This window comes from Sciurus vulgaris (genome assembly GCF_902686455.1).
Source record: "Sciurus vulgaris genome assembly, chromosome: 2".
NCBI lineage: Eukaryota > Metazoa > Chordata > Mammalia > Rodentia > Sciuridae > Sciurus > Sciurus vulgaris.
In genome coordinates, this window is record NC_136462.1 from 177,783,662 (window position 1) to 177,927,494 (window position 143,833).

General features: G+C 43.9%; 3 protein-coding genes and 1 pseudogene across 7 annotated transcripts in view; 3 read left to right on the forward strand and 1 right to left on the reverse strand.

Moving 5' to 3' along the window:
• Positions 1-3,518: 3,518 nt before the first annotated feature.
• On the forward strand, positions 3,519-8,833 carry TCF15 (transcription factor 15). Its single transcript, XM_079128397.1, has 2 exons — positions 3,519-4,095; positions 8,382-8,833. Exons 1-2 carry the CDS (start codon positions 3,577-3,579, stop codon positions 8,454-8,456), a joined length of 594 nt encoding a protein of 197 aa, XP_078984523.1. The 5' UTR covers positions 3,519-3,576; the 3' UTR covers positions 8,457-8,833.
• Positions 8,834-58,324: 49,491 nt separating this feature from the next.
• CSNK2A1 (casein kinase 2 alpha 1) lies at positions 58,325-112,755 on the forward strand. 4 transcript variants are annotated; one of them, XM_079128307.1, is made up of 13 exons: positions 58,325-58,458; positions 91,260-91,467; positions 93,830-93,941; positions 98,172-98,273; positions 98,773-98,823; positions 100,295-100,354; positions 102,358-102,441; positions 106,392-106,502; positions 107,166-107,267; positions 108,421-108,521; positions 109,307-109,455; positions 110,247-110,333; positions 111,368-112,755. In XM_079128307.1, exons 2-13 carry the CDS (start codon positions 91,367-91,369, stop codon positions 111,481-111,483), a joined length of 1,176 nt encoding a protein of 391 aa, XP_078984433.1. In that variant the 5' UTR covers positions 58,325-58,458; positions 91,260-91,366; the 3' UTR covers positions 111,484-112,755. The 4 variants fall into 4 exon arrangements, with proteins under 4 accessions (XP_078984433.1, XP_078984434.1, XP_078984435.1 ...); XM_079128308.1 differs by lacking the exon at positions 98,773-98,823; XM_079128309.1 differs by lacking the exons at positions 58,325-58,458; positions 91,260-91,467; positions 93,830-93,941 and adding an exon at positions 100,108-100,203 and having other exon boundaries at positions 95,948-98,823.
• Positions 86,167-87,033, reverse strand: LOC306654590 (high mobility group protein B1-like; annotated as a pseudogene). Its single transcript has one exon. The product of its transcript is annotated as a high mobility group protein B1-like (transcript).
• A 14,342-nt stretch (positions 112,756-127,097) lies between the features above and the next one.
• TBC1D20 (TBC1 domain family member 20) overlaps positions 127,098-143,833 on the forward strand; it is a 20,128-nt gene continuing 3,392 nt past the window's right edge. The window contains exons 1-5 of the mRNA XM_079128305.1: positions 127,098-127,297; positions 135,870-136,055; positions 137,418-137,498; positions 142,754-142,940; positions 143,203-143,304. Of these exons, the coding sequence (XP_078984431.1) occupies positions 127,228-127,297; positions 135,870-136,055; positions 137,418-137,498; positions 142,754-142,940; positions 143,203-143,304 (626 nt within the window). The 5' untranslated portion in view covers positions 127,098-127,227. The remainder of the gene's footprint in view (positions 127,298-135,869; positions 136,056-137,417; positions 137,499-142,753; positions 142,941-143,202; positions 143,305-143,833) is intronic.

Here is a 143,833-nt window from a genome sequence, read left to right on the forward strand (position 1 = left end):
ATATGAGAGCGGACCTGTGTGCAACTCAGGAGGCTGAGGCAGGAGGATCGAAAGTTCGAGGCCAGCTTCAAAGCTTAGCCAGACCCTGACCCAGAATAAAATATAAAAGGGGTTGAGGATGTAGGTCAGTGGTAATTCAGTCTCCAGTTCCACCAAAAACAGAAATAAGGAAAGAAGGAAGGAAGGAAGGAAGGAAGGAAGGAAGGAAGGAAGGAAGGAAGGAAGGAAGGGAGGGAGGGAGGGAGGGAGGGAGGGAGGGAGGGAGGGAGGGAGGGAGAGAAATTACCATATGTCCCCTGTGCCCCTGTGGGAGAGGGGAGGGGACAGTCAGGATGAAGGAAGTCGCAGTGTGACGTGACTATGAGACTTTGTATCAGGACACAGGGGCAAGAGCTACCAAGAAGGCCCCAGGGACCTTGGCAGGGGACTAGGGCTGTCTGGTCTGAAACAAAGGGTCAGGTGTCCACCCAGGAAGGACAGCCAGGGCAAAGACGCAGAGAAGTGCAGAGCTGGTGCCTTTGAGGAAACACAAGTGCTTCAGTAGCACAGAAGCCCCATGTGCCCAGGACCAAGCCCGCAGGGCCAGTCGCTCTGCTGGCAGCCTGTTCAACCCTCCTCCTCTTGCTCAGCAGACACCTACTCAGTCCTCGGGAGCCTCTGGGCTGCCACAGAGGCCAGGTCATGGGAAAGAAGCAAGAACTGTGCAACCAGACCAACCGTTCCCTACCAGTCCACTGTTGAACCTTGGGCAAGTCCTTGCTGAACCTCAGTTTCTCCATCTGTAAAATGGGCAGAACGGCAATACCCACCACAGAAGGTTGCAAAGGGCAGGAAGGGAGGTGAGCAAAATACAGAGTTCCTGCTGCATGGAGCTTGCATTCCAGTGGAGGCAGACAGACGATGGGCCGAAAAAGAAAAGAGTGATGGTTCACTGCTGTACTCCCAGTACCCAGGATGCCTGGCATATAGCAGGTGCTCAATTAATATTTGTAGAATGAATGAATACATAAACGAATGGTGGCCATCAATGCTATGGAAAGAAATTAAGCAGGCTAGGCGGAAGCAGGAGGGCTGGGGATGCTGGCAGGTGGGAGGGCAGTTGCAACTTGAGTCCTGGTGGTCTGGGAGGAGCTCCTGAGATGAGATGGAAGCGAAGATCCAAAGGAAGTGAGGGAATGCCCTGCAGGGACACCTGGTGCCAGGCGGAAGTGGGTTCCAGGGGTAGAGAAAAGGAAAAGGGCTGGAACCCTGCACAGCGCTCGCCCTTTCCCAGGCAGGCCCTGAGGCCGGCCCCTAAGGACAGAAGTCCTGGGTGCCAGACCCCAGCTTTCTTGGCATAAACTCAGTCCCATCGCCACCCTGAGAATGGGTATGCTCCTTGTCCCCAGGTTTGTTTTTGGTTTTGTTTTGGTATTTTAATTCTGGTGTTTGCTTGTTTGGTGACGCTGGGACTTGAACCCAGGGTGCTCCACCACTGAGCACTAAGCACTAAGCACTAAGTCACTAAGTTGCCAAGGCAGGACTTGAACTTGTGATCCTCCTGCCTCAGCCTTAGGAGTAGCTGGGATTATAGGCTACAATCTTTGTCCTCCGCTTTCAAAGCAGGAAAATGAGACTCCAAGAGGCGGCTAACCTTGGAAGCATAACTGGGTCTCCCAGGCCAGACCTTGAATGGTTGCTACCTCATTGTCCTGAAATTCTTTGTTTACAGCTGGCCTTCCCCCAGGCTGGAGCAGCCCGCCTCAGACTCATTCATGGTTTTATTTTACTCCCAGAGTCCCTTGTGTCCAAACCTGCCCAGGAGGAGCGAATGAATGAATGAGCCCCCCAGACCAGCCCCTCCCGCCTTCCGGGCCAGTTCACGCCCTGTTTGGCTTCTCCAGTTGGGAGCTGGAATTGGGAGGGGGCTGAACAGAGGAATTTTAAACAGCCTGAGGGTCAGGAGCAGGGGGGGGGGGGGGGGAGAAAGTGAAAGTGGAGGGGGCTGGGAGCCCCTGTGAGGAGGCGCAGACAGGGAAGGAAATCTCCCCGTAATAATTCATCGCTCAGGAAGCAGCAGCAGGCCCGGGGCTGCGTGTGGGACTGGCCCCGCGGGAGGGGGCGTGCAGACTACTTCTCCTCCCCAAAGCTCAGCCTGGCTGGGGTCACGGTCAAATGGTGTGGGAGGTGGGGAAGCCAGGTGTGGGAACGAACTGGGCCGCAGACCTTGGGTTCTGGGGAGTTAAGGGAAATCCTTCTTCCCTGCTTTCTGGTCTGGGTCTGGGAAGCTGGGGACGCTCAGGATGACAGAGGTGGGAGGCATCTTCCAGGAAAACGAGGCTCAGAAAAGACAAATGCACCTCGAAGCCTTTCAGCTCAGATCCCTATGCTCTGTCTGGCAGCCATTGCAGCTGAAGAGAAATTTATTTTCAAGGCCAAGTGGATGCTGATTTGCCTAGCCCTGGGATGGAGCTGGGAAACAGGTATGAGTGACCTGGGGATCAGCTCAGTTATGCTTCCCAGGAGGGGTTGCCACAGGCACAGGGTGAACAATCAGAAGTTTCTCGAAGGCAGGTACACACTGCCGGAAGACAGCCTGGGTGTGTGATGGGGCAGTAGAGGCAGATTTCAAGGGTGGCAGCCAGACAGGTTGAGGCTGGAGTCCCCAGTCAATCAACTGTAGCTAAAGGCCAGCTCTCTTACCTGTGAATCAACCTCAGCTGGGCAGTGAAGTACCCAGCGCTGGGTGTCAGTTCCCTGAGGGTCCGTGAAGGCAGAGGGTTTATTTTGTTCAGATCTGAATCCTCTGATCTAAAACCATGATTGACAGATAGTAGGGTCAACTAATGTTCGCTGAACACATAAATGAATGAATGCGACTACTGAGATTAGTGTGTTCTGAATTTGGGGTGTGTGTGTGTGTGTGTGTGTGTGTGTGTGTGTGTGTGTAAAAACTGTCGTAGGGAAGGTGACATCGTTCAGTCCTTTTTTGAAAAGGTTATAGTCTTTCCCAAGTGTTCCCCATGGACATCAACACCATATTCCTGCGCCATTCAAGAACTGCTGAATCAGAATGCGGGCGATCTGGTAAGCCATAACGTCAAAAGCCCGGTCCCCAAAACTTATGCACATGCGAAAGTTGCAAACCACTGATTAGAATGTGAGGGCGGGAAGTCGGCCACAATCACCTTCCGAATAGAAAACAGGTCAAGCGAGAAGGGACCCGTCCGTGGGCTCCCAGGCGCCTAGGCGGAGGACGAGGAGTCCAGATCTGAGTTCCACTCTGGCCACCCAAACCTCCAGCATCTGCCCGGCTGGCCAGCGGAGAGCCGGAGCCTTCGGGGAGGGCCAGGAGCTCCCGGGTAGCTTTCAACCTGGGGGACAGGGGAGAGCCGCGCGTAGCCATTGGCTGGGGCGCGGCGGGCGCCTCCCTATTGGCCCGGGCGGAGCCCCCCGCCCCCTCCCGGGGCCGCCCCGCCATTAGCCCCGCCCCCGGCTATAAGGCTGCGGCCGGAGGGGCCGTGGGAGCGCGCGGGAGCGCACGGCGGGCGCGGCCGAAGCAGGGCACCGCGCACTGAGGGACGCTGCCGGGCGCCCATGGCGTTCGCGCTGCTGCGCCCCGTCGGCGCGCACGTGCTGTACCCGGACGTGCGGCTGCTGAGCGAGGACGAGGAGAACCGCAGCGAGAGCGACGCGTCCGATCAGTCGTTCGGCTGCTGCGAAGGCCTGGAGGCGGCGCGGCGCGGCCCGGGCCCCGGGGGCGGGCGGCGGGCGGGCGGCAGCTCGGGTCCCGTCGTGGTGGTGCGACAGCGGCAGGCGGCCAACGCGAGGGAGCGGGACCGCACGCAGAGCGTGAACACGGCCTTCACGGCGCTGCGCACGCTCATCCCCACCGAGCCGGTGGACCGCAAGCTGTCCAAGATCGAGACGCTCCGCCTGGCGTCCAGCTACATCGCGCACCTGGCCAACGTGCTGCTGCTGGGCGACGCGGCCGACGACGGGCAGCCGTGCTTCCGTGCGGCAGGCAGTGCCAAGGGCACTGTCCCCACGGCCGGCGACAGCGGCCGCCAGCCGCGCTCCATCTGCACCTTCTGCCTCAGCAACCAGCGCAAGGGGGTGAGTGCGCCGCGCTACTGAACGGGGCGGCGGGGTCGGAGTCGAGTTAGCCGGTGACCGAGTGTCTCCGGGAGCCAAAGGGGCAGAGTCCTCCGTAAAGGCGAGGGAGAAGCGCGTGCTGGTTGCGGCGTCCCAAGCCCAGGGTTTGGTGTGGAACTCAATGTCCCCCGAAGAGAGAGCGTTCAGGGAAGCCCAGAGCCCGGATCTGATTTAATTCGCAATGAGAAATCCCCGCTCCAACTAAAGGTGTACTGGGACTTCCCCTTCTGGGAAGAGGGCAGGAAGAAAGAAGTAAGACCATCATTTACTGAGCTTATGCCCAATGCCTGCTGCACTGCCCGTCCACTTTTTTACTTTGACCAGAGTCTACTCTGGCAGGTAGGTTTCCCCTCACTTCATCACTGAGAAGGGTCTAAGGCTCAAAGTGATGAAATCATGCCCATATTGACAGGATGCAGGCCCTGGGTTCATTGGGTAGGTGTTTCTCTGAGTTACTACCCGCATCGTGTATTAATTGTCCCCCATCCTAAGACCTGACCCAAGAGCAGGAGACTGAGAAGAAATGGGAACACATACCTCTAGCTTGAAGTACCCAGCTGATGAGCAGTAGGAGGAAGAAGGGTGTCCCCCGAGAGCATCCCACCCCCCAAAAAGGATGTAGTGTTGGGAGAAGGCACAGTTAGGTTAGGCCAGCTGGACAGAGCTGGAGTTAGTTTCCCCCAGTGAGTCCTAAGTAAGACTGTGAACCAGGCTACCAGGGCCCAGGTGGGGGCTGGGTAGCAGCAAAGGCTGCCAGGGGCCCTCTTGGCTGAAAATGCGCCCAGGCTCCCAGGAGCCCTCTTTATCCCCAGACTCCCTCCCTTCCTGGCCTTGGCTTCTCCTGCAGTGAGGAAGCTTGTCTGATGGGACAGAGCTGGTTTCCTAGCTGCTGTTTGCATCTGGGGAAACTGAGACTCCGAGAGTCCTGCTGGCCTTTGGTGGCCAATGAAAGGGCATGAGGGTGCAGTCAGGTCCTCTGACTGCCAGAATTTGGTTCTTGTGGCCGTCATAGGTCCCTTGCTCCATCTTGTGCTGGCAGGGCCTCTCTGTTCAGGTCTCAAACCACCCGCTTCTGGTTCATTGGACTCTCGGACTGGCTACTCACCCCTGGGCTGCCTCCGTTTCCCCAAATCAGTCTTCTTCACCTCTGATTTGTACCCTCTCAAGGGTCCTTGCTGCTCCCTGCTGTGGGTCAAGGCCCCAGGCTGGGCTGGAAACCCTGGGTCAGGTCCTCAAGTCCACAGCTGTGTGTGCAAGGGCTGACTGGGCCCTCTGCAGTCCCTCTGGCCACAGTTCCATTCATTCAGTTCAGCCACCCTTAATTACCCAGTGGCTGGCTTGTGTTGGCTCTGAGGATGTACCCAGAGAGCAGGGTGTGGGTCCCCACCTGGTCAGGTTTTCCCAGGGCCAGGGGGCAGGGAGGTGAAGACGAGGACACTGTGGTCTGATGGCAAGAGACCAGCAGCACAAAGGGACTGTGGGAGGAAGCCCAGGCCCAGGGCGAGAGGTGAGGAACCTCTGTGCTAAATCCTAAAGGATGCCTGGGAACAGACAGACAAGGAGGGACAGGGAAGGAAAGGGTGCTCTAGAAGCTGGGCAGTGCGGAGCCAGTTCCAAAACCGTGGACTAGAGGAGTGGGACGCAGTTAAAGGCGTGGGAGCGTGGAAGGGTCAGAGACTGGCCAGTGGTATGACGGCAGTCTTCCGCTAGGCACTAAGTTACCATTTAGATACCTCGACAGGCAGCAAAGGAGGCACCACACTGTCCCCACCTACTAAGAAATGCTACCACCGCTCCAGAGACCCACAGCCAGTGATGGAGTCAGGATTCGAACTCAGGCCTGCCTGACCGGGAGGTGGGAGAGGTTTCACTGGAAGGCCCTGAACCTGCAGGCCTGAGAAGGTGTGTGTTAGCACCCACCCCCATAGCAGGCAGGCTGGGAGCTCCTGCATAGGTCTCTCTGGCCTGTCCCACGGCTCACAGGACCTCGCCTGGGCCTGGCTACTTCCCTGGAATCTGTCTGTGTGACTAAGAACCCAGCCAAATTTGGCTACAGAAGCCACACTCAACTCCAGAGGCCCCTCTGGGAATAGGGGAGAAGGGTGACCCTCGCCAGTTCTGGTCCCTCCAAGACACAGCTGGAAGAAAACTGGCTGTCTTGGGGAGCCACCCCTCCCTTCTGAGCTTTGAGGCCCAGCAAGTTCCAAGGTTTCAGACCCCATTCCTTCACCTCCGGCCACCACCCCCTCCCATCCTGGCTGGTCTGGGGCTGGGGTCACCGTAGAAGCAGTTCCTTCTAGCACCTGTTTAGTTAGGGGTTAGGGATGACCCTCTGGTAGATGGACAGGGGGTTCTTATCTTTGCCCATTTATCCTTTCGTGACTTGGGTGGGAGCTGGACAGGATGCTCTTGTGAGGCTGCCTGCTAATGCACCCAACTCAGGAGCAGAGGTGGTAGATAGGTGACAGGGGCCAGGTGATGCTGCTAATCATACTTGTGGACGTTTACCGAACATTTACCACGTTCCAGACACTGTGCGAGGGCTTTGCCCATTAGCTTGAGTGACCTGTGTCAGCGTGTATGATCTTATGAAGCAACTCCACCCTCCAGGTGGGGAAACGGGCTCACTGAGGTGAATTGCTTAGCTTCGGTCCAGCAGGCAGTCCACGGGAGGGCAGGAATTAAGGCCGGGAGTGTCCTTCTTGAGCACAATTCCTGGCCACAGGGCTCCCATAGAGCCTTGGTGCTAAGTTCTCATGGGACACACTTGGGCCTAGTAAGGACATCTTCCACAGCTGTCCTCACATTTACTGCACCAAGGAGAATGATTCTGTCCCCCATTTCACAGATGAAGAAACTGAGGTTCAGAGAGGTGAACAGTCCCAGTATTCTAATGGGACCCAGACATGGGGTGGCAGGTGACACCCTGTCCCTGAGGCTCAAGAGTGTTCTACCCACGACCTCAACACTCTACCTCCCCCCACCCCTGGCCCTGTCCCTAGCCACCCTTGTCAGCCACTCCTGCCAGAGTTTGTCTGAGAAGCCCAAGCCCCAGGCTCTGCTGGGACTGTGGCCTCAGCCCTCAAAATAGCCGTGCCTGTGAATGAACATACTGTCCCTGGGCCCAGCGAGCCTCCAGGGAGGCTGGGCTCACATCTGGATGGATCTGCCCCAACCTGGCCCTGCGAGGGGGCAGGCAGCAGGGCTCCCAGATGTCACCATTCCTCTAGACAGTTTGAGAGGGCTCCAGGTCCGTCCTCTGGCCATGAGCATTTACAGTGAGATTCCACCCAGCTTCGTGTCCAGGACCCAGGATGACTTGCTGGACCACGTGGATTTCTAGGCCTGCTCTTTACCAACTGACCGGGTGGCTCTGGGCCAGTCACTCCATGTCAGAGACTCAAAAGAGAGGGGCTGTGACCTCTCCGGCTTATGTGTGTCCACCAGTGAATACAGGGCTGGTAGAGACCGCCCCTTGGGTGAGGGACTGACTCCGCCACTGGCTCATCTTCCAGTGGCCACGCCTGGATCAAGTGGCTGCTTAGCACCTGCCCCATGGCAGCTCCTGGGCTGGAAATGGAGCCTCAGAATGAAGGCCTTCTCCTCCCACTCCTGAACCTCCAGCCAGATGGGGGAGCAAAGGGAGACAGACCCTGCCTTCCCTTACTGTGTTTTACCCTAGTGAATGTCCCAAAGAAAGACAGGAAGTATTAAGTGATTCCAAGGGTTTAGGAGGAAAGAAAAAATTCCCAGGGAGACAAGACCTGAGAGCATATTCCCAGCAAAGGGAGACCGGGATTGAAAGTCATGCTTCAATTTTTTTTAAAGGCAGTAGATCATGTAGGGAAGAATGGAAAAGGTAAAAAAAAAAAATGAATTTAAAAAAAAATACACACATACACACACACACACAGGGAAAAGGCCTCCCCTCCTGTCTCCCCATCATCAAATCCCTGTCTTCTAAAGACTCCCACTGGTCATTTTCCATATGCACTTCTCTCTAGAAATGGCAACATACAGAGTATTCACTCAGTTCTGCCCTTGACTTTGCCCTTGAACAGTGTCCCTCCACAGCATTCCCTGTCAGTGCGTAGAGTTTCTTCTGCTTTTTGCTACAGGGAACTTTATTGAGTGGTTGAACTGTGATTTACTTATCCGGTCCCCTACTGCTGGACACAGAGGTTAGTTCCAGTGTTCACAGCAGCCTGACCCATCCATCTCCTAACCCTCTTCATCTCCTCCTACAGGGTGGCCGTCGTGACCTGGGGGGCAGCTGCTTGAAGGTGAGGGGAGTGGCCCCCCTTCGAGGGCCACGGAGATGAGCCAGGGCCCCTGCAGGATTTGCTCCAAGCAGGACACCAAAGGAGGCCGGGAGTCAGCCATTGGCTGGACAGGGGAGAAGACCCCAGAAGCCGAACCCACCCCTTTGTGTAGGGACCAGGAGACAATGGCCTGGGCCCTAGACCCTTTGGGCAGGGCCTTTGGGACATCTCCACTACACCCTGGAGAGCTGTGAGGACCCATTCAGCCCACCCAGGCCTGACTGGTCAGAGACAAGGTGGAACTTTTGGGAAAAGACTGTTGGTAACAGAAGTGTCTGTGTGTCTGTGCGTGATTGTGTGTGTGTGAGAGAGAGAGAGAGAGAATTGGTGGCTTAACATAAAAGTATTTTTAAATAAAAGATGTCGTTCCCAGCTGAGGAAGTAGGACCTATGGTGCCGTCAGAGGTGGCCCCTCCCTGGGACCCAGAAAGAGGCACAGCAGGGAGCAGGGGTGCTGCCTGGGGGCTGGGGCGGCAGGTGGCCCCTCTCCAGAAGTAGGGATGGCCAGGCTGTCTTCTCCGACTTCCATTTGTCCCATGCTGCTGAATAGCCATTAGGTGTCTGGTGTGCTGGGTAAAGAAACCCACATTTTATTTATTTCCGAATAAAGACTAGATCGCTGGTTCAGAATTCAGACAGTAGAAAATCTCCCCCTCCTGTCCTCCCAGAGACTGCCCCAGTCACCTGTTTTTTGTGACAGCCCCATTCCCTACAAATAATCAAGCAAGTGCACAGATAAGCTAAGCTTACTGTACAACTTTCTGCTCCTTCCCTTTTTTTTTTAATTTCCTTTAACCCATCTTGTCCCTCTGCCCCAGATGTGGAACACCTATAAAAACGTAAACTGGAGCAACACAGACGCCACTTCATGGTAACTTTGAAAGAATATTGAAACATTTATTCCATTTGCAGAATGGAAAACTTGGGACTTACCGGGTTGGTTGGGTCTGCCATCATCCCAAATCAGGACACAAAGGTGTCCTTATCCCTCCGTTAGTTGCTTCATGTTCCATTTTGTGACTTGAACCCATCTCACTGGAGCTGGAGGCTGTGCAGGTGCTCCGTCCTCCTCGTGTGCAAGGGGGTGTGTAACAGACGGCTGTTCTTACTTTGTTGGAGCTGAGATGACTGAGGACCAATGACACCCAGAGGCACGTGGTGGGGTGGCCAGGAGCTCTGTCCACCTGGAAAGCTCAAAGCCGCTCTTGCCCCTGTCCAGATGGAGTGCCAACCCCCAGGACCCCGATCATGCTCCCAGAAGCCCTGGGAGGTGGCGACCAAGTTTCCATTTTACAGAGTCAGCTGAGCCCTGTAGAGTTCTAGGCTCTCTGGCTCTTGGCCCGTGTCCCTGGGAGATCAGGGTCCAAGGAGCTCAGGAGGCCGGAGGGAGGAGAGGCAGGGAGAGGGCCAGGCAGCAGGCAGCTGCCCCTCGCTTAGCAAGTACATCCATACACCTGCTTTTGATTTTTTTTCCTTTAACCAACACTTGTGTTGCCTCTGCACTGCGGTCTCTCCCACTGTCCAGGTCCACGTGCCCTGCGCTCCTGGGCATTTGCCCCTCCCGCCAAGCCTGGATCCGGCTGCCCATTTTGCAGAGCAGCAGACAATTTCCCAGCACCCCGGGCACCAGTGCTGTGCCAGTCACCATGGGACAGAGCCTGGCCCACCTGGTCTTTCCCGCCGATGGGCTGAAACCCAGGCAGAGCAGGGGAGTTGCCAGAACTGCCAGTCCTGGTTGGAGCCAGTCCTCAAACCACCATGCCTAACCCCTTCTGCATGAGATGAGGAGGAGGCGGATCCCAAGGGGCCTGACCACCAGAGAGCTTCCTTGGAGCCCTCTACCTCACTTCCCCGTGTTCCAGGGACAGTGGTCTTGCCCATCCTGTGTCCCAGCGGGCTGCACTTTCCCTTGGTAGCTAATTAGGAAAGCACATTGCTCTCGCTGCGCCTACCCTGGTCCAGGTACAGGCAGCCTCTGGCAAAGCCACAGGAAAAGGACCATGACCTTGTCAATGGCAGGAAACCTGGGAATGGGGGCAGGGCAGACACTTGGGTGCTCTGGGCTGGAGGCCCACGTCTGCCATCAGACTTGCTGGTTGACCCCAGAGTTGTTGCTTGACCCCTCTGAGCCTCCCTGTCCCAATCTCTAGCCAGCAAGAGCAATTGCAACAGAAAGAAGAGTTTGTTTTGCTTTGCTAAATAGTTTTTAATAGACCACTTATGCACCGGGTAAATAGTTCAAGTTCAAATTGTATCAGATAGTATGCAGTGAAAAGCCCTTAACTTCCCCGAGGCGCCTCCCTGAAGGCCACGGCTGTGAGCAGTTTCCTGTGGGTCCTTCCAGAAGGCTCTACACTGATTACCATGTCTGAAAAAATATTTGTAGGTTTCTTTGCTTATGTCTTCATTGTAAACTGTTCAGACACAGACACTGGGCAGGGGATGCAGCTCAGCGGTGGAGCCCTTGTCTGTCACGTGTGAGGCCCTGGGTTTGACCCCCAGCACCACAGGGTGGGGGGTGGTGGTCATAAGGCTACAAGACCCTAGAAATAACCCCAGTGTGGAGCCTGTGGGGTCTTCATTACACATACACACTTAAGTAGTCATCTCCTGCATGCTGAGTTAAAACTTTATATCAAACTATAACACACCTTGGGAAAGCTCACAAGTCGCCACAGCACAGCTCAGTGAATTTCCACCCACTGGGTGCACCTGTGTGCCCAGCAAGCAGCCCAGGAAATGCAATTAGCAGCTTCCTGGGAGCCCAGGTCCAGCACTTCTGCTCACACTAGGGTCCTCCTTTGACATGGATAAAATACACTTGCAGAGATCAAAATCCAAAAGTTGCAAAAGAGAATAAACTGGCCAGAAGTCTCCTCCCCTCTCAGCCACTCAGTTTGGGTTCTCAGAGGCAATTACTGTGACACAGGGTCTTAGGGACTCCTGCAGGGAGGATCAGCACGTTATAGATATTATGTACATTATGTAGGTAATACAGTACATAATTTACGTACTGTATATTATTACAGTACATTATACATGTAATACAGTAATGCAGTGAAAGCCTTTTATACACTTTGCTTTGCACTTGAATTTTTTTCTCCTTTACCAATACTTTTTAGAGACCCTTGGTGTTCAAGAAACTGATCCACACTTTTTCACAGCTGTATAGTGCTCCACCATACGCTGGAGCTATCTTCCTGGGCAATGGACAGTTAATGTCTATGAGTAAGCTGAAGGTCCGTTCAACCCATGTGACTTGGGAGAAGCACAGCTGTGGACTAAATATCTCTGGGGGTGATTTTCCTAGCACTGCCCCTCCCCCACCATACACACTTTCCCCATCCAGGAAGGGCCAGTCCAGCCAGGCTTCTCCAGGCCAACTTGGGGCCAGAGGAGTAAAGTTGTTCAGAGAGAAGAAATCCAGAGCTGAGGGGACATGGAATGACCGACCCCAGCCAGACCACCTTAACTCTTAACCACCTACACACACGCCTCCCAAGCACAATGCTTTATCGCGAGAGCATTCTATCATTAGAGGATTTACGGAAATATCAGTTCACGGGAGGTGCTTGTTGATACCTTCCTGCAACCCACCGGTCTCCTCCTGCGTTCTCCTTGACCTCATGTGGTCAAATCCAGACCTGACAGCTACATGCAGCACATGCCCTTGAACTGGATCCTGTGCTGGGGGCAGGGGTGCCCAGAGGACATTATAGACAGTTGATAAAATTAGAATGTGAGCAAGAGACTAAAGTATTGTATCAAAGGTAAACCCTCTGAATTTGCTAACAGGACTCTGGTTGTAGAGGAGGATATCCTTGTGCAGCGACAGGAGCTCCAGGTAGGCCACGTACTTTCAGAGAAAAGTAAACTGCGGGCAGTTGAGGGAGAAGGACAAAGCAACCGTGGCCACTGGTGAACGCTGGTGGCCCTGGGTGAAGGGCAGAGGGAGTTGCCCACACCGCTTCTGTCTCTCCTCTGCATGTTTGCAAATGCACAATGAGAAGTTAGAAAGAAGCCCGGCTCTTGGCCCGTTCCGTTCCACAGGAGGGCTGCCGAAAGGTCTCCTGGCCCTACTGACCCACCCCTGGTTCAGTGAGTCTAACAGGACAGAACATAGTCCCAGGGGACCCAGACTTCCCTGCTCCTGATTCTCAGGCCTCTGTGGCCCTCAGGAGGCTCAGGTGGTCCCAACCCCCGAGCCTCCTGCCACCATGATTTATGTCCCTGTGAGCCTCAGCAGCTGTGAGCTCCGGTCCCACCAGGCGGCCAGCTGGGGGGGGGGACAGCCTTTGCTTCTCAGCGTGTCTAATCCAGACCAGACTTGCAGACCCCACGGGCCTGGGATTGGGCTCCCAGGGGGCCAGGGTCACAGGTCAGGCCAGTAGGGCCTGGAAACCCAGGAGGCCCTGAGAGTGAACCAGCTGGAAGGCAGGTCTAGCTTGGTCTAGTTTGGCCACTGCTCCTGTGTGATCCAGGGTGGGTGTCTACCCCTCTCTGGGCCTTGCTTTTCCTTATCTCAGCACAGCTTGCACACAATGAACTGGAAGGACTTTGTCAACAGGACAGACCAAACTTGAGGAGGGAAGTCTGGTAAAATATGAGTTGACTTTTTCTAAACACCCAGATCCCCTAGGCTTGGAAAAATATCTGACTTTTTGAGGACCTACTATGTGTCAAGCCTCAGGGTACATACTTGACAGAAAAGAATTAATATAGCTTGCAAGCCAGATTACATACTATGATTGCTCCATTTTATAGATAAGGAAATTGAGGGACAAGATGGTTAAAGAACTTGCCCAAGGTTTTGCAGTGACTGGTAAGTGGGCCAATTTGAATTAGGTTCCCTGGCTGCTCCTCTACCACCTCACCTGGCCAGAGGTAGGTGCCTAGTCCTGCCACTGACAGGGCTCACTAATTGGAGACACTGCCCTAAGTGACCCATTTGATGGCTTCACTTAATCTTGCAGCAATGCACATAGGTAAGTCCTGTTGTCACCCCCATTTCACAGGCTAGAAAATCAAGCCCAAGATCACTGGACTGAGCAAGGATTGGCAGACCAGGAATGAAACCTAGGGGATCTGGCTGAGTCACTGCAGGAGACAAAACTCAACAGGATGGGGCTGGGGAGGCTGAGGCAGGAGGATTGAGAGTTCAAAGCCAGTCTCAGCAAGGGTGGCAGGCGCTAAGCAACTCAGGGAGACCCTGTCTCGAAATAAAATACAAAATAGGGCTGTGGGTGTGGCTCAGTGGTAGACTCGGCCTGTCACATGCATGGCCCTTCACAGACCACACAAGGCTTTAGGGATGATGAGAGAACAGGACAGATGTGGTGCCTGATCTTGTGGTGGCCACAGCTTATGGAAAAAGCAGACTCTAAGCAAACAATAAAAATGTGGAGGCTGGGGATGTAGATCAGTGGTTGAGTAGATCAGGGGCTGGCGTGCACAAGCCCCTGGGTGGGCTTCCCAGCAAACCACCCCCCAACACATACCCACATACAGTGGGGGCAGGGCTTCCCAGGCACCAGGGAATGTGTGACCGGGAGATCAGAGGTATGGTTTGGGAGGCTGCTGCCCAGGTAGGAGAAGGCTTTACCCAGAGTGGAAGTTTCTGCTGGCTGATCAGAACGGCTACACCTGCATGAATAATGGTGCATCTGCAGGTCCCTGAGCCTCCCCTGAGCATAACCCAATAACCCCCAGCACATCTTCAGCGTCCAGAGCAGCCGCCCAGGACCTGCAGAGCATGTGACAGCCAGCACTCCCCAGCACTTGCTCTGTGCCAGGCACTCTGAGCCTGGAACTCATTCTGCCCTTCAATGACAGAAGCAGATCAGGATGCAGGCACGCCGGGTCCAGAGCCCTTGCTCCCAATCCCTCCTTGGCCGCCTCTGAGCTCAAGGCAGGAGGCAAGTCTCTCCAGGCCGCAGCGCGGGACCTGGAGCCCACCTCCCGCTCCCACCCGCCAATCTGCCGCCTCCCGCGTGCCTGCTGGTGGCGGGTGCTTACAGACACTTGTGGCGGGTCTGGGTCTCACTCCACCCGCACGCAGGGGGTGCCCAGGCGTGCAGAGGAAGACCCCAAAGGTAGCTTGTCCCATCCGCAGAAGAGCCGGTTGGGAAGATGCTGGCAGCGAGCCTTTAACCGTAGAGGAAAGAAGGGGTGGGCCCGGCGCGGGGAGGGAAGAGCCGCAGGTCCGTGGGAACGTCTCTCGCCCCCACCCCGCCCGCCCCGGGCCTCCCCCAGGCGGCGGCCAGGGCAGCGAGAGGACGCGGGCGGGAGGCGGCCCTGGACCCGCGAGCGCACCGCGCGCGCCCCGCGGGCTGCTGGCGGAGCCACCCCACGCGACGCCGGGGACTCCGGCGCCTCTCCGCCCCCTCCCCAGCGCGCTCCCCTCGGCGCTGGCCCACCGCCTCCAGCGAGCCCTGGAAAGGCAGCTTTCTCTGAGACAGGAAGGTGTCCTCAAGTCTCAGGAAGGAAAAACAGTCGGGCTGAACCCAAGACCGTCTCCAAGGGGCCGGGGCTGGCGCCGGGCCAGGGCTGACATCACCTGGGAACCGCCACGACCGCAGCTGCAACCCGCCTCCTGGGGGGACGCGCTTTTGCTATTTAAAAAAATAATAATACTACTAAAAAAACTTTTCCAGTCTGGTGTTTTGAAATGTGCTTTTTATAGTGGGCCCTGGGGTGTGGGCGTTTGGGCGTCCTCCCTCCCCGCTTTCCTCGCGCTCCTGGTTTCTGGCAGCACACAGTGTCGCCTCTGACCAATCACAGCCAATTCCCGGGGACTTCGGGTGGGAGCTCCCTCCAGGCCCGACACCCTCCGACTATCTTTTTCTCTGTTTAGATATATTCAATTTCAACTTTAAAATACAGATAATAGGGGGGCGCGCTGGCGCGCGCCTATCATCCCAGCGAGTCAAGAAGCTGAGGCAGGAGGATCACGAGTTGGAGGCCAGTCTAAGCCATTTAGGGAGGCTCTAAGCAATTTAGCCAGACCTTGTCTCAAAATAAAAAATAAAAAGGACTTGGCAGGACGTGGGGATGTGGCTCAGTGGTAAAGCACCTTGGGTTCAATCCCCAGTACTAAAAAAAAAAAAAAAAAAAAAAAAAAAAAAAAAAATAAGTAATACCCAAGTTACGAATTCAAAAGATACTTAAGAGTATCAGGTGCAAAGTCTCTCCCTCTGCCCCTTAGTCACCTGTCCCTGTCACTTTTATTTTATTCAACAAAATCTTATTGTGCTTACTGTGTACCAGGCCCTCTCCTAAGCAATTATGTAATATGAACTCATTTAACCCTCATAAAACCCTATGAGGTAGAGTTTCCATTGATTATTGTCTTGTGAATAGTGCCAAAGGTATTATATGCATACAAAGCACATCTAGATCTATAATTTCACCCTCCCTTTAATTAATCTACTTATTTGTTTATTTTTGTGGCACAAGAGATTGAGCCCCGGAAATGTTTAACCACTGAGTTTTTTTTTTTTTTTTTTTTTTTTTTTTTTTTTGTGCTGGAGATTGAGGGATCGAATACAGATATGCTTAACCACTGAGTCACATCCCCAACCCTTTTTATGTTTTATTTGGAGACAGGGTCTCACTAAATTGCTGAGTCTGGCCTCAAACGTGATCCTCCTGCCTCAGCCTCCTGAGTTGCTGGGATTATACCCAGTCCTTTTTTTATTTTTCATTTTAAGGCAGGGTCTCACTAAGTTGTTTTAAGGCTGTCCTCAAACTTTCAAACTTGCAGTCTTCCTGCCTCATCCTCCACGAATCTGGGATTACAGGTGTACAAAATGCAGCCAGCAAGAAGCTGAAGAGATGGCTCCTCTTGGAGAGCGCTCACTTAGCATACACAAAATAAAGCCATCTACCTGCTCCCTCTTATAAAGACACAATAGAAATTTATTATACCCCACTGATTTGCATTTTAATATATTTACTGAAAATCTATCTTGGGAATCTTTCCACGTAGATGCATAAAGGCATTCCTCATCATCTATACAGCTGTGTAGTAGTCCCTTCTGTGGAAGAATGTATCATAACATAATTACTGCATCCACTCTTGGTGGATATTAAGGATGTTTTCAACTTTTTTTCTCCTGTGCATTACACTACAATGAATAACCAATGTGATCTTTCTAAAACAGGTCAAAACCCAACAGTTCAATACTTAAAAATGCTCCCTGTATGCAGAGGGAAAAAAAATTAAAGGTTATCAAGAACTCCTCTAAGACTGACAAAAATAATGGGTTTGCTGGGCAGTGATGTGCCTGTGTCCCACGTGGGACATTCATGTAAGAAATAATGACCTTGGGCTGGGGTGTAGCGACAGAGCACTTACCTAACGTGGAGTTCCTGGGCTCGATCCCTGGTACCTAACAACAATAGCAAAATATGATCTCAATTAGGTAGTGGTCATGAAGGTGTGCAGAAGAGGGCAGCAACCAGGAGAGCTTTCCAGAAGTGTAACTGAAATAACTGCCGCAGTTAAGGGACCCACCAAGTGCGGGAGAGGGAAGAGTCTTCTTGAAAGGGCCAAGTCCCTCCTCTGCCCAATGCTGCCTGGCTACCCTAGCTAAGATAGCACCTCTCCTCAAATCTTTTCTTTCTTTTTCCTCTTCCTTTTTTGGGCAATACTAGAGATGGAAACCAGGAGTGCTCTCCCACTGAGCCACATCCCTAACCCTTTTCATTTTTTATCCTGAGACAGGCTGTAAGTAAGTTGCTGAGACTGACCTTGATCTTGCAATTCCCCTGTCCCAGCCTTCTGAGCAGCTTGGGCTGACAGGAGAGAACCACTGCAAATGACTCTCTCCACCAATCTTTAGCCTCTTAATTTTCCTTTGTAACAGTTACTGACACTTTGATAATTGCTTATTTCTTTGTCGTGTTTACTACCTGTGTTCTTCCTCTAGATAGGAAGCTAGCTGAGGACAGGGACTTTGCCTGTGTTGTCGACGAGTGTTTTTACCAGTCCTTCAACAGTGCCTAGCACATGCTGGGTACTTAGTAAATGATTGTGGGCAGATCAACCAATGAAGGGCCTCCTTCCAGAGGAGTAATAGACTGGATCTCTGCACTTCCGGACACCTCCCGCCTTGCCAGCCCCTCCCACCCCCTGTCCATCCCTATCGTTCTCTCCAACCAACTGGACTCTCCACCTGCCTGCACTGTCTACCACCAAGACTTTGCCCAAGCTGTTCCCCCAATTGGAAAGACTGTTTCTTCGCCTTCTTTGTGTATCACAATCTTCTCCATTTTTCCAAATCCTGCTTCATATCCACTTCTACCAGAAAGGATCCCCAGACAAATCCTCACACATTCCCCAACCCTTCTTCCTTTCCAACATTCCCATGACACTGTTTCTGCCTGGAATTAGCCAGGACTTTTTTTGGTTGACAGAAGTCTTTCTCAAAGTGACTAATGTAAAATAAATGAATGAATGGAAGATAAGCTGTTGGCTTCTAGAACTAAATTCAAGGATACCAATTTCATTGCTGAATCCAGAAGGCAGCCACATGATAGCATGAGAACTCCACCTCTCTGTTTTCATCTGTCAATCTCTCTTCCTGCTTTCCTCACAGCTTCATTTTCAGAGAGCCTGTCCCCTTTTGGTGGCAAAGATGGCTGCCAGCAACTCTGGAGTGCAGTTAACCTGTTTAGAAACCTGATGGAGTGGGCCCTATCTTTAGTAGTTCCAACAAAAATCTCAGGGAAGGCTGCCATTGGCCTGCAATTGGTCACATGCTCAACCTTGGACCAATCACTGGGATAAGATGAAGTGTTCTAATTGGCTAGGCCTGGTCATGTGCCCACCTCTAAAGTGGGGGTGGGGCTTGCCTGGCCTGAACTACCAGAACCAAGAAGGGATCATTTCCCAAAAGAAAACGGGAAAATCGCCACTCAGCTGCCCAAACCCCAGATGTCACCAGAGATGACTCTGTTGTACCACACTCCCACCAGGAACCTGAGTTAGTTTTGTAGGAGGTGTCCTCCCCTGAATCTGTGAATTAGAGACAAAGTCCAATACCCAGCCAGAGTCTAGCAGTGGTCAGTGTCACATGGTCAGTGCCTGATAAACACCAAATCCCTCCCTCCTCTCCTTTGGGCCCCAAATCCCTTTGTACTCAGTCTATGACTTGTCCAGCTTTGGGGGACCCAGGCCAGTGGATGAGTGCCATGGATGGTCCAGAGGGAGTGCACACCATTCCTGATTTCTCTTCTACCCCCCTGGCACAGGACACCCCACGAGGGGATCACAGTTCTTAGCCGACAACATCAGTGTGACCTTGGAAGAATCTCTTCCCCTCGAGCCTCACTGGTCGCCTCTGTTACCCAGGAGCCAGGGGCTGGGAGGGGCGTCCCCCCGGGAAGCAAGGCCTTCTCTTTGGCCCTTCCCATGCATCTTTAACACGGTTCTATATCTGGTACCACCTGTGCTGCCAGTTACATAATATTTTAAAACACAAATACATTATTTCAAAAGCAAACTTTAGATCCCTCCATAAATGGAAAACCAGTATCTCATGCCATAAATAGAAGGTAACCATAAAAATAAGTACAATGAAAACAAAACAATGTCATTCAATTCTAGCCAAATCCGGTGGCCTGCTCAAGGGTCTGGAGGCCTATTCTCTGTTAAAAAGGGAAGTAAGTATTATGAGAGGTGTTAAAACACACCGGTGCTCAACAGGGACTTTCTCTTTAATAACAAGTTGAAGGAAAAGTGGAAAGGGAGGAAGGTTCTCTTCTCTGGCTTTGATGATCTGTGGAGCGTGGCTCCACCGAGCAGCAGCTCAGGCAGGCCGGCTTGTATCCAGCCCAGTCTCAGGAAGCCATGGCCTGACCATCCCTACCCGCAGAGGTGGGGAGTCAAGCCCCACCCAGCTGGAGCCCCGGCTCAGGGACCCAATTCATGTTTCAGGGTCAGATATACAATCGTCGCGACCCCCCCCCCCCCCCCCCCCCCAGGAACACTGGCTACTGTAGTTTGGATATTTTTTTTGCAGGGGGTGGGCGGTACCAAGGATTGAACTGGGGGGAGGGGCTCGACCACTGAGCCACATCCCAGCCTCAGGGTCTCAGTGAGTTTTTAGCGCCTCACTTTTGCTGAGGCTGGCTTTGAGCTTAGATCCTCCTGCCTCAGCCTCCAGAGCCGTTGGGATTACAGGCGTGCGCCACCATGCCCCGATGTAGTTCGGATCTTGACTGTACCCCAAAGGCCCGTGTGTTGAAGGTTCAGTCGGGAGGTGGGGCCTAGTGGAAGGAAGTGCTCTGATTGGCCAGGCTGGGTCATGTGCCCACATCTGGGAGGTGGGGCCTAGTGGAATGAAGTTAGGTCCCTGGGGGCTGCCCTCAAAGGATATATTGGGAATTAGGTCCCTTTCTGTCTTTTTCTTTTCCTCTCAGACACCCTGAGGACAGCAGCTTTGCTCCCTCAAGCACGCCTTGCCATGATGTTCTGACTCACGACAGGTCCAAAAGCAATGGGGCGGAGTGATCATACACTGAAACCCCTGACACCTTCTTGAACATTTTCTTCTTTTGAAGTTATCTCAGGTGTCTGTTACAGAATGGAAAGCTGACTCACACAGTGGCTGGGTGGCAAAGGCAGCAAGAATGAACTGCCCAGGTGCCCAAAACTTCCCCAACCAGGTGCTTCATGCTTGGTCCCACCTCCCACACTAAGCCCAGACTGGGGAATAACAATATGTTTCTCTCTCTCTGGTACCAGAGATTGTACCCAGGGGTGCGTAACCACTGAGACACATCCCCAGTCCTTTTTTATTTTTTATTTAGAGACAGGGTCTCACTGAGTCTTTTAGGCCTCGCCAAGTTGCTGAGGCTGGCTTTGAACTCCAGATCCTTCTGCCTCAGCTTCTTGAGCCGCTGGGATTACAGACATGCGCCACTGCATCCAGCAACAATGTTTCATTTGCATAAATTTATATACATTTGCATGAAGAACTTGAAAACCAAAAAAATAAAAAAGTAATAAAAAAACAATCACAGTGGTAGGCCGGTAATCCCAGTGACTTGGGAGGCTGAGGCAGCAGGATCACGAGTTCAAGGCCAGCCTCAGCAATTTAGCAAGACCCTAAGCAACTTAGTGAGACCCTGTCTCTAAATAAAATATAAAAAGGGCTGGGGATATGGCTCAGTGGTTAAGCGCCCCTGGTTCAATCCCTGTACCCCACCCCCCTGCAAAAAAAGTGGTGAGGACCAGATAGATGATAAATGACCAGTATACCTTTCCGTATTTTTGAACCATTTAAACATATTGCTCAATTTTTATTTATTTATTCATTTATTTATGTACTGGTGATTTACCCCATGGACACTCTATCACTCAGTCACATCCCCAGTTCTTTTTATTTTTTTATTTGGAGACAGGGTCTCACTAAGTTGCCAAGACTGTCCTTGAACTTGCCATGCTCCTGCCTCAGCCTCCCAAGTCACTGTGCTTACAGACAGATGTGCTCCACCACTCCTGGTTTCAAATTTCAAATAATGAAAATAAATAGTGGCATCTGTCAGGTAAGCAGACCCGGTGTTAGGCGCTGGGTTCGTCATTCCTTCTCTTACAACTGACTGATCGAGCATTAGCACAAACCATGCGTTGAGCCTGAGGCTCACACAGTGCGTTCATTCGTTCAATCAGTGTCTTCCAGGGCTCTGTGACTTTGTCCCCCCATGTGGGCACGGAGTCATGGAAACACTTGTCTTTCAGGGGTCGCAGTCCAAAGGAGAGCTGGTGCCCTGGCAGACAAGACAAATACCAGACAGTGAGCACAGCCTGTGCGCTGGACCTTGCATTCTCCGGATAGGGCGGGAGGCCGGACAGGTCCAGGGGCGGGTGGGCATCGTGAAAGCTGAGTCACCAGGGGAGGAGGTTGACCATTGGTAGCAGGGTGGGGCATAGTCTTCGATGCTAAGATGAATCTCACACGAACCAGCCTCTCCCTGCTGAACCTCTGTTCCTGTCCCTCCCCAAAGTTCTTATAGTCACATAGGACCTTCAAGTGCCTGATCCACAGGTTATGTCGCCATTTGCATCCATTCTGCACCTCTCAGCAGCATTTGATTGAAGTGTGGTAAAAACCCCTGATGAACCTCCCCCTCCCTCCCTTTTTCTTTAGACAGAATCTAGCTGTGTTGCCCAGTCCAGCCTCAACCTTGCTTTCCTCCTGCCTCAGCCTCCAGAGTCGCTGGGATTAACCACCCAGCTTGCCTCAAGAAGTGTTCTTAAAGATAAGGAGCAGTGCCCCTTCATTTCTTCCTTCTTCCTCGTACTGGAAAGCAGATACAAAGACTGGAGCTCAAACAGCAATTTTGTGTCATGCGGTGGCCTTGGTAATAAAAGCCACACACAATGGAGTGACAGAGCCCAGGTCTCTAAAACCACAGGATGCACGACCAGTTGTGAACTGCCTACCTCAGGGATTAATGAATGTGAGAGGGAAATAAATTACTTTTTTTAAAAAAGGCAATACTCAAGTTTTTATATTACTTTAAAAAGGCCTGTGTTATGACATTAAGTAGCTGAATCCAAGACTCAGTAATAGAGTTGCCACCCAACAACATTGTCCTCTTTTTCTACAGTGGCAGATCTTCCCTTTGATCTTCTATCTACCACTCTTATCTTCACTTTCCTTAGGAAAATTCTCATTGTACTAAATAAATCATGATGATTTAGAGATGCACATATGACCTATTTCTGGCCAATGAGACATAATAGAATATCTGTTCAGGGAAGGACTTCACAGGTTTCTTTTTAAAAAAGAAAAAATGTATGGAAGAAAGAGCCCTTTTCTGCATCTGTCCACTGGTGAGTGAGCATGCAATGCCTGGATCCATGGCAGCTATCTTGCAGTTATGAAGGGAGATAGCTGAAAACAGAGCAGAAAGATGAAATACAAACAAACAAACAACAACAAAAAAAAACTGAGTTGCTATTGTTGTGCAATGCCCTACATCTGGGTTTCTTGTTATAGGATAATAAATTCCCTTTACGTTTAAGCTATTCAGGTTTGTATTAATACTTGCATGTGGAGGTATTTTAACTGATATATCTTCCTTTTTAAAACACTCTCTTCTTATTTCACAAAAAAGCTTTTAGAACTAATAAATGAATTCAGCAAAGTTGTTATATCTTCAGCCAGGACATAGAGAGGGAAAAATGGAAGGAAGGACTGGGGTTGTGTCTTTTATAACAATTCTCATGAGAAATACCTTACTGCCTTTGCAGGACAAGGTCCCCAAAGACGCAGGACCTCACACTAAGCCCCCCTCTCAAAGGTCCCACAGCATCTCCCAATCACACTACCCTGGGGACCCAAGCCTCCAATCATTTGAACCCTTGCAAGACTCCGGAACCATATGAAGACCATAGCAATGGTCATGCCTGTTCATTTATGTATGGTCTGTGACTGCTTTCCCACTATGGTGGCACAGCTAAGAGTTGTGACAGAGACAGGATGTTTTGCAAAGCCTAAAATATTTACTATCTGACCCTTTGCAGGAAATGCTTGCTGACCCCTCATCTAAAGAAATCTTTCCCTCTTCTCAAGTCCATTCCCATTGCCAGTCACGGCTCTCAATTCTTACATGGCACTTAAAACAATCTGAAATGTGTATGTGTGTGTGTGTGTGTGTGTGTGTGTGTGTGTGTGTGTGTGTGAGATCTAATTCAGACACAAAAGCATTTGGAAAACGATATGGTTTAGATATCAGGTGTCCCCCAAAAGATCATGGGTGAGACAATGCAAGACCTTTTAGAGGTGAAATGATTGGGTTATAAAAAGTCTAACCTAATCAGGGCACTAATCACCTCATAGGGATTCACTTGGTGGTAACTGCAGGCAGGTAGGGTATGTCTGGAGGAGGTGGCTCCCTGGGGGCAGACCTTTGGGATATATATTCTGTCTTTGTCGAGGGATCTTTCTCTCTCTCTCTCTCTCTCTCTCTCTCTTCTTGCTGATCATCATGTGAGCTGCTTTCCTCCACCACACTCTTCCGCCATGATGTTCTGCTTCATCCCAGGCCCTGAGAAACGGAGCCGACCATCTATGGACGGAGACCCCTGAAACCGTGAGCCCCAAATAAATTATTCCTCCTCTAAAATTGTTCTCATCAGGTCTTTCAGTCACAGCAGGGAAAAAAAAAGCTAACTAAAACAGAAATCAAACATACAAAAGTGTACCTGGAATGAAGTTTTGCAAGAGAGTCCAGGTTTTAGAACAATAAGTCACACACACACACACACACACACACACACACACACACACACACAGAGCAGATATTTCAAGGGGAAAAAAATTACCCAGGGGTTCGTCTTTCCAAGATAGAAAAAAGCTGCAATTTTCTCACATGATCGTTCCATCCACAAAGGTAGTCACATATTTTCAGATTATAGTACTGTGAAGGTCAGGAATAAATTTCTTTTTGTTAGAGAGACAGTAACTTACAGAAAAAGCTCAAAACTTCGTTTATTTGGGGATTTAAAACTGGACAGGGTAGCCTTAGTTTTTGTTCCCCAGGGTACAAAGTGCTTTTATAATCTAACTATGAGACAAAAATGGGAAGGACTAAGTTTGATTCCCTAAAATCACCTGCCCCCAATTCTGCCCACTATTGGATATTAGAACATTTTCCTTGGGGGAGAAATTGTGTCTGATGGTTGTGTGTCTATTGGCATCCCAATAGAGAGGTGCCTCTGTTACCCGTACCTACAGGTTGCCTCCATTACCTTCACATCACTTCAAGTTAGATGATTCTCTGGTGGTTAATGACACACTGACTAATAGAGCTGTGTTCAAATAAAACTTTATTTACAAAAGCAGGTGGTGGGCCAGATTTGGAACACGGTCCATTGTTATTTTTGAGCTATTGTACACATCTGCCAATTGTAACAAGACTGATAATCATACACATAATTCTTGTCATAGAGATATAAATAAATTCTATCTGCTCACAATGCAATTCATTCCCCCTAGTCTTTCTGTAAGAAAAGTTTTGCATCTTCAGCAAATTACTTTCAGCATTCCTCATTACGTATAGGTCTTCTCTTTGTATTCTCCTTTGAACTAGTTTGGACACCTTACTGGTTCCCTCATAAATTAAGTTAACTAAAATCTTTGACATGTCTTCATTTTATATTTAAAAAAGAGACAAGATTTTATGCTTTTGTAAAAATTATCTTCTAACACATATAATCCCTCTTACTAAATATTTGTGTAATAAATGCTGGAATAAATAATGACTATGTTCTCATGGCCCCCTTTATTTCTTTATAGTACTGACCATTGATCACATTTAATCATATAGCTGTTTGTCATTTGTTTGTGTAATAGCTGGTTCTCTTTTTTAATTTGTTCTTTTTAGATATGTATGACCATGGAGTATATTTTGACATATTTATACAAACGTGGAGTAATAGCTGTCTCTCTTACCATAGCTTCATAAAGGCAAGGATCTTGTCTGCCTTGTTCACCACTGTGGTCCCCTGGTGACTAGCAGAGTATCCCCTGTCATGTAGCAGGTGATCATATGTATGTGTATTTACAGTTATACACATACTTGGATATACGTGTGTGTGTGTGTGTGTGTGTGTGTGTGCACGCGCGTGCATATGTATATCCAGAGATGGGGGGCGGAAGTGGGGAAGAATGGGGTTAGTGCTGCCTAGAATAGCTCCAGGCACCTCTTTGGTTTTTGTTGTTTGTTTGTTTGTTTTGTTTTGTTTTCTTTTTTTCATGGAGGACCGGGAATTAAACTCAGGGGCACTCGACCACTGAGCCACACCCCCAGCCCTATTTTGTGTTTTCTTTAGAGACAGGCTCTCACTGAGTTGCTTAGCACCTCACTTTTGCTGAGGCTGGCTTTGAACTCTCAATCCTCCTGCCTCAGCCTCCAGAGCCACTAGGATTATAGGCATGCGCCACCGCACCCAGTCCCAGACACCCCTTTGAAGCTCACATTGCAAGATGGAATCTTTTGCCCGGTGCAGTGGCACACACCCGTGATCCAATTTACTTGGGAAATTGAGGCAGAAAGATGGCAAGTTCAAAGTCAGCCTGGGCAACTTAGTGAGATCAAAATAAAGACAATGGAAATGGTTGGGGTGTAACTCAGTGGTAAAGTGCCCTTGGGTTCGCTCTCCAGCTGGTGGGGGGAGGGAAGGTGGTAGAAGGAGCCCTCCAGAGGCACCGTCCCAGCCCCCGCCCAGCTCAGGTGTCACTTGTCCTCACCGGTGAAGTCGTGGAGCTCTGAGAGCTGCTGAGCATTCCGTCGTGGGAAAGCTGGGGCTGCTGAGCCGCCCTGCAACCTCCCTTCCAGATTCTTCTCTGCCCCTTCACCCAACCCAGTCCTCCTCGTGCAGGTCACCTTCCTGTGTCCCTCCACTGTTGCTGGCTGCCACCCAGACGCCCAGCCTGACCTCTAGCCCTCTCCAGTTTGGTCATTTCCAGGCAAAAAGCCTCTGACCCAATTGTATCCGGTTCTGTCAAATCATCAAATCTCTATCCAGGGTTCAAGACCTCCTTCCTTAAGTCTGAGCTAGAAGCTTCCAGGGACGTCAGGGTGATTAACGCAGCCCCTGCTTTCAGGGAGCCTGCAGTCTAGTGGCAGGCATGATTTAAGTCCCTGTGGCGTCTCCACACAGCGTAGAATATTCTCATCTGGGCCGGAGACAATGGCTGCCTTTCATATCACTTTCCCCATCATCCATAGAAACAAAACCTCTGGCTTTCAGCTGGACACTTGGCCACACAGAATAAGGACTACATTCCCCAGTCTCCCTTTGCAGCAAGGTAGAGCCATGTGACTAAGTCCCAACCTACGTCACATGAACCTCTAAGGCATGGCTGCCCCTTGGTTTTCCCTTGCCCAGTGGCTCAGCCATCTGAGATCATGTGGTCCAGGACAACATCGGAGGAATGGCAAAGCTGCCAAATAGAAGATGCTTGAACCCAGCACCATCAGGTTACTCCTGGGCTATTTATACCCAGGTCTGAGAAAAATAAAATTCTATCTTTTTTTTTTTTTTTTTTTGTACCAGGGATTGAACTCAGCCCTTTTTTATATTTTATTTATAGACAGGGTCTCACTGAGTTGTTTAGCACCTCGCTTTTGTTGAGGCCAGCCTTGAACTCGCAATCCTCCTGCCTCAGCCTCCCAAGTCACTGGGATTACAGGCATGCACCACTGCACCTGGCTAAATTCTATCTTCTTTATGCCCTTACTTTGGATTTGTGTTAGAATACAATCCTGTACGTCCTACGTTCCAATAGATCATTCATTTTTCTTTCTAATAGAATTCAAGCAAAAAGCCAATATTTATTTCTCATTATGTGCCAGGTGCTGTCTCAGCGTCTGGGGATACGGAGCGAAACTCCGCCCCATATGATGAAACATACATTTTAGTAAATGCACAATGGTGTCTGAGTCTTCTACGGTTCTCCTCTTCCTGCTCCCACTCCTCCTTCCCCACTTGTCCCCCCACAGTCAGTACTTAGCCTAATCACCTACGATGCCCAAAGAACAGTCCTGGAGAGGCAGCAGAGAGGAGTAGGAAGGACATGCAATGTGTAGTCACATGGACTATATTTAAATCCTAGCCTAACCTCTGAGACTTAGTTTCCTCATCCATGAAATGGGCACGAGAGTAATAACTTTCTTAGGGTTGCTGAAGGGGAAGGATGAAATGGCATGATGCCTGGAAAACTTATAGCGCAGGGCCTCACACTAGTCTGTGCCCAGTAAAATGTGGCTGCTAAAGTGGGAAGCATAGTACCACCAGTGGAATGCTCTGAGTCAAGGTAACAAGGACATTCTCTCTTCCCGTCCACCTTTACCCACGAATGCAGCACCTCAGAGTTCCTCACCTCAGCTGCGCCCGGTCTCACTTCCTCCTTCCCAAGGCCATTCTTTCCTGCTCTTTGTCAAATCTCCACCAGTTCCTTGGGCATCTGCTGCCGCCTCTCCTTGAATGGGCAGCTGAGGTCTAAGGAAATCCCCTTGTCCACTCCCCCTCCAGCCAGATCCTCAAATAGCTGCCCTCTTCCCCCATCGGCCATGAGCAGGCGTTTCTTTGCTTACTTGGCTTCCCCTACGAAACTTACTGTTCCTGGAAAGAAGTAGCCACAGGGCTAGTCAGGAGGCCGGAGGCCTGGCTGCAAATCTCTGCCCAGTAAGAAACTCTCAGTATGGTGGAACACACTCACTTCCCGCTTGAGGACTCGCTTTCCCCTATAAAAACACCAGCCAAACTTCTCATCCTTCAAGACCCAATTCAACTGCCCCCTTTGTGAACCCTTTCCTTACACCCTCAGAGGTGGAATTTGCAACTTTCTCTTCAGTGATCACCACTGCATGCTGGGAACTGTCCCTCTCTGGTCTAGCAGCTATCGTATTACATATAATTCCTTCCTGGTCTCTGTATCCTTGTCTACTAGACTCAGAGCTACTTGAGGACAGACTGTCACTTTTTTAGTCTGTATTACTATGTATGTTACCTGGCAGGTGAGGTGGAAAATGGATGCTAAGTGAATGGATGACTGGATGGATGGACAGAAATGCATGATAAAATGATTAGATGAAGAGTAGGCGGGTACGTAGATGGTAGATACATGGATAGTGACGTACATGGCTAACGGATGACAGATATTTAATGAAAAAGTGAATGAAAGATGAATGGTGCATGGAAGAGAAATGGATGAAGAATAAATTTATGAGTTGATGATTGGCTCATGAATGATAGATGAATGAATGTATGAGAAATGTATGCAGAAATGAGGAATGGATGGGTGGACGGATGGGTGGATGGATGGGTGGATGGGTGGACGGATGGGTGGATGGATGGGTGGATGATTGAGGAAGAAATGGATAGGTGCATGAAGAAAGGTTAGGTGAGGAACAAAGAATGCATGGGAGATGATGAATAGTTAACTAATGGTTGGTGAATGGTGGATAAATGAACGATGAATGCAAGATAAATGGATAGATGGATGAAGGAATGATGACTGGTTGGGGATCTGGCTGAACGGGTGTATGGATGAGAAATAGATTGATGAGGCATGATGGGAAGATGGATGGCAGGTGGGCGGGGAAACCACGGTGCCGGATCAGGATAAATGGTGAGTGAAGGGTGAATGGGCTTTTGGCTGCATGGATGATGAATGGGTGGTGAATGAATTGTTATTTGAATGGAGGTATAAAAAATGGATAAATGATAGCTGCATAGATTGATGGATGACGTGAGCGGTGCGTGAACAGAGGTGTGCGTTAACACAGAAAGGGTCCTTCTCACCCTGACATTTTGTGCGTACCCTCTCTTTGGGGAAAAAAAATGATATTTGATGAGATTCCACGAGCCAGGCATCTTGCTGCGTGTTTGACTTATGTCATCTCCAATAATGAGCACGGCGACACAGCAGGAGCCCCTGTCCAAATCATGCCCACTTTACAAATCAGGAAAACAAGGCTCAGGGACTTTCTCAGCCTGCTTCCACCTTGGCTGTGGGTCTGTTTCCTCCTCCTCCTGAGAGGTGGTGTCTCACGTCCTCCATAAACCCTTGTACATGCCAGCCCCATTCATGGCTCATGTCCCCAAAGCCACCCCAGGCCCTGGTCCTCAGGGGTGGCCCCGTTCCACACGCGAGACTTTCTGGGCCCTGACCTTCTCCACCTTGTGTTTGGTGTTTGACTCACACTCCTCATCTGAACCATCGGCATTTATTGAGTGACCTGCTGGGCACTGGGCACTGAGCTCAGTGCTCTGCATTGATGACCTCTATTATTTCCACGAGAGCCTTCAATATAGCGGTTATGACCCTCCATTTTAATATGGGGAAAACAAGACTTAGACGAGTGACTTGTCCAAGGTCTCCAGCTAGTTAGTGATGAAGATGGGGTTGTCGCTATGGTCTGTTCAACTCCTAAGTCTGCGTCCTCGACCTCGACACTGTATTTCCTCTTGGCTCCTGTGGTGCCTGATGAGCCATGTCTGTTTCAGTGTGTGTAGGTGTGTATGCCCAGGGGATTGTGTCCGGCCCCTCCTCGGCCGGGAACAGAGACACCTTTGTGGCCAGTTCCTGGCTCTCCACTGCCTCAATGCCAGACGTAGGACTCGTGCAAGGGGAATGCGGAGAGAGCAGCCTTGAACCTGCTGGAGTCCCGCCCCCTTGAGTAAGGTCATCAGGGCTCAGAAGAGCTGCAATGTGCTCACGGCCACCCAGCAAGTTGGGGGCTGGGCTGGGACCCGAGGCTGGGTTTTCACGCTCAGCAAAAGTTTATGATAAAACTCAGCCTCCACATAGGCTCCTGGAACTTCTGGGCTGGGCTCCAGGAATAATAATATAATAATAATAATAAAAAGTGAAGCAGGTACGATGCTCAGCCTGTACCCCAAATAAAAAGCCTCCGTTCCACCAGGTGGCAGAAGCTTAATCTTGGTCAATTCTGGGTGTCTTCTTTCACTTTTCCCCCTTTGGGTCACTTCCTCCCCAACATCTTGAGGGTAGAGAAGGGCTCCTGGTCCAGGTTCCCCCGCACACCCACGCGGGCTGGAGGAAGGCCCTGGTCCCTGGTCCTGGACCCTGCCAGACCACACAGGTCTCCATTGTTTTCTCAAGGTCACACCAATGTCTACACGCTCCGGTTTCCTGTATCTGACCTCTGTGTTACTTGGGATGTGAATTCAGCCACCGTTGTCCCTCTCGCTAGCTAGCAGAGGGTAAGCATCTAAGCTGAGATGGGACCCAGGTGTCAGAGAGCCTGGCTCCTTCCACACTCCTCTCTGGTCCAGGGTGGCTGCTCCAGCTCCTGACACCGTGTCAAATGCTGGCTGGCAGAAAGGGAGTTGAGTAGATGTTTCTTTGTTTCTTTCAATGCATGACCCAGAAGCTGCGTGCACCATTTGGCAGCCATCTTTGTGCACACCCGGACGTGTGGGCCACACCTAACTGCCAGGGAGACTACAAAATGGATAATGATTTCTGTCTGTTTGATACAGGGTCTCGCAAAGTTGCAGAGGCTGGCCTCAAACATGTGATCCTCCTGTCCCAGCTTCCCAAGTTGCTGGGATTATAAAAGCAGGCACTACTGCACCCAGCAAAATGTACCGTCTTCAGCTACGTGGCCCTCTGCAGCGTTAGAAGGGAAGTCAGATGATTGCATGTCAGACAAGCATCTCTGCTAGACTTCCCTTTTCCCACTGCCCAGATAATCTCGTTTCCTACAGAGAGCAATCAATTTTTTTCTTTTTAAATTTTTTAGTTGTATGTGGACACAATATCTTTATTTTTATGTGTTGCTGAGGATCAAACCTGGGGCCTTATACATGCCAGGCGAACATGCTATCACTGAGCCAGAACCCCAGCCCGAGAAATCAGTTTTGACGGATCTATTCTTCTCAATCTACTATGTAGGACCCAAATTATGTACCCTCAAATTACTCAAGGGTCTGACTAAATTTCCATCTCTCTGATAAGCCAAAAGCCTTGGCCTCTGGGAGTCAAAAGGATTTCTTCCATTTCTGCCTCCTTGTCCCCTTCCCAAGGTGACAGAGGGTAGGCCATTAACAAACAGGGGAGGGCTAGGGTCGTGGCTTAGTGGTAGAGCACCCACCTAGCATGTGTGAGGCACTGGGTTCGATCCTGAGCACCACATAAAAATAAATAAAATAGAGGTATCATGTCCATCTACAACAATAAAAAATTTTTGAAAAACAAACAGGGGAAAGAAAAAGGGTACAAAGACATGCAGGAGATGCTTTCAATGCTACAAAATGTCTTGTAGCTATGGGCATCACCAGCTAAGCCTTCTGAGGTTCCTCCTGACCTTGAAATTGATTCGAATGGTAACTACTCAAAGAAACTTTCTGTGCCCACTCTATCTGCTTCCTTCGTAGTACGTGTCACAATATGATGTTATAAATACATATACACCACTTGGCTCATAAATGACACCACATCTGTCTTTTCATCTGCATAGTCGGCATAACACCCGCACGCAGAAGCTGCTCAGCAAGCATATATTGGACTGGATCACAACTCGGCACACCAGAGCCCCAGGAGATATAAAAATTGGTAAAATATTTTCCCAGGTGACTGAAAATTAAGTCGGCATGACGTATTACTGTTGGTGGCCCAAGAGGAACAAGGTCAAAATATCAGCAGGTACAGGGCTTTTCCCAGTGGAAGCCAAGAAGGCAGAGGCACGCTGGAGGCCAGGTGTGCTGGCATAGCTTGAGAAATAGGAGTCACAGATGCCCCTCCTCTCCTCACCAAGGACAAGACACCTCGACCTGTCTGGGACTTCAGTCAACCGAGTAATACAGGGAGGGAAGGACTGAGTCACAGGATGTAGTTTAAATCAGAAAAACTGGTTTTGCCTAGACTTTACTCAAGTTTGCATTTTCTGGCATCAGGGAAAAAAATAGAAGCTCTAGAGAATCAAAATTCAGTTATAGCCAAGTGTGATGGCGCATGCCTGTAATGCCAGGGACTCAGGAGGCTGAGGCAGGAGGACCAAAAATTCAAAGCCAGCCTCAGCAATTTAGCAAGGACCTAAGCAATTTAGCGAGACCCTGTCTCTAAATAAAATATAAAAAGGGCTGGGGATGTGGCTCAGTGGTTAAGTGCCCCTGGGTTCAATCCCTGGTACGAAAAAAAAAAAAAAAATTCAGTTATAGAGAACATTGTTACAGTTCCTGCGTGCATGGTCAGTGGGTGTATTTTGACCACCTTAAGGGAAACATCCATCTAGAATCACAGACGGGTTCACTTACGAAGATCTAATCATGGAGAGTTGAAGTCTCTGCATCTTAGAATCACATACGGTTAGATTCATAAACTGTACTCAGAACGGTAGAGCCTGACTCTGCTTAGGTTCTTCTGAAAGCAGAGCCTGACACAAGGATTTGGGGCCTGGAGAGATGTGGGAGAACAATTAACAGAATGTGAGTTGTTGAGCCAGTTTCCAACGCGGGCAGCCCATGCCCGTCTCACCGCAGACCTTAGGGTGAGGAGTGAAGATCTGATGGCAAGAGGTTGGGGTGGGATCCAGGGTCCTCCTGGGACCTCACTCTTCCCAGGTCCTGACTGAGAGAGTTCCCAAGGCTCCGGAGAAGCCGAATGACAGATGAGCACCTGCACTGAGATGCAACATGAGCTAGGAACCACCTACGCAGGTTCAGCTAAATCAGAGGCAGACCGATCCGATTTCCCTCCAGAAAGTTCTAGAGTGGGGGATCTATAGGCTTCATCAGTCTGGCAGATTCATGATGTTTGAATGGCACCGTGTTGAGCTGACTGAGGTGTGTGACCCCTGCCTGTCATCCCAGAAGTAGTGAGGCTGAGACAAGAGGATCACAAGTTCAAAGCCAAACTCAGCAACTTAGTGAGACCCAAACAACTTAGTGAGACCCTGTCCCTACGTAAAAATAAAAAGGGCTGATGATGTGACCCAGTGGTAAGACACCCCTGGGTTCATCCCCAGTGCTGAAATTAATAAATACATTAATTAAAGAAAATAAAAATGGCAGGGGATATAGCCCAGTGGTACAGCCTTTACCTAGCATGTTCAAGAACTGGGCTCCATTCCCAGTACTGGGGAAAATAAGAAAGAAAAAAAAAAAAAAAAAAATAGCAGTATATTGAAATAAAATTTGAATCTGAATGTGACTACAAACTCTTCCAAAGGACTCTGCCTATGCCCCACCGGGAGCGTGCAGGCCTTGAGACTTCTGTCACCTGCCTGGCCCTGGGGCATTTGACTGAGAATCTCCTCTCAGGGACCTTAACTACAAGATCCCTGTCCCCATCCCACCTGACTCTCCAGTTCCCCAACACACGGCCCTGGTCCTGGGCTCTGACCACCGCCTGGCTGAAGGCCTCCCGCGCCTGCGCCCCTGCCCCGCATTGTCTGCTACCCGCCCCCACCCGCCCCGCCCCCAGGCGTTCCCAGCGGGGACTGGGGGTGAAACTCCCGGCTCGCTCGCTCGGGGTGAGCAGCAGGTTAATTTCCTCCTGGAGCTTCCCTCGGCAAACAATGAGACAATGGCGAGCCGGAGGTGGCCTGCGTAAGACAGCCCGCGGAGGGGAAGTTGTAATCTGTGCGTGAAGCCAGCGGGTGGGCAAAGGGGCGAGAAAGGCAGCCCGGGCCAGACTGGGCCCTCCGCCCAGCAGGCCCTTGGGACCCAGCGGGCCCCAACCTGAAGGTCACCTGAGTCGCCCTTGAGGAAAACAGCCACAAATCGCCATCCGCGTGGAGAAAACAAGGATGGGTGGGGCTCTGTCCAGATGGTCCTAGCTCCTCCCCAGATAACCCCAACTGCCCACCCTGTGGGCCCAGCTTACAGGGAGACACCCCCGCGCCCCGCAGAGACCATCTGATTCTGTGTTTGGCTGTGTGCCCCGAGACATGTTACCTGCCTTCTCTGTGCCGTTGGTTCCTCATCTATAAAGGGGGATCCTCAGGCCGTCAAGAGGACTCTATTCTTCCAGTCATCCAAAAGCATTTATTGAGCATCTACTATGTGCAGGCACTCTGCTGGAGGCTGGGGATGCAGCTGCCGTGGAGAAAACATCTTCTGCCCTCATGCGACACACAGTCCCGACATGGAGTGAGTCAGCAACGTGGTCATGGCAGTGAGACACCCCATGAAATCACAAGTGACCCGTGTTAGCAGGAGAGGAGGTGGCACCAGGGAGATGGTGCGGAGCATGGGACCCAGCCTAGTCCGCAGGTCAGAGTGGGTGTCCTCTAGCAGAGGACTTTGAGAGAGTTGAACAGAGGGAGAGATTCCTAGGCCAAGGGGAAAGACCCAGGAGCCGTGGAAATGCCCTGCGGCTGGAACAAAGTTGGGGATAATGAGGTGCATCCAGGAGGCCTGCGTGCCTGGACACAGAGTGTGGGACAGGACGTTGTGAGGCTTGTGAGGCGTGCAGAGCCAGGCCTCACCACCCCCCATCCAACCCCTGCAGAAGTTTGTTCTTTAACTGGAGAGCAAAGGGAAGCCACTGACGATCCAGTGGGTGGCATGATGACATCTGCTGTCAGCTAATACTTGGAGACACTTAGCACAGCACGTGGGCAGGCAGGCCCCTCCCTCCTGAGGGCAGGGTCCTATCCAAGCACATCATGCCTGACATCCAGCAGGGTTAGGGTCTGCTTGCCCACCTGACAGATGAGGAAGCTGAGGCTTAGGGCAGGGGAAAGAGAAAAGAAGAATGAGCGCAGACTGGGTGGTCCCAGCTGCCCCCTCCCAAGGCAGCTGGTGGGCAGGCATGTGACACCTCAGACAAACTCCACACTGTGGTCGCCTTCTCTCCTGTCCCTTCTCTCTTCCCAGGGGCTCCCTAAAATCCATCTATGCACCCAGAAGGGGAAAAGGGCTGCAGACAATTCAGGAATAGCTCCCCACCAGGCCATGGTCCCTGGTGTCACCCAAATCCATGCAGCCACTGTTCTAACGTGGGCTCAAAACTAGCTTTTGGCTCTGCCACCAATGCCGACCCCCTGAAGGTGGCTCTACTCCTGGAAAGAGTGACTCCCAGCCGGGCACAGTGGCCCACACCTGTAATCCCAGTGACTCAGGAGGCTGAGGCAGGAGGATGGAGAGTTCAAAGCCAGCCTCAGCAACTCAGCAAGACCCTGAGCAACTTAGTGAGGGCCTGTCTCTAAATAAAAAATAAAAAGGGCTGGGGAGGAGGCTCAGTGGTTAAGCGCCCCGGGGTTCAGTGCTGGCACCTCGTGGAGGGCTGTGGCTCCGGCCTTCGGACGCGGTGAGCACACTGGCTGTTTAGCTGTTGGTGCTAGGGACCGCACCCAGGAGCACACTACCACTCAGCTACGTCCCCACCCTTTCTATTTTTTGAGACAGGGTCTGGCCAAGTTGCTTGCGAGTCTCCTGCCTCGGCCTTCGAGGTCATGGGAACGTCAGGTGTGATTCGCCAAGTCCCGCTGTGGGATCGCTGGGCCAAGACGAAAACAGAGGCTCAAGGAGGCGAAGCATCCTACCCCCTCTGCAGACCAGGGAGGAGCAGTGCCCAGGTGCCCAGCGGGCCTCAGAGCCCCTGCTCCTCCTGTCCACGCCCCCACACTGGGTTATGCTGTGGACGTGTCAGTGCTGTCGGAACCTTGGGCTTCCCGTGAATAGAGCAGAGTCCTCTTCTGATCCAAAGGCCCCCAGTCCCTTCCTTCTCCCACCTGTGACTGCACCCTCTGTCCCAGCCACATGTCACACACAGACCTCTCCGGCCAGCACCTTCAGGACCGCTCCCCTGCACCCTGGCTCATCTTCCCTTGTAGTGCTGAGCACGCAGAAGGCTGTGTTTGTTCCTTGTCTGTGAACACCTAGGGACACACCTAGGGACACGACGCAGGGATCCAGCGAACGCGTCACGTGAATGAGGGAGGAAGGAGGTTTTCAGTACTGCCCGTGAGGCACCCCGAAACAGGCGCCCCAGCTGCCCCTGGTCTGGGAAAGGCTGCGCACCCTCACGGCCTCGCTGGACTGTCCCTTGGCTGCTCCTGTTCACAGTTCTCAGCTCCAAGGAGCTCGGGGGAGTTCAGGGCTTCCAGGCCCCAGAGCTGCAATTCTCTAGGGGCGCGGTTCACTAGCCTGCGACCCGAGGGCCCTGGGGAATGGGAACCGGGGACTCCGGCTTGTCCCCTTCTCCAGCGAGGCCCAGTGATGTTGGGAGGGGTTTGGGGGGTTGCCTGGCTGCGGGGGGGCTTCCCTCCTCCCGGCATGGGACTCCAACTCCACGTGTTCCAGGAAATCCAGGCCACATTTCCCTCCCCGAGCCACCGCCCAGAGGGACCCTCTGGGGAAAGACACAGCATTTTTGAGGAAAAGGGGTGGGAGGGGTGTGGGAGAAAAAGTCATCAAAAAAAAAAAAACAGTGGCTGGGCCAGGAATGTGCCGGGGTGAACCCGAGCCAAAGGTCTGTCACATCCACAGCTGTGCGGCCAGGGCGGAGTGCAGGGTGCAGGCGGGGCCGGGTCACTCCCGGGACAGGACACCAGCTGCCAACCTGCTCCTGGCTGGCCGGTGGGCTTCCTGTTGGGGAGAAGCTGGGAAATAACCCAGCCAGGAGTCAGGGCACTAGACTCTGCCACCCCCAGGGAGAATGAGGGAGAATGACCCAAGTCCACTCTCCAGCGCAGGGCTGTTTTCCCATCTGCATAAGACTTGGGGAAATGCTGAGACTGGGGGACTTCTCAATGAGAGAGAGATTGAATTAAGAGAGGGACAGTGCAAGCCTGTCATCCCAGGGACTCAGGAGGCTGAGGCAGGAGGATGGAGAGTTCAAAGCCAGCTTCAGCCACTTAGCAAGGCCCTAAGTAACTAGTGAGACCCTGTCTCTAAATAAAATATGAAAAAAGGACTGGGGATGTGGCCCTGAGTTCAGTCCCCAGTATCCCCTACCCCACCAGAAAAAGAGAGGGACAACCACATTTTTCAGGATGGGTTCTCAACCTGAGGTCCTGAACTCAGGGACTCTAGTAAGTTGGAAGGGGAAAAAAATGATAACATCATTTTTATTTTATTTTCGTGCTACCAGGGATTGAGCCCAGGGGTACTTAACGACTAAGCCACATCCCCAGTCCTATTTCGATTGTTTATTTTGAGACAGGGTCTCACTAAGTTGCCGAGACTGGCCTCTAACTTGTGATCCTCCTGCCTTAGCCTCCCTACTTGCTGGAATTACAGGTATGCACCATACACCCAGTAAAAACTTTATATTCACCAGCTTCTCACTGAAATTTAGCATTTCCTTCAAGTATGAATGTGAACCACATGAGCCACGGTAGGGTTAGCAGTGGCTTTGTCACCCCAGAAGCCGAGACACCTTAGTTCCACAACACAGAGCTGGCAGATGCCTCCACATCCTACTGCTGAGGCCCTCTTCCCTTATTTAATATGCTGATGAGGAAGCTCATGTAGCCAGATGCATACTTGTAATCCCAGACAGTAGGGAGGCTGAGGCAGGAGAATCGCAAGTTCAAGGGCCCGTCTTAAAATAAAACAAAAAGAACTGGGGATGTGACTCAGTGGCAAAGCACCTCCAGGTTCAATCCGTGATGCTGGAAAAAAAAAAAAAAAATGAGGCTCATGCACCTTAGTCAATCTTGCAACAATAGGGGCTGGGGGTGTATCTCAGTGGTTAGAACATGTGCTGAACAGGTGCAAGGCCCTGGTCTCCTATCCCTAGCACCAAAAAATAAATAAAGTAAATAAAATAAAAATAATAGAGTAGTAGCATTTCAGCACTATCAGCTGATAGTTCCTTCAGAACTGTATGCACTTTATTTTATGTAATATTTAAAAACTATTGCTACGATAAGGAGTCCATCCTTTCACCAAACGTCAAATAAGTTCCCAGGGCAAAAGCAAAATGTCCCACTTTACGTGCAGCTGTTTTTATTTTTAAATGGGAAGTACTATGTACACTGATCTGGAGAATAATCGTGCGATACAGAAAGCCAGCAGCAAAGCAGCGTGTGTAGCCAGCCGTTCTTTGTGTAAGAACTGGGCTGGGTCCCTAAGTTTGCTAGATACACATAAAATGCATCGAGGAGCCCCAGGTCATCCGGGGACTCTGAGCAATACCATCACTGGATGCCTCAGGGCCGATTTTCTTTTTCCTGTGCATATGTATTCAGAAAAATTCAAGGTTCTGGGGACTCAGAAGGGTAGTAGAAAACAGGTTTTACTTTTCTTTTTCTTTTTTAAAAAATATTTTTTAGTGGTCAATGGACCTTTATTTTATTTATTTGTTTATTTATTTATATGCAGTGCTGAGAATTGAACCCAGGGCCTCACACATGCATGCAAAGCAAATGCCTTACCACTGAGCCACATCCCCAGCCCTTTTTGTTTTGTTTTGTTTTGTTTCTTTTTTTGGTACTAGTGATTGAACCTGGGGCACTCAACCACTAAGCCATATTCCCAGCCCTATTTTGTATTTTTTTTAGAGACAGTGTCTCGCTGAGTTGCTTAGGCCTCACTAAGTTGCTGAGGCTGGCTTTGAACTCTTGATCTTCCTGTCTCAGCCTCCAGAACCGCTGGGATGACAGGTGTGCACCACAGCGCCCGGCTGGTTTTGTATCTTTCCAAGTCCCCGTGTGACAGCTAGCAAAGCAGCAAGGTGGCAAAACCAAAGCCCCATGGACAAGATTGACAACAAAACTAGGTGACAGGTGTCCCCACCTGCCCCAAAACATGAGCAGTAGAGACAAGCCTGCATGTTCTCCAGATCTGTGTGGGACACACTAATATTTGTTCATACTTGTTTGGGGGATACAGGAATTAGTAACATCCTAGTCCCCGCTCTAGAACCTGCAATTAGTAGGGAACGCAGAAAATCGCCCGAACACACGTGAAACTGCAGCTGGGACCACAGAAGGGTAGTTCTACAAGTTCAAGATTCTGATAAAAAGAATTCATGTTTATAATATTTCAGAGTTAAAAAAGAAAAGAACAAAGGAAGAGAGACTGGTACACAGACAGGTCCCAGGGCAAACTCCTTCAGAAGGTCCAAGCTTCCACCTGGGCGCCATCTGAGACCAGCAGGTCATCTGCAAAGGCGCGAGGGGCACTGCCCAGCCCCCAGCTCGGGCCTCAACACCTACTGCCCTGCGTCTTCCTCTGTGATGAATCATGTGTTTGTGGACTAAAAGGCAGGGTTATCCCAGCCAGGAAGTCCTTGGAGGCATCTGACGGAGGCAGCCCCCTCAAGCGGAAAAAACACAGCCCGCAGAGGCGAGTGACACCGGTTTGACAGGTAATGCAGCGAGAGCTTGCAGATCTGAAGATGAGAGCAGGTGCCTGTCCCAGCAGACCTGCAGGCGGCCCTTCCAGCTCCACTGCTGGGGAGCCTGGAAGTCCTGGGCATCACTCTAGGCCGGAGGAAGGACAAAGGCAAGTTACCTCTCCTTGGCTCTCGGGTGCTCAGGCGGACCCACCGTGAGCAGGACAAGAACAGAGCAAGTTCCGCCAATGCAGCCTTGTCCCCCGTCCTCAGCTGAGGAAACGCGCCTCTAGAAGGGGAAAATCGAAGCCTATGTTCACACAGCCCTCACGTGCTTTGACCCCGGTCACTTGGAGGGGACACCTTGGTCCCCAGGGCAGTTCTGTCCTGGCAACCCCAACCCCACGCCCAGTGCTCAGGGGTGGGCTGGCTCCCTGTGAACAGGACTATTTTTAGAGTGGACAGCAGGGGCTAGGGGCCAAAGCCAGGAGTGACAATGGGGGGAAGGGGGTGGGGCTGCTGGCGGCCGCCCCCGCACCCAGCAGCCGCCCCATTTCCTCGAGGAACCAGGCCGCGCACAATACAAGGAAAGCCAAATGGGGAGCGGCTGGGGGCTCCTGTGGGGGGGCTGACCTGGCCCATCAGGGCAGCTGGGGGCCTGGACCGGGGGAAATGGACCATTAGTCCAGATGCCTGGCTGAGCCCGGGGAACTCTCCTGCCCCACAGCCACGCACGGAGGCACACGTTCATCTCGGCCTCAGCCTCAGCTCTCCTGCCCCCAGCTCGCAGGCACACGCTCCTACGCTAGCCCACATGTTCCGCTAAGGCCTGGGCAGGGGCACGGACCCGCCTCCAACCTCCAGGGTGGAGAACGGGGCCCTGGGGATTCAAGGAGGTGAGTCAAACAGAAATGACTTTGGGGGACCAGGTGAGAGCACCCAGACACTCTTCAAGGTCCTGGTATGCCAGAAGGGGAGTCCCCTCTGGAGAAGGTGCTCGCTGAGACGGGAGCTGCCAGTCAAGGGGGCCTGTGGCTCCACGGCCTTCCCTGCCCCTCTACAGAGGGGGCTCCAGTTGTGCCCAAATAAGCTCTGAACTGAAGTTGTTACGCCTGTAATCCCAGGGGCTCGGGAGGCTGAGACAGGAGGATTGCAAGTTCTCAAGTGAGGCTGACCTTGAACTTGAGTGAGACCCTGTCTAAATAAATAAGTAGGGGGCTGGGGATGTGGCTCAGTGGTTAAGCGCCCCCCGGTTCAATCCCTGGTACAAGACAAATGAGCAAACAAAAGAACTTGTGAAAAAGTACCCTTAAAACAGAAAGAAATGGACGCCTTTGATTTTATGTGTCCTGATAGAGTCATTTTTTAAAAACTGCCACTATCTTTCCAACACTGAGTTCTGTGACTGCTGTCTTTCTGGTGACAGGGTGTGCACACCTCATCCCAGATGTCTCGTGAGGCCCAACATGGAGGTTGCATTTACCTATCTGGTGAAACTTTTTCCAGGGGTGGAGGGGGAGTGCTGCCAAGGGAAAGGCGGGGAGCAGCTATCCAGCATGGTCTGTGGGCAGTGGTGAGTCGCACACGTAGGTGACTCAGTCCCCAGCACCCAGTGAGGTGGGTGCACTTCTTATTTCCACCTCACGGAGGTGGAAGAAAGGAGCTGGATCCAACAGCCTGGTTCCAGAGCCCCCATCCCTACCCCATGCCATCCTGGAAGAAGGTGCTGGGGTCACACAGCCTTCTCCCTCACCCCCACACTAGGACCAGGGACTGAACCCAGGGGCGATTCACCACAGAGCCACATCCCCAGCCCTTTTTATTCTTTTTTATTTTGAGGCAGGGTCTTGCTAATTTGCTCAGGCTGGCCTCCAACTTGCCATCCTCCTGCCTCAGCCTCCCAAGTTGCTGGAATTCCAGGTGTGTGCCCCACGATACCAGGCCTGGCCAACAGTGCAGCCTTTGGGGGGGGTCTTTTTCCTGGCCTCTAATGTTCTACACCCTTCGGCAAACCAGAAGCCCAGCAGGGGTGAAGACATCCCCTCCCTAGAAGGCAGCTCCATGGTGCTATCTAGGGGTCCCAGAAAGGGGCTCAAACCCATCCTTGGCAACTTGTCAAGACCATGGCCAGCTTGTTGCATTTCCTGGCCGTGTGACCTGGGGCATGTGACTACATGGTCATGCTTCTGATTGTTCATCTGTAAAATGAAGATAAACGTACTATCTCCCCTTAACGGACACTGTTTTCTTTGGGAGTAAGGAAGACGTTTTGGAACTAGATAGAGATGTGGTTTCCCAGTCCCCTGAATGTATTAAGTTCTACTGAATCCAACACTAATAAAAGGGTTGATCCGTGTTATGTGAATTTCACCTCAATTTTAAAAAGACTGTCAGATACCCATAGACATAGAGCTACAATTTTGAAATCTACCTAGAAGCTCTATGAGGATTAAAAGAATATTAAATATCAAGCACTTAAAATTGTGCCTCACAGTTGTAAGCATGCAATATGTAAGTATTTTTGTTTCTGCAGGTATTTAACACCCCAGATTGTTGACCAAGTGCCACCGTCATTGGCCAGCTGAGCAGCTCCTTGCTGAGCTCCCTCCTCCAGCCCTGGCCAGTCCCACCCCCAACCAGGAAGCCAGAGGCAGCCAGGGGATTAGAGTGATCCTGATAAGACCCAGTCACTCACACACTCCTCGGTGAGAAACAGCTGAAGTCCCTGCGGTAGACTTTGAGACTTCATGGGATGGGCCCCCCTCGACCCCTGCCCCATCTGTTCTCACCTCCATCACCTGCTTCTCACCTGCCACCAGCCACACTGGCCTCCCCACCTTGCCCTCTGCCTGCTCTCTGCCAGGCTTCCGTATGCCTCAGGGCCTTTGCACTTGCTGTCCCCTCTGCCTGAAACACTCTTCACCCAGGTTCACATAGCTGCTCCCTCACCTCTTCCAGGTCTCTGCTCCAAGTCACCTCCTCAGATAGAGCCTCGCTGGCCATCCTCAAAACCAGCTCTTTTCCAACCACTCATCATCCCCACTCCAGCTTTACAACCCCAAGTGACATAGAGCATTGATTAGCTTTCCAGTTTTTGTCCTGTGAGACTGAAGTCTCCTCGGAGAAGGAGTCCGTGTCTCTTCAGAGGGACCGCATCTCCTGCTGGGGGCCCAGGATGGCCAGTTGAGAGCTTCCACAGATGTTTGTTGAGTGAATGGATGAATGAATGCCCCGGGTGCTGTCCTGGCCCACCTGTCTTTTGGCTGGACTCAGAGTGTGCCAGCCTGACGCCCGGAAGCCTGGGCTCTGCTCTGTGGCCCCTGCATCAATTGAGGGAAGCCCCCTGCCCAGTGTAGAGTCCTGCCACCTGCTGAAGCTGGAGAGGCCGTGGTCTGGGACTCAGAGCTCCAGCCCACCCCTACCCCACCCCTGGCCTCTCCCTGGGGACTTGGGACTCTGCTTCCTCCCTGTGCAGCTGTTCCTTCCGCTACCCGGCCTCTTCCCTTCCTCCTCCTCTTGGCCCTAGCTACATCTCCCCAGGCCTTTATCTCTGCCCTCAGCTGCTCTGGGAGGAGGGGGTGTTTCCGGTCACCCTCTCCTTCCCTGCCTCCCTGGCCTGGACCCTAGGCCTCCCTTGGGCTCAGCACCCCATCCCAACCTCTCCCCACACCGCTCAGCCACTTCCAGCACGGATGGGAGGAACAGAGGCCACGCAGGAGTGGCCAGAGAGCCCAGGGTCCCTCTGGAGGCCTCCCAGCCTCTGACTTGCTGTGGGACCATCTTCACTCAGAGGCCGGCTTGGGACAAGGCGGTGTGAGCTCCAGACCCAGCTCTGCCCCTGGCTAGCTGTGAAGACTTTGGCCAGTCACTTGACCTCTGTACCTCAGTTTCCTCATCTGAGAAACGAAGGTCAAGGCAGCACCCACATGGAAGTGTCCTGAAAGCAGGTGGAGCCCTCGGCAGAGTGCTTGGCACTCGGAGAGCCTGTCTTCACACGGGTGCAAAGCCACCCGGAAAGCCGCAGCACCCGGGCCACCGCGGCTGGGCCACGCTCGGCTGTGCGGCTGTGCCACGTCCCTCACACGCAGGCCTGGCATCTGAGGGGTTCCTGAGCTGTCTCGGACCTTATCTGCCATCACCATCTTTAACACGACATGACCGTGAACGTCCTCAGGTTCCAGAAGGCCACTCGAGGGCCATCTCCTGGAAACGCTCCAGAGCAGCCTCCAGCTGCCCGCTGCCCCAGGGCCTCACCGTGATCTAAAACAGAGCCATCGCTGTTCCATTCCACAGGTCTGGAAGCTGGAGCCCAAAGAGCTTCAGGCTGCTTGACTCCAGAGCCTGAGCTCTGTCCCTGTCCCTGGCTGCCCTCCATACCTGCTCCCACCTGGGCGCACGTGGGTATGAGCCTCCCCCACTCCTGTTTCCCGGGGACTTGCTCATCCTTCCAGGACCCTCTGGTCCCAGCTGGTCTGGGGATGGACAGATCGATGGCACTTTCCCTCCTGATTTCAGAACAGAGGAGGCAGGTGAGAGCCTCAGGGATCCCTTCCTAGATTTGCTGGTGGATATCACCAGAAGCGATGAGCGGAAGGGGCCCTCAGCCCCACCTGAGGCTCTGATGAGAGACAGCCTGTGCCAGAGGGGAGACGGAGGTCTGCCCAACTCCAGAATGTGTGACGTCAACCTTGGCATCGTTGGGTGACCTTGGACGACTGTTCTCAGCTCTATTTCCTCTTCTCTAAAATGGAGATAATAATAGTTCATGGGGTTTGTTGAGTTGTGTGGATTAAACTAAAGAAGTTGAAAAAGTCCATGCTCCATGGAGCACACTGGTGATCCCAGAGACTCAGGAGGCTGAGGCAGGAGGATTGCAAGTTTGAGGCCAGACTGGGCAATTTGTTGGGAACTTGTCTCAAAAAATTTTTTAAAAATTAAAAGGGTTGGGGATGTAACTCAGGGGTAGAGTGCCTAGGTTCTGTCCCCAGTAGAAAAAGATATGTATGTGTGTGTGTGTGTGTGTGTGTGTGTGTGTGTGTCTGTGTGAGTGTGTCCATAAAGCTATATACATACATCATCCACAGAGCTGACGGGCTTGGTGGTGCACACCTGTAATCCTGTCATCCCAGCAGCTTGGGAGGCTGAGGCAGGAGGATCCCAAGTCCAAAGCCAGCCTCAGCAAGTTAGCAAGACCCTGTCTCAAGATAAAACATAAAAAGGGCTAGGGATGTGGCTCAGTGGTTAAGCACCCCTGGGTTCAATCCATGGTGCCAAAAAAAAAAAGTTCACAGAGCTTCCTTGAGCACATGGGCATGACACAGATAGGCCTGGGGGTCTCTGGGGTCAGGCAGACTTGGGTCAATTGCCAGCTACACAATTTGGCATGTGGAAACAATGATTCCCCTCTGAGCTTTATTAGACCCATCTGGAAAACAGGAATAATCAACCTCTCTCACTAAGATGACCCTAGTAACAATTTTTTTTTTTTTTTTTTTTTTTTTGGTACTGGAGATTGGATCCAGGGCGCTTAACCACTAACCACTCAGCCTCATCCCCAGCCCTTTTTTAAAAAAATATATTTTTATTTTAGAGACAGAGTCTTGCTGAGTTACTTAGGGCCTCACTAAGTTACTGAGGCTGACTTTGAACTTGAGATCCTCCTGCCTCAGCCTCCCGAGCTGCTGGAAGTACAGGTGTGTGCCACCACACCAGGCTCCAAAGCTTCATTTTTTAAAAATTAAAAATATGACCCTCTCACAAATAAAAAGTGAGCCTGTGGAGAGACTCCATGTACCTCATCAGCAGGACGGTGAAGCTGCTTCAAGAAGTAAAGACTCTGAAATGTTAACAGTCAATGAAAGATAGAATGCTGAGATGAAATTATGAAACCAGGTAACGTTCTATAGGACAACAAAAGTGTCACCTTTGGGGTGACCTTTTTACTGGACAAAGATCACTGGTAACATAAATAGACAAGTGAACAGGTAACTTCTTTAAGTTTGGGCCCTAATAAAAAAGTAAATGATACATCAAACAAAGATTTATTCAATCCTACTCAACCCCAGGGAGATCAGCAACCCTTCGGTGGGCCTGGGACAAAGCTCCAGCCTGCCACTGAAAGGACTCCCTGTCCTTCTTTTGCACTATCTTCAAGTTTGGGACTTTTTTTTTTTTTTCCTTAACCTGAGGGTGGCAACAGTGGAGAGAAGGAATTTTAAACTTTAAAAGGACTGACCAGCCTTTGCCTAGTTGTTTATTCAGGGTTTCTGTCCACTAAATCCAGGACTCTGAGGGAGTCCCACTGTCCAAATGAGGTGGCCAGTGACCTTGGAAGACCCACCGATGTCAAGTATTTGCAGACAGGGTCTCGTCTTGATTTCCTTCTGGCTCCCTCTGGACGCCCAGCCGGGAGCAGGCCAAGTGGTGCTAGACATCACGTGGTTCGTAGGAACCTGGGACATGGAGTCCTTTCTCACCCTCTGGCTCTCCAGGAGAACCTAGGAAAATCTTTCTTTTTCATATGCAACAATTATTTCCTGAGGTCTTACTTGGTGCCAGGCACTATCCTGGCACTTAGGGTGAAGCAGAAAAAAAAGACAGACTGGGTCCCTGCCCTCAAGGATCGAGAATATAGACAGTAGACAGGCAATTAACCAAGACAGAAACTAGATAATTACAAATTGCCACAAGTCACTAAAAGGAAAAGGACATCGATTAATAGGAGGGTTGCCAGGGAAGCCTCTTTGATGAGGAGACGTTTAGGTGAGGATTTGAGGAGCAAGAGGATAGGGCCAATGGAAGAGTTGGGGGAAAGTCATCCCAGGCAGGAGATAGCATGTGCAAAGTTCCTGGAACAGGAATAAGCTTCAAGGAACAGAGAAACTTCATATCCATTATGTAGAAAGTGGAAGAAAATAAAGTGGGAGAAAATGTCAGGACTTATATTGTGGTGGGGGTGGAGGAAAGACCTGGTAAGAGACTTGGATTTTATTTTGAATGTAACTGGCAGGATAATGGGATAATGTCTGGGTCAAACACCTCCACTATGGTGACATGAAGGAGGTTGTCCAGGTTTCCACCTCAGCATTCCAAGAAGAGATTCTCAAAGTGGGGTTCCTGAACCAGACACGTGTGGCATTACCTAGCACTTGTTAGAAATGCAAATTCTTGGACCACCCCAGACCTACACATCAGACACCGTACAGGTGGGGCCCAGACTTAAGAAGCTCTGCAGGAATCAATCGAGTCGGAAACACGACCCAGCGTCTCCACCTGGTGGTGCTTCATGGGCACTACCGCATGTCAGTTGGTTCCCTGCTAACCCTGGGGTAAAAAGGACACTTCCCGATCCAGTGATTCCAGACCCCAGTCATGCGCAGCAGGGTGACTTTGGAGTGGGCCTGGTCCCTCTACTCATTCACAGACTTACTCAGCACAGCAGGGCTTCCACTCAGAATCACACCAAGTTCCCTACACAGTCTGGTCTCTCCTGATCTCTGTTCTCTGTTCTCATTTCCTCCCGGTTCACTCTTCCTATTAGCTGCATTGGACTCCACACTATTTTCCCTTTTAAAAAAAACTTGGGTACTGGGGATGGAACTCAGGGGTGCTTTACTACTGAGCCACATCCCCAGCCCTTTAAAGTAATTTAATTTTTTTTTTTTTTTTTTTTTTTTTTTGGAGACAGGGTCTCACTAAGTTGCTAAGGCTGGCTTTGAACTTGGAATCCTCCTGCTTCAGCCTCTGGAGTGGCTGAGATCACTGGCATGAGCCACAGCCCCTAGCCTGACATTATTATCTTATATAATTGACTCTCGTCTTCCTCATGAAACCAGGAGCTCAAATAAGGCAGAGATGTTTGTTTGTGGTTTTTTTTTTTTTCACTTTGTATCCCCAGTACAAACAGTAGGTGCTCAATAAATATTTATCAAATAAATAAATAGATGGAGTCAGGTATTAGCACCCTGTTTCTCATCAATGGGGAAAATGAGGCTCGGCAAAGCCACGTGACTCACTCAAGGTCACCCAATGCAAAAACGGCTGGGATCTAGATTCGAGGTGGGATTTCTGGAAGCTGAAGTGTGAGCTGTGTCTATGGTGGCACCTCGAGGTTCCTGAGGCTGGGGGACTTTTCAAGGAGGCCACCATGTCTCCAGCATGACCAGCAGGTCAGTGGCGTTGGGTGCTTAAGGACATTCCTCATGCTTAGAGGCACGAAGGTCTAAGACAGACGTCCTCCTGGGCAGCACCCCTGGGAGTACTGGGTGGTCCCCAGTGGTGGGGGCACCCTGGGCATACAGCAGGAGGGCAGCAGGGGTGCCCAGATCCTGCCATGGGTCTCGCATCCTGCCTCTGCGGTGTTCAAATCTCCCTTTTGTTCCCATCGGTGACAACCCTGTTTTTAAGGATTTGAGCCTCTGACCAAATGTCATTTTCCATGTAAACGTGCAGGGCTTTTGTTTCATTTTTGAGGGTTTTTTGGTGTTTCCTTTTCCCTTGCTGGAGATGGGTCTCGCTGGGTCGCCTGGCACTTTGAATCCTCCTGCCTCAGTCTCCCGCGCAGCTGGATCGCCCCCACCTGGCTTGTTTTCCATCTTTAGTTGGACTTTATTTTTGGAGAAGTTTTAGGTTCACAGAAAAATGGCACAGAAATTGCAGGGCGTTCCCCCAAACCTTCTTCTCCCCAGTACAGGATTCCTCCTGCTGTGGACATCTCGCCTGAGTGAGGCCACCGACTCCAGTGGACGAGCCGGCCCTGCTGAGCCATCATTAACTCAAGTCCGTAGCTCACAGCGGGTTTCCTCCAGCACCACGGGTCGTACCAATGCGTGACATCCCGTATCTACCATTACAGTCAGACCAGAGTGTCGCTGCCCCAAACACGCCTGTGCGCCCCTCACCCTCCCCTCGCTCCCTGCTCCTGAGCGTGGCAGCCACTGAGCTTCTTATCACCTTGAGCATTGCCTCCTCCAGCGTAATGTGTCTCGGCTTGGTTCTCACACACAGTCACTCTGCCAGGACGGGCCTCTGCATAAGTGGACGCCATGGTCCATTCCGGTCGCTGTGAGAAACTACCCAGACAAGGTGGCTGGTACACCACAGACTGTATTCTCACGGATCTGGAGGCCGGAAGTCCCCACGGGAGGAGCTGGCCATTTGGTGTTTGGGGAGAGCCGGCTTCTCGATTCCCAGGTGGCCTCACGTGGTGGAAGGGACAGGGAGCTCTCTGGGGCCCATTGATGAGGGCTCCGCCCTCGTCACCAACCACCTAATACCAGGGGATTCCTTTTTGACACTGGATTTGGGGGAGACAGGAACATCCGGTGGACAGCAGGTGGGGACAGACGGAGGCTTGCATTTGGTTCAGGACTTTACTCAGAATTGTCCCCGTTGGTGGCAGGCGTGGGGCCGTGGTGCTGGGGTTGCCAAGGCGGCACTCCAGCTCCGGCCTGCAGCTTCGCGGTGGCTCCAGAGCCAGGCCCTCCCAACTATTCGGTGATGTTTTTTACATCTGTGCCAGAACACTTACATATTAATTTATTCTAAATTACTTCCACTTCCTTTTCTTTTAAATTACAACCAAGATGTTGTTTATGTTGAAAGCAATGTGTGTCAGTGGGTTATGTTATTCATGAATTTCATTTTAGAAAAGCAAAGAAGCATTACTGCTACGATTACAGGAAGCGCTGGGTCTGTGGGGTTTCAACCCACAGTCAGACTGCGTGGCAGTCACAATGCCTGCGGCTCAAAAGACACAGTGAATGGCTTGCGTGCAGGAGTCGAGGCCACGTGGACTCAGACATCAAAGACAGCCGAAGGGAAGGAAGAAACTGGGGGGAAAGAGGAAGGGGGAGGAAGTCTCTGATGCGATCTATTCGCTCGCCAGCATGAGGCCACACGCGCCTGTCACCAAGCTACGTGCTGGGCATAGCCAGTGTGTGTCAGGCTGGAGAGAGGACAAGCTTTGAGCCACACTGCCTGGGCTCAGAGCCCAGCTCTCTAGTCACTAGCTGTGCAAACTTCAGTAAGCCGCTAAACATCTCTGAACCTTCGCGTGTCTTCCTCGTCACTTCCAGCCCTGTGAATGAAAGCCATTTTTCTGAACACTCCAGAGACGCCCCTTCTCCTCTCTGGCTGAAACTCACTGGGGAAGGGGGGTGGGGGGGCTGTAGCAGCCCGAGAGCATTTCCACGGGCTCCCACTCCACGGCCACCCACCTACCACTTTGGTACCGAAATCCTCTACCCTGCCTTCTGACCGCGGATGAACCACCTGCGCTGCTCTGAGGTCGACCTCCCACAACGCGCATCCCAGAGTCCGTCCTCTCCCCCAGGGACTCATTCTAGCCACTCTCTTCTCTCTCTTTTGTGCAATCAATTTCTTAATTTACTGAATCATTCTCAGCAGCATAAAAATGCACTAATTTTCTTAATTCAGAAAACTTCTCTTGGGCCAGGCGCAGTGGCGCACTCTGTAATCCCAGCAACTCAGGAGGCTGAGGCCGGAGGATTGCGAGTTCAAAGCCAGCCTCAGCAACCAGCAAGACCCTGTCTCTAAATAAAAATTAAAAAGGGCTGGGAATGGGACTCAGTGGTTAAGCACCCCTGGGTTCAATCCCTGATACAAGAAAAAAAACAAAACACCAAAAAACAAAACTTCTCTTGGTCTCACTTTGCTATCCATGTGCCAAACCACCCTCAGTCCCACAACAAAACTCCTCAAAAACTTCTCTGGGACTCACTGCCTCATTGACTCTACTCCCACCCTTTCCATTCTTCGTAGACTTGGCTTTGATAGCATGTCATTCACAGAAAAGTTATGAAATGGTACAAAGAACACTCAAATACCCACCACCCAGATTTTACTACCTTTGATTTATCCTTCCTCCCTGAACTTGAACTTCTACAGTAAGTGGCCAATATAATTCCCTCTTATCCTTAAAAACCAGTGGGTATTTCCTAAAATCAAGGGCATTCCCTTATAGTAACCCAAATCAGGAAGTTTTATACTGATGCAAAACCATTATCTGATCTATAGACCCTATTCAGATTTCACTAGCTATCCCATTAACATCTTTCATAGCAAGTGGAGATGATTTTTTACTGGTCCATGGCCTTGCATTATTTGTAGCTCTTTAGTTTCCTTAATAGAACTATACCTTATTCTTTGTATTTCATAAGTTTAACATATCTATATCTGTGTGCATGCTTGTGTGTGTGTGTGTGTGTGTGTGTGTGTGTGTGTGTGTTGGTACTGAGGATTGAAACCAGGGGTGCTTAACCATTGAGCTACATCCCCAGCCCTTTTAAAAAATTTTTATTTTGAGACAGGGTCTCAATAAGTTGCTGAGGTTGGCCTCAAACTTGTGATTCTCCTGCCTCAGCCTCCTGAGTCACTGGGATTACAGACATGCACCACCCTGCCCAGTGAGCTCAATATTTTTCAAAAGTGCCGGCCAGTGATTTTGCAGAAACGCCCCCCACTTACGGTGTGTCTAATGCTTCCTCATGAGTCACTTACACATTTTCGGCAGAAACACCACTGAAGTGATGGCAAGTGCCTCTTAGCGCCTCATCCCAGGGGACATGCAATGTTGATTTGCCCCATTATTAATGGCGTCCACTAAGGCCACTTGGGTGATGTGTCTGCTGGGCTTCTCCACCGTTTTAACCCTGTAATGGGTAAGTGCCTTGTGGAGAGATGCTTTAAGACTGCAAATGTCCTGTCCTGTTTCTCATCAAACTTTAATCCACTTCTACAGCATCCATTAGTGATTCTTTTCTGAAATGGTTAGTACCTTAGTGGTTGCCAAGTGGCAATTTTATAACCTCTATTCCTCTATATTTTTTATTTTACTTTCTACTCTTTAAAAGAGTTTTTCCTTCCTTCCATGCTTTTTCATTTTGTCTGCCTTCACTTTTTTTTTTTTTTTTTTTTTTTGCAGTACTGGCGATTGAAGCCAGGGGCGCTCTACCACTGAGCCACATCCTCAGCCCTTTTTATGTTTTTTATTTGGAGACAGGGTCTTGGTAAGTGGCTGAAGCTGGCCTCAAACTTGGGATCCTCCTGCCTCAGCCTCCTGAGTCACTGGAATGACAGATGCGTGTATGCCCCCACCCCCGTTTCTTACTCTCTTAATTCCACTGTAATTAAGTTTTGCTTCCCCTAGTCTGCCTACACTCTTTTCTGCCCAGGTGACAGTGCCCCGTACTTTGCTACATCAATCCTCCGTTCTCATCTTCCCCAACCTTTCAGCAGCTCCTTGTGTGACTTCCTCTGCTGGGTTCCAGGAGCCTCTCTGGCTGCTCCTTCCCAGGTGCCCTTGCTGGAGCCTTGTCTCCTGATGGCGCTGCCCCAGGGCTCCACCAGTCCTAGTGGATTAGTACCCCACACTTACAACTTCATTTAACTTTTAGCTCCTGTCTCCAAATACAGCCACATGGAGGGTTAGAACTGCAGCATATGATTCAGTATATAACAACTTCCAAAGTCACATCTCTGGCCAGGGCCTCTCTCCTAGGCTGAGTCATACACCTAACATCTGTCCAGGGCTGGACCTGGAAGTTTGACAGTCACCTCAAATTCAACAGTCCCAGGTAGAATGGCTCATTCCCTCTCCCCCACTTGCCCGCCCCTCCGAAATGGTCTCTTCCTAGAGTTCCCACCACTTATTGGCAAATCCCTTCTTCCAGTTCCTCAGGCAAAAGCCTTTGGAGTAATCTTCAATTCTTTGCTTCTTTCAGATGCCGTATGCCCCGCTGTCAGCAAATCCTCATGGCTTTACTTCCAAAATGACCCAAGAGTCAAACTTTGGTTAAAACCATCATCATCCCTTGTCTGGATTATGGCTGTAGCCTCTTTCCTGGTCTCCCTGCTTCTGCCCTCGTCCCCATTCCATTTATTCTACCCTTAGTTCCTGGATAGAGCTTGTAAAAATGCAAAAAAAAAAAAAAAAAAAAAAAGTAAATAAATAAAAGGGGGGGCCTACCCTCCCTCTGGTCAGAATCCTCCCAGCCCCCATCTTTCCATCTCATTCAGGGCAGAAGCCTGAAACTTTACAGTGGCCACAGGCTGTGTATGATCCAGCTCCTTAGGAGTCTCAGGACATTGCCTTCCTCTTCTTGCTCCTCAGTTTAGCTATCTTCTCTTTAACCCCGTCAGGCATGGCCCACTTCCGGATGACCCTGTCTTTGCCCGTCCTCTGTCCCCGCTGTCTGGAATAGGCTTCTCCCATACACCCCCACGGTTCCCTGCCTCATCGGGCCTTGCTCAAGCTTCTCCCTCCCAGTGAGGCTTCACCTCTAACCCCGGTGGGAAACTGCACCACAGCAGACGTACCCTCTTCACGTCCTCCATAACTCGTCACACCTGACATGAGATCCACGGGAACAGGGTCTTTGTTTGTTCCCAGTTGTACCCCCACTAATAACAACTCACAGCCTTTGCTGTGTGACAGAATATTTGTAAGGGATTTACTGTATTCATTCATTCAATCCTGACAAAGCACTAAGAGGTGAGACTCTCATTTAGTTATTGCTATAATCATGTTGCATATCCCCCCACAAAGCTCTGTTACTCGCAGAAGCAAATATTGATTTCTCCCCGTCTCACCTCCTGTCCTTCAGGTTTGGCTCTGCTGGAGGTGGCTCCGATTCAGGTATTTTCCTTGTGTCTTCTGTTCTTCCTATCTAATACTGGGGGGTTTAGATAGAAGTTACTGCTTTCTTAAATTGAGACAGAGCATTCTCTTCCTACTTGTTTAGTTTCTCTCCATTTAAAAGAGATGGAGCTCATGAAAAATTACAATTTATAATTTAATACAAACCACATACTGAAATAAAAAAAAGTACAAAACTATTCTCTCAGACTTGCCTACAGCGTCTTTGGTACTCCGATTCAAAAGATGTGATGCACCAAGGAGAATCCCTGCTTCGTGGCAGAAGAGGAAACTCCATGGAGAGCAATTGAAAACATGAGCAGCCTCTTAAGGCTAGGCTGCAACTTGGACATTATCACTTGCAGCTACATTCTGCTGGCCAAAGTGAATCACATGACCAAGCCTAATATCAATGGGCATGGAAGTAGCAAACACCCATGGTTAGGGGAGAGGGCAGACACCACTACAGCATCTGGTTTGCCTCCAGACATGTAATGCTATTTCTTTTCCTTCTTTCCTTCCTTTCTTTCTTTCATATTCTCTCTCCCTCTCTCTCTCTCTCTTTTCTCTCTGCATGTGGTGGGGATTGAACTCAGAGCCTCAAGAATGCTAGGCGGTGCTCTACGGCTAAGCAACATCCCCAACCCCACTTTCATATTTTTTAACAGATAAGGAAACTGAGGCTCAGAGAGGTCAAATAACTTACGCAAGTTTATACTGCTAAGTAAGTAACCGAGCTGGAATCCAATCAAACTGGGGTCTAATTTATAAACACCCTGTTCACCAGGCCAAAGGGTTTGGAACTTCTCTACAGGCAACATGATGCCACTGAAAACTCTTGGGCAAGAGAGGAACACCCTAGGAAGTAAACTTTCCTCCAGCAACAGTGCGCAGGGCCGACCGCAGAAAGGGGCGGGGCCTGAGGTCCGCACGGAACTTCAGGTCAACAGCGATAAGGGGTCGAGTTGGGTGGTGCCAAAAGAAAAAAAAGGAAAAACACATAAATAAAAGTAAAAAACAAATAGAAAAAGACAGAGATAAGGGACAAGTTGAAGAACATTTTTAAAACACTTTCATCTTTATGGAGTGTTGAAATAAAAACTCTTGTTTGCTATAAAAAATTCAAGCAGGAGGGGTTAGCGTTAGGGTTAGGGTTAGGTTTAGGGTTAGGGATAAGGAGGGTGGTAAGAATGGAGGAAGGAAGGACTGTATAGAGGGAAAAGAGGGGTGGGAGGGGTGGGGGGGGAGGGAAAAAACAACAGAATGAATCAAACAACATTGCCCTATGTAAATTTATGAGTTTTAATAAAAAAAAATTCAAGCAATGCAGACAGATGAGTTGAAAGTAAAAGTTCCCTCCTCTTCCCCCTCTTCAAAGATAAATTCCATTAACAGTTTGTGGTAAATCCTTCCTGAATCTTATCTAAGACTCTAGTACACATACACATCTACCCATTGCTTAATGTGTTTCAACCAACCAAACTACTGTCTTGACTCCTGCTTTTTATTATGCAACAGTATTTCAGAGTCAGCTTCCATGGCAGGACACAGTGCTGTCCTCCTTTTTCTTTCTTTTTTAGGTACTGGGGATTGAACTCCGGGGTGCTTAGCCACTGAGCCACATCCCCAGCCCTTTTTTGTATTTTATTTAAAGACAGAGTTTTGCTGAGTTGCTTAGCGCCTCATGTTTGCTGAGGCTGGCTTTGAACTTGCGATCCCCTGCCTTGGCCTCCTGAGCCACTGGGATTATAGGCATGCACCACTGTACCCGGCCCTTATTCTTTTTAATGGCTTTGTCACTTGCTAACTGTATGACCTTGGACAAGTCATTTAAACTCTCTTAGACTTGAGATGCTTCATCTTTAAAATGGGGATAAAAATGTACCAACTTGGGGCTGGGGTTGTGGCTCAGTGGCAGAGCGCTTGCCTTCATGTGTGAGACACTGGATTCGATTCTCAGCACCACATATAAATAAATGAATAAAAATAAAGGTCTATCAACATCAAAGAAAGTATTTTTAAAAATGTACCTACTTCGCATAGCTGTTGTGAGGATTAAATGTGTTAATGTGTTAAGGTATCTTATGCAGTGTCTGACATGTATTAAGTGCTCAAAAATATTAGCCCTTGTTGCTAGCTAATAGCTCCATATTTAGCTGTACCATAATTTGTGTAACCAGTTTCATACCTACGTTGACTTAATGTGATATAATGTTTATAAATATGACCACAACAATTTCATCCTTTCTGGTACATGTGACTCTGTGATATGACTTGGATGTTTTCCTCATCAAGAGATGAAATCTATTTCTAGTTTTCTTGAACCTGAGCTGGTCAGTGTCATGTGGCTGGTTTGATCAATAAAATGCTGCAAAAGTGACGCTAGAGCACTTCTAAGCCTACGTCTCAAGAGTCCTTGCTGCTTTGGGCCTCTTCCTTTCAGAGGCCATCATGTGAGGAAGCTCAGGCTAGCTTACAGAAGAAACCACGTGGAGAACCAAGCCGCTGTAGCCAAAAGCCCCAGCCAATTGCCAGACACATACATGAGGCCACACAGGACAGGTCAGGTTACTGACCTGCTAGCTAACTGCAAATACAGGAGCAACCCTCCTCAAGACATGTAGAAGAGAAAAGAGCTGTTCTCTGCAAATGCACACAAACACAAATAAATGGTTGTCATTGGAAGCCACTTTGTGGGGTGACCTGTTAAACAGCAAAAGCAAGCTGATACACTTAGGTTGTTAGTGCAGTGAATGAGACTCGAATGGCCTAGGTAGGAATGCAGGCTCCATCTCTGCTATGTGACCATGGGCATGGCCTGTAACACTGCTAAACTCGTTTCCTCGTTGGTATAGTGGGATGCTTTTGGTTCCTATCTCATCTAATTGCTCTGAGGATTAAGTGAGATAAAAATTCAGTGGGTGGTACCGGGAAAGGCCTCCTAACATCTTATCTAATGCTGCTGCTGGTGTTGAAGGAAGACTAACCTGAAGGGTCAGGGAGAGTATTAAGGGTATTAAATCTACGAGGTGGACACGGGACTAAGAGCCTTTTGGGCCATAAACCTATGCCAGAATAGCCTGGAAAGTGGCAGGAGTTGGGCATCAACTATGTCCTACTTGAGTATGAAGGAATGTACATGTATGCCCAGGTGAGGTCTCTGAATGAGGTCATGGGTTAAGTCAGAACTAGGGAGAAAAATGGATGCTGCAAGGGAACCTGAGATCATTGGAAAGAGATGAGGGTTAAGCAGAGGATGACTTCACTCAGATGAAAGCCCAGATTTCTGACCATGACCTGAATACCCCGGCCACCTCCCTTTCATATGCCCCATCCTTCTTCTCCTTACTTCTAGTGCTTCGGTCACCATGGCCCCCTTCAAACTTAGCAAACTCTTTCCTACCTTGTGACCTTTGAACTTACTATTCCCTTCCCCCAGGAGCTTCTGAGCCACTCAAGCAAGAGTACTCTATTTCAGAATGATTTATCTGTTTCCTTCACAGAACTTTCAGCTATCTGAAGCTTTTAGTCTGTTTCACAGCTACTTACCTTCTTTCTTCCTTGCACTTATTGCTACATGAAATTACTCTGTTGATTCATTTGTTTACCTGGGCCCTGTTTGTTTCTCACTTTAGCAGAGGAACTCCACCAGTGAGGAACTGGTATCTGTCCTGCTCGTACCACATGTCTAGGGCCTAACACCTAGCACAGTGTCTGGCTTGTAGCAAGTAATTAATAACTGAGTTAAACAAACATGAATAAAAGTTGGGAAGAGGAAGCCATAGTCCAAGAGGTAAGAGGAAGGGCAGTCATTTCCTGGAAGAGGGTTTCACAGAGAACTTGGAATCACCTAGTATAAGATTTTCAGTCCACAGGAGGGAAAACTGAGACCTGGGAAAGAGGAATGGCTGGCTTGCAGGCACCCAGAGATCAATTTATAGAAACTGAGGCCTTTGGGATTAAATCCCACAGACCTGACTGGTAGATGAGGTCCAGAAAGTCATGGTCACCTCTCTGAGGTCATCATTGTAGGCTGCAAGCCACCGCCATTCCCACTCTGTCTCTCTGAGCTCAGAGGTGCCAGTCAGCTGAAAAACTGAAAGGATGGGTGGGGAGGGCAGAAAGGCCCACTGCTGGAACAGGCATTTATACCCTGAAGTAGCTGGGGATATGGCTCTTACAGAAATAACCCAGCCTCTTCGCCCTCCTTCCAGCCCTCACACTTCTGCCCTACCAAAGGTGAGGCTAACACTTGAATTCCTCTCAGCAACACTTACATGTATCAGCTTCCAGCAGGGCCTGCAGGGAACAGGGCGTCATGAGACCCATCCCTGTCCACTGGGAGCTCACAATCTGTTGGAGGAAGCAGACTAGGAACCTCAAGCTGCTGAGTGATAGTGCCTGGGTTTGGGGGACCTCACGAGAGAGATTCCTGGAGGAAAAGCCTCCCGAAATAGGTGAACACACAAAGGTTATCCAGTCCTTGAGGTAACAGCAACAAAAGTGCGAGTGAAAAGGATGGGAAGCAACACAGTCAAATTCCAGGAATTGTTTGCAGTTTCAGTGGGTGGAAGCATCAGGGATTTGAGAGGGGAGCCACTGAAGGTGACAAAAAGGAGGAGTTTGAGCAAATTGTGGCGGGCCTTGAATGTCAAGCAAGAGTCCAGCGTATAAGAGAATCACCGGAGATTTTTTAACCAAGGGGACCATGATCAGGTTTGCACAGTAGAAAATGCCGTGTCTGTTTTGGAGAGGTGGCCAGGGCCTGAAAGTGCGGGTGGGTTGGGGGAACAGATGGAAAGATAGAACACCCTATAGTATTCTGAATGGGCAGCTCTAGGTAGGATTCCTGTAGGAGGAATGAATTGAGCCTGGGTCTCTAGTAACTATCTTTACTTCCCGGCCTGCTGCGCCACGCCCATTCTGAGACCCAACTTTCGTTCACTCGTTTCAAACTCGAAGTTGGAGCAGAAAAAAAGCTCAGTTGGAACCCTAATCCTAGACGAGAGGTCCGAGCAGGAGAGACTTCAGCTCCCAGGATGCTTCGTTCTCCAGCTCTGCAGGTCGCGCAGGCTTCTTTTCCAAAAAGGAGGGGCGACTCGTAGGCTGGTGGGACTCGCCAGCTGGGCAAAGTGCAGGAAACGTGGGGACCGCCATCTTCACTGGGAACAGACCAATCGTACGCGTAGTGGGAAGTCCGTGCTCCTCTCTCTTGCCAGTTAGTACGGGTACTCAGATAAAGTGCGCTTAGTCATTGGAAGCCTCGTTATTATGATTTATACTGAGAATCCATTCCACTTTTCGCCTCAGTATGGGACCGCACCCCCGGGACACAATAGGACATCCCAGCATGGCCGCCCTCAGCCAGATTCCACTGAGGGCGGAGTCGGAAGCGGTCCCGCCCCGCCTCCTGGCAGGAGGGGGCTTCCGCTTCCGGCAGCGGAGGCTGCAGCCTCGCTCTGGTCCCTGCGGCTGGCGGCCGAGCCGTGTGTCTCCTCCTCCGCCGCCGCCATATTGTCTGTGTGAGGAGAGGGGAGAGCGGCCGCCGCCGCTGCCGCTTCCACCACAGGTACCACGGGAGCCGCCAAGCGAGGTCGTTGGGGGTTGGGGGTGGGCCCAGGATGGGGCAGCCGGGCGCGACCGCCTCCCACGCTCCCAGCAGACACCCGAGTAGCCCCGTCGCCTTCCCCTGCCCCCCTCCACACACACACACCAGCCGAGGCCCCTGCAGTCCGTAGGGGAGGCCCGGGGCCACCCCCAAGGGTGGAAAGCGAGGCTTAGGCGCAGAGGCCGACGTGAGGGTGGGAAACCGCTGTCGGACTCCGGTTTATTGCAAGAGAGAGGTGCTGGACTGGGCGGAGGCTAGGGGGCAACTTGGAGGTGGGGGTCGCGGGGGGAAGGGAGCTTGAGGGGTGGGGCCACGGGGGATGGTGGGGGAGGGTGCCGAGGGAGTGGTGCCTGCTGGGTAGGGTGGCGTGAAGCCACCCGGGCGAGGGGCAGCTGGAGTTAGGGCTTTCCTAGGGTCCCTCTGGGTGGGGCTGAGCTTCCCACCTGCAAACTGGGTGCGAGGTGGAGGGGACCCTGGACGGGTTGCTGGGGAGAAAGGGAGAAGGAGCCATGCAGTGGGGCAGAACGGGTGGAGTTGGGCTTAAGGGCTAATTGCCAGCCTGGGTGGAAAAGGAGAGGTATGTAAAATGAAGGGTTGGCCAAGAGTAGACCTGTGTTGGTGACCTTTTGAAAGAGTAGGACTTTTAAATTTTGTTTCTTGTTTATTGCAGGGTTGGAACATCTAGGCTAGGCAGGTGATGGGTGGAGCTTCTGTAGTTTGTTTTGGGGAAGCAAAGTCAGAGTCAGGGGAATTGCTTTGTGGCTTTTGCTTTTGTGGGAAGGGAAAGAGTTCTGAAAAGGAGGTGACAAGTTACTTAGGAAGACTTGATTACCTTTCAACTGCTATATTGTATGAGCAGGGGACCTGGGAGAGGGGAAATAAAAATAAAACTAGGAAGGGAAGATTTTTCCGAGAGCTGAAGACCTCATTCTTTGTAAGGAGTGGCAGTGTAGGCCAGTGCTTCAGAACTAGACTTCCTAGGTTCTCAGGTATCAGGGCCTCTGTAAGCCTCAGTTTTCCTGTCTATAAAATGTGGATGATACATCCTAGCTCAAATTTATAGCAAGGAGTAAATTAGATAATTTGTATCAAGTGCTTACTACAGTGCCTGGAAGGCAGTAAGTACTTAATAGATCTTACCCGGCCCTGTTATTAAAGGGTGTAGCTGGTATCTTTGGGGTTTCTCCTGTCCAGATAGTTTATTGTCAAAAATCTGACTTCAGAAATTATCTTTGTAGTTCCTGTGAATCAGTTGACTTAACTGAGTTGGTAGACTTGGGGTTTAAGTTCAGGATCAATACTAGTTCTTCTGCATATCCTTTTGAAAAGTTCACCTACTGAAGTCTTACCAGAGCAGGTTTCTCCTTCTATGACTTTGAGATAGTTGACTTTCATTTGTTAATGGAGAGGGTATATGACTTGAAGAAAGAAAATTGGATATTTACTTAGATTGGTTTTATCGTTTGGTTACAAAGTTAAGTTACCCCATGACAACTTTTCTTTAAAAGCAATAACAACAAAGCACACATGCCTAATTATGTTCTCTGTTGTGGAGAACAGGAAAAGCAGAGCACACATTTAAAGAGCAACATGTATTAATTTCTGAATTATGGGGGGACTGCCATACTGTTGGAGAATGAAACAGGTGGCAACTACTTTTGGGGGGTGGGGTACCAGGGATTGAACTCAGGGGCACTCAACCACTGAGCCACATCTTCAGCCCTATTTTGTATTTTATTTAGAGACAGGGTCTCACTGAGTTGCTCAGTGCCTCACTTTTGTTGTGACTGTGTTTGAACTCAAGATCCTCCTGCCTTGCCTCCCCAGCCGCTGGGATTACAGGCATGCACCACCGTGCCCAACAGCAGCTTCTTTTCCACAAGGTGCTTCTAGTTTTCCTGTTACCTTACACACACACACACTTCCAGGATAAGAGTTTGTTTTTATTATTTTTAAAATATCTTTGAACATAAATCTTTATGTCACATTTGCTTAAAAGGATGTCTCATTTTTTGCTGTGCAGAGGATCAAACCCTGGGCCTCATTCATGCTAGACAAATGCTTTACCTCTGAACCACTTCTCCAGCCCTGAGGTTTTCTTTAGAAAGTGAGTTTAAAGACTTAGATAGGGTTTGGGTTTGTAGTAGGTAGAATGATACCCCTATCCCACGTGATATGCATACTTTAATCCCCAGAATCTGTAAATACATTACATTACGTGGAAAAAGAAACATAGAAAATGTAACAGAGGTTAAGAATCTTAAAGTAGGGCTTGGCAATGGTGGCACACACCTGTGATACCAACTACTGACTAGCCTGAGGCAGGTGGATTGCTAGTGCAAAGTCACCCTGGGCAACTTTGTGAGGCCCTGTATCAAAATAAAAAAATGTGGGTTTGGGTCTGAGATTGTGACTCACTGATAGAGCACTTGCCTGGCATGTATGAACCCTAGGTGCATTCCCCAATACTGCAAAATGAGAATCTTAAAATCAGAAAATTATTCTGCATTTTCTGGGTAGGCTCTGCCTCATCACATGAGTCCTTTAAGGCTCAAAGAACTTCCTCCAGCTGGAATCAAATGAGCATGAGGGAAAACCAGAGATTTAAAGCATGAGAGGGACTCCATTTGCAATTGTTAAAAAGTCACATGGAAAGCATAAGAAGGAACGTGGGCAGCCTCTAGTAACAGCCAGTGAAGAAATAGAAACTTCAGCCCTACAACCATGGGAACTGAATTTGGCCAATACCTAATGAACTGTGAAGTGCATTCTTCCCCAGAGTTTCCAGCAAGGAATACAGCTTCACATGCACCTTGATTTTGGCCTCAGAACTCTTAAGCAGAAGATCTAGACAAGCCTACCAGTTTGCAACCTGCAGTATGTGAATTAATAACCTCGTAAGATTGTAAGTCATTACCTTCGTGGTAATTTGTTATAGTAGTGATAACACTAGTATAGATTTTGGTATTGGAAATGGGGTACTGTTACCTAAAAGTGAAGTTGACTGTGGGTGGAGTCTGGAAGAATTTTGAGGAGAATGGTAGAAAAGACCTAGAACAGATAGTTGGTAGTAATTTGAATGTTAATGACCCCTGGAAAGGGTTCAGATAGAAGTGAGGTACCTGTTATTGGAAACTGACAGAGTGGCAAATAAGCTTAGTAAAATTGTATCCTGTGGTTATGTGGAAGGCAGAAATTGTAAGTGGTAAACCTAGATATTGACTGAGAAGACTGACAAGTAGAATGTGGAAAGTGCAGACTAGTTTATTTGTGGATGTCTTCCTAAGGGAGCAATTCATGTAAAGCCCACTAGATTCTTGATAATTTTATGCTAGCAGAAACAATGCTGTCTTCAATCAAAAGATACAGAAATTAAGAAATTAAATAGAACTGTTAGACCCTCACAAATTCTGACAGGAAACAAGTGGAGAAAACTATTCACATACTTACACGTGAATGTGCTGCTTTTCATAAAAAAAGAAGGGTGACTCAGAGGTGGAACCAGGAGCCCAGAGGGGTGGAGCTAAAAGACTCAGGATTTTTCCCAGGCTATGAAATAGAATTAATTTTAAAATGACTTCACCAGTCATTTTTTCTTCTTCTTCTTCTTTTTTTTTTTTTTTAAAATATTTCTTTAGTTGTAGATGTACACAATACCTTTATTTTATTTATTTATTTTTATGTGGTACTTAGGATCAAGCCCAGTGCCTCACATGTGGGAGGAAATTGTGCTACCACTGAGCTACAACCCCTGCTCTGAATGACTGAATGTGTGGCTGGCTCTCTTTCCCTTTATATATTGTCATTTGAACTAGAATGCCTGTGAAGTTACCCTATATACCTGTCTCATTATAGTATATTGGGAGCAGATAACTTTTTTTAAAGATAATGCCCCAGGTGTTATACTTTATTATATGCACAATCTCCTATACCTGAGTTAAAGGATGAGATTTGGGACTTTTGAATTGGTAAGCTGTAAATGAGATTTTTGGACTTTGAGTTGATGCTGTAGTGGTATGAGACCTTTGGGAAACTTGAGATAAATGTGTTTTATATTTGGGAGGATTTGACTGGATGTCAGAGGGTAGATGGTGGTAGGAAGTACACTACGCCCAGCTCTCACCCCTATGTTTGTATTTAATCTCTGGAATCTGAACATGTTATGTGGCAGAAAGAACTTTACAGGGACTTTTAAGCTTAAGGATCATAAAATTGGAAGATATCTTGGATTTTCTCAGTGGGTCTAGTCTAATCACATGTGCTCTTAAAAGAGTCAGAGAAATGGACAGAAATTAAGAGATTTGAAACTGAGGAAGACTCAGCCTGCCATCATTGGAGGGGCTACATGAAAAATATACAAAATGTAGCAGTCTCTAGTAGCAAAGGTCAGACCTAGTTAACAGCAGCAAAGAAATGGTGACCTCAGTCCTACAACCGCAAGGAACTAAATTCAGCCAGCAACCTAAATGAGCAGGACAGCGTCCAATGATGAATACAGCTGGAATCAAAGTGAATAATACCTTGGTTTTGGTCTTGGAAAACCCTCAACAGAGGACCCACCTAACCTAAGCCCACCCAACTCTGGCTATAGAAACAGATAATAAATTTGTCTTGTTCATTTATAGTAATTTGTTACAGCAACAATCGAAAACTAATAACAGGACCAGGGATGGTGAGCATGCCTGTAATCCCAGTGATTCAGGAAGCCGAAGATAACAAATTGAAGGTCAGCCTCAGCAATTTGGCAAGACCCTGTTTCAAAAAGAGCTAGGGATGTTAACTCAGTGGTAGAGTGCCCCTGGTTTCAATCTCTGCTACCACAAAAAAAGAGGGGAGAGCTAATGCCAGGTTTTATGGAGTTTGTTTCAGAATCTTGCAACCCAAAACACTTCGGTCTAAAAGTCTTCACAGCTAGGTGTGGCAGCACATGCCTGGAATCCCAGCAACGCGTGAGGCCAAGGCGAGAATATCCCAAGTTTAACACTAGCCTCAGCAATTTAGCATAGCCCTGTCTCAAAATAAAAAATAAAGGGTGAGGGGGCTGGGAATGTGGCTTCGTGGTTAAATGCCCCTGAGTTCAGTCCCAGATACCACACACACACACACACACACACACACACAAGACTTCACAGAAAAATGGTGTTGAATAGAAGCCTCTTCCTTGATGTTTAAATATTCTATTACTGTCTTGAGATTCAGTTTGAAGGAGATAGATGACTAGATTGTCATCTAGATTCTAGAGCTCTGGCCATTTTGGTAGGATTTCTGTAAATTGGTGATTCTTCCATGTCTATTAAACTTAATGTATAAACAGCATAATTTCTTCCTTAGTTTTCTTATTTGGTTAAACGGTCAGTATATATGACTTAAAGATTTTTTCTTTTCTTTATATTTATTTACACACACACACACACTTTTTTTTTTTTTGGAGTGCTGGGAATTGAACCCAGGACCTTGTGCTTGACAGGCAAGCACTCTATGAACTAAACTATATCCCCAGCCCTAAAGATATTGTTTAAGAGGATATTGTTTAAGGGTGATATGTTTTTATGAATTAAAAACCAGTTATACATTGAACTATTTGTTGTATCTTCCACCCCCACCCCAACTTAATGTGGTAAGATCTTTTCTCCGTATCATTGTCCTTTGAGGTTAAAAGTCTGATTTAGGAAACATAACTACGAAATGGAGCTTCTAGATTTTTTTGTCCTATTTATTTTTTTAGTACTGGGGATTGAATGTGGGGATGCTTTACCACTGAGCAACATCCCCAGGACTTTTTGTTTTGAGTCAGGTGTTGCTGAGAGTCTTGCTAAATTGCTTAGGCTGGCCTTGAATTTGCTGTCTTCCCTCAGCCTGCTCAGTTGCTGGGTTTTCAGGCACACACCATTGTGCCTTGCTGAGTTTCTTTTAAGAAAGATCTTTTGTTTTTGTTCTTTAATAGTATCCTGTTGATTAAATTCATAAAATGTGGTCTAACTAGACTTTGGACAGAGCATGGGGGAAATGAGATTACAGGTGTGTGCTACCATACCTGGCTCACTTTTTAAAAACATTACCTAAGCCTGTTATTTTCTCTGCCTGTTTTTTCATAGGGTCATTGTAAGGATTAATGGAGATAATATATATATAGCACATTTAATATAGTACCTAACATAGTAAGTGCCTCCAAAATGTTAACTGTTTATTACATTTATGATAACTGTTTTGACAACTGTATGGCAACTTTTGCATAAATAGTACAATTTGTATGAGTTCAGAAACTGATGAAAACTGATATGATTTGCCATTGAGTGAGGTAAGGGCTTAGCATTTTCAGGTAATAATAAATAATGCTTATAATACTTGATTTAATGAGAAACTGGATTTGATCCTTGGTCTGTCACAATTTACTGGGTGACCTGGGCCAAGTTTGTTTCACAAGAATATTATTGTGTTCTTACATCTAAATTTCTCTGGGCTCCTAAGATGAATAATTTCAAAAGTAGCATATAATTTAGTTGTTTCTTAATAGAAATCTAGGCCAGCCAGCTTTTCAAATGAAGAAATTCCCCTAGGATTATTAAGGAAAAGTGGCTGCTGACATTGTAACAAAGGATATATTTGGGTTTAAAGACAATGGGTAGTTCTCTTGAAACTGTTTCCGTGTGCTTCAGAGTAGAATTCAGCAAACTTTGTTGTACACACACACACACACACACACACACACACGTAATATGTACATATATATCTTTTTTAAACAGGAATCAAGGATTGAGCCTTTTAAAAAGTTTAGGGTGAAAGACTTCATAGTATCACAAGGTAAAGCTAGGAGTGGCATTTTACTGGTTCCTACAAATTCTGTATCTTTCAGCTTTAGGCATAAAAAAACCTACTTAGCAACAGTTGCTATTGTGGGAAAGCGCTTTTTTTTTTTTTTTTTTTTACATTAGTGATGATAATGTTTTCTTAGAAAATTTTTTGTTATCTAAAATGAGAGTTTTGGATTTAAATACCAGGATAAAATTAATCTTTACAATTTTGTATGCTTCTCGTCTTCAATGCCTTTATATTGGCTGTTCTTTTTACACTTTCTGGTCTTAGGGGTTTTTTGACAGTTTTTTATTAGCTGAAACATTTTAGTTTGCTTGGAATAGTGAACACTTGGAATTTTTCTAAAGTTATGACGAATGGGCATTTCTCAGTTTAGCTATCTCTCTAATGTTCTGTAAATTTTAAGTAAACCACCCTGTTAAAAACAAATGGGTAAATTATTTTCTTTAAAAAATGGTACAAAATAACCATTGTTGGCTGTTGGATTTATAACCAGTCAAAAGATGTTCATTCAGCTTCTCCCAAATGCCTTCTACATATCTTGCAGGTAACTGTGCAAAGGATCTCCGGATTGTCCCTCCCCTCAAGCTCACACAGTTGACATTTTGTCAGATATATTATGCCACAACCTAGTAACATTCCAAGGTGTTGTCTCAATGAAAACTCCTATTTACTTTGTGTTTTAGCTATAAGCTATACTTTCTAAAACAGCTACAGAAATTAGGGGATGAGGGTGAGAATGAATTGCAAATTAACTGAGATAGCTGGTGGGTAGTAGAAGGCAGCAGGATAGTGGAAAGAAGCAAGAGTTGGGTGAAGATCACTTAACCTCCCTTAAGCCTGGATTTTCTCATCACTACCTCATTAACTTATTAACCTTGTTTCTTCATCTGTAAAATGGGGTTTAGTAGTTCCTATCTCAGGATTCTTATGAAGATTAATAATAAAAGCACCAGCTAATTATCATCTCAGATTACTGTGAGGATTAAAGGAGATAATTTATAAAATGCCTGACCTGACTGGTATTTTCTTTCCCTTCCCTGTCCTTGAAGACACTGTGTTTATTGCTGATGCTGCTGTTCTTTGCTCTTTATTTTCACTTTCTGCTGCCAAGCATTCTTAGTTTTGGGCTATATGGTCTGCACTAGCATTCTTAGTTTTAATGAGACTTTTGACTTGTACTTCCTGTTTCTGGTGAGGCCTGTCAGGTGGGTGAAGTACTGAATTGCTTCTTAGGGGTGGATCAGTATGTAATTCAAGGACCAGTGTAGCTTGCCTCATTTACTCAGGTACTATGTATATTGCCAGAGGGTTTACTAGTCTTGATGATTCTAAATAGAGAAGTTCCTGTCTCAAGCTCAGGAAGAGTCCTAGATTTGCTCACCTATAGATGTAGGGTCAGAAATTATTTTCAGTGGTACTTTAGTTGAGATTTGGGAATTGCCTGAGTATCATGTGATAGGGGTAGGTTTGCAGGAGAACTTCCTGCATTAACATCTTCTCTATGTCTTGCTCACTCAGATAATCCACTTTGTTTTGTTTTCTCTGGTTGTTGTTTTGGGTTTTGTGTGTGTGTGTGCATGGGTGATTAAACCCAGGGACTCTGCTAAGCATGTGCTCTACCATTGCACTACATTCCTAGCCTTGCTCTGTATTTTTAAGTTATAAACTTCTTGGAGCAGGAACTTACCTTTATTAGTACCTATAAAGTGTGTATTTATGATTATATTGAATAACTACAAATAACCATTTATACTGGAGATATTCTCCCATCCTTTTTAAAAAAATAAAAATAGACTTTATTGCCTGGCATTTAAAATAGTAAGTATTCAAAAATGCATTTTTTCTTTTTTTTTATTTAACTTTTTAATTTCTTCTAATTAGTTATACATGACAGAAAAATGTGTTTTTCTACATAATTTATTGTGAGATTATCACTGTCAAATCAAATATTTTCATCATTTGCTTATGTTCATCTGTGTCTGACCAGTTCATTTCTCCTTCCAAAATGTTGCTTGTCACACTTATGGCAGTGAATCTTCAGAAACTGCAGCTGAGGACTTTGGCATTTATTTGTAGCTACCTATATGCTCTTGTTACATGTAGTTGTGATCCTAGTAATTTTTGCACAACCTATCTGTATGACAGTTTTTGGAATACTTTTACCAGGATGATCATCATACATCTTAAAAATGCATAGAATTTGTTGCACCTTAAAGAACTCAACACCAAGGCCCATAGATCTTCCACCCAGCTAGCATTCTTTCCCCTGTCCACCTTGGCAGTCACACAGAAAAAAGCTTTTCCATCTTTTATTTTATACATTTGTGACTTGGTGACCAGCCTATTCAGATAAGAGAATAAATGAAGAACCTTGATTGGTGAAACTTGCCTCATCCCCTGCTCCTTGCCTTCAGTTTAAAGCAACTCATTATAGTATTTTGGGTAGTTTGTTAATAAATCACTTTACAAAATTAAGGAAATAGTGTTGAATTTACTAGAAAGAACTTGTTTAGGTCTTGAGAATTCAAAATAGATCTAGGTTTAAAAAAAAAAAAGATTTAGACCTAGGTTCAAATGTGTCATTCATCAGTTAGTGATCCTGTGATTTGGGGCAGGTTTTTTTAACTTCTAAACTTTTACTTCTAAAATGGAAGTGTGCATGTCATATCATACTTGTTTTAAAAGTCATTCATATGGTAGCAGTAATTATTATAGACATAAAGCTGGATTTAGCTTTAGATTACTCTAGGTCTCAAAGTTTTCTATCTTTTGGCTCCATTGGTTTAGGCCAGTGGAATAGTTTCCCTTTTTTTTTTTTTTAATTTTTTTTAGTTGTTGATAGACCTTTATTTTATTCATTTATTTATACGTGGTGCTGAGAATCAAACCCAGTGTTTCACACATGATAAGCAAGTGCTCTACCACTGAGCCACAACCCCAGCCCTGGAATAGTTTCATATTGTGACTTTATTTTGCTTGTGTTGCCTAATCAAAAGGTACAGTATAAGATGATGATTTCTCTGCCTATCATTTACTGTGTATTGTAGAAGATAACACTAACTTCAGATTTTAGGATAGAACTACGTTACTCCAAATCAAACTGCTTGGTAATACCTCACTTCATTGGAAAACCTTCCATTGTTGCTATGTCATCCCTGTAACATTGATACTTTTTCTGACTTAAAAGTAGAGAAATGGGGGCTGGGAATATAGCTCAGTTGGTATGCACACGACCCTGGGTTCAATCCCTAGCACCACCAAAAAAAAAAAAAAAAAAAGTAGTGAAATCAAATTCACACAGGGCCCAGACACTGATGTATTTTATTTTGCCGTACCTCTTGGTTTATGTTAGAAACACTGTATGTATTGGCCTTTAAAATAAGAATTTGGTATACTTCATAGGTAGGAATAAAAACAGAAGCCCCAAAGCCCCAGTGGTATGAAGGATCATTATCTCCTAAAAGTTGAATATCCTGCAGGTTCACATAAGCAGATATGTCATAAATTCAGGTATTATTATAGATATATTCCAAATTTCAAAGACCCTTAATAGGACGGGGGAGGGGGTGGAACAGCTTATTCTCTTGGCTTTGAACAGATTGTTTTCTTAATTCATTGTGCACCTGCAGTCTTGGAATTTGAAGGTCAAAGAGTCAGGAAACTGTCAGGGAGTAGTTAACCTCTGGAGCTATATATATATTTTTTCCCAATTTATAAATCAAAGCAAAACTTTACTATTTACATGGTATTAGTTTGATAGGTGAGGGAAAGTGCTCTTGGCCATGATTACCAATAATAGCATTAAACATCTCACCTTAAATTAAGACAGGAAAAGACCAGCCTTAGCAATTTATAGAGGCCTTAAGCAATGTAGTGAGACCCTGTCTCAAACAAAAAATAAAAAGGGCTGGGGATGTGGCTCAGTGGTAAAGTGCCTCTGGGTTAAATTCCCAGTACCCCCCAATAAAATGAAACAAGGGTTGGGGATTCAGCTCAGTGATAAGAGTGCTTGACTGATATGCATGAGGACCTGGGTTCAGTGCTCAGTACCACAAAAAAATTACATGGAAGTGGGAAAACTTCATTTAATCTTATATGTACTTTTACCATTATCCTGTTTACTTTTGATTTACTCTTACAAGCTGCGGGGAGGTCTACTTTGTGATTGTTGTTTTGTGCTGGTGACCTTCCAGAGCCTGTTAATAGGGTTTCTGGACTATTCTTGGAAGTGTACAAGGTGATTGCATATCTGTTGAAATAAATGGGATTATGAAATAGTGTTCTCAGCCTCTTCTGCATGGGTTTTGTCTGTTCAGGTCAGGATCTCCACAAGTTATATAAATCAGAATTTCTCAATCACTGTACTTATAAGGGAGTTTGAAATGAAATGGGATGCTGGTCCTTTCAGACCTGTTCATTCGTGTGGGGTACAGTGTATCCACTTGCTCTTAGATCCACATAGTCTTAATCAGTGTGCCATATAAAGAGTATTTTTTTTTTTTTTTTCTTTGTATCATGACTTTTTAAAAAGGCTGAAAGCACTGATTTAGAATGTTCAGTAACTGGGTGTCTTAACAGTTTTTAAGATTCAAGGGATCACTAATCTGAATCTTGGCTTCGGGTTTAGAAGAGACCATTTTCAGGTATCTCTAATGAAATAGTTCTCTTTTCACGTATGATTCCAAGGATGTTTTTAAGACTAAATGTTTTAAAGTTGGATACTTGTGAAGAAATTCATCTGTGCGTTGTTGTTTTGCTGTGTGAGTGTTTGAACCCAGGGCTGCTCTACCCACTGAGTTACACCCAGCCCTTTTTATTGTTCATTTTGAGACAGGATCTCACTAAATTGCCCATGCTGGCCTCAGCCTTCCAGATTACTGGAATTACAGGCATGTGTCACCATGGCCAGTTTAAGTTCTTATTTTCTTAAGCAAGTAAGAGGCAAATTTGTTAGCTTCTGTAAAACTTGTCCTCAACTGACTCTGAATGCCACTGTATCTCTCCTGAAGCTGACATTTTGTTAATCATTCATCAAGTTTGGGTCTAGCACTGGAATATAACTTGAAGCCTACGCCTCATTGTCTTTTCTTCCTTTGGAAAGAATGAGATGTACTTAGTTTTAGCGACTTAATTTTAAAATATTTTATGTAGATAATCAAGCTAACCTTTTCAAATGGATCTTTTACAATGTTAAAAATGTACATTTCCTGCAAGGGAGTGTAGCTTAGCACATGATTAGCATGTGCAAGGCCCTGGGTTTAATCCCTAGCACCACACAAATACAAATACTCATATATATGTGTGTTTCCTGTTTGTCTAAGTGGATAATTCATTTTTTTTAATGGTTTACAGATTCCTCTAAGCTTCTAATAAATTTTCTTCAAAAAATGTACATGCACATGCTGCTTTGTGTACATTTTCAGGGAGTTTATGACCTCTGATCTCATTGATGAACTTCATTTTCAGTACCATAATTTGTAGTCCAAACATTACATTAAATTCATTACTTTTAAATTTATGAATGAAATTTATTTATAAATTAATATATAAATATATTGTTTATATACTTTTATATATTTACTATGTAATTTACATATTTATAAATTTATCTATTTAGCATAGAGCAAAGATTGATAGCTTAAGTACCTTCAGAAATCAGACCAGTAAGATAAATGAATAGAGTTGTCTAGGGTTTACTAACATCTCCAGTGGGTGAGTTTTAAAAGAGCCCATTGTTAGGGACTGGGGTTGTGGTTCAGTGGTAGAGATTTGCCTAGCACGAGTGAAGCATTGGGTTCAATCCTCAGCACCACATAAAAATAAATACATAAAATAAAAGGTATTATGTCCATCTACAACTATATATATGCCTGATTTTTGTCAGTGCAGGAGTGAAGAACTCATTGTTACTAGACAGGTAGACCTACCTACCTTCCACCTTTTCTCTTTCTTTTGAGAAACTAAAAAATTAACTGAAACTGTTTCTCTTTAAAATACTTATGAAAAATTTTAATATATAGTTCAACTTAACAGCTGATTTATTTGTTAAAAACATTACGAAAAACTTTTACGCACATATTCAATAGCAACATTATTCATCATGGCCAAAAAGTGGAAACCATCAGCTGATTAATGGATAATCAAAATGTGATTTATCCATATAGTGGATTCAGCCATAAAAAGGAATGAACCACTGATAAAATGAAAGAGGCCAGACACCTAAATTTGGAGCTTGCTGGTTTAAGGTGGTAAGTCTTTAAAGAGTCCATGACTGAATAGGCATTCACATAGTATCTTTAGCATTGAAAGCTAGCTCACTGCTGCCCCACTTCTGCCCTATTTTCTGTCTTTGGCAAGTCTAATACAACCCACTCTGTTACATATTGATCACCTGCAGGGAGGATGGTCGCCTTCTAGGTAACCTACCTCCAGGACAGGAAAGGAATGAGAGAGGGTATTATTTATTTCCTTTGTTCTCCCGTTTTCACACTAATTAAATAGGTTAAATGTCATATCTAGGGACTATTCAAGCTTTTCATTTCTTGTGTCAGTTTTTTCTTCACATTTAGTGGCACATTTAGTGTCATAGAGTTGTTCATAATACCCTTTCATCCTTTGACTACCTGCAAGACCTATTCTTTTTTTTTTTTTTTTTCCTTCATAAAGAAGCAGGAGATTTTATTCTTATATCAGATAAAGTGGACTTCAATCCAGAGTTAATCAGAAGGGGCAAAGAAGGACATTTCATACTGCTTCAGGGAATTACATATGAACAAGTCATAACAATCATAAATATTTATGCTCCAAACAATGGAGGCTCTACATGCATTAAACAAAGCCTTCTCAATTTCTAGAATCAAATAGACCACAACTCAATAATACTGGGTAACTTTAAGACACCTTTTTTACGACTGGAGTGATTCTCCAAAGGAAAACTTAACAAAGAAACTGTAGAACTAAAAAATGCAATAAATAATTTAGACTTAACAGACATATATAGGACATTTCATTCATCAAACACTGAATGTACGCTTTTCACAGCAGCACATGGATCCTTCTCTAAACTATATGTTATGCTCAAAGCAACTCTTAACAAATATGCAAAATTGAGATAAAACTTTTCATTCTGAGATCCCTAATAGAATGAAATTAGAAATCAAAACTAAAATACAAAACTGAATCTTCTCTAACACCTGCAAGCTAAACAATACTCTATTGAATGACCGAAGTAGCAGAAGAAATCAAGGATGAAATTTAAAAAATTAATACAGGTAAATGAGAATAGAAATACAACATATCAAAATCTCTGGGACAATATGAAGGCAGTGCTAAGAGGAAAGTCAATTGCCTTCAGCTCATTCATTTAAAGAATAGAATGTCCCTAATAAGTAACCTAACATTTCATCACAAGGCACCAGAAAAAGAAAGAAGACAGGGAATAATTAAAATCAGAGCTGAAATAAAATTGAAACAAAAAAATAATCAAACTAGCAACACAATAAAAAGTTAGTTCTTTCAAAAAGTAAATGAAATTGATAAACCTTTAGACAAACTAATTTAGGAAAAGAGAAAATGCAAGTTCCTAAAATTCACAATGAAAAAGGGAATATCACCATAGACACTACTGAAATACAGATGATATTCAGAAACTATTCTGAAAATTTATTCTCTAATAATATATAAATTGTTGAAGACATCAAAAATTTCTACAGACATATGAACTACGCAAATTCAATTAGAAAGACATAAGCAATTTAAACAGATAAAATTCAAGCAATGAACTTGAAGATGCCATCAAAAGCCTACCGAGAAAGAAAAACTCAGGACCAAATGGATATTTAACTCAGTTCTACCAGACCTTCAAAGAAAACGGCAATACTCCTCAATTTATTCCATGAAGTAAGGAAGGGGGTAATCTTTCCAAAGTAATTGTATGAAGCTAGTATCATCCTTGGTTTTGGCTTCCAAATTCACATTTAGTAAAATCAGTTTTTTCACTAAAGATTGTGACTTCAAAGCAACAGCCAGGTGGAGAGTTGTTTCATTCCTGATGTTGTGAGCATGTGGATTGGTACCATGTTCTAATGGGATATTTGCACACCGCTCTTCCATGTACTGTAGTGCCTGGATACTGTGACGCACTGAGTTTGATCCTCACCACCACATGAAAATAAATAAAAGAAAATAAGGGAATCAAGTCCGTCTGCAGCTGAAAGGCTCTTCTCAACCTTGTTAAGGTCATCGGAACAAGGAAGGTCTGAGAAACTGTTCACCCACAAAGAGAAGTCTATAGGGACAGGAACTGAATGTCATTTGGGATCCTGGATGGGGTACTCAGTGCAGTGGTAGGCGGCATTACCCGGGGACAGCAGCCTTACTGGAGGGAGGCTGCTTTTCCTGAGGGTGGCCTTCCCCGAGGGCAGGGCGGCAGTCCAGCAACGTGGTCCAGGCAATATGAGGACCTATTCTTGATAATTGAACTTTTGTGCTGATTTCTTCGTTGTCCTTAATCAGTCACACTAGCAATTTTTAAAATCAAGTTTTATGTCTAGTTATCTTTGTTGATCCTCTTTGTTTCTTATTTCTGTAATTTCTACTTTTATTTTTACTTCCAAATTTCTAATATTTGTTTTTAAATTTGAGCTGTATGTAACTTCTTAATTTCTAGCATCTTATTTTTTACATGTATTTTTCTTATTTGTTCGTTTGTTTTGAGATGGGTTCTCTCCCTGTTGTCTAGGCTGATTTCAAACTCAATGAGCTCAAGTGATCCTCCCACCTCAGCTTCATGAGACAACAGGCACATACTACTGTGCCTGGCCTTACATGTGTCTTTTAGATAGCTTATGATAGAATTTTTTTCTTTTTGAATATTTGTTTTTCAAATTAACATGCAGTAAAATTGACTGCTTGTGTACATTGTTATATGAATTTTAGCCCACATAAGTTTAGGTAACTGCTGTCAAAACCAAGACACAGAACAGTCATATCACCTTCTGCATGTTAACCCTGGTAGTCACACCCATCCTTTTACCACTAAACTCTGATAACCGGTGTTCTGTTATGATTTTAACTTTTTAAGAATGTCATATTAGTGGGATTCTTTGGGTCAGCATCTTGCCTTTGAGATTCATCATAGTTAACATTTGTGTTAATGGTTGGTTCCTTTTTGTTGCTATTCCATTTTATGGATGGATCACAGTTTAGCCATCCATATCTTGAAGGACATTTTGGTTTTCATTCTTTGATGATGGTGTATAGAGTTGTTATAAACATGTTTATAGGCTTTTGTGAATATAAATTTTTATTTCTCTATGGTAAAATACCTATGAGTGGGATTGCTGGGTCATGTGAAAAGTATGAGTTTAACTTTTCAAGAAACTGCCAAACTTTTCTAGGGTGGTAAACAGGGTTCTTTAGAGACACAGAACCAATAGGAAATGTGTGTGTGTGTGTGTTTATAAAGGGGGATTTCTCAAGGTGGCTTACGTGATCAGACACTGGATAGTCCCATAATGACTGTCTGCATGTGGAGAGCCAGAGGACCAAGTTTGCTCAGCCCAGGAAACTGGAGTCTCAGAACAAGAAGGACCAATGACAACAGGCCCAATCTGAGACTGAAGGCCTGAAAACTCCCTGGAGAATAGCTGGTGAATGTTCATGTTGGACTAGTAAAGAAGCTGCAGTCCACTGTCCGTGGGTGTTGGCAGCAGTAGATGGACCTGCTCAAGAAGAATCCAGCTTGCATCTGCTAAGGCTTCCTCTTCCTCCTGCTTTTTGTTCCATCTGACCTCCAGCCTATTGGATAGTGCCACCCATATTCAGGGTGGCTCTGTCCCTTCAGTTTCCCACATGCCACTATTTCTGGAAACACCATCATAGACACTCCAAAGTCTCTTAACCCTAGGTGTCTCTCAGTTCAATCAAATTGACAAACCAGATTTAACTATCATAAATGGCTATCGTATTTTGAATTCCTACCAGCAATGTATGAGTTTCAGTTGTTCCAATCTTTTCTAGCACCTGGTATTGTCAGTATTTAACTTGTACTGTTGAACTAATTTTAAATTTAAGAATAGTTGCAAAGATAGAATTTTTATATACTCTTTTTCTAAGCTTCCCTGATGATAACATCTTATGTAGTCATGGTACTTTGTTAAAACTAAGAAATAACATTGGTACAATGCTAGTGACTAAACTGAAGAATTTAATTTGGTTTTAACCAGTTATATCATTTTTCTGTTCAAGTGTTCCATTCAGTATACCACATGGCATTAAATTATCATGTCTCTGTAAATGTCATGTCATCATAACCAGTCTGATTTTTATGACTTAAACTTTTGAAGATGACTGGTAAGATTTTGTGAATGTCCTTTAATTCAGACTTGCCTTATCAAGTAGACTGTGTTTATGAATTTTTGAAAATACTACAACAGAAGGGAAATGATGTCCTTCTCATCACATATCAGGTGTATATGATGTCCTTGTGACTTTTTGCTTGCATTATTTCCTTAGTGTCTCCACCATAAAGTTATTTTTTCCTTTTCATACTTATTCATTAGAAGGGTATTCCTGAGTTCAGCTTACCTTTGAATGGGAGGAAAATTAAACTCTATCTTCTCCTGGAGGCATAGCAGATAATTTGTGGGCATATATTAAAGATCATCATAGTAATTAATATCTACCCTGGGAGAAGCTTTGAGGTTCTGCATATGATTCTGTTTTTCAAAAAAAGCTTTACTCACTAATTTTAGTATCTGTCAGTGGTTCTTGCCTATAGCAATTACTAATGAGGATCCCCTATTTATTTATTTCTATATGTGTTGATTGAAATTCTTATGTAAGGAAGGTTTTTAAAAATTTAGTCATTTATATAGTGTGGACACATGAATATTTGTTTTATTGTTTGGGGTTATAACCCAATACTGTCATTTGTTTTGTTCACATTGCTCCCTCTTTGGACATTGGCATGCTTTCAGATTGGCTCCCATGTCCTTTGACATCAAGATTTACCAGGCAATCCTGTATTTTTCCTGCCTCCATCTTAGAATGAACCATTTCTCCAAAGAGCTCTTTTCCCTTTTATTGGGGAATGATATTTAGAAGCCAAACTCTGGGCACAAAGTATTCTCCTTGCTACTTGGTGTCACTACTTTTAGATCCTCTCAGCAGACAGGTCCAGGAATTTGGATCCAGTAATGTCCACTATGTGATTTACAGTATGAATTTTTACAAAATCACCTTTGCAGTATAGTACTATATAGAACAGTTGAATTGCCATGGAGTAATTACTCATTGTTTTCCATCTGTTTTTTTTTTTTTTTCCCTGGACTCATCAATAAATGAAAGTATCCAATATGTAACCTTGTAGGTCTGCCTTTTTTGTGGGGGGGTACTGGGGATTTTAAATGTTTTATTTAGAGACAGGGCCTCTCTAAGTTGCTCAGGCTGGCTTTGAACTCATGATCTTCCTGTCTGAGCCTGGCAATCTGCTTGGATTGCAAGCATGCACCACTGCGACTGATTAGGTCTACTTTTTGACCACACATTTACACTTAACAAAGTACACTTAAAATTTATCCACATTGCCTGGTGCAGTGGTGCACCCTGCAATCTCAGTGGCTCAGGAGGCTGAGGCAGGAGGATCCTAAGTTCAAGGCCAGCCCTAGCAACTTAGTGAGGTCCTGAGCAGTTTAACGAGATCCTGTCTCAAAATTAAAAGGGCTGGGGATGTTGCTCAGTGGTTAAGTGCCTCTGGGTTCGATCCCCGAGTACCCCAGCCCCTGCAAAAAAGATTTATCCATGTTGTACCAGTTGCTTGCTCCTGAAGAATATTCCATTTTGTGGTGGTATTACCGTTTGTTGTCCATTTATCTGTAAGACATATTTGTTGTTCCTATTTTTTGCAATTATGAAAAGCTGCATATAAATAAAGGTTTTTGTGTGAGCATAGTTTTTCATTTCACTGAATAAATATCTAGGATTGATAATCCTGGTTGTTTGGTAAGTGTATATTTAACTTTTTTTTAAAAGAGCTTCATAGTTATACATAGTAGTCGGGTTCATTCCTATATTTAAATTTATGAGAAAACCTTCAAACTGTTTTCCAAAATGGTCCACTGGTAATAAATTAGTTTTTGTTACTCTGCATCTTCACTAGCTTTTGGTATTATCAGTTTTTTATTTTGTTTTGCTTTAGTCGTTTTAACTGATCTGTAGTATCTCATTTTGTGTGTGCGCGGATGCCAGTACACTGAATATTGACAAGGGAGTGCTTTACCATTGAGCTAAGTTTCCAGCCCATTTTATTTTTTATTTTGAGACAGGGTCTAACTTAATTGTTGAGGCTGATCTTGATCTTGGAATCCTCCTGCTTCTGCCTCTGGGGCACCATACCGGGCTCATTGTTACACACACACACACACACACACACACACATCTTTTTTTGTGAAGTGTCTTCATATCTTTTGCCCATTTTTTAATTTGGTTATTCGTGTTGTTCTTGTTTGTTTTGTATTGGGGATTAAACCTAGAGCTACATCCTCAGCCCTTTTGTATATTTTTTTAGTGACAGTTTTGCCAAGTTGCTTAGGGGCTTTGGTCCTTGATAAATTGGTGAAGCTGGCTTTGATCTCATGATCCTCCTGCCTCAGCCTCCTGAACTGCTAGGGTTGCAGGCACGTACCCTCCTGCCTTTCTATGTGGATACACATACTATATCAGATATGATTTGCAAATATTTTCTTGTATCTGGCTTATTTTCTAAGTAGAGTTTTGCATTGAGCAGATGCTGATGAAGTTGTTTATCAGTGTTTTTTCTTTAATGGGTCATGCTTTTAGTGTCATATCTAAGCCTCTGCCTAGCCTCAGGTTGCAAGATTTGCTTCTAAAGTTTTATAAAGTTTCATTTACATCTATAATCCATTATTAATAATTTTTTATATAATGTGAGGTATAGATTGAAAACAAGATCCATGAATTCCATGATTTTGTGCATCGATCTCTAGTTTCAAAACTATATGTAGAAAAGATAATCCTTTCTTCATTTAACCACCTTTGTACCTCTGTCAAAAGTCAGCAGAGACTCCATTTGTGTGGACATGTTTCTGTATTTTTCATTCTGTTTCATTGATCTGTTGTATCCCTTTGCCAGTTGCACATTGTACTGATAACTGTAAATTTGTAGTAAGTCTTAAAATAAAAGTGTAATTCTTGTAGCCTTATTATCCTTTTTCAAAGTTGATTTGATAAGTCTCATTCGTTTGTTATCTGTCTTTTATTCTTTTTGGAGATGTGCTCTCATTGTGTTGCCCAGGGCTACCTTTGAACTCTGGGCTCAGGTGATTTCTCCCACCTCATCCTCCCAAGTAACTAGGATTTTGGCATGTGCCCCCCATCCCTGGCTGGATTTTTAAATCTTATCTGATAAATTTTGTCTTTTACCTGGATGATTTTATTTCATTTATACTTCATCAGTCATAATTAAGTTTAAACCCCCTGTCCCCCAGATACTTGTGTTCTGGATGGTTGTTGGTTTGTTTGGGTTTTTTTTGTTTGTTTTGTAACAGGGATCAAACTCAGAGGTACTTAACTACTGAGCCACATCCCCAGCCCTTTTTTTTTTTTTTTTTTGAGGCTGGCTTTGAATTTAGGATCCTTCTGTCCTAGCCTCCTGAGCCTTTGGGGTTATAGGCATCCACCACTGCACCCAGCTGTTCTGGGATTTTTTTGGAAAAAAAAAAATCTTGCCTTTTTTTTAATATATTTTTTTCTTTCTAGTTTGGAAATACGTGCTAATTGTGTTCTATTATTAGTTATCATCATAGATGTTATAACTTTGTAGCCATAGCTTATCAGCATGTAATATTACTTGATAACTTTACCATCTTTTATTTTTATTTATTTAATTTTATTTTTGGTACTGGGAATTGAACGCAGGTGTGCTTAACCACTGAGCCACATCCCCACCCCTTTTTATATTTTATTTAGAGACAAGGTCTCACTGAATTGCTTTAGCACCTCGATTTTTGAATTCCTCCTCCTGTGTCTGCCTCCTGAGCTGCTGGGATTTCAGGTGTGTACCATGCCTGGCCCCAAATCTGCTTTTTAAGTTCTACAAATATTGTTATTCTTTTATATAGTCAGTGTTGCTTTTGTTTTCCATGAACCTTTCACTTTTTTGCTCTTTGTTTTCTCTTTCAACTCAAATCTTCCAAATGGGATTCTTTATCTTTATACGTATTTCTTGAAGGTAAAATGTTATTTTTATAGTAGTAGAATTTTAATTTGTTTTTTTTTTTTTCCCCCCGACAGCATACTGCAAATGTTTAACTATCTTGGTTTCATTGTTAATTTTGGAATATAAACTGTTCTCATGTTATTCAGATGAAATTTTCCCCGCTTGTTTTCAGATTTCTCTTTTGTCTTTGGTTTTTCTGCTATTTTACTATTGTATATTTCATTGTGGATTTCTTTTTTGTTGATCTTGTTTGGAAACTGCTGGTTTCAGGAATTTGATCGTTATTGGGGAAATTCTCAACTGTCTTCAAAAACTGCCTTTGCCCCATTTTTTTCCTTCTATACCTACTGAAAGTGTATAAAACCCTTTCATCAAATTATTTCTCACTTTTGTATAGTTCTGACTTTTGCTAATTTATGTCTAAAAATTATATTTTTCTTTCTTTTTTTAGAATCTACTATGTTCATTTTTGAAGTATCTTATTCTCCATAGATTCTGAACCTTATCTATTATTTTTTATTTATTTATTTATTTTTTTGCGGCGCTGGGGATCGAACCCAGGGCCTTGTGCTTGTAAGGCAAGCACTCTACCAACTGAGCTGTCTCCCCGGCCTCCTTACCTATTATTTCTGTGTCATTAGTGTAGTTGGTTTCAGACTTTGAATCTGATTAAGGTCATACATATCTGGGTGGTTCCTGTTGTCTCTTTTGCCAGTTCTTTTGAGATATTCAATTCCTAGTTATCTTTGATTATGGATTGGACATTGTATTTGAAATTGAAAATGTTTGTAGGACTCATTGGAGGTGCAACAGTAAGGCACTTTTTTTCAACAGAGACCTTGTTTATCAGATATCCAGAGACCATTTTACAAGCTTAAGATCCTCCCTCAGTAGGACTTTAATTCCTCTGTGGATCTCCCCTGAGCACTCTCACCCTAAGGTAGTGTAGCTAACTCTCCGAAGTCCCAGGTGCTTATGGAAAAGGTCTTCTATTAGATTTCTCACACCGTGAACACCCTGGACTGTGGCTTGCATCAGAATCAACAAAGGTCCTTTGGACCTCCTTGCTTAGCTTCCCTAGGTTCTCATTTTATTTTCACTTTGGGCTGTAATTGCTTTTCTGTCTTATTTAAGAATGAAAGAAGTGTGCACACGTGTGCATGTTGTTTTATCCATTCTCTTCAGTTGTTAGTGAATTGATGGATTCGAATAACCTAGTTCACCATTAATGAGAATAAGAAAATTGCCTGCAAAAAAATCTTTGTTTCATACTTTGGAAACCAAGAAACTCTAACCACATTTTTAGGAATCATCTCTACACTTTGAGCTAGTTGCCTTTCTAGCTCAAAGCTATTTGGTTTTGTGACCTTTGCAGTAAAACTGATTTGTGTGGAGAATAGAAAAAGGAAGAAAAAGAGAATTGCAGTGGTTGTAAATTAATGATTTTGTTTGTTTTAAGCACAAATGGTCTTTGTTGAGTGTAGTAGACTAATAGCCTCCAGATCACATAAAAAGTTTTACTGTTCTGACAAGCTTCTTATAGGGGATAACAAAATATGCTTGCCTTACATTTTAGGAGACAAAACTGTAGCTCATTAAAATTCTTAATTTGCTTAAAAGTTTGTTTTTTTACAATTTCTAGTGTTTTTCATCTGGATGATTCCTATGCATCCTTTGAAACTTACGCTTAGATATCATTTTTCCCCAATAACTTTTCTTCAAAACTTTGTAGGTACTTTGTAAATATTTGTTGAGTGAATATTAAGTTGGTGGGTTATTAAAATACCCATCATTGTCTGTAGAGCACCAAGAGTTAATTCTTTCAGGCACTAATTACTTTAAAGTATAATGACCAGTTTTCTTTGTCAAAGGACTGAGATACTTTCTCTTTATTCTCCAGGGTCCAGTTAGGCACTCATTTCCTGGTACATAGTAAATGTTCAATAAATGCTTACTAAATGAACATTCTGCTGTTAATTTGAAAGGAAAAGAGAATTGGAAATTAATGACAACCTGTGAACATGAACAAGTAATTCAATATTAGCTACTTATGCTTTTGGATATTCAGTTAGCCTTCTAATCACTGCCACTTTCGTAAAGGAGAAAAGGCAAGTTTGTTCAGCAGATCTTGTTCACCTTCTACCAGTTCATGATATCTGCTTGCTAAGAGCAGTTCTCTCTCTATAGCAGGGCTTAGAAGGTGTTTTCCTCATTGGGCTGCTTTTTGTCTAAACAAGTAGTCCTAAATCATGTCCTCTGTGTAGTCTGAGCACATTCCTCATTCTTTACTATAGAAATCTTTATCCTGTCTGGGTGATTATGAGATCTTGTTCATTCACTGTGGTTAATCTAAGGATAGGAGCGGATGTTTGGTTTTGCTTTTGATGTAGACTAATAAACACAAGGATTTGAAAGAATTAATGAAGGTGGGGCATGTCTGTAATCCCGGCTAATTCAGGAGGCTGAAGCAGGACAGCAAGTTTGAGTCCAGCTGGGCAATTTTGCAAGACCCTATCTCAAAAGAAAAAAGGCTGGGGATGTAGGTCAGTGATAGAGTTCCCCTGGGGTCAGTCCTCAGTCCTCTGAAATAAAGGAAATTCTTTAATAAAAATAAAGTAACAAGAAATGGCCAGCCACATGCCTGCAATCCCAGCAATTTGGAAGGCTGAAGGAGAACGATCACAAGTTCAAAACCAGCCTCAGCAACTTAGCACACCCCGTCTCAAAATAAAAAGGGCTGGGGAATGGCTCAGTAGTAAAGCACCCCTGGGTTCAATCTCTGGTACTACCCCTCCCTGCCCCCACCGCCAAAAAAAAAGCATCAAAACTAATTGGACTTGTGTAATAGTTGTCTGGTACTGGACAATTAATAAGTCTCTATAGTTTTCTTATTAGTTGCCAGGTTGGGGTAAACAGGAGCCACATAGGCTGGTTAAAGACAAGAGGAGTTTATATTGAAATTGGTTCTGTATACAGCTTATGTCAGTAAATTTAGGATTTGGCAATGCATAATTTAGCTTTGTAGTTAAATGAAGTTTTGGTTTACTTATATTTTATTAAATAATAGTTTATGCAGATCTGTGTCATTGACTTTGGTGTGGTGTGACTTTAGTAAGAAAAAATTTGTTGACAAAATACTGTACCTTGAGCAAATAAGACTTAGCTATGTCTTCAAAGTCATCCTGAATGCTTTGAGTTATATGGTGGTCTGAAATTGTCAGCTACTAGAATTATAGTTCCTTTTATGCAATAGGAGGGACTAAAGATAATTTAAAATGAGAATATTAAGAAAGACAATACTTTTCCTGTAATTCAGATTTTTAAGGTATATTTGTATTATGAACAAGGGGTTGGAGAATTAACCTTCCTGTTATACAGTACTGTATTACTTTTTCCTGACTTCCAAATAAGCTGTTGTCAAAGTTGCTAAAATAAAGTTTCTCCAGTAGTTTCTTAATTTGAATTAATTGTAGTCCTGATATTTAATTGAAGAAGTTTTAGTATAGGAAGAAAGGATGCAGAGGATCAGTTAACTCAAGAACTTATGGCTCAATTTTTTCCGATTTTCCTGGTTTTGTACCAGATGACCTGAAGTGTTTAGGGACACCTCATACTTTGATTAATGGCCCCTTCATTTTCATTTCATTTAAAAAATGTAAGACCAGGCTGGGGATATGGCTCAGTAGTCGTGAACTTACTAGCATGCAGAAGGCCCTGGGTTCCATCCCTGGTACCACTTAAAAAAAAAAAAAGAGAGAGAGAGAGAGAGAGAGAGAGATTGGTCTTAACAGCCAGGTGAGAGAGAGAGAGAGAGAGAGAGATTGGTCTTAACAGCCAGGTGTGTTGGTCCAGTCCTGTAATTCCAGTTATGTGGGGGCTAAGTTAGGAGGAACATAATAAAAAATGCTAAACTGTGGGCTAGGTGGTATAAATTTTAAAGGTGATATTGGTCCATGGAGTCTTTGATTTTAGAGAGTTAAAGTCCATAAAGGAAATTAATATTTGAAGATTCTTAATGTGTGTATGTGGTAGAAAGCAGCAAGTTCTACAGGAATGAAAAGGCTTGATTCTTGGAGGCTATCTAACTTGGCTTGAATATCAACTCCATCTGTACTGGGTGTTCTTGGTCAAACTGCTGAATTTACTTGGGCTGTTTTCTTATTTGTACATTAGGAAAGTAATGCTGACCTCATAGAGTCATTGAGAGGATTAGGTATTTAAAGCTGAGAAGCTCTTTTAGCTGCAGACATCTACTATCTAACTGCTTGTTCAGAATATCCTTTTGAATGTCGCAGAACCATTTTTACATTAAGGCCAAAACTTGTCTTGTAAGTTATTTTCCAGAATTTTTTCTGTCTCTGTGAATGTCACCAATAATCTGTTAAGCCAGAAACCTGAGTCGCTTTCCACCTTTTTTGGGGGGTGGGTACCTGGATTGAACTCAGGGGCACTGAACCACTGAGCCACACCCCAGCCCTATTTTGTAATTTAGTTAGAGACAGGGTCTCGCCGACTTGCTTAGTGCCTCACTTTTGCTGAGACTGGCTTTCAACTCGCAGTCCTCCTGCCTCAGCCTCCTCAGCCCCTGGGATTACAGGTGTGCACCACCACACTTGGCCACTTTACACGTTTTAGCCACATTTTCTAATCTACACAGAGCTATTTTGTTTACACCATAAATTTTATTTTACAGATTAATCCACCTGTCTCCATTGCTGCCATTCTAGGTCAAGTTGTCATCATTTTTCTCACATAGGCTACTATAATAGCCTTCTGTCTTCTTAAATCCTGCACCATACCCAGCCTGAGGAAAGTTTTTTTTTTCCCGTTGTATCTATAGGTCACTCTTCTACTTAAATTTTTTCAGTGACTTTCCATTTTTCTGAGTCCACAGATAAATAAGTCTAAATTTTCTCACTCCTGTTTTGCCTTGCTCACTCACTGTTGCAGTCAGCCCTCTGTATCTATGGATTTTACATCTGTAGATTCAACCAATTTAAGGACTAAAAATATTCAGAAAAATAAGTTGCATCTCTGCTGAACATGTTAACAACTGTTTACTTAGCATTTACATTGTATTAGGTATCATACATATTATACATTTCCATAAATAAGTAAATAAGGTAGAGCTGATTTAAAGCATTCTGGAGGTTTTGTATAGGTTACATGCAAATGAGATGTCAGGTTTGGTAAGGAATTTGAGCATTTATAGATTTTCGTATCTGCGAGGGGTTCTGGAACCAATCCCTTGAAGAAACTGAAGGACAGCTATATTATTAAAACCCTAACGTAGTGCTTTTCATAGTAGATGTTTATGTATTTATGGAATGGATAAAGGTTCTTTCAAATATTTGAAAGAACAAAACTAGTAACTGAGAAATTTAGGCCATTCTCATGTTTTCCTTTCTGTTAGACTGCATATGAAATATATAAACACATAGTTAATGAAGGCCAACCATTTGAAATTCATGTGAGTGTCTTTTATTACAAGCAGATTATTTGGTATGCATGAAAGTAAAGAGAAGCACCTCTTTGGGGTGCTGCAAAACAGTAACTAGTCAGCCTCCCAGTGGAGAATCAAATCTACTAGTTCATAAATTAGGCCCTAGTTAATGAAACCCAGAGCTGCACAGGTCATTCAGAATAGTACTTGAGAATCTCAAGAGGTTCATTAGTAATTAGTCTTACTCTGCTCCTCACAGAGAATGTCAAGGCTTAAAGAGAGCTGAGTGGTAAGATTGCAATAAAAACATGGACTAGTGAATAGATTTGAGGAATAATTCCACTTATTTTGTAATGTCATGTCTGGCCTGATTTACCCTTCACAAGCAACACTTCCTGTACTTTTTGTATTTTATAGAAAACTAAAAATGAAGACTGCAGTCTTTTAATAAGTTCCTGCTTACTAGTTTTCACTAAAGAGCTGTGTCATGGTAATCATTTAATATTAATTTACATGTATTCAGTGTTTCTGAGCCCTTTCTGGAAGATTATCTCACTTGATCTTCCCTTTAGTCTACAAGTGCAGTTAGGTGAGAACTAGAAGAAGCCCAATAGAGGTCCTGTTGCCAGTTAGGGAACACTACTTGTTTCATCATCCTATTGCATGTAGTCTCAGTTACTAAATTGGTGTTTTTTTTTTTTTTTTTTTTTAATAAAAAATATTGTATTTACTTAGAAGCATTCAGAATGTCAACAAAACAGCTGCAACTTTTTTTTTTTTTTTTTTTTTGCAATTAGAGTGGTATTCAGTTAACAGAACAACAATTATTTCATATAAGCTGCATCAGAGACAACTGAAGATGAAAAACTACCGTCCCCATATATAACTAATTTGTGCTGTGCACCAACAAGAACCTGCTTTAAATTTCCATGCCAATTTACAACCCCCATACTGTACCGGGCAAGGTTAGTGGCTATTGAAAATACCACCAGGACAGGGCTATCTAAAGACACATTCGGGAGTGTGTTAACTATACAAAAAAAGACACTGTACAGTTTAAAAACAAATCTTACACAGCCTTACATTTCAGTTTTTTTCTTTAAAAGGAATGAGTTATGTACAGGGGGGTTAAATGCTTTCTAGACAAGAAAAAAAAACTGCTAGAACCAACTTATTCATCTTCCTCATCTTCCTCCTCTTCCTCATCTTCCTCCTCTTCCTTCTTTTTCTTGCTTTTTTCATCCTTGACAACTCCCTTTTTTGCTGCATCAGGTTTTCCTTTAGCTAGTAGGCAACAATATCCTTTTCATATTTTTCCTTCAGCTTAGCAGCTTTCTTTTCATAAGGCTGCTTATCATCTGCAGCGGTGTTATTCCACATCTCTCCCAGTTTCTTTGCAGCATCATCAATGGATAGACCAGGGTGTTCTCCTTTGATTTTGGGGCGATATTCAGAACAGAAAAAGAAGAAGGCCAACAGAGGCCTCTTGGGTGCATTGGGATCCTTGAACTTCTTTTTTGTTTCCCCTTTAGGAGGGATATAGGTTTTCATTTCTCTGTCATAATGGGCCTTGTCCGCTTTTGCCATGTCTTCAAATTTTCCTTTCTTTTTAGCAGACATGGTCTTCCACCTCTCTGAGCACTTCTTAGAAAACTCTGAAAAGTTGACAGAAGCATCTGGGTGCTTCTTCTTATGCCCCTCCCAGCAAGTTTGCATAAAGAATTTGTATGATGACATTTTGCCTCTCATCTTCTTAGGATCTCCTTTGCCCATGTTTAGTTGTTTTTCCTCAGTGAGGCACAGAGTCGCCCAGTGCCCATCCGGCTCTCACTTGCCCCGGCGCTGTCTCTATGGAGCTCAGTGTAATGCAATGGCTCACTAAATTGGTGTTTTTACAACTTCTTTTTGTTTCAGTACCCGGAACCGAGCCATATCCCTAATCCGATTTTTATTTTGAGACAGGGTCTCCCTAAATTGCTGAGGCTGGTTTTGAACTCGTGATCCTCCTGCCTCAGCCTCCAGAGGCACTGGAATTACAAGTGTGCGCCACTGTGCCCAGTGGCTTTACAACTTCTTTAGCTCTTAGAAAAGGAGCTTTGAGATCCACAAATGAAGGGTGTCTTATTGGTTTAAAAAATGACAAGCAGCTAGAGTGTAGCCCTGTAACTCAGCTACTTCAGAGGCTGAGGCAGGAGGATCTCAAGGTCAAGGCCCATCTGGGCAACTTAGTGAGTCTCTGTCTCAAAATGAAAAAGGTCGGGGGTATAGCTTAGTTGTTGAGCACTTAGCCTCGCATATATGAAACCCAGGATTCAATCACCAGGACCATAAAACAAAAACAAATGCAGAAGACTAGAGTGTCTATTAAGATATTTTAATATGTTGGTTTAATGATGTTTTATTATTTTGGCTGTTTTAATAAACACACACCTTTATTTACCTGTTTTCCTGGTGTCTTCTGCCTGCTGTCAGTGCAGGCATAGTAGTTGTAGAAAAAGTCAGCTGTCACATAGCTCAGATGATGTCTTTGGGAAGAAAGAAAATTATAAGGAAAGTGTCTGCTTTGGTTTTATTTGTGGACTCAGAAGAATGGAAATTCACTGAAAAGTTTTAAGTAGCAACTTGGGCTTAGGCAAAAGAATAGCAAGTTCAAGACTAACCTCAGCAACTTAGTGAGATCCTATTTAAAAATTTTTAAAATACAAAGGGCTGGAGATGTAGTCAGTGGTAAAGAGTGCTCACCTAGCATGTTCAAGGCCCTGAGTCCAGTCCCTGGCACTGCCTGAATGAATGAATGGGTGAATGGATGAGAAGGGGTGTAGCACAGTGGTAGAGTGCCTGTGTTCAATCCCCAGTACTGAGGCAGGGGTATTTTTGGTACTTTGAATGACTTTGTTGTTTTCTGGCCATTGAGAACATACATTTATGTAACACCAGAAGGTTTTTGGTGGCATATACATACCAGCTAAGTATTGTTCAATCTTAAAAAGGAAAACAAATACAGAATTTTCATGGATAGGAGAATTCATAAGTAAATACATGATTTTAATTTCATTTCTTTAGGGTGGGAGCCCTGGTATCATTGATCATGTTTGTCACACTTCCGCAGCATAGCATTGCCCGCCTCCAGTCTCATGCTTTTCCTCTGAAAGCTTTAAGCCTCTGAAACCATTGGCATAAGAGGCATCTTTTTTGGCTTATCTTTCTTTGGTATTGTAGCTAAGCTCTAACTTAAAACCTTGGAAAGACATAGATCTCACAACTTTCAAATAGGCACAATCTAAACATTTTTACATTTAATTCCAATCCTTCACTACAAACCTATAAGGTAGAAACAATTAACTGTATTTGAAAGTCTGAAGCCAGGCCAACTAGGTGGGTATGAAATGCAACTCCTTGTACTGTATGTCCTTTGTAAAGTTACCTAACCTTTCTTTATCTCAGTTTTGTCTATAAAATGGGGATAATGGCAACTTCCTAACCACTTCCTTATGGCAAAGATTAAATGGAATAAATCCTTATAAGGCAATATATGGCACATAGTACATGCTTTTAGTTATATTGTCTAACTAGTTTATGATTTCATGGCAAGAAAGATCACTGACACAAGGTAGAGACAGAAATTTGGTTTCTGGTCCTTGTTTCTATTAAATGGCTATGTGTTTATGGATAAATTTCCCCTTCTTGGACATGAGTTTTCTTATAATGTTTCAAACTTTCACTGGAAATAACTTCAAATTTACATAAGAGGCCAATAAAAAATAGAAAACCTGTGGCACCAAAAATAGACAACAAATACTTTGAGTAGACATTTCTTCAGAGAAGATATGCATATGACCAATAAACACATGAAAAGATGCTCAACATCCCTAATCATTGGGGAAAAGCAAATCACAGTCAGTGAGATGCCACTTCATGCCCGTTAGGAGAAATTGGAACCCTTGTGTACCGTGGTAGGAGTACAAAATGATATAACTGCTGTGGAAAACAAAACGGTAATTCCTCAAAAACTTAACCCTTAAACTGCCATTTGAGTCAGCATTCCTACTCATGGGTACGTACCCAAAGAATTGAAAGCTGGGTCTCAAACAGATATTTGTACATCCATGTTCATAGCAACATTATTTACAGTAGTAGAATGTGAAGTCAACCCAAATGTCTGTCAACAAATGAATGGATAAGCAAAGTGCAGTCTATATAGCTGGATGCAGTGGCACACACTATAATCCCGGCTACTCAGGGACTGAAGCAGGTAAAGGTAAAGCACCTCTGAGCTCAATCCCTAGTGCTGTGCCCACTGCCGCTACAAATGGTGGCATATACATACTAGCTGAGTATCTTTCAGTCTTAAAAAGGAATGAAATTCTTAAACATTCTACAGTGTGGATGAACCTTCAAGGCATTGTGCTAAATTAAATGAGCCAGGTGTAATAGGACAGATGTCTTGTTCTGCATGTACAAGATACCTTGAAGTAGTCAACTCACAGAGAGAGTAGATAGAATTGTAGATGCAAGGAGCCAGAGGTGAGGTACAAGTGTTTAATGGATGCAGTTTCAGTTCAGAATGGGGAAAATTTCTAGAAATCGATAGTGTAGTGATAGTTGCACAAGGATGTGAATGTATTCAATGCCACTAAACTGTACACTTTAGCATGGTTTAAATGGTAAATTTTATATTGCACATATTTTAACACAATTTTTAAAAATATTTGCACAAAAATCTGTAATCTTATAAAGGATATCTGTATCCCCTTAAGCCAGATTTACCTATTGTAATATTTTACATTTTAACATTTGTGATTGTGCTTTCATGTGTACTCTGCACATGTACACACATGTTGGCATTTTTATTTCTGAACCATTTAAGGGTATATAATACACACACACACACACACCCCATGAGCCTTTACCTGTAAGTACTTCAGGAAAATTCTTTAAGAATAGATAATATTCTCTTAACTACCATAGGTCTATGCTAGCTTTATAATTTTATATTATATTGAATGGGGCTCTTATTCAAGCTCCAGTTTAATCAGTGTTTTCATATTATCACCCTGCAGTACAGTGTACAGTCTAGAGTAAGATATTACATTTATTCATGTGCCATTAGCCTCCTTTTGTCTCTTTTTTTTTTTTTTTTTTGGTACTGGGGATTGAACCCAGGAGTGCTTAACACTGAGCCACATCCCCAGCCCTTTTTGTATTTTGTTTAGAGACAGGGTCTCACTGAGTTGCTTAGGACCTCAGTCTAATGAGTTGCTGGGATTACAACGGAGTTGCCCGGCCTTTTATGGTCTTTTATGGTACTGATATTTTTTAGGAGTATAGACTCTCATTTTCTTTTTGTGTGGTGTTTCCTTATAATTAGATTGGGGTTATTTGGTCTCAACCAGAAAACTACATAGATGATGCGTTAGTTTATCATACATAAAGACTCAGTGCATTATTAATTAAATGCATAGTAAAGGGAAATCAACAGATGCTATAGGGTTTTCAGAGAATTAAGACAATCAGGGAAAGCATTTGATTTGGTTAGATAGAGTGATTTGTTAGAATCATTTTGCAGTAGCTTAGCTAACATAGATTCCTAATACCAGTATTTATTAAGCTTGTTTCTGTATTAAATAAAGCAAGCGGAAATTACTAATTTCTATTTTTAAATTTAATGAAATCAAACATGTCTTTCAAATGTTCAAGTGTCTACTAATTTTTACATAAGGTCCTTTGAATGATTTAGATCAGCATATGATAACATTGAAGATGTATGACATTATTTTCTTTGTTTTTCATCAGATATTAGAGTCAGACTGACACTTGGTATTCTCAGCTTTGCCACCATTCTAGAACCTTTTAGCATTCCTTCTTAAGTTGCAGAAAGCTGCTGAAAGGAAAGTATTGCTCTTGCCAGTACCTTTTGTGTAATGTGTAAACAGTGGAAATGCTGATGCATCTATTCTCAATGCCATTTTTACTTTCTCTAGGCTATTTTACAAAGAACATTCATACATTTCATACAAAAGTTATAGACTGCTTTGCAAAATATGATTAGGCCCAACATCAGTTTTAGTATATATCTTAGGTGTTGTCCCCGCCTCACCTCCCGTGTTAATAAGAACACTATGGTTGACATAGTTGGGATATATTCACAGATTAACAGGTAGGATAGCCAGAGGCATAATTAAGGCATAATTATTTGTAAAACCTTTTTTTCTTCCCATGTCTTAAAAATAAATTATTGGCCTTTTTTGCATTTTGTTTCTGCAGTTTGAAGAAATAGATCTGAAATAAGGTCTTATCCCAGCTATCTCTGCACACAGTGACTGCCAGATCTTCAAGCCTCAAGTTCAGCTTTGTCCGCCAACCTGTCTGACATGTCGGGACCCGTGCCAAGCAGGGCCAGAGTTTACACAGATGTCAATACACACAGACCCCGAGAATACTGGGATTATGAGTCACATGTGGTGGAATGGGGGTAATTATTCCTATTTTCTTCACTGTCCTCACTCAGAGGGTTGAATCTTACAGATTCGTTGAGTCAGTAAACTTTCCCAACTTTGCTTCTCCAAACCGCAAGGTTGAAGTTCAGCTTGTTTTCTTTTTTTGAGCTGCAAATTTGGTTTTGTAATGGAGAAGCAGAGTATTGCTTTGGCAAGGTAATGATTTTGAAGGGCTTACCATTTAAAAATCATTTCTATGTTTTCCTTTTCTCTGATTTATATATTTTGTACCTGAAGGTGATAGCTATCAGCTTGTGTCTCAAACTAAGGTCATCGCAAACAGGTGAGAATTGATGCCTGAGAGACTTTGAAAACACAAAACTCTTACATAAAGTATTTTTGAGGTCAGAGAATGTTGTCCCATGATGATACTAACGGATGGAACAGTTCTCCAGAAAGGTGTCCTCTTTTTGACGAGAAGCAAAATTAAATCTTTAAACATTTGCCCTTGTCATGAGACTAGACATTTTTAACATGGAATTCAGCCCAGATTCCCTCTTGAACAGTTGTAGTCTGCCTGAACAGCTGTGTTTGCCCTTCTAATTCTCTGTGCAGACTCATTTGAATGTTTGCATTTCCTGTCCCAGCATGGCATTACATTTAATTGATCTGATCATAGTTTTGTGATAAAACTATTTTGACTTTCAAGTGCAAAAGAGCACAAAAGCTCATAAAGATAAATCTCTGATTACATATAGCCAGTATAAGTGTTTCAAGACTCTCTCCTGAATTTTCTGAGGTTGTATTCTTCGTTGTGATTATGCCATGATTCTTAACAGTAAATACTTTGTCTCTGCATAAAGAGGCACATCGTGTGCTTTAAAGATACCATCAAAAACCAGAATATAATACCAATAAATGTTATCACTGTTGATAATCTCAACAATTCCCCTGTGTGCCAGACTTTGGACTCTAGGTAATATCTGTATTTTACTGTGGAAATCTGAACCACTATTTGCAGATTGAATACTTTATATTTAGTTGTGCTTTAAGTGGCACTAAACATTCCTTCGGAGTTTTTGGCATGGTACCCCTGCTTGCTTAGATTATCTTTGTATGCCCTCCCACAGGAGGAGAGCTTAAGGAGAACCAAGAAAGGTTCCTTACCTAGACCTCCCAAGATTGTTACATTGTCCATTGCTCTTAGTACCTTTTGCTTTCTCTTTTCATTCACTTTTTTTAAGCTCTCTAAGGGGAACAAATGACTGACATGGTACATACTACATTCTAAGAGTAAATGGAATTTTGACCTTGTTAGCGAAGCCATGTTTGTCATTCTTTCTAGCATAGTTGGAAGCAAGATCAAGATAAGTGGTGACATTTCCCTTTTCTTCTTTACCTCTGTTTGTGACCTCTGATGTTGCTTCTTACTGATGGAATATGGAATACAGATCAAAGTAGAGAGTGAGACCCCTAATTGGTTTATGGTCTGCAGTGTAGTTTGCGAACTTTATGATATGAATTATTCTCAGTACTTGGCCATGGAGGGCAAGTGGGAAATCAAGCTTATGTATTTGAAAGCCACTTAACCTACAGAGAGGCCCATCTCTAAGAGAAAAACTTGTTGGAAACAACATGCATGACAAATTCTAATACAAACTAAACACTTGTGGTGTGTCAATAGGGTCATAAACAGTTTGGAATTTGGTGCCCCGACCCCCAGTACTGGGCTCTCTACCATTGAGCTATATTCCCAGCCTTTTTTGAGACAGGGGTTCTCACTAAATTGCCAAGGCTTACTTTGACCTTGTGATCATCCTTCCTCAGCCTCTTGAGGCACTGGAATTACAGCATGTGCTCTGGCACCTGCCTGTTAAACTGTTGAAAAATTGGGCCAATTAAAAATACGTGGAGCTTGTTATGGTGGTGCATGCCACTGTGATCGCAGCAATCTGGGAGCCTGAGGCCAGAAGTTTGAGACCAGCTTAGGCAATTTAACAAGACTCAATAAAAAATAAAAAATCTCAAAATAAAAAGCAACCAAGTGCAGTAGTACACGCCTGCATTCATAGTGGCTTGGGAGGCTGAGGCAGGAGGATCACAAGTTCAAAGCCAGACTCAGCAACTTAGTGAGATCTTGTCTCTAATTAAAATATTTTAAAAGGGCTGGGGTTGTGGCTCAGTGGTTCAATGCCCCAGAGCCTAAATAAATAAATAGCACTGAGGATGAAGCTCAGTGGTCGACTGCCTATGAGTTCAGTCATCAGTACCAAAAACAAAATGCATGCAATGTTTAAAAAAGCTTTTATGACTCCTACTATAATAGAATTTTATAAGTTGACTGCTTGATAATTTGAACTTTCTAAGTCATTGTGACTTTGACTGTTTTGTCCTCAGAAATCAAGATGACTACCAGCTGGTTCGAAAGTTAGGCCGGGGTAAATACAGTGAAGTATTCGAAGCCATCAATATCACAAATAATGAAAAAGTTGTTGTTAAAATTCTCAAGGTGAGTACAAGAAGAGAGAGAATTTTAGAGGTATTTGGAATGTAGGTTTTAAAAAATAATTTGAAAAAATTTTGGTGTGATTGAAGTTGATAGAACAGGTAATATTTGTTTGACAGATCAGGACCTGAAACAAAGAAGTGATTTGATTCAAGTCATATAGTTATGCTGTGGCAGAGAATGAAAGTAAACATACTCTTCTGTCTCCTAGGTTTTGCCTAATATTCACTTCCTATATTTTTAATTACTGTCTATGATTTTGTTTTCAATAAATAAATCATTGCCTGTACTTTAAAAGAATGAGAAATCACAAATGCAGACCTTAAAGGAACAAACAGTGGCATCAGTGCAGCTAGTCTTGTGTAATTTCCTGTGTTGAGGTGATCTGAATGATAGGGACTGAGGCAAATTAGGAAGCACATACCTCTTTAGAAGAGATAGCTGCTTCTCAGCTCCAACTATTTTCCTATTGCAATACAATTCCAATGTTGCTCAGTTTCTGTTTTACAAAGAGTGAGGAACTGATGTTAGTGTATGCATTTTCCTGGTTATTTAAATGACTCAGGATTTAAAAAAAAAAAAAAATTCCTGCAGAGCCCAGATTTGGCCAATGAGCTACTAATATGCAACTTGTAATTTAATTATACTATAGTGTGCACTATTATCTTGGGAATTTATTTTGTAGTTCCTTACCATAGGTAACTAACTTTTTCAACTAAAAAACCAAACTTTTTCAATTTACAGCCCTTTATTTTTACATTGTCTAAGTGGCGTTTTTTCCTTTTCCTTTTTTTCTTTATGGTATTCCCGAGCCAAAAGAAATGACCTAATATTATTTATTGTTCTATATGTTAAAAGAAACTTTGTCCAAATACATAAATGATTGTATTTCTTTAATTTTTGTTATTATTTTTAGTTATACATGGCAGTAGTCTATTTTGACATATTTATACAAACATGGAGTATATTTTATTCTAATTAGGATAGTAAGTGGTTACATTTTAACAACTCAGTGGCCATCAAGAGATTGATACACATTCATTTAAAGAAAAAAATAATTATGTAACCATAATTGATTGCTATTGAGGTTGTACACTTGTTAGACACTGCATAGATTCTCAGTACTAGGATCTGTGTGGTACCACCATGCTCATTTCCTGGCCCGCATGGATTGTTTGCACAGTACTTGATTTTTATTACATCAACTTTGAAAAACCCAGCTTCATAAAAATAGGTCCTCAAAAAAACAGTTCAAACTAACATTGAAACTGCGAACTACCTCAGGCTGGTGATATACTTACTATCTGACTGATACCAAGTATGATTGATGAATTTCCTTCAAAAAATCTAAAGTATATGATTGCCTCTGAGAATTTGCTAGGGTGCTTCATTACCATTTAAGAACCAGAGTTTAAATATTTATATCTTGTTTTATCATATGAAGAATGTAAACTAGGCTGGAAATCAGAGCATTTGAGTTTTAATCCAAACTCTTAATAACAGCTAACCATAGTAATTCATCTATGGAAATGAGATAATTTTGCTTTTTGTCTTTCGTGTTTTTGGGGGGGGTACCTGGATTGAACTCAGGGGCACTCAACCACTGAGCCACATCCCCAGCCCTATTTTGTATTTTTTTTAGAAACAGGGTCTCACTGAGTTGCTTAACGCCTCTCTTTTGCCGATGCTGGCTTTGAACTTGTGATCCTCCTGCCTCAGCCTCCCAAGCCGCTGTTGGGATTACAGGTGTGCGCCACCGCACTGGCTGATAATTTTGTTTTACCTACCTTTCTTAGGCTTTTTATAAGAATCCAATATGAAATTGTGTATGGTCACATACTTGGAACCTGAAATTCTGTTATTGTAGGATGATGTTCATACAGGGCACTGTATGATAGAATGAGAGGACATTATTTATATTTGTATTTTTTATATTTTTTTCTTCTCTCTTTTTTTTTCTTTTTTTTTTTTTTTTTTTTGGCTAATAGTTGCTTCGTGGCCTAAAATATGGTCTGTATTGGAGAAGCTTCCGTGAACCACTGAGAAAAAATGTTTTCCGCTATCTTTGGATGAAATATTCTATGTAATATTCTATGAAATATTCTATGTCTTTTAAGGAGATGACAATATTTAGAACCACATGAAACTTCACACACACACACATACCAAAAATAAATAATATGTAGAGTATACTCTAAGTATATATAGTTAGGAAAACTAGGCTGAAAAAAAATTTCTAAATTACCCTTCACTCATAACCACCAATGGCTCCCACCTACCTAGAAAAGATGATCTCTGAATTTCCTTTAAGTCTTAAAAGATAGATAATGTAAGTGTCCTTCACAAAATATATTTAAAATTTTTAGGGATATAGCTCAGTGGTGGAGTGCTTGCCTAACATGCATAAGACCATATTTTGATCTCTACATCAGAAATATTTTTTTAAAGAAAAATTTTAGTCTGTCCCCGTTTTATCTAGTAAAAGTTACAGGGATCACATTAAATTGGGGCATAAGTCACCTGCCTGGTCCATCTCAAACCACCTAGAATTGGTTTGAGGAATTCTATGCAATAAAGTTTTGTAGACCAATAATTTTTTGCCATAAATCAGCTATTAGGAAGTAGTAATGTAGTAGAAAACAGGAGGTAGGTTGATGGGTTGGTCTCTGGAGGGGAGAAAATCTCCCAGATAGGCCAACAGATCAAAAAGATCTGATCTGTTGAAGGAAAATGAGAAAACTGATCACCTTGCTTCCCAGCCAGCCAGTACTGTTCTAATAGGAGCAAGGTAAAGCTATGGGTTGAATTGAATGTGGACTATGTAGAAGTGACTGTAAACGTAACTTTATTAAGTGTGTTCTTTGCATTGGGACACATATATCACAACTCCTCTGAGGGAACTATATAGTCCTTTTCCACCAGTAATAAAAATAAAGTTGAGAAACATTTAAATGTTTTTCCCAAAACTTAGCTGCAAAGCCAGGCTTTAAGGACTGTTCCAAAACCTGCTTGCTTCCTGCTATCCCATGTGCTTACAACTTAAGGTTAAAAGAGTTTATAGTACTATAGTTCCTAGACCTAGATCATCAAAAATAGATTTCCAGTTTCATCCTCAAGATTCTGATTTAGGCCATGTATGGTGGCGTATGCCTACGATCCCAGCAATTTTAGGAGACTAAGACAGGAGGATTACCAGTTCTGGGCCTGTGTCAGCAATTTAATGACACCCTAAGCAACTTAGACCCTGTCTCAAAATTTAAAAAGCAAGGGGAAGTAAGATTTTGAGTATAAGTTAAATAAAATATACTATTAAAAGTAGTGTCTGTTTTCACTTACTTGATGTGACTACTGGAACCTTTAAAATTACACGTGTGACTTGCATCATATTTTTCTTGAGTCAGCCTTGTTTTAGACTATTCAGAAGGAAGGCTTTTTGAAGGAGGTACAGAAAAATAAAAGGATTTCTGCATAAAAACAAATGTGGAAAGGATGGGTGAGGACACAGGAATTTAGAAGATGTAACCCAGAACTCTGCAATGTAGTCTATTTTGGAGTTCAGGGATTCATTACCAAGAGTTTCTGTGATGAGACGATATTTTACATGTTAGGCCCAGCCATATTCTGAGGTCTTTTAGTATACCTCATTTGATTCTTACTATGCTGGTTACTCCATTTAGATGTAAGGAAAGTCTTAAAGAAGTTAAGTTGCCTAAGGGCACACAGCCAGCAGGTTGGAGGTATGATTGGCATTGACGGCAGTCTGACTATGAAGCCCACACTTGACCCACAGATTATGCTGCACAGAAAGTTTGACTGTCCTTGCTGTTGCTCCCATTTCCTTCACATGGGATCATAGACTTAGAGGAAGGAATGAAGAGGACCTGTGTTTAATCCTAGTGGACAAGAAGTGTTTTTACAGTATACCTTAATATTACCAACCATTTAAACTGCTAGTCTATAAGGTTTTGAAACAACATATTAAGACTGTCAATTGAAATTAAATGCTAATTCTGTGGAAGTCTGGCCTTTGGAGTGGAAACCTTTGCCCCTTTAATTCAGCTTTTGTAAGTACCTGCAGAGTGCCTGGCACAGTGGTAGGAGAAGGGGATTCAGAGACGAGTCTGACACATTTCCTTTCTTCAAGGAGCTCATAAGTAAGCCATTTATGTATTATCCTATCTGTTGAAATACTCTGAAATAATTTTTTTTGCTGATACACGTTTACCCTTTCAGCCAGTAAAAAAGAAGAAAATTAAGCGTGAAATAAAGATTTTGGAGAATTTGAGAGGCGGTCCCAACATCATCACACTGGCAGACATTGTAAAAGACCCTGTGGTGAGTATAGTAGGTGTTAGCAAGGCCCCCCAGGGCTGAGTGGTCTTGGACCTGGAGCACAACTGGCCTCTTTCCATTCCCCCTTTCACCATTCAGTCTGGCATTAATCAGATATACCATTTAACTAGCTTAGGTCTTTCTTTCAAAGAGACCTCCACCCACAGACTATTTCTTATTCTTCTAGGCTAAGAGACTGATAGCACTGGAAACTGAAATGTGTTAATCCATTTTGCAAACTCAGGTCCGATGCCGATGGGCGATGGGCGCAATGTCGGGCTGCCTAGAGCCTGGTGAGACTTCAGCTCCATGTCTTCTGTTTGAAATCCATCCCAAAAAATAACCTAAGTGTGGTGACGATCAGAGTGGGGGGGCTTGTAGCAATAAAGGGTTCCTTCTGAGGCAAGGACTGCCAAATTCACCACACAGCATCCACAAACTTTGTGCCCGCTAAAGCTGCCAAGGCTATTACTAATGTGTGTTTTCTTTTTCTCTCCCCTAGTCACGAACCCCTGCCTTGGTTTTTGAACACGTAAACAACACAGACTTCAAGGTATAATATGTAGCCACCCATTTTAAGCTGTTGGCTTTTTAGACCACATGGAAAACCTTTTGGGGGGGGGTGATGGTTAAAAGAGCTTGCTTTTCACTGGTTTTTAAAGTGTTTTTCATCCTTGCATTGCTAAATGTTCAGTTATAAGGAAGAAAACAAAACCTTATACAATTAATATCCACTTCCCATGTTTTGCCCCTTTTTTTTGACTAGTGCTCTTTTTAATGACCCCAATGTTTAGATCTCATCACTTTTACCACTCACTTAACAGTTTCTGCTGGTATTCAACTCGATGAAGGTAACAGTACATATTCACTCAAAATGTGGCATTAAGGCAATTTACTTTTGGACAAGAGTCTTCAAGAAAGAGTATATTGTGTGTATAATAGTAGGGACTGCTTATTCTTTAGAATTCCTCAGAAACTCTGGGTATGGATCTCCTTTCCCTGGGTGGTACTGGTGATTAAGCCCAGAGCCTTACATACCCTAGACAAGTGCCTTGTCACTGATCTATACCCCCAGTCCCTTGGGCCATAAATCTTAAGAAGTGAGGAACAAAGAAGGGCATAGTCAAATTCTGCCTCTGCAACATGTCTGAATCCTGGCCCATCCAGTGGCTTACTTATTTCACAGTTCTTAATTCCAATATAACAGAAGAATGTAGGTACTCTATTGCAATGCAAGTTGTAAGGGTATTTTACATATTTGCACCAATCAGTAAAAAGAATGTTAGTAATTAATAAATATGTGCATTCTTTTATTGAGAAGGAGAAAAGGGCTGAGGAGATAGCTCAGTCAGTAGAGTGCTTGCCTTCAAGGCCCTGGGTTTGATCCCCAGCACTGGGGGGGGAGGAAGAGAGAGAGAAAGAGAAAAAAAGGGACTATTTTAGAATCAGAACAATAATTTCAGTATAAACTTTGTCAGAGAGCATCACTATTTAAAGATGTACATGTAAAAATTCTGCAACTTTTTGGAGACTAGAACGGTTACATACAGCTGTTTGAATTCATTTTCAGCTTGGAATAGGAATAGTTCTGTTAAATTGGCTTTACACATTTGGCATTGTGCCTTCTGTATACCCGCTGGTGATCTGCAGTTTTGACTGTGTAAGTGAAAGATGGGTTAGTTCCCTACTGAAGAGGTTGTGTCTTTGCCAAATGCCTTTTACAAGAAGGTCTGAAGGTAAACGATAAACAAATTAAATTGTAAACATGTAACAGTACAGTGAATTTTAGCTTCAGCAGTATGTTTAAATAATTAAAATTCTTCGCTTTTACATATAGAGATGAAGACCCAAACTCTCTCTTTAAGTGAATATTACGTTGGAGATATAGAAAGCAATGAACAGACAGATCTAAGAACAGTGGCAAAGGAACCAGGTCTTAGTTTGAATTACTATGAGTGAGAATGAGAAATTGCTTTCTTATTAGTATTATCTTGTGACTCAAATGTTGCATTTGTCTTTAACAGCAATTGTACCAGACGTTAACAGACTATGATATTCGATTTTACATGTATGAGATCCTGAAGGTAAGGATCCTTGAATGCCAAATATCTTTTCAAATTGGTCTTACCTTTGTAAAATAGTCCAACTGATGGCAGAAAAGCCAGTGAATTAACTTTGTGAGGTGTGTTGAAAACATACATATTGAGTGGGTTTCTTCATTTGTTTTTGTTTTTTTTCAGTACTGGGGTTTAAATCTGGAGCCTTGTAAATGCTCTACTGCTGACCTACATCCCCAGCCCTTTTTATTTTTGTTTTGAGACAGGGCCTCACCAGATTGCCCAGGCTGGCCTTGAACTTTACTTTCCTAGCTCAGTCTCTTAAGAAACTGTGATTCTAGGTGTGTATCACTAAACCCAGCACATTCAAGTTTTATAGCTAATGGTATTAAAATCTTGAGACTTTTGTGAGCATTGTGGGGTCTCATAGGAGTATAACTTAGAATACTTTGAAAGAGGTATTTGTAAGAGAGCTGAGGGTGAAAATTATATTGTCAAAACCTTTAAAAACACTGGCTTCTTGTACACTTTTATTTCACTTATGATTCAGCAAATGTTAACTGAGCCTCAGAGGGTCATTGTCCTAAAGATTGTGTAAATCTGTGCTTGGGATTTGGTGATTAAGAGTGGACTTTGATTTCTCAAGTGGGATCATCAAATATCTTTCTCCCAGTAGTTATAAGATCAACTTCTAATGGAGAGAGTTGCTTTATGGTAGTAGTGGTTTAGCATCCTGGTTATCTTTCAATTAGTGCGACATTTACAGAGTCTACTCCCCTCACTAAAAACATGAAAATGTAGCACCAAAAGAAAGAAAATGATTTCATTTCAGGGACAATTCAAATGCCTTAGTAATTTAGAAGACTTTTTCTTTGTCATCGTATTGTGAGCCTAAAATAAAAATATAGTTTCAGCTTCCAATAATAAATAAATAAATAAGAAAGTTGCTAAGAGTTGGCTAAGGTTTCTTATTAAACAAGGGTTAACATCAAATGTGTAGAGATATTTGATCTTTCCCTTGGCTCGTGGAGTCCTGTGACAAGCAGGGGTTCAGAAAGTTGTGACTGTGCTTGCCTAGCCCTGAGAACTACGGGAATCCAAGTTGCCCTTAAGTTAGGACAAGAACTTGGGTGAGGATCATAAGTTCCAAGCCAGCCTCAACTAAGCGAGGCCCTAAACAACTTAAGGAGATTCTGTCTCAAAATAAAAAGGGATGGGTATATAACTCAGTGGTAAAGCACCCCTGGGTTTAATCCCTAGTACCGACCAAAAAGAAAAAAGAAAAGAAGAAAAAAGAACTTGGGTAATGATATCAATTGACTAAAAGACCAGAATTAACAAACCCCAAAGATTATGTCATTCAGTTCACCTTAGTTTGGGGTAGGGAACTTTTCAGATTGCATTGGATGACCTAGATCATGGGTTGACAAAATTCCTTAAAAGGCTGAATGGTAAATATTTAGAATTTGTGAGCCAAAGGAGTCTTTGTCACGCTATTTGGCTCTGTTCTTAGGACAAAAGCAGTCATGCAAACAAATAGGTGAGGCTTTGTGCCATAAGATACTAGTCACAAAAATGGGCAGCAGTCCAAATTTTTCCCATAGGCCATAGTTTACCAATTTCTGTTGTAGACTCTTAGCTGCTAAACAAATGTTCTTCAGGTATGAGGTTTATATATAGGCTGGTTTTCTTTTGAGAGGCTTGTGTTTATGGAAATAATCTAGATTTCGGATGAGAAGTAAAAGTTGGAAGTGGAGCAGTTGGTATATACTATGGGGTCTTTTTGAATAGAAAGGTAGTTGAAGCAACTCTGTAAAGAATAGAACTTGGAAGTTCAGAGACCTGAGTTTGCTTGACTGTGAAATCCTGGAAAAAGTCTCTGAAAAATAGCTATAGGAGTGATTGTCCTAATCCTGATTCCTAGGGATGTCTCAAGAGGCTAGAAGGAAAACTTAGTTGGAAAAAATATTAAAGAATTGTAAAAAAATCATTCTTAGGAAGCCTGACTTTCTTATCTGCTCCTCCCACAGGCCCTGGATTACTGTCACAGCATGGGAATTATGCATAGAGATGTGAAACCCCATAATGTCATGATTGATCACGAGCACAGAAAGGTAAAGAGATAAACTTAACAGGTTTTATTTATCAGCATGATGGAGTCTTCAACCTTTATCTCTAGTTTCTGTCATAGTTCCTGTATTTTTGATATCTGGTGGCTCACTGAATTAAATCAACATTTTTAAGCCATTGTTTATATGCCTAGGAATACAGTCAAGGAAACAGATGAGTATAGTGGACAAAACATTTGTTTAGGACAGGAAACCTTGCTAGTCTTAGAGAAAAATTTGTTTCCTGAGAAACCCTTTTCTCATTTGCCTTCTTTTTCTTACCTGTGCAATAAGTGTAATAATTGCCTTGTATGTCATTAAGTTAAACATGAGAGTTAAAAGTACACAATTGTGAAGTGGCTGAAATATTCAGAAAATGCTAGTTTGGTTAACAAGCATCTGAGGCCTCACCTCTACTAATGCTTTACATGGGGACTGTAATAGCCACGTTTTTTTAGGTAACCAAACCTACCTCTTGCAGGCAATAATGACTGTCTTTTGTGGTCTTTGGAAAAGTAGGTGATATAAATCAAGGAACAAAGAACAGCCATGGGTGCTATTTTAAATAAGGGGTAAGAAAAACTTTTGTTGGCAAGGTGACATCTTAGAAAACACTGGAAGAATCCCCGTCTGCATGTCCTCTGATTTGATTCAGTTGTGACCTGAAGTTGACATTAGATTCCAAGACTGCCCTCTTCCCTTATTTAGATACTTTCCGTAAGCCCCAGGTCATTGAACATCTGACCAACTGGCTTTAACTTGGACTTCCCACAATTCCTTTCTCAGAACTCAGGGAAACACATTTACTGCTTTATTATAAAGGATGTTAAAGAGATTACAGATAGATATACAGGGCAAGGCATGTGTGAAGGGGTGCAGCTTCCATGCCATCTCCAGGCACACCACCCTCTAGTGGTTGGAAGGCTCTTTGAACCCTGATTTTTTGGTTTTCATGGAGACTCTATTACATAAGCGTGATTATAACATAGACAACTGTGTAGCAAAGTGATTGAACAGAAAAAAGTGTGGTCTGATGTTAATGACTGAGAAGAGAAACCCATCAAGGCCTGTCTGTCTAGATTCTTCTTGGCCTCTCTGTACAGTACTCCTCCCAGGTGCAGCACAGAACTTCTTCTGAAATGACGATCTTAGGGTTAGGTTCAGTGTTGGTGATTAACTTGGAGTTCCCACAAACCCTTTCTCAGAGCTCTTTGCAGTGCGGCCAGCTCAAACAGGCTTCCAGTTCTGTGATCCACCGTAAGAGAGAGATTAAGTTTCTCTGGTTTACCTTGGGGAGAAAAGGGTGTAGGCAAAAGGCAAGTAGCAAGAAATTTTGCTTTCTGAGGCCTGAAAGTACCACAGCAATAATAGTCTACCTGTTTTGCTCTGAAGCTACTTCAGGAACCAAGGACAGAAGGCCAAATACTTTAACAAAAGAGATACTTACCATTCTAATCATTTAAGGAATAGGTGCTATGGAAATCATGAGCAAGGAACTATGGATGAAAATGAGTGTGTGAGAGAGAGAGAGGGAGGAGAATGTCACAGCTGGTGTGTTAGAACAGCAGCAAGAATGGATCTGGGATAGAATGGAGAAAAGAAGGAAGGAAACAAGGTCAAAGAGCTGAATATCCTTATAAGTCATTGTCAAGTCCTATCCCTGAAGATGGAGAACTTTTTCAAGGTCCGAGCCTAACATTGACATGTTCTCACTTGCATTTTAATGTTCAGTGTACATGTATTAGAACAGCTAAAATAAAAAATAGTGGCAGGACCAAATGCTGGGAAGGATGTGAAGAAGCTTAATACATTGGTGTAGGAAATATAAAATTTGACATTTTGGAAAATACCAAACTGATGTTTTCCAGTTTGTAGGTTGTCACTTTCTTAAGCTAAACATATGCCTACCATACAATCCAGTTGTGTCATTTATCTCAGAGAAATAAAAACCTGGGTCCACACAAAAACCAGTATACATAAATGTAGCTTTATTTGTGATAGCTCAGAATTGAGGGGGAAAAATATGCTTCAGTGAGTGAATGGTTAAACAAACTGGTATTATATATCCCCACCATATACTACTATGGTGTACTATTAGCCATAAAAGGAAGGAACTCTGATTACATACAGTAACTTGGATGGCTTTTATACTGAGTGAACAAAAACATTCTCAAAAATTCATACACTAATGATCCCATTTATATGACATTCTGAAAATGACAAAACCAAGAAGGTTGACAACACAGATTACCAGGAATTGACACAGCATGTGAAACATCTCTGTGGTGATGGAACACTTCTGTATCTTGTAGTGAAAGTGATGTGAGTAAAATCATATAGAACTGCATGCATGTGTGTGTGTGTGTGTGTGTGTGTGTGTGTGTGTGTGTGTGCGTACGTTTATGCATCTCCATAAGTTCATTTAAGACTTAGGAATTGTTTCAAGGTCACTTTCCTGCTTTTGATATTGTACTTCAGGTGTATGTGATGCTGCCATTGGGAGAAACCTAATGAAGGGTACACTGATAATGCTACTATTTTTGTAACTTCCTGTGAACCTCTAATTGTTTTAAAATAAACAGCTTTTTGAGAAATGTTCTGGTTGCTGTGTAGATAAAAGAGGGCAAGAGTAAAAGCAGGGATGTCAGGAGAAGGGGCTATTGCAGTAAATCAGACAAGATGGGGGTAGAATGGATTGAGGTAGAGGAGGTAATGGTAATGGTCAAAATATGGTCACCCAGCAGGACTTGTTGACAAGTTAAACATGAGGTATGAGGGAAACAAAAGTCTAAGGTGAATCTTAAAACTGGCCTGAATGGCAGGTTATTTGAGGTCATCTCTAACTGAGGGAGGAGCTGAAGAAATAGCTCCTTTTGGAGAGCGCTTGCCTAGCATGCGCAAGGACCGCGGTTCAAATCCCTGGCCGCTCAAATGAGAAGGAAAAAAAAAAAAAAACCCCATAAAACTCTAACTGAGGGAAACTGAGTGGAGGTCAATTTGCAGGGAGTAACAAAAGATTTCGTTTTGAGATATAAACAGTTACTTAGTGCCAGGACAATCAGGCATTCTTCTTCAAGATGTGCTGCTCACACTTCAGATTACAGTCATGCTTTGTACTGTGGTCAAATAAGGTTGCCTCTTGTTCCTATTAGTTCTTTTTCTACTTTCAGGTCACTTTTTGGAAAAAACTGTATTAATATGACTTCTATAACTTCATTCACTATTTACTTTTTTTTTTTCTCCTGTGCACCAGGCATTGTATAAAATTCTAAAAACTACAAAGTTGACTTAAACAGTCCTTAACTAACTCCAGGAGTTTACTGTCCATATTTAAAAAGAAAGGTGGAAAACAAACAGTACCTGAGTCATAACAATCTATGTCTGGGGCAGGTGGGCAAAGCATATGCTTCCCCCACATTGCAGAATAAAACCCTGCTTCCTGATGTCAAAAAAAAAAAAAAAAGTAAAGAGTTTTAAAGAAATGTATCTGAGGTTCAGGGACTGAAAAGCAGTGATTTCTTCTGCTTGGGTGATTAGAAAAAACTTCACTGAGGAGCTAACTTAAATATCCCAAAACATAAGTAAATGTTCACCAATAGGAGTGGCTATAATAAGTTGGATAGCAATAACTTAGTCAGATGAGATGGACTGGGGATACAGCTCAGGGGTAGAGCACTTTACCATGCATCAGGCCCTGAGTTCAGTCCCCACCCAGGACCACAAAAAAAGACATTCAGAAAGGCATATAATTAGAGTGTTTTCAGAAACTAGATCATAGGAAAAACTGTATGTTAAGCTGAGTTTTAATCATTATCATGAAAGTTAGTACAGGAGTTGTAATAAAGAGTGACATGCATGGGTGGTATTTTTTTATAGAGTACGCTAGTGACCAAATGGAGGTAGCTTAGAAGAAGATAAAGTTGCTCATGGTTTATTCTCTCTTTCTTTCCTTTCAGCTACGGCTAATAGACTGGGGTTTAGCTGAGTTTTACCATCCTGGACAAGAATATAATGTCAGAGTTGCTTCCCGATACTTCAAAGGTCCTGAGCTACTGGTAGACTATCAGGTGAGAAGAGAAGGGCAAGTACAATTTTGGTCCTATGTTTATTTTGCACATAATTTGGAAAATTTGTCACTTCATGCTTTTGAATAAGCCATTTATGTACATCCACAGCAGTCCCTTTTATGTGAAACATAACAGAAATCACTTTATTTCCCATAATTTGTGTTGCTGTTGTTATAATGTTGGTAGAATATGAATAGATCTGTATTTGATCCTGAGTTAAGGGAAAGTATACCCAAGATATTAAAAATCTGACAATTCTTAGGGGAACTTTTCATGGTCATTCTTCCCAGGACATATTCAGATACCTTAAAAAGTTTCAAATTCTGGGAGTGGGGATGTAGCCAAGTGGTAGAGCACTTACCTTACAGACACAGGGTTCTGGGTTCAATCCCCCGTACTGTTTAAAAGCGGGGTGGAGGATTTCATGAACTGGGGATTTTCTTATGAAAGTTGTTTTGTTTTGTTTTGTTTTAAATGGCAGTTTTAAAGTAGTAGTACACATTGTTGTGAAATTGAATAAATGCATAGAAGAAAAGATATCTGAATATGTTAGATTTTTTTCTCAGTGGTTTTTTTTTTTTTTTAAGTAGTAGGCAATTTTCTGTTTTAAAGTCACAAGCATCAGCATTCATGTATGATAACAATGACTTTATTTTAATGCAGATGTATGATTATAGTTTGGATATGTGGAGCTTGGGTTGTATGCTGGCAAGTATGATCTTCCGGAAGGAACCCTTTTTCCATGGACATGACAATTATGATCAGGTGATATATGTTGTTCCCATAAAGGAACTTATGTAATGATGCCCAGACCTGCCTCCTCATTGGAAACCTTAGTCAACTTTTCTCAAATACAAATGCGTAGCTCTCCATCTGAAATTTGTTCATTCAGAATCTCTGAAGGGAGAGAAACTTTTCTAATTTACTGATTGTTCAGTCAGCCTAATATTGATCTTCAGATTGTTATTTGATAACTACCAACTTAGCTTTTTGAAATCAGACATTTTCCCCTTCAGTCTTTTTAGTTTGCATTACTTGTTTTATTGTGAAATATACATATCAATATTAAACACATGTATATTTCAAAGCGTCATATTGAACAGCCACGCAACTGTCATTCAGATTAAAAAGTGTAACATTACCATAGAATCTCCTAACGTAAGCTTTCATTAGAATTGGGATTGGAGGGGCTGGGGTTGTAGCCCAGTGGTAGAGAGCTTGCCTAGCACCTGTGAGGCACTGGGTTCAATCCTCAGCACCACATATAAATAAAGAAAATAAAATAAAGGTATCGTGTTCATCTAAAACTGAAAAAAAAAAAAAATTAAAAAAAAAAGAATTGGGATTGGAAATATTCTCTCCTACATGTTGGTTTATAAGTGATATTTCTGTGATCCATTTCTTTATATGGATTGAGTAGAAATAGAGATGGTATTTTTTAGACTAACTCCACTTTCCCCTTGAAGATCAAGGGACCGTTTCATTCAAGAGAACCTGGCATGATTGTAGGCCCTTGTGGAAGGTACTGTTGCCTTGTTCCCATTGAGCACAGTGGCCATTTTTAATGAATCAAAGAATACAACCTCTCAAAGTCAGTAACTGTCAGATGCCAGGCAGGACTCAGTCCCTCTCAAGTAGTTCATAGTGTATCTGTAAGAGAATTAAACAAATAAGGAAATAAATTAGAGTCATAACTGTCAAGAGTACCAAGATACAAAGACAGTGGTAGAGAGCAGTCTGCATGTGCAAAGGCAACTTCCCAAAAGAAGTGATAGGTATCAGCTGGGTTGGTGGAGTGGGAAGTACAGTTCTAGTATGGGAACATTTCAAGAGGAAGGTTATAAAGCAGTTTTTCTAACATTTTCACATTGAGTTGATTTGAGAATTTTATGTAGAAATTCATTCTCTTTAATACTAGTTGGTGAGGATAGCCAAAGTTCTGGGGACAGAAGATTTATATGACTATATCGACAAATACAACATTGAATTAGATCCACGTTTCAACGATATCTTGGGCAGGTAAGTCATAAAATCTATGCATCTCTGACTTAGTCGCTTAGGTATGTGCTGGCACTTTGGATCCAGAACTATCCAATAATAGTCCTGTTGTTTTTGCCAAAAATGCTAGAATGCCCGTGTTCTCGATGCTGCAGGACACACTGAGCAGGCCTGTAAAGCATTGGATTGAATGTCTGTTTCTCACATTCACTTAGAGGAATCTTAACTGTGAGGATTGTAATCAGAGGATTCCTATAAAATGAATGAAATACAGGTTTTAATGTAAGGGTTATAGTTGTCAGAAATCAAAATCTCTCTTGATTTAGCTTCCTTCTTTAAATGACAGACCCCTCTTCACAGAAAGAAATAGACTGAGAGGCAGATAGCTGACTCCAAAGGGAGTGACTAGGTGCAGTGCTGACACAGGAACCATGGAAGGGATCCTGCTGGCTAAGTACAAAGATGTTAGGGATGTGTGTGGGGACAGGAAAGAGGCCTAGTTAGCTTAGCTACCTGCCCTTATTGCTGAACAGTGTTCTATAAAATAATCTGAATTAATGGTTCTTAAAATTGGGAGGGCTCAGATTTCTTTTTGTAACACCACTGTTTTCAGCCTCCAATTAGCTTTGTCGTCTTCTCACCCCACCCCACTTCTACTGTGGCAGAGTGGTACAAGACTGCACTCCTGAAATTTACCTTTCTTTGCTGTTGTCTGAACACCTAGCCACTAAGGAAGATGTAGGAATGAAGTACCAGGCTTTTTTACCCCAGCAAGCCATTTCTCATTCCCCCTTTTGTCCTTGCAGACACTCTCGTAAGCGATGGGAACGCTTTGTACACAGTGAAAACCAGCACCTTGTCAGCCCTGAGGCCTTGGATTTCTTGGACAAGCTGCTGCGGTATGACCACCAGTCACGGCTCACTGCAAGAGAGGCCATGGAACATCCCTATTTCTGTGAGTCTTAACTGCACAGAGCCTCTGCAGGCACTGGCATCACTGCCCAGCAGACTGGGAAGTGGGACAGAACAAACGCCATGATAAAAGCTCTGGGCCCAGGGTCCTATTGGATAGAGCTGCAGTCCAGCTCCTGTTAGCTCCCTGCAAGGTTACTTTGCCCATTTTGAGCCTCAGTTTCTTCAAGTGGGCCAGTGATGGCAATCATTGTGCAAATTTTGGGGGAGATTTCATATCTATAAACCTACTGTGTAGAGAGTGGTCTGGAGTAGTTGAATTAGAAATGATCAGTACCATGTCTGTCCCTACTGTGGTAATCATTTGTTGGAGAGTAAGGTTTGTAATATTATATGAAAACTTTGATTTAGTTTTATGAGTATAGCTAATTGGGCCATCCTATGTGGTATGGAATGCCACTTAGACCCACCCTGGCCTCACAGTGATTCATCAGTGTTGGATTGTTCCCTGGGGAGTCTTGTCTTACCAAGTTAAGCCCCAACACTACCAACTTCATCTTAAATTAGTTTTACTGTGGATAATTACCTTATCTTCCTACCATTTGGTTTCAAAGTTTATCACCGTTGGACAGAAAAGGTATTTCTGTTTTAAACTACTTGTCTAATTTATGGTGAAGGCAGTTGTTACCTTAAATTTCAGGAATAATACAGAGTACAGATAAAATGCAAAGATTGAAGGTGGCTTCTATGAGTCGTCTCCCCCCCCCCCCCCCCCCAGACTGATTAATTTAAGCCTTCAGCCAAAACAGCCTAACCTTTTTGTCTCTTTTTCAGACACTGTCGTAAAGGACCAGGCTCGAATGGGTTCATCTAACATGCCAGGGGGCAGTACACCTGTCAGCAGCGCCAATATGATGTCAGGTCAGTTCACTGGTATATTCCCATTTAAAATGTGGAAGTAAGTTATTGTTAGTTTTATGCCCTCTTTGTGGCCCAATTTCTTGTGTATCTTCTCCGTGGGATGTCCTTGATGACATACTGGCCCATGTGGCTTTTCCCATCAGGTCACAAGGTGCATTGTATACCTCGTAAACTCTAGTGACACTGTCTTGACCACGGAGTATCAACAGTCTCTTCCAGGTCAGAATGCCAGCATCCCTAACTGAAAGTGTCTCACAATGGGACTTAGAGTTCCAAGAAGCTATACAGAATAAAAAGAGATCTTTCATCTCAGTTTAGAGTGATGTTAATTACAGAAAAAATTTTTTTAATTGAGGGGTAGAGGATGGGTATTATACATGGGTATGTGTCTATGCACAGTTCTTTTTCGAGAGCAATACAGTATACCTAGTAAATTATAATGATTCATATGAAATTGTTTTTCATTATTGTTAAACTGTGGTTTATGATTTTTAATAAAGTGTACAATTATTCAAAAGAATCCATAGGCCATACCCTGAAAATTATGCATTCAGGTAACATCCAAATGGGTACACTTGTGATTGTAAGGCATTTACTCAGATTCCTCAAATCATTGCTGTCTTCTTTGTACTGGGGATCAATGATACCTAGGACCTCATACATGTGAGGTAAGCATCGTATCACTGAGCTATATCCTCCAGCCACCCAGCCATCCACTTTTTCCTTTTTTTTTTCTAACCTATGTGCACAATGATGTACAGCCAAGGTTTTATTTGTAATAGCAGTACATTGAAAAAGTTACCAGTAGGGATCTGGTTAAATCACTTATGGGGCATCTTTTCAGTGGAATATGATATGGCTGTAGAAAAGAATGATTAAGTTTTTCATGTTCTATTAAAGATCTAATTCCAGGATAATGGGTAAAAAATTGACCCAAAGGGACCCTTCATTAAAGAAAAGAGTCCTAGGGAAAACTTGTGACTGCTATTCATATGGTTAGTATCTCTGGCTCACTGTCAGCTCTTTTCTTTCAGGGATTTCTTCAGTGCCAACCCCATCACCCCTTGGACCTCTGGCAGGCTCACCAGTGATTGCTGCTGCCAACCCCCTTGGGATGCCTGTTCCAGCTGCCGCTGGTGCTCAGCAGTAACGGCCCCATCAGTCTCCTGATGCCTGAGCAGAGGTGGGGAAGTCCACCTTCTCCTTGATGCAGCTTGCGCCTGGCGGGGAGGGGTGAATACTTCAGAAGCACCGTGTCTGAACCGTTGCTTGTGGATTTATAGTAGTTCAGTCATAAAAAAAATTATAATAGGCTGATTTTCTTTTTCTTTTTTTTTTTTTTCTTTTTTCTTTTTTTTTTTTTTTAAACTCGAACTTTTCATAACTCAGGGGATTCCCTGAAAATTACCTGCAGGTGGAATATTTCACGGACAAATTTTTTTCTCCCCTTCCAAATTCAGTTCCTCATTACTAAAGAACAAAGATAAACCAGCCTCAATCCCAGCTGCTGCATTTGGGCGGAGATTTCTTCCCATTCCTACCGTTGCTTCCCCCACCTTCTACACTTTGGGGGGGTTGTATCTCACGCTCTTCTCCAGAGATTACAAAAACGTAACTTCTCAGGAGGCAGGAAGGAAGAGAGGCATGGCGGACCCAATCTAAGAGCAGTGTACTGCTGGTCACTTGTATCACTTTACTCCAGAAGTGCTTCAGTGGGGTTATCCTGGCGACTCTAGTGGAAGCGTGTCTTACTTATGTTGAGATGTTGAAAATCTACACAAAGTGCAGACAGATCTAAAAACTTCTGTTTAGTATGAATCATGTCTTACTGACCTAACCCTAAATCCAGCTCACTTATAATTTTAGTTTTAGTTTAGTTTAAAATTGTGATACCTTCCCTCCCAGGCTTCTACCTTGGTCTTTCCCCTTTTCGTCTCCCAACATGCTGTGCTCAATAGCTGGTAGGAGGGAGAAGGCAAAAACTTTTTCGTTTTCTTTGACTTGGCCATGTTGAAGTCAGTTGGTTACTGGACATAACTTACTGCTTTTCTCGAAAGAAACATTTTCTATATAGGTTTCATGGTAGTAACTCTTAAGAACTGACGGGAGGTGAGGCCACACTGAGTTTCATTTTAAGCTGTCTACCTTCTTTTCCTCCTACCCTTCCCTTCCTTTACATGCCATCCAAGGAGAAGACCTGTTCCTTGGTCTTGTAAATGTATCTAAGAGGCAGGAGCAGAGCCACTGTCTCCAGTGAAACAGAAATGGTAGACCTGTAATTGTGGGCAACTATCAACTCTTGTTACAGCCCTGCCACCCCTTGCTGTGTGTATATATATAATACTTTGTCCTTCATATGTGAAAGATCCAGTGTTGGAATTCTTTGGTGTAAATAAACGTTTGGTTTTATTTATCAAGGTTAGATTTAAGTTCCCTGTGTAAAGGTCTCGCTGGGTGGGTGTCTCACATTCACATCTGAGGGGCCTGCAGCCCTGTGCCATGGAGCTTCCCAAGGCCCCGGTTTTTATACACCCCTTGTTTGACCCATGGTACTGGGCAGGGCAGAGAGGCCTTAAAAAAGCACCACAAGCCAAAGCGTCTCTGGGGATTAAGGATCCTTTGCCATAAAACTCATTTTGTGTCAGCAGTGCAGGGATTGGGGATGGGAAAAGTCGCCAGTTTTTGTGTGTTCGTGTGTGTGTATCAAGTGGACTTTCCACTGTAATCCAACCACCTAAGTTTATCAGGTGCTTCACTGAGGAAGCCTAGTTTTTTAAGCACAATAGCAAAACCATCAGCTCTGTATTTTCTCCTGTTACTTCATTACAGTAGCTGCTTGTGGGGACTAGGAAAAAATTCTTCCAACATATTTAGGGCCTAAAATCTTAGATCCCCATTCTCCTTCCTTATAGATTCACAAGCTTTTCTCACCTGGGCATCATACGTAAGCAGTTGTTTGGGGAGTTGACTTTAATGAACTTGCCTAACTTTGTAACCCATCTTGGTTTTAGTACCTTTATCAAGGTGGTGGCTTTGGGGAATATAATGGTAAACTCTAGAGGAAGCTGATGCCTCCTTTTATAACGCTTAACTGTAGGGAGAGCTGAAGGGAAAACATTCTGACTGTGACAGGGTGATTTTCTTCCTTGTAGCCGCTTACAGTGACTATTTATTGTACTTGACCCTTTTATGCCCTAGAATGCTGTGAGGGTTACCATGTTGAATTGTGCAGAAGCTAAAAAGCACCAGATGTGCCAGAGATGCAATTTGTGATTACGTTTGCACTGGATTGTGATTGAACAGGACGCTTATGATTAATGAATTCTTTATTTTGAGGTGGGGAGGAGGGTTGTTAATCAAGACTTCACACCCCAGTCTTGTAGCTCAGAAATCTAGTTGTAGCTGAGGTTGATGTGGAGAGCTACAGACAGTGGACCCTTCCTTACACCCCTCAGACCTTGCAAGAACTGAAGGTGAATGCAGAGGACTCTGAAGTGCCACCAAGAGCCTTTTAAAATTCATAGATGTTTTTAAAAATGCTACTTAAGGAGTCATTGCAGAAGCATGGAGAGAGTTTTTTTAAGACCCATTTGGGTGGGTGGGTGGGGCAAGGGTTTACAGAGTAACAACTTCTGTGTTGTTGTAAATTACCTCATCTGCATACCTTGTATTGGGACACTATTTCTCAGCACTACCTGTGTCTGCATTGCTTAGATGGTCGGAAACGGAATGCCAATATAAAATGGCTATGTTGGCAGTTACTCTGAAAGGATTTTAACATTTTTTTTACCTTGTTTGAAGTGGTCTCTTCACCCCCACCTTTTTTTAAGTTTAAAGTCAGAAGTCTCCCCACTCCTTGATTTATTGGTTGTAATTGTATTGTAATTGGTATAACTAAATCAAAACTGTGCTGGGAAGAAGTTGTGCCATGAAGGTCTTTAATTTTTTTTTTTTTTTAATAAAAACATTTAAATAAATGAAATGTCCCTGCAGCCTGAGCAATATGCTTCTCCAACCGACACCGTGTGTGATAGATAGTTTTCACGTGATTTGTATTCAGTACTGGGTGATGGAGATGACAAGTGGGATGGATTGAGATGGTTGAGAAGCTCAGCAGTCTGGGGAGTTTTTGACCTTAAGGTACAGTGAAGGGAGCATGGTGTTGTTGCCCAACAAGGCTGTTCAGCCCTTCCCTTCTCACATACTTGGTTCCTGGGCAAACCACCTCACTTCTGAGTTAGTTCCATCTATTAAAATGGAGCCACTGATTCCTTGGAATTTAGTAACAGTATATGTCAAGTGTCTGGCACCCGTTAGGCCCTAGTAAACCTCATTCCTCTGGCCCTTTGCTATGGAGGATTATTCCTTGGTCTTGACCTGATCCAGAATTCCCCGTATGATCTCTGGCACAGGCCCTTCCTTAGTACCTCTAAGTGGATTTTAAGTTAGGGGAGACTGAGGTGTCTTCTGAGATCTTTTTCAGCTCTGACACTGGTTTTAGAAAGTTCTGTGCTTAAATAAAAAGGACAATCTATGGAGACTGCTGGTTTTAGCAGAAACGATCAGTTTACAGTGAGTGGCATAAGTCCTATGAAGGGTCGTATTTGAAGATATTCCAGCCCTAGAGGCCACTTGGGAAGTCTTGGGGACCTGGATTGAGTGTGTGTTGGTGGACTTGTGGGAACATACTTGACAACTTGAACATAAACCATCAGAGGGCTGGAGAAGAGGCAAAACAGATTACTAGCTTATCAGTACCAAATTAGTAAAAACCCACAAAAGCACACTTGAATTGGCTTTTATTTCTCATTTAAACAGTTTAAAAAATTGAAATCGGAGAAAATGTTAGTATCCCAAATTTCTTATTTCTCTTAAGTATTCACTGTGTACTATTATTTTATGGCACTAATATATTGAAGTGGAGATTATTGGAAGTTGAGAAAGATATGAGGAACTCTTGTGTAATACCTTGTATTTGAAATTATCCCTCAGGATCCAACTTTTTTAAGGTATTCCTATTTTCTACATGAGACAGGGCGTTACAGTGTGACTGTCAGATACAGAGTATATATGATGCAATAGCTCTTCAAAATAGGGCTAAATTACTGTGGTCAGAAAACAGAATATTGGAGGTGGACACGATTGGGAGTTTTCATTTTCTCTTGCTCTTGAAAATTCATCTTTCCTTCACCTCTTGTTAAGTGCGGTTATAATGAGAACTGACCATTTGAGCACATCTGAAAAATCTAGTTGTGTCCCCCCTACCGCAGTTCCCACCAGCAGCTTCTCCTGAAGATGAGAATCAGGTGTGAGGAGCTGTCTATTAGTCACAAGTCCTTGCCTCTGGTGCTTCAGCTTTAGAGATTATATGGTCCTGGATAATCCAGACTAGTAAGGGCCTTTTCCTGGTGAAGGAAAAAGTTAACTGAAAGACTCTGAAGTGGTCTCAGTTCCTGCCTCAGAGAATGTGTCTGAAAACTTTGATCCTAACTCCTTTAGAGCGCTCTCTCCCTGCTTCTCCCACTGCCATTTCTACCCACGTCTTTTTTCCTCATAACACCTAAACTTTTAATTGTATTATTTTGTTGATATAATTTTCTTCTCACATACAGATAAAGTTGATCACCTTGCATGTCTTATCTGGGCATCCTTATTAAAATATATATATATATATATATTTTTTTTTTTTTTTTTTTTTTAAGTGGGCCCATTATTCCTTAAGATTTAAGAGACTGGGTAGAAGAGTGTGATTCTTAAAAATGAGTAGTTCTGGGCTGGGGAGATAGCTCAGTTGGTAGAGTGCTTACCTCACCAAGCACAAGGTCCTGGGTTCAATTCCCAGCACCGCAAAAAAAAAAAAGATATTCTGAGTCAGAGTTCATCTTATTTTGTTTTGGTGCTGGGGACTGAACCAGAGGAGTGCTTTATCACTGAGCTATAGCCCCAGTCCTCTTTATTTTGAGACAGGGTCTTGCTAAGTTGCTGAGGCTAGCCTCAGACTTGTGATCCTCCTGCGTCAGCCTCCTAGTTGCTGGGATTTTAAGCATGGGCCACTGCACCCAGCTTGGAATTCATCTTACATAGGCAAGACTGTAGTAAATTTAACTACTTCAGAGAAGCTACTTTGTGGAAGCTACCCTCCTTCTAATCAGTTCTGACTGTGATTTTTGGATCAGTTACTTAACCTCTCTGAATCTTTCTACAAGTGATTTATTATTATAAAACATTTTAGACATGTACCAAATTTTAAGGAAAGCTATAACACAGCCATAAACCTGCCACCCAAGTTAAATCCTCATTATCAGTACAGATGGGGCCCCCATTTTCCCTCCCCTGATCATACCCATTTCTTCTCCTGTTTGCCCCAGAGTTCCTAATATTTTCTTCACCAGTAAAATTAGGGCACAGATTACTGTTTTATACTTTGGTAGCTCAAATTCAGATAAATATATGGAAAGTGCCCAGCATAGTGTTAATCATACTATAGAATTGAACCAAATTTTGCTTTCTACATTGAATTGTCTAGTGGTGTAGAGTAAGTGTTAAAAAGGATTTGTATTTGTAGGGATCTCATAGATTTGTGCATTTGGAATTTTTCTTATTATTTTCCAGGAGATGGCAGTATTTGCTAGAAAAAAAAAAAAGTACGTGCATTAAACATGACAGGTTTTGAACAGATGTAAGTCGAGTTTCTGATTTGTACGAAGGCCAGCGTTGTCCCATTCCCACACTTGGCCACTATTCCCGAGATTCTATCAAGATTCTCTTGGATTTTAAATTTCTCTACTGAAAGCCAAATATTTTTGTACTGTAGCAAGTTACAAACAATTTGTCTCCCTGTGGCCATAATCACTAGGGATTCTTACTGACTGCAGTGTAAGAAGCTCTTCCCCAGGTACCTCCAGATGGCCAATCCATTTCTTGGAGAAGTTCCTAAGGGATTTGAATATTTCTGAGTCAGCAACAGTCTTGCATCACCTGCTTTGACTGAGTTGTCTTGGCTCCTCTAATGAGGAAAAGGAAAACAGCAGCAGCTGGTAAGTGGCACCCCAATCCGGCCCTGTGAGTCAGTCCCAGCTATAGATTAGCATTTGTATTCAGCCCTGCAAAAAGAGCACCTTGCTTCTGTGTTGAGCAGTTGGGAACTCCAGGGTGAACTTTTTGCAAAGAAACCTAAATTCCTTCATTTCTTCACACGCTGTTTTGTTCACCACTTACGGGGGTTCCTCCGGGCTCCTAACCCACCCACCTTGACTGGTCTTTCCAGAGTACATTTCTGAGTAAGATGCCCTTCAGCAAACATTTGTTGGTATCCATGAGTTTGGCCCAGTGGTAAATACTGGGGTGTGAGAGATGAGGCACAAGCCCATGGGAGATGTTATGTTTTTAAATAGAAAAGTGATAGACAAAGGTGTATGTGAGACAGTCCAACTTGTTCAGTTCCTAAGGAAGGGCTGCCGAGGTAGCTCAGTGGTAGAGCGCTGTGGCTAATGGGCGAGGCCCGGGGTTGTCCAGTCCCCAGCACCACATCAGTTAGTAAATAGATTCCTGAGGACAATTGCAGACTTCCAGTCACTGGTAGACTGAGTGAACTTGTGTAGGTACCCACTTTTTACCACAAACACATGCAGGTACTAATCAAAATAAAACACTTCAAATAAATAGTCCATTTTAAAGAAAGAAGTCAAAATTCCTAGGAGGCAAAGAGGGAGAGAATTAATTTTGAAAGTAAGTGTTATAGTGACTTCCAATTGGGACACCAGCTGAGCCTCAGAGGTCACATTATAGGGTTCAAATGCCCCCAAGGAGATGGGAGGCAGCTTCAAGGACACTCAAGGTAGAAACTAAAACAGTTCCCTGATACTTAAAAAGACTGTCTCCTGGGAAACAAAACTGAAAGAAAACAAAGTATTAACTGTAGTTGCCTCTGGGAGATGAAGTTAAGATTGATGTCGAGGGAAAACTCACTAGGAAGGAGCCCTGGGCTCTTAGAGAAGGGAGAAAGGTCAGGAAAGCATTTTCAGGAGGAACTTCCTGTGCTGGCTAGGGAATGGCCCAGCTTTAAGAAGCTCAGGCTACCAGGGCCCACACCTGAGGTTGAAACTCAATCTCCTGGCTAATTTCTGCTAATTCCTGTGCTGTTGTTGCCCAGCTATGTTGTCAGGGTCCTTGTACAGCTAGCTGGCTTGCTTCCTTTTCTTCCTTTCTTTTTATTTATTTTGGTACTGGGAATTGAATCCAGGAGTGCATAACTACTTAGCCACATCCCTCAGCCCTTTTAATTTTTTTAATTTTGAGACAGGGTTTCACTAAGTTGCTGAGGCTGACCTCAAACTTGTGATCCTCGTGCCTCAGCCTCGCAAGCCACTGAGATTTCAGGTGTGTACCATCACATCCAACCCTTGTCCAGCTTTCTAACCATTCTCAAGAGAAACAATTTCTTTCTCTAGATTTTGTTCACCCTCTAGTCTTTTCCTCACACAACTCTCCAGGTCACTAGTTCAACTGATCTAGACTGGGTCCAGCCAAGCAGCTCTGCTTCAAATTGAGGATTATTTGGCTTAGGCAGCTCCATGAGCATTGAACTTACATTTACTCCACGTGGTTCCTCTGGGTCCCATGCTGAAGCTGAAGCTGCCCAGGACATGCTCTTTTCAGAACAGCCTGTTGAAGCACAGAAGCCAAAGGAAATCACATAGGCACAAGTCAAGCCTTTGCTTGTAGAAGCAAGTCACATGGCCAAGCCCAACAACAGTAACAAAGGGAGATATACATTCCATGTTGGGTGAACTAGGTGAAATTATATGACAAAACAATATGCACATACAGTGTTGTTATAGGGCAGTGAAGAATTGAAACCATAATGCAGTTGGCCATAAATAACATTTGTACATATAGTATACATGAAAAGGATTATACCAACTCCTAACTGGTTACCATTGAGGAGTAGGAATTGTGGGTAACTTCTATTTAATCATATTACGTAGGTTAGTATCCCTTGGTGTCCATGGAGGATTAGTTCTGGGACATATACACACCCACACCAAAATTCACAGATAATCAAGTCCTTTATATAAAATGACATATAGTACATAACCTACTCATATCCCATATACATTCAATTGTCTCTAGGTTATTTATAATAACTAATACAATGTAAATGTTAGATATAAATAAATGTTATACTATGGAAATAATGACAAAAAAAGATATACATGAGTCCAGACATACTTTGTTTTTCTGGATTTTTTGTTTTGTTTTGACTGGGCACTTTACCACTGAGCTACAACCCAGGTCCTTCTTTTGAGACAGGCTGTCACTAAAGCTGACCTGGAACTTGGAATCCTCCTGCCTCAGCCTCTGAAGTTGCTGGGATTACAAGTATGTGTCACCATGCCCAGCTTTCCCAAATATTTTTTATTCTGGGTTGGTTGCATTCATGGATGCAGAACCCACAGTTACATAGGACCAGCTATATATGTATGTGTCAGGAAGAATTCTTGTTTTCAAGCAATAGAAATCAAATCAGGCTTTGAAATTTTCTTGGTCAGAAACAGCATAAATTCTCACTGCACACAGGAATCTTCTGGGAGCCTATAGTGTTCTACTTACTGGGGTAGTGGTTACGTGTGATTTTTTATTTTAATATTTTTATATCCTCTAATAAAACTATACATTCATGGGCTGGGGATGTAACTTAATGGTGGAGCACTTGCCTAGTATGTGTGAGACCCTGGACTCAATCCCCAGTACTACACATACACACACACCTATACACACACACAGAACAAACCACTATACCTATATAGTTTGGTAAATTTGTTAGAATTAAAACATTAAAAGTTTTTAAAACAAAAAGGAAACCAAGCAAACTAAAACTAAAAAAGTAATTAATGACTTTACATAGTCATAATGGAAACATTAAATATTGATGTAACCAACATTATAATATTCCTTACAGTAAAGAATGAAAGATGGAAAGTGTGGGTATGTGTGGTAATGCTGGTAACAGGACAAGCAGTTTAAAAAGCAATAAATTGATCTTTTATAATGGAAAGTAAATAATGACTAAAATTGAAAAATCAACAAGTAGAACTATATGCATGATATTTTGAGATTTTTTATTGTTAACATTATAGCACTATTTTTAAAACTATTTGGTTAAAAAAAGTAAACTAAATTTTTATTTATATATACTTTTGCAGTTCTGGGAATCAAACCTACGGCTTTTTGCATGCTAGACAAGTGCTCTACTACTAAGCTACATCCCCAGTCCAGTAAACTACATTTTAATCTAAAATGAATATTTATTTTGAATGTGTCTACTTCCCACCATTCAAACTACCAAATCCTACATCCAGGCCACCATTCTCTCTTGCCTGGGTTATCACAGCTGATAAATGGTCTTGCCTTCCCCTCTTTCTCCAGATTCATCCTACACTGTGCAGAGAAGTCTTTTAGAAACAGATCTTCTCATCTCTTGCTGAAAACCTTTTCACAAAAGATTCCCCAATTGCATGTTTCCTATCTCATTTTATGCATGTGCACCCACACACACCCTAGTCATATCATGTTCAAAATGCTAACACAGGGAAAATATTAAAATCAGCCAGTGAATAAAAAGACATTATGTACAAAGGATGCTAAGAATTATAGACTTGTCAGAAACCATGTAAGCTAAGAAGACAAGTGATTTTAGTACTGAAAAGAAAAATTTGTCAATGCGGAATCTCAGAATCCTATATTCAATGGAAATGTCTTTGAAAATGAAGGAAAAATAAAATAAAGCCTTTCTCACAAAGAAAAAAAAAACTGAAGAAATTCATTACCAAAAGACCTATTCTATAAGAAATATTGAAGGAAGTTCTTCAGGTACAAGGAATATTGATGCTAGAAAGAAACCTGGATCTGCACAACAAAAGAGCACTGGAAATGGAATAAAAGTAAATTTTTTAATTATTTTAAAAATTACTGGTCTATTTTTTTTTCCTAATTTGGGTTCTGGGGATTGAACATGGACTTTGCTCATGCTAAGCACACACTACCCACTCAGATACACCCTCAACCTCCAAAGTAGAAGAGTCCTTAATAGGTTTAAGCAAACATTTCTGTAAAAGAAGAGGCAGTAAATACTTTAGGATTTGTAGATATCTGATCTCTATGGCCAGCACTGACCCCTACAGTTTATAGCACAAAAGCAGCCATAGACTACAGGTAAATGAATGAACATGACTTTTTTTTTTTTTTAAGTACCAGGGATTGAACCCAGGGGCACTTAACCACTGAGCCATATCCCCAGCCCTTTCTAAACTCTTTTTTTTTTTTTTGAGACAGGGCCTCACTAAGTTTCTGAGACTGACCTCCAACTTGGAATCCTGCCTCAGCCTCCCAAGTTGCTGGGATTACAGGCATGTGCCTGGTGAACTTCATATAATTTTATATACCATAATGTATTCTACTTTTGATTTTTTCCCCCAGACATTTAAAAATATAAAAACCTGCCAGATGCAGTGGCACATGCCTTTAATTCCAGCAACTCCAGAGGTGCAGGCAGAATTATAGACAAGTCTGTAATTCTCAGCATCCTCTGTACTTAAGTTTGAGACCAGCTTCAGCAACTTAGTAAAACCCTGTCTCAAAATAAAAATTTTAAAAGACTGAGGAAAAGCTCAGTGGTAAAGCACTCCTGGTTTAAATCCCCAGCACTCCTCCCCTACAGATTAATGTAAAAGTCTAAATTCATGAGCAGTGCAAAATCAGGTAGACTGGTTTTGGCATGCAGTCGCGTCAGGTATCCTTTTCCACACCTTTTTATGACCAAGTTGTACCGTTTTCCTCCCAGAGGGATTCAGAAGCATGCTGAGTAGTATTTTAATATGTGAACATACTGCAATTTATCAGTATTTAAAATCTTTACTTAGAAGATACACAATTCATCCAGGCATGGTGATGTTTAAAGCTAAAACATCAGTAATGAATTTGTGCGTCTGTGTGTGTGTGGTTTTTTTCATTTGCAGTGCTAGAGGTCAAACTACTGAATCACATCCCTAGCCCCCTACCCCAACTTTTTAGAGACTGTCTCACTATGTCACCCATGCTGTTCACTTCTTGGGCTCAGGGGATCCTCTTGCCTCAGCCTTCCAAGGAGCTGAGACAACTGGACATCACCATGCTCAGATGAGCTGTGTTTTATATGTAATGATTTTAAATACTGATACATGAAATGCAGTATATTCACATAGTAAAATACTACTCAGCCATAAAGAGGAATAAATTTGATTCATGAAACAACATAGGTTGCTCTGGAAATAATGATGCTGAGTGAAACAAGTCATACCAAAAAAAAAAAAAAATACTGTGTGATTCCATCTGTTTAAAATGCTAAAAAATGCAAACCAATCTATAGTGATAATGCAGATTAGTGGTTGTCAGCGGCGGGTTGGAAGGAGAAAGGTACAGGAGGAAAGGATTTTAAAGTAAAATCTATGACAACCACATAAAGAACCAGGCGAGGAGATGAGAATCTACTGTGGTGAGGTCTTTATGCCACACATGAAGCAGGGTAATGTCTGAAGGCAGTGTGTGACATGCCTTCCAGGTGCCAGGCAGGTGTGTGGCACCTGGAGCTACTGGCCATGCAGTGATCCCAGGGTCTGTTGGAGAATGTAATCCACATGAAGAGTTAGCAAGCTGAGAGATGGAGAGGGTGAGCTATAAAAGCAAATAAATTCTCTCTGTGGATGCTTGTTTTGGATGAAATATTCACTCACTGTATGAAGTATAAATTTAGCATCTTCAAGTGCTACACATTTATCATTTACTTTCCGTGGGACAGGAGTCCAGGGGTAGACTAGTTGAGTCCTTTGCTCCAGGTCTCACTAGAGTGAAGTCAAGGTGTCAGCCAGGGTTGTGATCTCAGCTGAGGCTGGAGGCCCTCTTCCAAGGTCATTCACTGTTGGCTGAATCCCCAATCCCCTAGGAGCTGCCTGCCATTCTCAGCTCACAAAAGGGCATCTGTGCTGCTTTCACTTTTTCCTTGAAGGCCTTGATCCCCTTCTAGAGGACTCAACTTGATTACATATCTTTGTTATATTACAAAAGCCCTTCATCTTGGTCATACAGCTTGATCTCATGAGTGAAATCTTATACACTCACAAGTACTGCCTACACTATATAGGCAGTCCATATACACTGAGTGGGAATCTTGGAGTCTTAGAAATCCACTTAACACAGAGACTTGACCATTTCCTGTGATCTACACTCAATTTTTTTTTCCCTTTTTACCATATGATGTTTTAGATGGAACCTAGGGCCTTGCACATACTAAGTGTATGCTTTACCTGAGCCTACACTTACTCTTTTATTTATATAATCTTTTTGCAGTGCTAGGAATCAAACTCAGGACCTTGCACATGCTAAACAGGGACTCTACCAACTGAGCTATACTCCAGCCCCCTGCACTTAAGAATCTGGGTTTCTGGGATTTTCCGTGTTCTTCCAGACTTTCAGTTTGCCCCTCCTTAACATCTCTTCACTTGGCTTTACAGCTGCCTGGTTACTTGTCTCCTATTAAAAGAGCAATTCAGTTTAACATCTGTCACTCCAAGTCCCACCTCAGCCTGGCATAGATTTGGTATTTCCATAAGCAATTGTATGGATAAGTGGAAGTGATTTTTTTTTAAAGCCATGATCTTTTTTTTTTTTTTTTTAAGTTTTTTAGTTGTAGGTGGACACAACACCTCTATTCTATTTATTTTTATGTAGTGCTGAGGATCGAATCTAGTGCTTCACAAGTACGAGGCAAGTGCTCTGCCACTGAGTTAGAAGCCCAGCCTGGAAGTGATTCTTACATGGAAGTGAGGATTAATCTAGATTATCTCAAATACCTCATCCTGTGCTGAAGTTCTACTGTCCTGGCTCCATCCAGTCTGAACTCGAGTGTGGTTTAAGAGGCCCTGCCTCACCACCCTCTGCATGCCAACTTGCCCTAACATAGAGCCAGAGTCCACTTTCACTCTGCCACAGGCCATTAAACACCTCTGGTTTCTAGACACTTACTTGCTTTCTCGTAATCCTATACTGGGCTATTTTCTCAGTCTAGAATGTTATTACCCACATTGGTTTAATATACCCATCCCTCTTTATAAAATGCCACCTCCCCAGAAAACTTCTTCACCCTTTTCTGCCCCTTTTTGGGCTTCTACAACTCTCTAGGTGTCTTCGCCCTTTCACAGAATTTGTCACCCTTATAAGTCAGCTTTCACCCCTAGCAGCCAGGGCTGTCCTGGAGAACACAATGAAATTTCAACATTAAGTCCCAGCATAGGCTTGGTCTCGAGTCAGGAGAGTAATTATTTGTTGAGCAAACAACTGGGTTCAGTAATCTTGTGTTTGTTGTTCAGGATCTTGTAAGATGTTCGTGTTCTGGGCCCTGTGGCAGGCCAAACTAACAGACTGGCTCACCTGCAGCCTCCAAGCCCAGGCCACAAATTCATGCCTGATACCTATGCTACTTTCAAAAAGACACAGCGTGGGAATAGTGAGCAAAGTAACTAGTATTCCTGGTCATGATGACATTCAGGGCTCTGATGAAGTAGAGTTAGGCAATGGGCTCCCCAGAAGGTGGGGTGCCAACCTGAGACAGGAATTACCTATGAGATACCCTCATTCTTCACCTTGTGGAGCACTTGACAGGCTTGATGATCTCCCCGTTTTTCCTGAAAGCCAGCACTTCCTTGAATTACAGAGGACGAGGGCTGACTCGGGCCTCAAAATGACCACACAACTGTGAGCCCTAGAGTTGAAATTGTAGGGAAGAGAGGGGACACTGTCCAGTCACTAGTAAGAATCCAGCTGGCTCACTCTCATTGACTAGCTCAGTAAATTGTAAAGGGAATAAAACTGTAACCCAAATTGCTTGAACAGGTTATTCCTAAATTGGGATGGCTTAGTTCTTTCTTTAGGGAGCAATAAAAACCTTTTAATCTCAACAATGATTTGGAATAAAGATTACACATGTTGAACTTCCAGCATTGATATTTCTGCATTAAGCAATCTGTAAATGTGATACTAAATCCTTACAGCAGTACCTGGGGATGTAGACTACTGGTTGAGTGTTGGCCTTGCATGTATGAGGCCCGAGTTTGACTCAGGAGAAAAAAAGGATGCATTCTTATAATGCTTAAAGATAGTTCAAAAAATTAACATTCTTGGGGTAATTCTTACAAATGTGTATTTAGATAATAGATTTAGACTTGTGATTTTAAGTTGAAATCTTAAGTTTGTATTGACACATTTCAAATGCCTGTAATCCCAGCAGCTCTGGAGGCTGAGTCAGGAGGATTGCAAATTCCAGTCCAGCCCAAGCTACTTTGCAACCCCTATCTCAAAATAAAAAGGGCTGGAGATGTAGCTCAGTGGTAAAGGACTCCTGTGTTAAATCCTCTGTACCACCACCGCGAAAAAAAAAAAAAAAAATTTGTAAGAGCCTAGCCAGGTGATCCACACTTGTAATCTCAACCACTCGGGGAGGCTGAATCAGGAGGGTAGCAAGTTCCAAGCCAACCTCCAACATAGCAAGACCCTGGTTCAAAATAAAAAACGGCTGGGATGCAGCTCAGTAGTAAAGTTCCCCAGTTCCAAAAAGAAAAAAAGGAATGGAGGAACTTTAGATTATGTAGAGGAAAATGAGAGGGAGGAGTGGTATGAAAAATGGTGGAATGAGACAAACATCATTACCCTATACATGTATGATTACACGAATGGTGTGAATCTACATCGTGCACAACCACAGAAATGAAAAAGATTTACCCCATTTGTGTACAATGAATCAAAATGCAGTCTAAAAAATAAATAAAATAAAAATAAAAAGACAAAAATAAAAATTCGGTTTAGGGAATTCTAATTTTAATACATATTAATTTTAAAAATCAACGTAAACTTTAGAGTAATCATTTCCACTTATGAAATTACCCAGAGGACCTTTAAAAAAGGATTTAACCCGAACAGGTCAGGATGAACATGAAATGAGGAGGAACCAGTAGTTACAAGTTCCATGAGCAGGTCTCAGGGAAAAAAAAATATGGTGGAGGTTGGGCAAGGAGGGTTTTCAAGCAACTTTAACCATGAGAACGTAATACGCTGCGTTGGGATTTGGGAAGTAAGGGTAGTCTCTGGCCACTACAATATCAGAGGCGTAACTGAGTGAATGAGTGTACGACTGAAAAGAAAGGTGTGCTACTGGAGATGAATAGGGGATCAAAGACTCCATAAGCCAGTGTCAAGGGGGTGGGGGGCAATATTGCTGTCACTGTATTCACGGCGACCCCCGGCATTGTGCGTTGCGCGGCTTGCGGAACCGTCTGCAGTGGTCCTGCTAAACCGTGAAGTACACAAATGGAGTGCACGAGGGAAAGTGATACAGGCGATAAATAAAGTCCTTGGTAAGCAAAATAGCTCATAGTTGTTGAGTACAGTATTTATCACGTGGGTAATGGTGCAAGCGCAATAATCTTTGATTATCACCACTACCATTCTAGAGATAATAAAAGCAAAAGAAATGACAAAAATCCGAACACACTAGGTCAAGAAAGCCAGGCACCACAGTTGGGACGCCAACAATTCCTTAGCTGCTTCCCTGCGCCGTCCCCTCCGCCCGCACCGGCCGCACAGGCCGCACAGGGCGCAAGCGCGCGTGCCTGGAGACCGGCGCCCGCCCCTGCGTGGTGTGGGTCACGTGCCGGCGTGGGGCGGGGCCGCCTGCGCGCCTGCGCGCCGCGGGTTGACGGAACCAAGCCCGCACCGCGTAGTGGGCGCCGCGTCCTCAGCCAGAGTCGCGTCTCGTTACGGCTCCGCCACCAGCCGGGGCTCGGGCCTGGGCCCGGGCCCCCGGGACATGGCCCTCCGGCGTGCGCAGGGCGACGGCCCCACCTCCAGCCGCTGGGTCGGCGGCTCTGAGAAGGCAGGTACGGAAGCCGACCGGGGCGTGGGGGAGCGGCCTCCGAGGACGGCCTGAGGGGCAGGGACCCTTCGGAGGAGCGGGCCGAGGGCGGGGTCGCGGCGCTGGGACTGGAAAGGGGCGGAGGGTCCGGGTCACGTCAGAGGAGAGAGGGCCTGGAGTTGGGGGGCCAGGCGAGCCGACGGAGGAAGAACCCTAGCGAGGAAGGTCCGGGGGCCGTGCGCGGCGGCCTCCGTACGCCGGGAGTGGAGAATGGGGACTCCGAGGGCCGAGGCCTTGGCCTCACCCCCGGCCTGCGGCGGCCGGGCCACGTCCGCAGGCTCGGGTGCCGCCTTCCTGGTCGTTGGGCAGGTTTCCCAAACTTCGCTCCGACCGACCGACTGAGGCGTACCTCCCGTCTGCCTGAATTCCGTGGGCTTGACCCTGAGGAAGCGTAGTTAGAGGTTCCTGGTGCGCTCGCAGAGTTGTGCGGGCGGCGCCGCTGCCCGATTCCAGAGCACTGGTGCTTCCAAAGGAAACCCTTGTCCGGGGGCAGCCGCTCCCGTTCCCCGGTCGACACACTCCGGGCAACCGCTCGTCTGCTTTCCGCTCCTAGTTCTCCTTTCACGTTATTTCATTGTGTGAAAAGCGACTCTTTGATACTGTTTCAGTCTAGAAAGTACTTTCTGTGGCATCAGGGTGTCGTTGCACCTATTCTTCAGTACACTTTCCATACAATAATTAGGTGATAGTTAAAATTATGAGTGTTTACCCTGTATCAAGGGAAATGATCCTTTTTTCCTCTGGGGAAGACCAAGGTAGCTATCCTCCTCTCCCCTCTTCTGTTGAGTGGTGCCAGTAAGAGAACAGCCCCATTAGTCAACGGATATATTTGGATGAAGCTCCTGGATCCACATCTTGTTTCTAGGGCTCATTTTCTGTTATCCCCCTTTTCTTTTGGTACTGGTTGGCAGTGAAGATCACTCTACATACGAGTTTTGTGGAGTCTTTGTCGTTGCAACACTTTACTGGCGTTTGTGTGACATCTATCCCCATGGCATAATAGTGTCCCAAGCAGCATGGGTTTTGTGACCTGTTTCAGTGCAGCTGAATAAAAGACTTTACCTCCTTCTGTACCCTTGACTTTGCTTCTTTGGATGAAAAAGAGAAATTTAGAGATAAGGGTTTTTTTTTTTTTTTTTGGGCAGGTCGGAGGGGGCATTCTTTTTTTTGGGGGGGGGGTTGTTTTTAATCATATTGAAGAATTGTTGGCAAAGTTACTAATGCTAGAAGCCTCCCTTTATAGAGGATGGTTTGATTAGTTTACTAGATTACCATTCTCCCTTGTTGGGGTAAAGCTTTGTTTTCTTTAAGTACCAGGACTCAAACCCGGTGCTCTTAACCACTGAGCTACATCCCCAGCCCTTTTTATTTATTTATTTGTTTGTTTATTTTGAGACAGGGTCTTGCTAAGTTGCTGGTTCTGAACTTGCAGTCTTCCTACCTGAGTTCCCCAAGTCCCTGGGATTACAGGCATGGACCCCCATGCCCAGCAAGCATCATTTGTTAATGCCTATTTTACATTTCGGGTAGTTAGTGAATCTCTTCTAATTTGGTTACTGTTTTTTAGAAACTAATTAGGACCCCAAAGACAGAAGCTACTGTGCTTTGTTTTTAATGGGAATTTCACCCAGAATAAGATAAGATTTCCCACTTCCATTGTCTATCTCCGGTACAGACATGAAGCCTGAGCATAAATTTTCAAGTTAATTTCTCTTGTCAATATACTAATTTCAAGTTAATTTAGCATGCGGATGCCTCTGTATAGGAGAATCTCCTCTCCCTCTCTCTCCCTCCCTCTCCTTTTCTCTTTCATTATGACTGAAACTAGCATTTTTTGAGCTTAGCTTCTGTTTAAAGACTAAAGTTTTATGGATATGGAGGCGTATACCAAATAATGAGTATGGAATTTTGCACTCTTGCATAAGCTTCTGTTATACAAGCGTGTATGTAGATCACTTACCAAATCCAAGTCACTAATTATTTTAGGGCTATGATTAAAACTCTGAGAGGATCCATAAGTGTGGTCATCTTTTGTCATGGCCCTTTCCCTCTATATGAAATTCCTTAAGTCAGGGGCTTTTGGAGATACATTTCTCTGAGGAGGCAGAAATCTATATCTGAGTTTTATAGTTAGTGTTGGGAGATGCTTAAGAGAGTAATGGGCTCAGCCATCTTTATCTGAACTGTTAGGAACTGCTACTTCAGTGGCCCTTATTTTAATAGAGAACAGACCAAAGGAGTGCCTGTATCATTTTTTCCCTTTGTTGAATGAATCGCTTTTCAGGCATGAGGAATTTATTTATAGCAGTCTCATATTTTACAGCCAACTGTAGGCAGTTCGTTTTGTTCCATCATGGTTATGATAGCCAAGTCCTCTACTACAGAAGAATTTGAAACATGTCAGCTTTGGAATATACAATACGCCTTTCTTATAAGTGAGGCAATAAATTGGAGAGCAGAGGATTCAGGGAGATTAGAATGACATCAGTGATACCTTCAGAAGAAATGTGGGCTTTGATGTCAAGCCAAGATGCAGCATGCTCAAGTCCAGAAATGTGTGTCCTACCCTAAAATCTATACATAAAACTTACCTTAACATAAAATAGATAGTAGGCATTCATTTCAGTCTTTTCTTGGCTATCCAAGAACAGCTCTGTGATTTTTTTTGCTTTCTGAGATAAAAACAATGTGTGTAAATTATTTGTTCAGTGACGACCCTGTGCTAGCTTTTTCTCCCTCATGTAATACAATAATTGACCTTTTTGCCCTGCTGTTTATACATCTCTAGTTCATCGAATTTTCTGTTTTCTCTCTATCTTTATCACAGTGAGAAAGTATACATTTGGTGTAATAAAATATCTGTGGGGATGGCACATGTAGGAGTGCCTTCCTTGTTTGCCACTAACATCTAACCACTGGAATGTTGGGGTAAGGAAGGCAGTCTTGGGGCTCAAACAGCAGCCACAGTCCACATTTGAGAAGCGTCCCAGGAGCTTTATTTATTATTATTATTATTATTATTATTATTATTATTATTATTATTTTGTATCAGGGGTTGAATCCAGGGGTGCTTAACCACTGAGCCACATCCCCAGTTAGTCTGTCTTCCTTTCTCTCTCTCTCTCTCTTTTCTCTCTCTCAATCTCTCTCTTTTCTCTCTTCTCTCTCTCTCTTCCTTTCCTCCCTCACCCTCTTTCCTCCCTCGCTACCTCCTTCCTTCCTTTTTTTCTGAGTCAGGGTCACACTAAGTTACTTAGGACCTCACAGAGTTGCTGAGGCTGGCTTTGAACTTGCAGTCCTCTGGTCTCAGCTTCTACAGTAACTGAGATTGCAGGTGTGCACCATCACACTGGTCCTCAGGAGTTTTAGGAACAGACCAGAATGCTGGATGTGGTGGCACACACCTGTAATCCCAGTGGCTTGGGAGGTCTGAGGCAGGAGATCACAAGTTCAAAGCCAGCCTCAGCAACTTAGTGAGACCCTGTCTCTAAATGAAATGTAAGGACTGGAGATGTGGCTCAGTGGTTAAGCACCTCTGGGTTTAATCCCCAGTACCACAAAAAAGAAAAGAAAAAGAAACAGACCACAGTGCAGAGTCTACAATTTAGAGTTCTGCAGTGAGCACAGTAACAATAGTATAGGAAAAGTATCAAATACTATAGGCCATTGCATATCTATTAAGCCAACAACTTGAGAGACTAAGGCAGGAGGATCCCAAATTTGAGCAACTTAGAAAGACTCTATCTCAAAATTAAATAAATTAATTAATTAAATAAATAAAAATGGCTGGAGATGCAGCTGAGTGGCAAAGCACCCCTGGGTTAAAAGTAAAAAATAAGAGAGTAAGAAATAAGTATTTCAGCTGGAGTTTTGGTTCAGAATTAGTTAACATTCTGACAGATTATTTGCCAGAACCTCACAGAAATCCAGCTGATTGCAGAGTGTTCTTCTCCCTGAGATACAAGCAGCACTTTTCCTTTCCTCTAGATTGCTGAATAGCCTACTTGGAAAGAGTGGGGGTGGAATATGTCTAAACAAACTGAGGAAATTTTCCCTACTCTTAACAAATGGAGCAATGCAGTTTCTAAATGTCAGCCTCCCTTCAGTTATACTCAGTATTGCCATGTAAGTGCTCTTAACTTGTGTGAAAAGTGTAAGAATACACAAGTTTAAAAAAATTTTTTTTTCTTCATTGGAAATTAATTAAATTCCTGCACTTATTTTTGCCTCAGCCTGTGTAGTCATATAAAAAGTTGTCTTGGTGCCTGGGGATGTGACTCAGTGATAAAGCCCTTGTCTAGCATGCTCAGGACCTTGGGTTCAATCCCCAGTACTGCCACCAAATAAAAAGTTTCTAAAATGTCTTCTTGGACTGGGGTGTAGCTCAGTAGTAGAGGGCTTCCCAGTATGCATGAAGCCCTGGGTCCCATGGGGAGAATGGGAGATTCATCCATTTCCTGTATGTCTGTGACCCCTCTGAAAACATTCAGCCTGGTCTTCCAAAGGAGGATGTACCTGTAGGGTGGTGACCAGACTTCCTGCAGGTTGAGTACAGCCTGGCCTTGATCAGCCTCACTTCCTGCAGTGCCCCTGCTTCTGCGTTCTTCATGTACCCAGCAGTGCTGCATCTCAGAACTCCTCTGTGTTTCCTGGACATGCTGTTGGTGTTTAGTTCATGTGACAAGGTCTTTGCACATACTCTTTCCTCTGCCAGGAACATTTTCCCTTCAACACACTATTCTATGTGACCAAGTTTTCAGAAAGCTACCAGACTATTCTTGGTGCAGCCTTTCCTCATTGTCTCAGAAGTAGTCATTCTTTCTGGGTTTCAGTAAACATCCATGGTGCTGTAATATCCTATGTGATAATTGTGTTCCTCCCTCCAGTGACATTCTAAAGGGCTGGGTGGGAGTCATACTCATCTATTTATTCAGTACAGTGCTTTAGTACAGGTGGACTGATGGATAGAAGGAAGGAGGAAAGGAGGGACACAAGGACAGACACACCTGAGCCAACAGCTTGACACACCTCATAATTGGGGACATGATTTTTCATGATTTCTGGGTAAATCAGCCATTTAGTTTAGCATCCAAACTGAGCCATTATTGTAGGCTGCAAGAGGAGTTTGCTGTGAACAGTTATGGCAAGACTGTAGGTATAAACCAGGAAGATCTCAGACAAATGATCACCCTCCTAGGTCACTAAGGAGAACAATAGTCTGGCCTGGATAACAGGTTACCTGGCAAAAAGTCACTTGTGTTATTTTACTGTCTGCAACTCCAGTGGCATGTGACTCCAGTCCTCTGTGTGGTTTATGTGGCACAGCTGTCATAGGTAGGGCTCAGGGCTCCTAGTACCAACTCCCATTTCTGATAATAATGTGCAGCTTTCTCACAGAAATAGTCTGTAGACTTTTGTCTTAGAATAGAACATTGCTGAGGAAAGCTGCTTAGTGCCCTTTCTGAAGTCTAACCTACCTTCCAGTGTTACCTTCTATCTTACGTTAACTCTGCAACCTTGTATCTAGAATTTACCCCATAATATTTTTTGATGAGTTTATTTGCTGTCCAAGAAAAAGGGCTCTATGTATCGAAACCTTCTATTCTCTACCCTACTAAATCATCTTTTTAAGGTTTGCTTCTCAGGTTGGCCTGACTTGTTACAATCACTTTTGAGTTCTTGACCTTCACTGTCTGCACACACTGTTTTGGAAGGGGAGTAATTTAGGGCACCACCTTGTAACATTTGATGTTGTCTCACTTTTCTTGTGTTTTGTTTCATTTTCTCAATGGTGGAGGCAACCAGAAAGAATCTAAATATACCCATCATCCATTTAACTTTCAGCTAGCTGTTCGAAAGTAGCTATTCCTTTGGATACAGTTGCACAGGCCCTTAATCCCAGCAACTCAGGAGGCTGTGATAGGAGGATTGGGAGTTCCAGTGAGAGGCTAAGTAATTTAGTACCTGTCTCAAAATGAAAAATAGCTGGGGTTGTGGCTCAGTGGTAGAGCACTTGCCTGGCATGCATGAGGCCCTGGGTTTGATCCTCAGCACCACATATAAATAAATAAAATAAAAACATCCATTGTCAACTAAAAAACATTAAAAAAAAAAAAAAAAAAAAAAGAAAGAAAAAAAAAAAGAAAAAGAAAAAAGGGCTGGGATGTAACCCGGTAGTAAAGCACCCTTGGATTAAATCTTCAGTACCAAAAAATAAATAAAATAGATAAAGTAAGTCATCTGCTTGAAAACTCTTGAGAGCCTGTGACCCCATTATTTTAAATAGAAGACTAATAATGACAGATATCAACCATAAATTTCCAACCTATTTCCTAAAATGTAATTTAAACACAATAAAATGCCTGTAAATAAGAGACTATCACATAAGAATGTAAGGTGCTTAAAACATTACTCTCTGATCCCCAATAATTTAATTGAGAAATGATTGCTTTGTATGCAATGTCATGCCTCTAACCTCCAACCACCAAGAAATCCTAGTACCCGTTGACAACTCTTACTTTTAAAACAATTTCCATATGATTCTGATGTTTCACCAGTTATATTTACTGGTATATGTAAAAACTGATTATATGTAGCTGGAGACTTTTCCATATGATTTTGTTAAAAAATGTAATATTGGGCTGGGGATATAGCTCAGTTGGTAGAGTGCTTGCCTAGCAGGCACAAGGCCCTGGTTTCAATCCCCAGCACCACCACCAAAAAAAAAAAAAAAAAAAAAAAGTAGTATTGAGCCTGGCACAGTAAAGCATGCCTGTAATCCTAGTGATTTGGGAGATTGAGGCAGAAGGATGGCAAGTTTTAGGCCAGCCTTGGTACCTTAGCAAGACCCTGTCTCAAAAATAAAAAGAACTATTGGTGCACTCCTGTAATCCCAGTGGCTCAGGAGGCTGAGACAGGAGGATCTTGAATTGAAAGCCAGCCTCAGCAACAGCGAGGCACTAAGCAATTCAGACCCTGTCTCTAAATAAAATACAAAAAAGGACTGGGGATGTGGCTCAGGGATTAAGCAACCCTGATTTCAATCCCTGGTACAAAAATAAAAATAAAAGGACTGGGAATGTGGCTCAGTGGTGGTAGAATGCTCCTGGGTTCAATCCTTAAGACCACAGAGCAACACAAATGTTTTGAGGCACTAGGCCAGGGCCACACCTTGAGCTACGTTCCCAGCCCTAGTATTGAGAAGGTGTTTGTTTGTTTGTTTATTAGTTTTTGAGGTGCTGGGAATTGAACCCAGGACCCTGTGCTTGCAAGGCAAGTGTTTGTTATTTAAAGGAGGAAAAGTTTATTTGGTGCTCACAGTTTTGAATGTCTGAATCTGTAGATGGCCAGCTTCATTGCTGGGCCTGAGGTGAGGCAGAACATCATGATGGGAAGGTTTTGGAGAAGGAAGACAACTTGGGACATGGCTACAATTGAGTTTTTGGGTTTTTTGGTTTTTTTGTTTTGTTTTTTTTTTTTCTTTAACTTCATTTTTTTTAACATGGTGCTGAGGATCGAACCCAGTGCCTCACATGTGCTAGGCAAGTGCTTTACTACTGAGCCGCAACTCCAGCCCCAAAGATTGGGTTTTGAATTACATTTTTCCTATATAAACAACAGGAGATTTTTCTTATATTGTGATATGTGTATTCTGTGAAGTTTGGGTATTGAGAAAGAATAGGAAAACACTGCCACTAACAGATAAGCCTGAATTTACTGAACATTTATTATAATTCTGATTCCTTGCTTGTTACTTACGTAGTGTATCTCAGTAGTATCTTATACATTATATGCTAAATAAATGTCCATAGGTTGATTTTTAAATCTCTGCTGTTTTAGAATGAGGAGGGTAACTAATATTTAGTAAATATCACCTGTGATCATTGCAACTGCCATGACAGAATGGTGTTAACCCTGAGAACCAGAGAGGTGAAGTATTCTGTGCAAGATATTTGAAGGGAAAAGTGGCAGAGCCAGATGTGAACCAAGATCTGTCTGATGTTAACGCACACTTTTTTTTTTTTTTACTACATCTTTCTTTTCTTTAAAGAAAGATGATCTGTACCTCTGATCCTTGATTCCAACCTGTAGAATAAATCATCTTCTAAAAAGTAGACAGTTTGCCACTCATGGTGTTACACACCTGTAATCCCAGCTACTGAGGAGGCTGAGGCAAGATGATTTCAAGTTTGGGGCAGCCTTAGCAATTTAGCAACACCCTATCTCCAAAAAGGGCTGGGAATATAGCTCAGTGGAGAGTACTTGCCTAGCATGCATGAAGCCCTGGGTTCAGTCCCCAATATCAAAAAAGAAATAAGCAATTTTAAACTCTTTTGTAATGAGTGCCCCTCCCACAGGATTAAAAACACTTGGCCTGAACTTTTTAGTGCCTCTATGAGACTTTATGCCAGCTAGCTAAGAGGAGATACCTGCCTTACCTCAAACCAAATAAGCAGATGAATCCCTAAGCAGAAAACTACACGTGCCGAATGTAGGCCTCACACTCCCCACGTGCACTTTTTTTTTTTTAATTTCAGACTTTAACGCCAAAAGGAAAAAGAAAGTGGCAGAGATATATCAGGCTCTGAACAGTGATCCCACCGACGTGGCTGCCCTCAGACGCATGGCTATCAGTGAAGGAGGTCTCCTGACTGATGAGATCAGACGAAAAGTGTGGCCCAAGCTCCTCAATGTCAATACAAATGACCCACCTCCTATATCAGGTAATGGTGTGAGGCCCTGGAGGGAGCTTGTCCAGGAGGCAGGGAGGAAATAATACTGGGATCCTCGATTTTTTTTTTTTTTTTTTCTCATTTTGAGTCAATCAAAAACATTTTAGGAAATCCTTGAGCCCTCTCTGAAATTAAGTTCAGACTGATAAGAAGAATCTTACCCAAAAATGAAATGAAGCCAGTCAAGGTCACACACATCTATAATTCCAGCTATTGGGGAGGCTGAGGCAGGAGGATCACAAATTGTAGGCCAGCCTGGGAAAGTTGGTGAGGCAGTCTCAAAACAAAGGGCTTAGGATATAATTCAGTGGTAAAGCACCCTTAGGTTGAACCCCTAGGACCAAAAAACAACAAAAAACGGTATTATCATATTCACACTCTCAGTTCTGGGATGAGAGTCTATCAGATTCCAGATTTCCCATGTCTCCTGATAAGATGGAATCTGTGTGTATAAATATTACATAGGGTCCTCTCATAGCTTTTGATTTGGTTTGCAAAGAAAATCTGTGCTTATTATAGCATGGGTTGTGAGTTAAGGGAAATGTACCTTTGTGTATATAACAGCAAAAAACTGCTTTGCTCTCAAACTATTGGGCTTACCAACTAACTGACCACAGATTCTGTCTCTTGTTTGCAGTATCTTAGTTTTAGAATTTCAGGGCTGAGAGGCATCAGGTTCATCTTTTATCTGAGTTTACTCCTTTCTGAACAGCTCAGGATGCCTGATTTTATAGATGTTGGAATTTTTTTTTCCATTGGTCTATGACTTCCACATTCATAATTCTATTCAGTCCTTTAAAGGTAACCTGAAAGGTGCATGTGGAAGGAAATATGATTTTACAGACATGGGCAGTTCCCTGGTGATGCTCAGTGGCAGCCTGCACAGGCCCAGGCCTCCTGACTTTTCTGGTGCTCTCTCCACTCCGCTGTGGACTATGTGTTCATGACTTGCATCAAACAGCGTGTGTTTAGCCAGATATGCTGGCATATGCCTGTAATCCCAGTGACTCAGGAAGCCGAGGCAGGAGGATCACGAGTTCAAGGACAGCCTCAGCAATTTAGCAAGGCCCTAAGCCACTTAATGAGACCCTAACTCTAAATAAAAAAATAAAAATGACTAGGAATGTAGCTCAGTGGTGAAACACCATAACCTTAAAAAATAAAAAATAAAAAAAATAAAAACCTGTTCCAGCATGCATTTGGAGCTGAAGTAGAGATTCCCTTCCAGATGTATCCTCTTCAGGAAAAAGCTGCATTGTATCCTTCAGGGCTTTGATGGCATTCCAGAATGTTTTGCTCCTTATCTGACTTCCCAGACATTCCTGCAATAACAAGTTCCTCTTCTTCCAATAGGGAAGGACCTACGGCAGATAAGCAAGGACTACCAACAAGTGTTGCTGGACGTCAGGCGGTCATTACGGCGGTTCCCTCCTGGTGAGAAGCTGTCTCTGGCCATCTTTGGAAGACTTTCTGCCCTGTTACACTTACCTCTTCTGTTGGTGCTTGCCAGTCCCAAGGACTTTCCGTCCCAGCCCCCAAAGACCTAACATGCAGGACCCTGCTTCTCAGGCATTTGGGTGCTTCCAGTCTGCTGAGTCATTCTTTTGATGACTGGGTCACTGTCAGGCCTTCCTTTGAAAGCCTGAACCTGACATAATTTCTCTTGGCGGAGATGGTAGTAAGAGAAGAAGAATTTTTTTTGGTCTTTGTTTTTCCTTCATGCCACAGAGAGGACTTGATAGAGATTGTTAGAGCCATCAGTCTGGTTTGCTTGAAATTGAGCGCTATAAGAACTGTTATATCATCCAATTAGATTTTTAAATAGTGATATCTTACAAATACATATATTGTGTCCCTTGGACTGGAGGGGAGGTTATTCCCTACATGTTCATAGAATCTAGTCTTAAAATTGCCTCCCGCTTCTCAGGAAGAAAGAGAGGAATCCTCGTTCTTTCCATTTCACAAGGAAGGAAACTGGGCAACGAACCTTATATATATGACCTATTTCTCTTCCTCCTATAACTCCAACTGGAAGTCCCCGAGGAGAGGAGAGCTGCTGAAGGGAGCTGGAGCTTCTGACCCTGTTTTTCACTCATCTGAAACCAAGCTCTGGCTTGGATTTGTCTGTTACGGGTCGTCTTTCCTGTTTGTATGTGCTCCCTAGAGAGGCCCTTATGACTCCCATGTAGCCAGTAGCCTTCCAACTTGGGGGTGGTTGATGTTGTTGTTGTTGTTGTTGTTGTTGTTTTCATTTTCCTGTACTGGGGATCGAACCCCGTGGCATTCTACCACTGAGCTGGTTCTCGCATGTTGCCAAGGCTGACCTTGAAACTTGTGATCCTCCTGCTTGAGGCTATCAAGTAGTTGGGATTACAGGTATGTTCCACTGTGCCCAGCTCTAACTTGGTTTGGTTTTGTTTTGTAATTACAGATTGACAGTATGCTTTTTTTTGATGTGGTGCTGAGGATGGAACCTAGTGCCTCACACGTGCTAGGCAAGCGCTCTACCGCTGAGACCAAGACCAAGCCTTCTAACTTGGTTTTGATAAGACTTGTGCCCATGATCCAGTTCCTTTTTCCTGTCCTTCTGGTCTAAATGAGACCTCACAGATGGATGGTTCCCCTTGCCTCCTCTAGTGCACTTTGTCCCTCAGAGCACTTTACTTCTCTTCCACTCGTGTCCCATCTGTCTGTGGGGCTCTTACAGGCTGAACTTCTGTTGTGGCTTCTCTTTCTTTTCCATTCATGTTCTGCTGGGCGTGGCTGACCACTCTTCACACTGGAAATTCAAATAGGATCTAGTTTTTACTCTTACTGCTTTCATATTTTACCTATCCATAGTTCTTGGTTTGTTTCATTTTATATTGTCTGTAGTTTGCCTTTTTCTGAGAAGGGTGGAGTAAATATAGGCATGTGGTGAGCTTTGCTGTCACCTTGCACCCTTCGTTCAGTGGGATCTGACCCTTGCATTAGCTGCTTTTTCTCGTATCTGTTTTTAACAGTGAAAGTTAAGCTACTAGTGTAGGAAAGCTGTGCTTAGTGAATTCTTCTAAAGCAGCTCATAGGGCTAAGGTTTGGCATTCTTTTCCCCCCATGGATGATGCTTTGTTTATAACTCAAACCGTGGGAATTCAAAATTAGCATCCTTGCCCGTGAATTTCTTACCCCTGACTTTGCCCTTGTGTTCCCCATTGTTCTGCCACACTTTGTCAGGGTGAGCAGCAGGCTGCTGTCCGGTTTTAGATGGAGTCTCTTACCCACAGTTTCACTTGGAAAGACCTTGTCCAGGGTCACAGTGTACAGAGCTGTCAGCATACGACTCTCAGCACATTTTTGCTTGTTTTTCATATGGCTTTATGGGGTTGGCTTAGGTACAGCTGTCCTCTGATCAGTAAAGAGCACATGCTTCCCACTGAGCTTTATCTTCAGTTCACAGACTAGCCAGAGTTAGACTTTCTGGAATGTTTTCAGCAGAACTAGATCAAAGATTATGATAGCTTTCTGACCACCACCTACTTCAGTTTCTTGGGCTGTGATGGTGGTCAGCACCCTCAGCTGAGCCTTGAGGGCTAGCTAGGTTCATCTCTTGCTCCTGAACTGCCTGAGAGATGCTGGACTCAAACTTGCCGGGCTTCTCACCTTTGGGCTTTAGTCTTGCCTTCTCACTAAGCACAGCTTTCTCCTTGCTGAATCCGGATTAGGGGGAGCAATGCAGCGTCCTGAACACTAACCACCAGAGAGTGAGGAGCTCACTGACCACTGCCTGTGCTGGCTTCCTCCTCTGAGAGAGCTCCAGAGACACGTGCCCCCATTTCTAATGCATTTTCAGGTGGAGATCAGTCCTTCCTGGAATATTGGTTTGGTTTACAGAGGGGAACATGCAACTTTTTCAATTTATAATTTATAATTTCATTCCAAAAAGTTGTAAAAGTAGGACAAAGAATTCCTCAGATACCTTTCACCCAGATTTCCTTGTGTGTTAACATTTTACCACATTTGCTTTATTAACTGTTTGCTGTTCTCTCCTTCTTTATACACAGAAATCAATTTTTTTCCCGAGCCATTAAAGAATACATTTGGATCCTAATTAGAAAAAGTTATACTCTGTGTATAATGTCAAAATACACCCTACTGTCATGTTATCCTTTTAAAAATTAATGTTAAAAAAAAAAGAGTACATTGCAAACCTATTTTACCCAACCTATTTCAGGATGTAGTTCTAAAATTAAGGTTCATCCAAAGTTTGTGACAACAGTGAAAAATACTGTTATCTAATCCAGTCTAATGAGATTTCACCATTTATCCTTTATAGGAAGAATAAACACAATTTACCCATTTCCCATTCAGCCATCTTATCTCTTCATTCTCTCTTTTTTTTTTTTTTTTTGGTACCAGAGATTGAACCCAGAGGCACTTTACCACTGAGCCACATTCCCAGCCCTTTTTTGTATTTTATTTATAGACAGGGTCTCATTAAATTGCTAGGGCCTTGCTAAGTTGCTGAGGCTGGCTTTGAACTTCTTTGAACTTGTGATCCTCCTGCCTCAGCCTCCCAAGCCACTGGGATCGCAGGTGTGTGCCACTGTGCCCAGCTTCTTCAGTCTCTTTTAATCTGTAGCAGTTCCTTTGTATTTTATGACAGCCTAGTTATTCTGTTCAGTTTTCCTTAATTTGGCTTTGCCTGGTGTTTCCTCATTATGAGATCAGGTTTATGCACCTGATAGGAGTCCCACCTGTGTGCCACAGAGCTCCTGTCAGTATATCATACCAAGAGGCACATGCCATCCCATCGTTCCTTGTGGAGGAGAGTAACTGATTTGGTTAAGTTGGTGTCTCCAGGTTCCCCCCTGTGAGGTGGAGCGTGTGGCTCTTTTCCATGTGCCAGCTGGTATCAACTTGATGGGTGTTACCAACTTGTTTGAAATCCTTTTTTTTTAAATTTATTTTTATTGTAAACAAATGGGATACATGTTGTTTCTGTTTGTACATGGAGTAACAGCATACCATTTGCATATTCATACATTTACATAGTGTAATGATGTTTGATTCATTCCGTTATTTTTTTCCTTCCCCCCCACCCCTCCCACCTCTCTTTTCCCTCTATATAGTCCCTCCTTTCTCCATGCTTGCCCCCCTCCCACCCCCCCATTACGTGTCATCATTCACTTATCAGTGAGATCATTCATTTTTTGGATTTTTGAGATTGGCTTATCTCACTTAACATGATATTCTCCAATTTTATCCATTTGCCTGCAAATGCCATACTTTTATTATTCTTTATAGCTGAGTAATATTCCATTGTATATATATACCACAGTTTCTTTATCCATTCATCAATTGAAGGGCATCTAGGTTGGTTCCACAGTCTGGCTATTGTGAATTGAGCAGCTATGAACATTGATGTGGCTGTATCTCTGTAGTATGCTGATTTTAAGTCCTTTGGGTATAGGCTGAGGAGTGGGATAGCTGGGTCAAATGGTGGTTCCATTCCAAGTTTTCTAAGGAATCTCCACACTGCTTTTCAGAGTGGCTGCACTAATTTGCAGTCCCACCAGCAATGTATGAGTGTACCTTTTTCCCCACATCCTCTCCAACACCTATTGTTGCTTGTGTTCTTGATAATCGCCATTCTAATTGGGATGAGGTGGAATCTTAGTGTAGTTTTGATTTGCATTTCTCTTATTACTAAAGATGGTGAACATTTTTTCATATGTTTGTTGGTTGCTTGTAGATCTTCTTCTGTGAAGTGTCTGTTCATATCCTTAGCCCATTTGTTGATTGGGTTATTTGTATTCTTGGTGTAGAGTTTTTTGAGTTCTTTATATATTCTGGAAATTAGTGCTCTATCTGAAGTATGAGTGGCAAAGATATTCTCCCACTCTGTAGGCTCTCTCTTCGCATTGCTGGTAGTTTCCTTTGCTGAGAGAAAGCTATTTAGTTTGAATCTATCCCAGTTATTGATTCTTGCTTTTATTTCTTGTGCTATGGGAGTCCTGTTAAGGAAGTCCGATCCTAAGCCAACAAGTTGAAGATTTGGACCTACTTTTTCTTCTATAAGATGCAGGGTCTCTGGTCTGATTTCAAGGTCCTTGATCCATTGTGAGTTGAGTTTTCTGCAGGGTGAGAGATTGGGATTTAGTTTCATTCTGTTGCATGTGGATTTCCAGTTTTCCCAGCACCATTTGTTGAAGAGGCTCTCTTTTCGCTATTGCATATTTTTGGCCCCTTTTTCTAGTATTAGAAAACTGTATTTATTTGGGTTTGTGTCCGTGTTCTCTATTCTGTACCATTGATCTACCTGTCTATTTTGGTGCCAATACCATGCCGTTTTTGTTACTATTGCTTTGTAGTATAGTTGAAATTCTGGTATTGCGATACCCCCTGTTTCATTCTTCCTGCTAAGGATTGCTTTAGCTATTCTTCTTATTCTTCCAGATGAATTTCATGATTGCTTGCTCTATTTCTGTGAGGTACGTCATTGGGATTTTAATTGGAATTGCATTGAATCTGTATAGCACTTTTGGTAGTATGGCCATTTTGACAATATTAATTCTGCCTATCCAAGAACATGGGAGATCTTTCCATCTTCTTTTATTGGACACTTTCTCTGAAAATCCTTTGCTGACCTTCTTCCTGATCTCCTTGTTAGCAGGCTGCTTGCTGTTTTCAAATGTACCTCCTCTCCACAGGCATGCCAGATGAACAGAGAGAGGGGCTCCAAGAAGAACTCATTGACATCATCCTCCTCATCTTGGAGCGCAATCCTCAGCTGCACTACTACCAGGGCTACCATGACATCGTGATCACATTTCTGCTGGTGGTAGGCGAGAGGCTGGCAACATCCCTGGTAGAGAAATTGTCTACCCACCACCTCAGGTACCTGTGCAGAGGGACATAAGAGGAGGGTGTCACTCCTTAAGTCCAGCCCCCTCAGGATAATTCCTTGGTCCTTTTTTTTTTTTTTTTTTTTTTCTTTTTTCCTTTGGGCCCTGGGGATTGAACCCAGGGTGCTTTCCCACTGAACCACATCTCAGCCCCCCTTGGTTCATTTTCTTTTCAGTGTTTTCAGTGGTCACCACCCACCAGCCATGCTCTAAATGTTTGATCTGACTAAGCTCATTGAACTGTCTTGCACTAGGGATTTCATGGATCCCACAATGGACAATACGAGGCACATTTTAAACTACCTGATGCCCATCATAGACCAGGTGAACCCAGAGCTCCATGACTTCATGCAGAGGTATGTGCTGCGGCCTTCATGTGTATACCACTCACACCTGACCTTCCTCGCTCCTGGCTTTTGTTTCTTCCCCAGTGCAGTGATCTTGTTCAGTTTTCTCATCATCTTAGGTTATTCCTTCTAGTCACCAGCAATCTGGATAATTCAGGTCTTTACATAGTCTTAGAGCCCTTTTTGGGGTTCTGGGCTCTGTAGGGGATACAAGGATGAGACAACCCATGGCTTGAGGAGTCTACATCTAGTACAGATTGGGGGTAACATTAGTTTGCCAACGTAGACTAGGATTTTTGCTCCAAGAGAAGTACAGGTACTAAGAGATTGAGATAAGAGGACAAGGTCCTCTGTGAGTGATTTTATTTCCCAAGTACCAAGGAGAAGAAAATTTTTTGCGCAGATATCACAGTAGTTAGGGTCCCCCCCTTTAAAGAGTGGCTATGTTTTAAGACCGTTCAGTGGATTCAACTCAACTGACAAATTGTTTTTAAGCCTAAGAATATGTGCCTGTGCCCTCAGAAAGAAAATCACAATA

Excerpts from the sequence above, each read along its gene's own strand:
- TCF15 (XM_079128397.1), top strand. The coding sequence starts at position 3,577 with ATGGCGTTCGCGCTGCTGCGCCCCGTCGGCGCGCACGTGCTGTACCCG. Across the intron at positions 4,096-8,381 it reads TCAGCAACCAGCGCAAGGGG|GGTGGCCGTCGTGACCTGGG; the intron begins GTGAGTGCGCCG and ends CTCCTCCTACAG.
- CSNK2A1 (XM_079128307.1), top strand. The coding sequence starts at position 91,367 with ATGTCGGGACCCGTGCCAAGCAGGGCCAGAGTTTACACAGATGTCAAT. Across the intron at positions 93,942-98,171 it reads TTGTTGTTAAAATTCTCAAG|CCAGTAAAAAAGAAGAAAAT; the intron begins GTGAGTACAAGA and ends TTACCCTTTCAG. Across the intron at positions 108,522-109,306 it reads TTCAACGATATCTTGGGCAG|ACACTCTCGTAAGCGATGGG; the intron begins GTAAGTCATAAA and ends TTGTCCTTGCAG.